The 143,368-nt window shown below is 52.0% G+C and overlaps 1 protein-coding gene across 3 annotated transcripts; it reads left to right on the top strand.

The window, feature by feature from the left end:
• Positions 1-46,906: 46,906 nt before the first annotated feature.
• LOC146813645 (uncharacterized) lies at positions 46,907-90,853 on the top strand. Of its 3 annotated transcripts, XR_014962882.1 has the most exons (11): positions 64,887-64,994; positions 68,746-68,853; positions 73,565-73,728; positions 74,747-74,895; positions 76,188-76,293; positions 78,085-78,313; positions 78,929-79,038; positions 82,537-82,672; positions 85,858-87,098; positions 89,064-90,048; positions 90,196-90,853. XR_014962882.1 is itself a non-coding variant. In XM_085610123.1 (10 exons), the coding sequence occupies exons 2-10, from the start codon at positions 68,750-68,752 to the stop codon at positions 89,084-89,086; spliced, it is 2,262 nt and encodes a 753-aa protein (XP_085466249.1). In that variant the 5' UTR covers positions 46,907-47,121; positions 68,746-68,749; the 3' UTR covers positions 89,087-90,853. The 3 variants fall into 3 exon arrangements, 2 of the variants coding, with proteins under 2 accessions (XP_085466249.1, XP_085466248.1); XM_085610123.1 differs by lacking the exon at positions 64,887-64,994 and adding an exon at positions 46,907-47,121 and having other exon boundaries at positions 89,064-90,853; XM_085610122.1 differs by having other exon boundaries at positions 89,064-90,853.
• The last annotated feature ends 52,515 nt before the right edge of the window (positions 90,854-143,368 follow it).

The raw sequence follows: 143,368 nt of genomic DNA on the forward strand, positions 1-143,368 counted from the left end.
AGAGTCGGGTTGTAATCCTGCATATGTGCAGTGGGCTCCGTTTCCCAGGGGTGGGGGCTGTAAACCTGCATATGTGCAGTGGGCTCCGTTCCCCAGGGGTTGGGTTGTAAATATGCAAATACGCAGTGGGTTCCGCTCCCCAAGGGTCGGGTTGAAAACCTGCTCATGCGCAGTGTGCTCCATTCCCCAAGTGTTGGGTTGTAAACCTGCACATGATCAGTGGACTCTGTTCCTCTGGGGTCGGGTTGTAAACCTGCACCTGTGGAGTGGGCTCCGTTCCCCAGGGGTGGGGTTGTAAACCTGCACATGCGCAGTGGGTTCCGTTCCCCAGGGGTCAGGTTGTAAACTTGCACATGCGCAGTGCGCTCCGTTCCCCAGGGGTCTGGTTGTAAACCTGCACATGAGCAGCGGGCTCTGCTCTCCAGGGGTCGGGTTGTAAACCTGCACATGCGAAGTTGGCTCCGCTCCCCAGGGGTCAGGTTGTAAACCTGCACATGCGCAGTGGGCTCCGTTCACCCGGAGTCGAGTTGTAATCCTGCACATGCGCAGTGTGCTCCGTTCCCCAAGTGTTGGGTTGTAAACCTGCACATGATCAGTGGACTCTCTTCCTCTGGGGACGGGTTGTAAACCTGCACCTGTGGAGTGGGCTCCGTTCCCCAGGGGTGGGGTTGTGGGGTGGTGGAGTGGCCCTAATAGCTCGGACTGACTTCAGTTTTCAGATTCTCCCTTCCCCATCCATCCCTGACGTAGACGATCTCGTAGCCCGCTCGACCCTCCATCAGGTACCCCTCACTTTTGTCCTAATCTACCGCCCTCCTCAACCAACCCCTTCTTTTCTCCCAAGTATTCAGGCTCTCCTGGCTACTCTGGTGATTAACAACTCATCAGTACTAGTCTTAGGGGACCTAAACTTCTGGCCCAATGACCCTGCTGAGTGTCCCTAATCTAAAGAGTTCACTGATCTTATGATCACTCTGAATTTTTCACCGCTCATTCAAAGTTCCACCCACATACATGGTCATATGTTGGATCAAATCTGGGCATTAAACATTGCATCTACATCCCCTACAATATCCCCGTGCTCTTGGTCAGATCACTCCATCATTACCTTTTCCCTCGCATTGACCCCGATGGCCAAACCCCAGCTCCCCAAAAACACCTGGGTCAGGAAATGGGGCAAAACCGACATGCCCTCTCTCTGTTCAACCTTGGCCAAAACTAGTCCCGACCTTGCAGGCCTTGCAGCCACCTCCCAACTGGCCGCCATCAACAACTGGCTGACCCTGGCGGGTGATGATTTCGCCCCCCTGAGGCGGCTTACAATCAAGCGGGCCCATGCAGCCAATCGATGGTTTACTCCAGACCTAAAAGGAAAGAAATTAGCTGCAAGGAGAGCCGAGCGAGCTTGGAGAAGAACCTATAGCCCCGCGCTAAAGACAACCTATCTGTCTGTTTTAAAAACCTATAAAAAGGGCATTCTTGAGGCCAAAACCGAGTTCTATACGAGCAGGATAATGGCAGCAGAGTCCCACTCGAAGGAAATCTTCTCCACGGTCCATGAACTGGCATTATCCAGCAGAGCTACGGCCACTATTCCCCCTTCCCAGTCCCTCTGTAACTCGCTCAACGAGTTCTTCATTGACAAAGTTGCCAAAATTAAACTTAAAATTTCCCCGCCTTCCCCTACATTTGTCAATCCCTCCCCGCCCCCCACGGCCCCTAAACTAAACTTAATTCCGCTGTTAACCAATGACACACTTCCCCCATTGCTTCATCGGGTTAAATCGGGCTCTCCCCTGGATTTTGCCCCAGCCCATATTCTCAGGGAAATTTACCTAGCTTGCCCTACCCCACCCTTGACTCTCCTCAATGATTCACTAAGGAAAGGAATTGTCCCCAGTTTACACAAATCAGCGGTTGTTATACCCATTATAAAAAAACCTGACGCCGATTCATCCTCCCCCTCTAACTATCGCCCCATCTCCCTTCTGCCTTATCTAGCAAAAGTCCTTGAAACCCACGTCACGACTACCTTAAGCACCCATGTGGAGACTAATCACTGCCTCTCCCCTTGTCAAGCTGGCTTCCGTCCCCTGCACTCCACGGAGAAGGTGGTGATCTCGGTAATGGACGAGCTGCGTGAAGGTATTGCCATCAACCTTCCGCAAGCCCTGATCCTATTGGACCTGTCTGCCGCCTTTGACACGGTGGACAACTCCATCCTCCTTAACCGTGTCAGGGCGGCAGGCATAGAAGGCTTGGCCTTCTCATGGATTGAGTCCTTCCTAGCAGGGAGGGCTCAAGCGGTCCATCTGGCTGATTTCACCGCGGCATCCTGTAAGGTGGAGTGCAGGGTTCCTCAGGGCTCATCACTTTCCCCTCTTTTATTTAATTTATACATTTACCCCCTCATTTTTTCGTTACAACAGCTGGAGGTCACGGTGTTCAATTACGCCGATGACCTCCAGCTAATCTTCAACCTTTCCCATTCTTCCTCATCTGCACTTAACGTCCAGACAGTTATGACATTCATTCAGGATTGGATGAACTGCAACCACCTCAAACTCAACCCGGACAAGACCGAGTTGGTCTTGACCGGAGGTGGTTGCAGTCCGTGGTCTCCTTCCTGCTGGCCTCTGTCACTTGGTGTCCCCCCTCTTCCCGTACCTAAAGTCAAAACTCTTGGGATTCTCCTGAACTCACAACTCTCTGTCCATTCACAAGTTGGTTCAGTGGTTTCCTCTTGCTTTTTTTCTCTCAGAACAATTAGGAAAGTCTCCCGTTTCTTTTCCTTTTCTGCTTTAAAGATCATTGTGTTGGCCATGGTACTATCGCGCATTGACTATGGCAACATTATCTATAATGGGGCTCCTGCTTATGCGATTCACCGCTTACAGTTGATACAGAATCAGGCTGCCCGCCTGATTCATGGCCTACCTAGATATCATCGGGCCACTCCATTGCTCAAAGCACTGCACTGGCTTCCGGTGAGAAAGCGTGCCCTTTTTAAACTTGGCTGCCTCACCTTTCAGGCTAGGTTGGGCACCGCCCCTGAGTTCATATGCTCCGCTATTATGCCCTATCTCCCTGGCCGAGAACTTCGCTCCACCCATATGGCTCTCTTGGCCACTCCCCGCTTCAAGAAACAGAAGTCTGGTGGAGCGAAGTTCGCTGTTCTTGCTCCAGCTTTTTGGAATTCCCTCCCTGCTGCCCTTCGCACATCGATCTCCTATGTACAGTTTCGTAAGGATCTCAAAACCTTCCTATTTGTGCGAGCTTACACTGCCTAGCCTTCCGCTGCTGACGACCACTGCATCACATAAAGCGCCATGAAACCGCTTGGTAAAAGTGCGCTTAATAAATGCTTTTAAATTCAAATTCAAATTAAACCTGCACATGCGCAGTAGGCTCTGTTCCCTAGGGGTGGGGGTTGCAAACCTACACAAGCGCAGTAGGCTTCATTCCTCAGGGGTCGGGTTCTACACCTGCACATGCGCGGTGGGCGCCGGTCCCCAGGGGTGGGGTTGTAAACCCACATATGTGCAGTGGGCTTCGTTCCCCAGGGGTTGGGTTGTAAACCTGCAAATACGTTGGGGCTGGACTGTTACCATAGGGAGCAGGGTCAAGACTGATTTACATATGGCCGGGTTCAGACTGGGTGGCAAGGGGAGCAAAAAAACGTTGGATTTAGTCCGAGATCTCAGTACTGGGGTGCATGTATGACATTGTTCTGCATTCTGTCCATCAATGGTTCTTTTTGCATTTGTCATGCTTGTTTTCAGTCCACGGACGACCTGGCCTGGTAGTTTGGGCTGGTCTTTTCCCATTGGGCGCAGGGTCAATACTGATTTGCATATGGCTGGGTTCAAACTGGAATGGCACGGGGAGCAAAAAAAGATGGATTTAGGCCCAGATCTCGGTACTGGGGTTGAATGTATGACATTGTTCTGCATTCTGTTCATCAATTGTTCTTTTTGCATTTGTCACCCTGAGTGGGAGTATGCGCTGATTAGGTGTGATACCCTGATACCGGTCTCAGAATACATGTTTCCAGTCCAGGGAGGACCTGGCCTGGCAGTTTGGGCCGGACTGTTCCCACAATGAACAGGGTCAACACTGATTTGCAAATGGCTGGGTTCAAACTGGAATGGCACGGGGAGCAAAAAAAAAGATGGATTTAGGCCCTGATATCTCTGTACTGGAGTGAATGTATGAAATGTTTCTGCATTCTGTCCATCAATTGTTCTTTTGCATCCGTCTTCCTAGCAGACACCACCTCCGACTCCGCCGAAGCAACACTTGAGTATGCTTCTTGTCATACTTGGCGTCCAAGGCCTGGAACAACATTACACTGCACCGTCGGACCACATCATCACTCCAGCAATTCAAGAAAGGACCAAAGACCTGGCTGCTCAAATGAGTAGTCCACCAGGAAGCAATCCGCAACTCCAGGTCTTGAGACCCTCACATGTGATTTGCCACAGTTTATAAATCGCTGATCGATTACAAAACTAATGACATTAGCAGCTCTGGGTGAATTTCATTGAACATAAGTCGCTCTCATATCAGGAAAGGATGGAGACCCCCGGTGTAGGGGGGGGGGGGCTTTCATCACGTTGAAACTGTTTCCTCACAAAGAAGCAGAAAATCTGCACATGCGCAGTGGGCTTCGCTCCCCAGGGATCGTGTTGTAAACCAGCACATGTGCAGTGGGCTCTGCTCCCCATGGGTTGGGTTATAAACCTGCACATGTGCAGTGGGCTCCGTTCCCCAGGGGTCAGGTTGTAAACCAGCACATGCCCTGTGGGCTCCGTTTCCCAGGGGTCGGCTTGTAAACATGCACATGCGCGGTGGGCCACACTCCCTAGGGGTCGGTTGTAAACGTGCTCACGCGCAGTGGGTTCTGCTCCCCAGGGGTGGGGGGTGTAAACCTGCACATGCGCAGTAGGCTCCGTTCCTCAGTGGTCGGGTTGTACACCTGCATATGCGCGGTGGGCGCCGTTCCTCAGGGGTGGGGTTGTAAACCTGCACATGCGCAGTGGGCTCCGTTCCCCAGGGATCGGGTTGTAAACCTGCACATGCGCAGTGGGTTCCATACCCAAAGGATCGGGTTGTAAACTTGCACATGCGTGGGGGCCTCAGCTCCCCAGGGGTTGGGTTGTAAACCTGCACATGCGCAGTGGTCTCTGTTCCTCAGGGGTCGGTTGTAAACCTGCACATGCGCAGTGGGCGCCATTCCCCAGGGGTCGGGTTGTAAACCTGCACATTTGCAGTGGGCTCTGTTCCCCAGGGGTGGTGGTTGTAAACCTGCACATGTTCAGCTGGCTTCGTTCACCAGGGGTTAGGTTGTAAACCTGCACATACACAGTGGGTTCTGCTCCCCAGGGGTTGGGTTATAAACCTGCACATGCGCAGTGGGCTCTGTTCCCCAGAGGTCTGGTTGTAAGCCTGGACATGGGCTCTGTTCCTCTGGGGACGGGTTGTTAACTTGCACAATCGCAGTGGGCTCCGATCCCCAGGGGTCGGGTTGTAAACCTGCACATGCGCAGTGGGCTCCGTTCCCCAGGGGTTGGGTTGTAAACTTGCACATGTGCAGTGGGCTCCGTTGCCCAGGGGTCGGGTTGTAAACCTGCACATGAGCAGCGGGCTCTGCTCTCCAGGGGTCGGGTTGTAAACCTGCACATGCGCAGTGCGCTCCGTTCCCCAGGGGTCGGGTTGTAAACCTGCACATGAGCAGCGGGCTCTGCTCTCCAGGGGTCGGGTTGTAAACCTGCACATGCGAAGTGGGCTCCGCTCCCCAGGGGTCAGGTTGTAAAAATGCACATGCTCAGTGGGCTCCGTTCCCCCGGAGTCGAGTTGTAATCCTGCACATGCGCATTGCGCTCTATTCCCCAGGGGTCGGGTTGTAAATCTGCACATGCGCAGTGGGCTCCGTTGCCCAGGGGTGGGGTTGTAAATCTTTACATGGGCAGTGGGCTCCATTTACCAGGGATCAGGTTGTAAACCTGCACATGCGCAGTGGGATCCATTTACCAGGGATCAGGTTGTAAACCTGCACATGCACAGTGGGCTCTGTTCCTTTGGGGTCGGGTTGTAAACTTGCACATGCGGAGTGGGTCAGTTCCCCAGGCGTGGGGTTGTAAACCTGCACTTGTGCAATGGGATCCTTTCCCCAGGGGTGGTGTTGTAAACCTGAACATGCGCAGTTGGCTCTGTTCCCCAGGTGTCAGGTTGTAAACCTGCACATGCGCAGTGGGCTCCGTTCATTTGGGGTCGGGTTGTAAACCTGCACATGCGCAATGGGCTTCATTCCCCAGGGGTGGGGTGTAAACCTGCACATGCGCAGTGGGCTCCGTTCCCCCAGAGTCAGGTTGTAATCCTGCATATGTGCAGTGGGCTCTGTTTCCCAGGGGTGGGGGCTGTAAACCTGCATATGTGCAGTGGGCTCCGTTCCCCAGGGGTTGGGTTGCAAATATGCAAATACGCAGTGGGTTCCGCTCCCCAGGGGTCGGGTTGAAAACCTGCTCATGCGCAGTGTGCTCCATTCCCCAAGTGTTGGGTTGTAAACCTGCACATGATCAGTGGACTCTGTTCCTCTGGGGTCGGGTTGTAAACCTGCACCTGTGGAGTGGGCTCCGTTCCCCAGGGGTGGGGTTGTAAACCTGCACATGCGCAGTGGGTTCCGTTCCCCAGGGGTCGGGTTGTAAACTTGCACATGCGCAGTGCGCTCCGTTCCTCAGGGGTCGGGTTGTAAACCTGCACATGAGCAGCGGGCTCTGCTCTCCAGGGGTCGGGTTGTAAACCTTCTGTCAGGTCCCCACAATTCTTACCTTACCGTTGTGGAGAGATCCCACAGGGATGACAAGGACAACCCCCTCCTGGACCCTTATCCTCCTGGAAGGACCGAGTGCACTAACCAGGACAGAGAGGGAGCTGGGGGAGGCTGCCGCGAAGCAGGTGAAGGTGATGTGTCGTGATGGGGCACCTCCCTTGAACAACTGGGGTCTTGGGTCGGGCGCGAATCCCACCTAATCAGGACAGAGAGGATAGGGGTAAGCGCGGTGCCAGGAAAGGGAAAGAAACATAGGCACAGGTACGCAAACACTAACCCCCTGGTATCGCTCGCTGCAAGTGTTACCTGAAGGTGGTGCTCCTGCGCAGGAAAGATGAGTCAAGTCGGCAAGTACTTCAGGGTGGGAAGCGAGAGCGGGCGTCAGCGTGTTGGAAGTCTACACTCCTGCGCTGTATGCTCTGGGTACAAGGAATCGTGGTACAGGTCCATGGGGGAAAAGCTCGTGTGTGACCAGGCGTGGAAGCGCTCCTGCGCTCGGGAAGGAGGGGGGCAAGATGAAGACGACTCCGTGCCGTCGCACGAGTCGCGGGTGCTCGAGGGGGAAGCGCACCTGCGCTGGTGAAGGAGGGGCAAAGTAAGGACGACTCTGTGCCGTCGCAGGAGTCGTGGAGAAGCAAGGATGTTCGCGCTCCTGCGCTGCGAGAAAGAACAACAAAGGCGATGGAGACTCTACCCGAGTCTCGGAGAACAGCAGCTGTCGGCGCCCATGCGCGGTCCAGACGGAAGGTCTGGTTGCTGTTAGAGCCTTCGCTACGCTCCTGCGTACCCGGCGAAGGTCCGTGGAAGAATCCGAAGCACCGGCGTGGGCGTCTGTCGGATTAAAGTACACAATCCGCCGGAAGTGTGGGACGGCCAATGGCAGTGGCAGAGTCGATCTCAGCCACTAGACCGCTACTCTGTGTGGAGCCAGTAGAGGGGAGGAGTCTCGTCCCGTGGAAAGCCTCGCTTCCGGTCGTCGGGAGCGAGGAAGCGGGCGAGATCATGACAGCACCCACCCCTAAAACAGTCCTACCCGGTTGTCAAAGAGGGACAGCAGGACGGGGTTTCAGGGGTTGCCGAGCGTGGAAGGCGCGAACTAAGGCAGGTGCGTTACGGACATGCGAAAGGGGTTCCCAGGAGCGCTCTTCAGGACCATACCCCTTCCAATCCACCAGGTAATAGAGTTTCCCTTTAGTTCTACGGGAGTCAAGGATGGCCCGTACCTCATATTCCACGTGGTCTTCCACAGGAACTGGAGGAGGGGGCTCCGCTATCAAGCAGTCAGGATGGGCAGGACGTAAAAGTGAGACATGAAAGACGGGATGTGCTTTCATGTGAGAAGGCAGTGATAGCCTCATGGCCACTGGGTTGATAACCCGTGTTATGGGATAGGGACCTATGTAACGGGGCAACAGTTTCTTGGGTCCCCGTGTGTTGAGGTTCTTGATGGACACCCATACACTGTCCCCTACAGCATAGGTGGGTTCTTTTTGTCTGTGTTTATCTGCATGTTGTTTGTACGTTTCTTTGGCTTTGGCTAGCTCAAATCGGGCTTGCTGCCATATGGTACGGAGGAAGGCATGATGCTCCTGTATGGTAGGTATACCACAGGTCCGTGTCTCTTCCCAGGGGGTCGTTCTGGGATGGTACCCTTGGAGACAAAAGAACGGGGACACCCCGATGGCAGTGTGTGTGCAGTTGTTATACGCGTATTCCACCATCCACAATACATTGGACCATTCTGAGTCCAAGGAAAGCAGCAAGCAACGGAGGTATTGTTCCATGGTACGATTTGTGCGTTCCGCCTGCCCATCCGTTTGGGGATGATAGGAGGATGACAAACGGGCTTCCATGTGCAGAAGAGAGCAGACTTCCGTCCAGAATCTGGACACGAACTGAGTTCCACGGTCTGTTATCAGTACTGACGGGATTCCATGAAGTCGTATTACGTTCTGCATAAATATGGTTGCCAATTCCGCAGCTGAAGGAAGGCGTTGTAGTGGTACGAAATGTGCCATTTTTGTTAGATGGTCCACGATGGTTAGTATAGTCGTGTATCCCCTAGTGGTTTTAGGAAGTTCCACTACGAAGTCCATCGAGACCGTGTGCCACGGGCATGGGGGAACAGGAATGGGACGCAATAGTCCTACTATGGGTTGTGAGGTCGTCTTTCCTTGTGTGCAGACGGTGCAGCGATCTATGTAGGCCTGTGTGTCATGGTTCATGGAAGGCCACCAGAAGTGTCGTTGCAGCAGGTCCTTGGTCTTCTGGTATCCAGGATGACCGGAGAGGGGGTGATCGTGGCATTGAACCAGAGCTTGTTGTTGGTGGGTAGGTAGAGGTAAATAATACCGTCCCTCTTTCAACAGAAATCCATCTCGCTCTGTAAGGTCTTGGATGTTTCCGATCCAATCAGTAGGTCTTTTTTGTTGTAAATCATGGTGCAGCTGGGATAAGAAGGAGGACGAGGTCACCGTCCCCTGGAAACATCGGCTGGGAATGACAGGTACTGGATCTGTGGTGGGTGCCTGGTCTTCGGTATCCTCCAGTCTGGACAAGGCGTCAGCCTTGGCATTCTCCCTCCCGGGACGGTAGGTGATCTGGAAATCGTATTCGTTGAAGAATAACGTCCATCGTAGCTGTCTCGCTGTTAGTGCTCGTGCTGATCGAAGGAACCGTAGGTTTCTATGGTCGGTGAATATTGTGACTGGGTGTTTAGCATCTTTTAAGTAGTGTCGCCATTCCTCAAACGCCGTTTTTATGGCCTAGAGCTCTTTATCTCCGATGGAATAGTTGCATTCAGCTGGTTGAAGCTTTCTGGAATAGTAGGCTATTGGGTGGAGTAGATTGGTGTTACTGTCTTTTTGTGATAAGACACCCCCTACGGCGTTCTGTGAGGCATCGGCCTCCACAATAAAGGGGCGGTTGGGATCAGGATGCTTTAGTATCGGAGCTGAGGTGAACCTGTTTTTTAGGTCCTGAAAGGCTCTTTCCGCTCCGGTGTTCCATTGGAAACGTGTCCCTTTTCGCGATAAACAGGTAATGGGGGTAACAATCCGGGAAAAGCCTGAAATAAAACGGCGATAGTAATTCGCGAATCCAAGGAACCTTTGGACTTGTTTCACGGAGCTTGGGGATGGCCACTGCAATATGGCGTCGACTTTCTTGGAGTCCATTTGTACGCCTTTTGGTGTGAGGATGTGTCCCAGGAATTCCACGGTTGTGGTGTGGAATGCGCTCTTTTCTAGTTTCACATACAGCCCATGTTGCTGTAGTTGCTGGAGTATCGCCCGTACATGTTGACGGTGCTCCTTCATGTCTGCGGAGTAAATCAGTATATCATCGATATACACGATGCAGCATTTGTCGATGAATTCCCTTAGCACCTCATCAATGAAATATTGAAAGGCGGCTGGGGCGTTGCAGAGTCCGAAGGGCATGACCCGGTACTCGAATAATCCATATCGTGTTCGGAAGGCGGTTTTCCACTCATCCCCTTCACGGACTCGGACAAGGTGGTATGCCCCACGTAGATCCAGCTTAGTATAGATGGCCGCATCTTTCACTTGATCCAGTAGGTCGGGTATTAACGGTAAGGGGTACCTGTTCTTAATGGTTATGGCGTTCATCGCCTGAAAGTCTATACACGTGCGCAGATCACCTTCTTTCTTCGCCACGAAGAAGAGAGGGGAAGAGACAGGAGACTTGGAGTGGCGTATGAACCCATTCTGTAGGTACTGATCGAGATAGGCGCGAAGATGCTCGTTTTCCTTCTCCGTGAGGGAGTAAACACGGCTGCAGGGGAGCGTGGATCCTGGTATTAAATCGATGCGGCAGTCGAAGTGACGATGTGGAGGCAGGGTGTTAGCACCTTGTTCGTCAAAAACGGGTGCCAGGTCTTGGTATTCCTTGGGTACTTTCTGATGTGTTATCAATCCCATTCCTTCCCGTGGTAGAGCACAGGCCTGGATCTCCCTCGGTATGGCTTTCTTCTCCGGGGGGTAGCAATAGCGAATGCAGTGGACCGAGTCCAACACTGTTTTGCCAGTCGCCCAATGAATCAGAGGATTGTGCTGAATTAGCCATGGAAGGCCCAATATGAGCCGAAATTGAGGAGCATCAATGATGTCAAAGGCGATGTTCTCTGTGTGCTGGTTTTCTAGCACCATTACCAGGTCTTCGGTTTGGTATCGGATTAGCCCTGAGGTCAAATCCGTGCCGTCCACTGCTTTCACCGTTTCGGGCCTGCTTTTGGTTCGTTTTTGCATGCCCAGGCCCGTCATGTACTGGGCATCGATGAAGTTTCCGGTTGCTCCTGAGTCAATCAACGCTACGACGTGCCATGATGGGCCTCTCGATGAGTGCAAGACAACCGGCAAGCCCATGTGATAGTGGTTGGCACAAAGGGCTGGGGTCTGTTTTTCCTCTGCCAACAGTCCCAGTAGACCGACCCCGTTCACTACTGGGATGTCCCGTTTCCCAACCCGTCTCCTCGGGTGATCGGGAGAGCTGCCGAAGTCCTCTCTCTGGGTTGGCGGGGTTTTGCAGGACACTCCCGCACGAAATGGCCGCTTTTGCCACAATAGAGGCATAGATTTTGTTTCCGTCTTTTTTCTTTTTCGTCTTTTGTCAAGGGGGCACGGATACCCCCGATCTGCATAAGCTCAGGAGTATCACGGGGTTTTGGTAGGTCTCGATACACAGGGACTCTGGCCTCTCCTCCTTTGGTTTTTTCTGTCCTCCGCTCTTGTAGGCGATAATTCTGTTTTACTACCATGTCTATGAATGGGCCTATCTCTTCTGGTGGGTCGGTCATTTGTGAAATGTGGTCTTTCAATTCTTCACGTAGGCCCCTATAGAACACTGATACTTGTTTTGATTCTGGCCAATGGGCTTCCACTACTAGACGGTTGAAGGTGGTAATGTAGTGGAGTAGGTCGGTGTTGCCTTGTTTTAGATTGAGTAGTTCGTTGTCCGCCGCTTGCACGAACGTATGGCGGGCAAACATACGACGCATGGTTTCCTTAAACACCGGATAGTTGTATAAGAGTGGTTCGTCATTCTCTACCAATGGAATAGACCACTGCGCGGCGTCACCTCCCAAATACGATAGGATGAACGCGACCTTGGAGGCGTCGTCGGGAAAGGCCGATGCTCTGGCCATGAAGTGTAGATGGCATTGGTTCAAGAATATGCTGTATTTCGCGCTCTCCCCATAGAATCGTTCTGGTGCGGCTAGCTGGACGGTGGGTTAAGCGATGACCTGAATGGGTGCAGAAGTAGTCGAGACAGATGGTGGGGAGCCCCCTGGATTGAATATAGGAGGCCTTAGTATTCCTTCTTGCCGGGAGCGTGCGGAAGAGGGACCCCAGGGTCCTACGTTCCCCGTACCTATTTGCCCTTGTAGGGTGGTCATGTCGTGTCGCAGACTACGATTCTCGGCTTGGATGTTAACCAACATGGCTGCTATGTCCTGCAAGGTGATGTCGGGGTTGTCCATGTTACCCGGGTGGGATATATATACGTGGGCTTCGGATTCTGTCAGGTCCCCACAATTCTTACCTTACCGTTGTGGAGAGATCCCACAGGGATGACAAGGACAACCCCCTCCTGGACCCTTATCCTCCTGGAAGGACCGAGTGCACTAACCAGGACAGAGAGGGAGCTGGGGGAGGCTGCCGCGAAGCAGGTGAAGGTGATGTGTCGTGATGGGGCACCTCCCTTGAACAACCGGGGTCTTGGGTCGGGCGCGAATCCCACCTAATCAGGACAGAGAGGATAGGGGTAAGCACGGTGCCAGGAAAGGGAAAGAAACATAGGCACAGGTACGCAAACACTAACCCCCTGGTATCGCTCGCTGCAAGTGTTACCTGAAGGTGGCGCTCCTGCGCAGGAAAGATGATTCAAGTCGGCAAGTACTTCAGGGTGGGAAGCGAGAGCGGGCGTCAGCGTGTTGGAAGTCTACACTCCTGCGCTGTATGCTCTGGGTACAAGGAATCGTGGTACAGATGAAGACGACTCCGTGCCGTCGCACGAGTCACGGGTGCTCGAGGGGGAAGCGCACCTGCGCTGGTGAAGGAGGGGCAAAGTAAGGACGACTCTGTGCCGTCGCACGAGTCATGGAGAAGCAAGGATGTTCGCGCTCCTGCGCTGCGAGAAAGAACAACAAAGGCGATGGAGACTCTACCCGAGTCTCGGAGAACAGCAGCTGTCGGCGCCCATGCGCGGTCCAGACGGAAGGTCTGGTTGCTGTTAGAGCCTTCGCTACGCTCCTGCGTACCCGGCGAAGCTCCGTGGAAGAATCCGAAGCACCGGCGTGGGCGTCTGTCGGATTAAAGTACACAATCCGCCGGAAGTGTGGGACGGCCAATGGCAGTGGCAGAGTCAATCTCAGCCACTAGACCGCTACTCTGTGTGGCGCCAGTAGAGGGGAGGAGTCTCGTCCCGTGGAAAGCCTCGCTTCCGGTCGTCGGGAGCGAGGAAGCGGGCGAGATCATGACACCTGCACATACGAAGTTGGCTCCGCTCCCCAGGGGTCAGGTTGTAAACCTGCACATGCGCAGTGGGCTCCGTTCACCCGGAGTCGAGTTGTAATCCTGCACATGCGCAGTGTGCTCCGTTCCCCAAGTGTTGGGTTGTAAACCTGCACTTGATCAGTGGACTCTCTTCCTCTGGGGATGGGTTGTAAACCTGCACCTGTGGAGTGGGCTCCGTTCCCCAGGGGTGGGGTTGTAAACCTGCACATGCGCATTAGGCTCTGTTCCCTAGGGGTGGGGGTTGCAAACCTACACAAGCGCAGTAGGCTTCATTCCTCAGGGGTCGGGTTGTACACCTGCACATGCGCGGTGGGCGCCGGTCCCCAGGGGTGGGGTTGTAAACCCGCATATGTGCAGTGGGCTTCGTTCCCCAGGGGTTGGGTTGTAAACCTGCAAATACGTTGGGGCTGGACTGTTACCATAGGGAGCAGGGTCAAGACTGATTTACATATGGCCGGGTTCAGACTGGGTGGCAAGGGGAGCAAAAAAACGTTGGATTTAGTCCGAGATCTCAGTACTGGGGTGCATGTATGACATTGTTCTGCATTCTGTCCATCAATGGTTCTTTTTGCATTTGTCATGCTTGTTTTCAGTCCACGGACGACCTGGCCTGGTAGTTTGGGCTGGTCTTTTCCCATTGGGCGCAGGGTCAATACTGATTTGCATATGGCTGGGTTCAAACTGGAATGGCACGGGGAGCAAAAAAAGATGGATTTAGGCCCAGATCTCGGTACTGGGGTTGAATGTATGACATTGTTCTGCATTCTGTTCATCAATTGTTCTTTTTGCATTTGTCACCCTGAGTGGGAGTATGCGCTGATTAGGTGTGATACCCTGATACCGGTCTCAGAATACATGTTTCCAGTCCAGGGAGGACCTGGCCTGGCAGTTTGGGCCGGACTGTTCCCACAATGAACAGGGTCAACACTGATTTGCAAATGGCTGGGTTCAAACTGGAATGGCACGGGGAGCAAAAAAAAGATGGATTTAGGCCCTGATATCTCTGTACTGGAGTGAATGTATGAAATTTTTCTGCATTCTGTCCATCAATTGTTCTTTTGCATCCGTCTTCCTAGCAGACACCACCCCCGACTCCGCCGAAGCAACACTTGAGTATGCTTCTTGTCATACTTGGCGTCCAAGGCCTGGAACAACATTACACTGCACCGTCGGACCACATCATCACTCCAGCAATTCAAGAAAGGACCAAAGACCTGGCTGCTCAAATGAGTAGTCCACCAGGAAGCAATCCGCAACTCCAGGTCTTGAGACCCTCACATGTGATTTGCCACAGTTTATAAATCGCTGATCGATTACAAAACTAATGACATTAGCAGCTCTGGGTGAATTTCATTGAACATAAGTCGCTCTCATATCAGGAAAGGATGGAGACCCCCGGTGTAGGGGGGGGGGGGGCGGGCTTTCATCACGTTGAAACTGTTTCCTCACAAAGAAGCAGAAAATTTGCACATGCGCAGTGGGCTCCGCTCCCCTGGGATCGGGTTGTAAACCAGCACATGTGCAGTGGGCTTTGCTCCCCATGGGTTGGGTTATAAACCTGCACATGTGCAGTGGGCTCCGTTCCCCAGGGGTCAGGTTGTAAACCAGCACATGCCCAGTGGGCTCCGTTTCCCAGGGGTCGGCTTGTAAACATGCACATGCGCGGTGGGCCACACTCCCTAGGGGTCGGTTGTAAACGTGCTCACGCGCAGTGGGTTCTGCTCCCCAGGGGTGGGGTTGTAAACCTGCACATGCGCAGTGGGCTCTGTTCCCCAGGGGTGGGTGTTATAAACCTGCACATGCGCAATGGGCTCCGTTCCTGAGGGGACGGATTGTAAACCTGCAAATGTGCAGTGGGCTCCATTCACCAGGGGTGGGGTTTTAAACCAGCACATGCACAGTAGGCTCCATTCGCCAAGGATCGGGTTGTAAACCTGCACATGCGTGGAGGTCTCAGCTCCCCAGGGGTCGGGTTGTAAACCTGCACATGCGCAGTGGTCACCGTTCCTCAGGGGTCAGGTTGTAAACCTGCACATGCGCAGTGGGCTCCATTCCCCAGGGGTCGGGTTGTAAACCTGCACATGCCCAGTGGGTTTTGTAGGAGAGTAGGGTCTGCAATCCTATGATCACCCAGATTTTTTGCTTTTGCTTCATTGGTTTATGACTTTCCCCGGCTGTGGGCCTGCCAATCAGACCCACAGCCTAGCTGTTCTCTCTCGAAATTAAACACATGTACATTAGGTGCATCCACCAATTGGAACTGGGCCGCCTTGTCAGTCCCTGTCTCAGCATACCACAGGTATCCAGGGCATCGGTGTACCCAGGGCCTACCAGGGGTTGCAGCATGTATTATGCCACCCCTGGAATGGCCGCCCAAATCTGACACAACTGGCTGCACGACAGCTGGGGCAACGTGGTGTAATCACCCGTTGCTGTAGGTGTAATATTCCTACACCTAACCCTAAAATGGACACATGGATTCCTATCAGTCACTCCTATGGCAGGCCTTATCAATCCTGAAGGCAGAGTGCAGGGAATCATGTGGGACGGTGCTCTGGCGCGAGCTGAGCCCGTCGACGGCTTGCGGAACCAAGTCCTAATAGCCGTTCCATGGTGACGCGGGCCAACTACTTTTAAATGCATCATAATCCTCGCGGTTATTTGCTAACTTTGGCATCGCATCACCTACACATGTCGAGTAAGGTGTCATACGAATTGGAATACGAACCCCTCGCCAGTTCTGGCGACGGGGTTAGCATTCCCCCCTTTTAGAGGGGCACGACATGGAAGTAACCTTGAACCCCGGTTAAAGTTGACTCAAGCCTCAGCATCACAAAATGGATGCTGCCACCAGACACAAGTCTGACCTCCTGCTGCTGGGAGACCTTCCAGCGAGGGGAGCTTGGACAAAGGGTTTCCTGTCGAGGGCGGTGTTAGCACCATCCCAGACAGGGTTTGTGTATCCCAGGTAGGCAGGGCTGAAAGGAAGGTGATTGCCAGTGGCACCCCGGTGCTCACTGTGCATAGCCCGGCTCAAACCAGTTTCGGGGGCACACCAGCCCCTGAGCTGGGGCGAAGCCGGACAAAGGATAGGGGTGTAACCACCCCCCTCCTGGCTCCACCCATAGGTAGAACCTAGTCACGGGCCAGCCCCTTTTTCTTAGAATAAAGGTAGGAGCGAGTCCCCTTCCCAAATTGGATAATTCTGAATCTTGAACTACTTTCCACGAAAGGAACTCTTGACTATTTCTGAAGACTCTCCCTTGTGGCTAAGGAGTAGCCACCCTGCACCAGCAGGCACCACCTAAGCGCTTGCGGTTTGCTGTAAGTCTCTCCTACGGATCAAGACTGCCCAGCTCGACGAAGCCCGAGTCCCTGCCATCTCTGACCTTTTACCTACCTCATCAGCCCAGCTGAGAGTCGTAGGTGTGACGAGACCTGCGGGACCGGCCATCTTCAGAACCTGCACAACGCTTATCTAGCACGCCCACCGAGGGACCCTCGAGTGAGTGCACCTAGGGTTTGAGAAGCCCTAACCCTGAGCAGCTCCAGCACCAAAGTCTGCCTCCCCAGCATCCCCGAGATCTGCGTGGGGGCCCTTCCGCTCCTTGCTGTTCACCGCGTTGTTCGACCACTTGCCGACCGGCTTGTAGCCCTCTTCACGACGCACCACGTTTGTTTCATCACTAGTCTGGTTGCTCCAGACTGGCTCTTGCTCCCCTTCAACAGAGGAGTACCACGGACCCTCCTGGTCCACTCCAGACGCCATCTTGACTCCACCGCGTGGGCTTGCCACTGCCAAGATCCGCTGCCCCATTCCTGGGCCCAGCATCATCGACAGCAGACACCTGCGTGGGACAGCTCGCCCTCCATCCTGGTCGCCGCCGCGCCTCCTGGTCCGAGGAACGGCCGAGTCCGACGTCATCCACTCACCTGGTCGAGGTGACTTCAGCCGGTACCCTCCTGGTGCCCACACGATCGCTGGCTAGCGGTTGAGAACTGAGTCCCCTCTGCTTTCAGGTTTCCTTCATCACCGATCCAGGTTTGGATCTCGCTGAACATCGACACTGGTCGCCTGCCAGCAACTCTTCTTTCAGGCTCCTGAGACTACAACGAGGACTTCCGACATCTTGCCGAACCGTCCACAGCCGCAGCCTCTGGGCTAGGTAACTCAAGCATTTCGGTGCTCCATCGCAGGTTCGCTTTACAAGTGTCCAGTACCTTTTTCGTTTAGTCCCACTGATCGGATCACTCCGGAATCAGTAACTTTAGACTTTCTAACTTCTCCCCTTCCACTTGCAGTGTAATGGTTTCGTGCCCTCGGGCATTTGTGTAAATTGTGCAACCAGAAGTATTTTCCTAAGAGTTTTGTATTGTGCTTAGCTCCCTGACTCATAAAGAGCCAGGGTAGTCTTGTTATAAATAAATATCCTTTATTTTCATAACAACTTGTGTGGTGTCCTTTCACTTGGTGTTCAAGGGGTATATGTGATGGTAAACAGCTGGCTTAACACGCCCTCTAGAGTTTAGCCTAAGACTGCTCGTATCCACGCTACTAGGATAGCTGGTCTATAAGGTTGACTTACAACCAATCATCAATAAGGGTCGTTTGGAATGATACACAGTGATCACTAGAATAGTGAGCACTACATATCAGGCCAACTTCTCACATTGGTGAGCAGCGGTTGGGATTTGAGCTTGCTGTTGTTTTACCACACACGTATCCTAAGAATATGGCAGTGAAAGATCACATAAGTACCCAGGTACATATAACTTAACTTAGAATACTCCGAGTTCTACTGAACCGGCTGTTGTAGTGTAACAGGGCTTAGCACACCCTGACTACAACTCTTAGCAAGGGATCAGTAGGTAAACACATAGTGTAGGTAGGTGCATCACTTACACCTCACTAGAAAAGCATGTCGGTCCACGGAGAGTCTTCGCAGACTCCCTTAGTGGTCAGTGACCCTCCACAGGTCGTGTCACGATATGCAGCTCTTAGCTTCAAGGAGATGCGACAACTGTGTGCCTCCAGGAAGCTAAACCAGGGTTCTAACCCTACCATCGCAATTCTGATAGGTCTCTTAGAGGCGTACGATGCTAGGAGGTCCTCTAACACAGGTCCCCCCATTGCTGATGGGAACATGCCTCCCTTAGAGGGAACCCTAGGTGACCCAGACCTCGACCTCCACACAGAGGAGGAGGACGAGGAGGAGTTATCAGGAGACGAGGCAGACAAAGGTCCAGTGGTAGTCGGCAGGCTTACAAGGACCAACTTAAGCAGGCATGAGAATGGAACTGGGGGAGCCCCGGGCCCACGCTCAAGCAGGCCTAACCTTGGGAACGGAGGAGCTAGGTCTCTCTCCAGAGGCTCTGGCAGATCGGTTCACACACATGTCTCTCAGGCATCTTCTCAGAGAGGAATGACGTCCCCTCAGAGAAGGGAGCATGAAGCGAAGATGAGGGAAGTCAATCTGAGGATCGAGCGGGAAGAACTTGCCCTCGCCAAAGAAAGACTTGCCCTGGCCCGAGAGCAGAAATTAAGTGGGTTAGATCCCACTGGTGGCAGCATTCTCAATAGAGAGAAAGACAGGGGTATAGACACTAGACACCTGAGTAAAATAGTGCCCCCCTTTAAACAAGGGGACGACATCCACAAGTGGATAACTGCCTTGGAGAGGGCCTGCACTGTCCAGTGCGTCCCCCCAAGTCAGTGGGCAGCTATACTGTGGCTCTCCTTTGAAGGTAAAGGGCGAGACAAGCTCCTCACTACTAGAGCTGAGGATGCTAACAACTACCAAGTCCTGAAGAACACACTGATTGATGGGTTCGGCCTAACCACGGAACAGTACCGGGTGCTGTTCCGGGACACCCAGAAAATTCAGTCTCAGGATTGGACTGACTTTGTCGATTGTGCCACTAAGGCTTTGGAAGGCTGGTTGCTGGGTAGCAAGGTTACTGATTACACAGGATTGTACAATCTTATCATGCGAGAACAGATTTTAAACAACTGTCAGAACCAATTGTTGCATCAGCACCTTGTCGACTCAGATCTGACCTCTCCCCAAGAATTGGGAAAGAAGGCAGACAGATGGGTCAGAACAAGGGTCAAGCAGAACCAGAACCAGAACCAGGGTGGTCAGAAGAAAGCAGACCAGAAGGGTAGTAACAAAAACGAACAAAATGACCAGAAGTCTTCGACAGGTCCCCAACAAACCAAAGAGGGTGGGGGTCAGGCTTCACAGAAGAAGAAGACTCAAGAAGGCCAGTCAAAAAGGTGGTGCCAATACTGTAAAAGTAAGACTCACTGGTTTAGTGAGTGCACCAAGAAAGGAGGGCAAACTCCTGCCACTGCAGCCCCTAAGGCACCTGCACCCCCTAGTACAGCCAGCAGTGGTAGTGCGCCTCCCAAGGCATTAGTTGGGTTAACCTTGGGAACCGAGGGGAGTGACGACTTAGTCGGCACACTCACTCAGGCCGTCCTTGTCTGTACAGGGGATATGGATATGTCCCCTGATGCCAGTCCCAATACTTTGGGCAAATACAGACAGACACCTTTGATTAATGGAAAAGTGGCTCAGGCCTACAGGGACACTTGTGCCAGTGTCACCATGGTGACGCCTAACTTTGTGGACCCTGGACAGATCATGCTAGGTACCAGTTACCTAGTGACCAATGCCAGCAACGTCACTACCAATCACAGTATGGCAGTTGTTGATTTCTCCTGGGGAGGGGTAAGTGGCCCGAAAAAGGTTGTGGTTAGTTCAGACCTCCCCGTAGAATGTCTGTTGGGCAATGATTTGGAAACGTCACAATGGTCAGAAGTGGAGCAGAGGACTCACATGGAAATGTTAGGCTTGCCAGCACATGTCCTTGCTGTGACCAGGTCACAGGCCAAAAGGTGCCCCACTGAACAGGTGCTGGATCCTGGAAGAACGGACCAGACACCTTCCAAGAAGAGGAGCAGTAAGGGTAAGGCTTCGCCTTCCCCCTTGCCCCAGGTCGTGGATCAAGTCTCTGAGGAGGCTGACCTTAAAGAACTGAGGGAAACTGAGCCGAAAGAGCTTGAACCTGGTCAGGTTGAGTTTCTGGGCTCAGGGGGACCCTCCAGGGAAGACCTGGGGAAGGCACAGTTAGACTGCCCCTCCCTTGAACCCCTCAGACAGCAGGCTGCTGCTGAGGCTGCAGGGAACGCCACAGGTACCCACAAAGTGTACTGGGACGATGGACTCCTGTACTCCGAGGCAAGAGACCCCAAACCTGGTGCGACCAGGAGGCTGGTCATCCCCTTGTCTCTGAGAGGTTTCCTTCTTACCTTGGCCCACGAGATTCCCCTTGCAGGTCACTTAGGCCAGAATAAGACTTGGGACAGAATTGTTCCACACTTTCACTGGCCCCACATGTCCGAAGATACGAAGGAGTTTTGCCGCTCCTGTGTCACTTGCCAAGCCAGCGGTAAGTCAGGTGGCACGACAAAGGCCCCCCTCATACCACTACCGGTGGTGGGGGTACCCTTTGAACGAGTGGGGATCGACATTGTCGGACCAATGGAACCCCAGACAGCATCAGGGCACAAGTTTATACTGGTGGTGGTGGACCACGCCACTAGGTATCCTGAAGCTATTCCACTTAGGACCACTACAGCACCTGTGGTGGCACGGGCCCTACTTGGAGTGTTCTCCAGAGTGGGCTTCCCTAAGGAGGTCGTCTCAGACAGAGGTGCAAACTTCATGTCGGGATATCTGACTGCAATGTGGAAGGAGTGTGGTGTCAACTACAAGTTCACCACACCCTATCACCCACAATGCAATGGGCTTGTTGAGAGATTCAACAGGACCCTAAAAGGGATGATTCACGGACTACCTGAAAAGCTTCGGCGGAGATGGGATGTCCTGATACCCTGCCTCTTGTTCGCCTACAGAGAGGTCCCGCAGAAGGGGGTTGGCTACAGCCCTTTTGAGCTTCTGTTCGGACATCCTGTAAGGGGACCCCTTTGTTTGGTAAAGGAAGGATGGGAGAGACCTCTCAGAAAGCCGGCATCGAACATTGTGGACTATGTACTCGGTCTCTGCTCGCGGATGGCGGAGTACATGGAAAAGGCGTCTAAAAACCTTGAGGCGAGCCAAGAATTACAGAAAGCTTGGCACGACCAAAAGGCTGTCCTGACTGTGTACCAGCCTGGACAGAAGGTGTGGGTGCTGGAGCCAGTGGCACGAGCAGCACTCAAAGACAAATGGTCTGGGCCCCACACGATCATTGAGCAAAAGGGAGAGGTCACCTACTTGGTAGACCTGGGAACTCCCCGGAGCCCCCACAGGGTGCTCCATGTAAACAGGCTCAAGGCATATGTCGACAGGGAGGGCATGGGCTTGCTCATGGCCACAGACGAGGGACAGGAGGAGGAGAGTGACCCTCTCCCGGACCTGCTCTCTCAGAACCCTGACGATGGGTCAGTAGATGGTGTTGTCTTTTGTGGCAGCCTCTCTGGACATCAACAAAAGGATTGTAAACAGGTTCTTCAATCCTTTCGACATATGTTCTCTCTGACGCCCAGTCAGACCAATTGGTGTACCCATGAGGTCGACACTGGGGACAGTCTGCCCGTAAAGAGTAAAATCTATCGGCAACCTGATCATGTCAGAGACTGCATCAAGACGGAGGTGCAGAAAATGTTGGAGCTGGGAGTCATTGAACCCTCGGACAGCCCCTGGGCTAGTCCCGTAGTTCTCGTGCCGAAACCTCACACCCAGGGCGGTAAGAAAGAGATGAGGTTTTGCGTGGACTACAGAGGTCTCAATGCAGTCACTAAGACTGACGCCCACCCAATACCAAGAGCAGACGAACTTATCGACCGGTTGGCTTCGGCCAGCTACTTAAGTACGTTTGACCTGACAGCTGGGTATTGGCAAATCAGGCTAGCTGAGGAGGCCAAGCCCAAAACAGCATTTTCTACCCCGGGTGGGCATTATCAGTTCGTGGTAATGCCCTTTGGTTTGAAAAATGCACCTGCCACCTTCCAAAGGCTGGTGAATCGAGTTCTCACTGGGTTGGACGACTTCTGCGCGGCGTATCTGGACGATATCGCTGTCTTTAGCTCCACCTGGGAGGATCACCTGGTCCACCTGAGGAAAGTGTTAGAGGCCCTGCAAAAGGCAGGCCTCACTATCAAGGCCACTAAGTGCCAGATAGGGCAGACACAGGTTGTATACCTGGGCCACCTTGTAGGTGGAGGCCAGGTTCAACCATTGGAGAGCAAAATACAGGTCATCCAGGACTGGGCTCCTCCAACCACCCAGACTCAGGTTCGAGCTTTCTTGGGCCTGACTGGTTATTACCGGAAGTTTGTCAGAAATTATGGATCCATTGTGACCCCGCTAAACGACCTGACAAGTAAAAAGATGCCAAAAAAAGTTCAGTGGACAGCAAGCTGTCAGAAGGCATTCGATGACCTAAAGCAGGCCATGTGCACAGCACCTATCCTAAAGAGTCCAGACTACTCCAGACCATTCATTGTCCAAACAGACGCTTCGGAGCTGGGTGTGGGAGCTTTTCTATCTCAACTGAATTTTGATCGTCATGACCAGCCCATAGCTTTTATTAGCAGGAGGCTGACCCCCAGAGAGAAGAATTGGTCAGCTATTGAGAGGGAGGCCTTTGCTGTGGTTTGGGCCCTGAAGAAGTTGAGGCCATACTTGTTTGGCACTCACTTCAAGATTCAGACCGACCATAAGCCCCTCTTGTGGCTAAATCAAATGAAGGGTGAAAACCCCAAACTACTTAGGTGGTCCATTTCCCTACAGGGGATGGACTTCACAGTGGAGCATAGACCTGGCACTGATCATGGCAATGCAGATGGGCTCTCCAGGTATTTCCACTTAGAGCAAGAAGACTCACCTGGTCAAGGTTAGCTTATTGTCCCAAAGTTTGGGGGGGGTCATGTAGGAGAGTAGGGTCTGCAATCCTATGATCACCCAGATTTTTTGCTTTTGCTTCATTGGTTTATGACTTTCCCCGGCTGTGGGCCTGCCAATCAGACCCACAGCCTAGCTGTTCTCTCTCGAAATTAAACACATGTACATTAGGTGCATCCACCAATTGGAACTGGGCCGCCTTGTCAGTCCCTGTCTCAGCATACCACAGGTATCCAGGGCATCGGTGTACCCAGGGCCTACCAGGGGCTGCAGCATGTATTATGCCACCCCTGGAATGGCCGCCCAAATCTGACACAACTGGCTGCACGACAGCTGGGGCAACGTGGTGTAATCACCCGTTGCTGTAGGTGTAGTATTCCTACACCTAACCCTAAAATGGACACATGGATTCCTATCAGTCACTCCTATGGCAGGCCTTATCAATCCTGAAGGCAGAGTGCAGGGAATCATGTGGGACGGTGCTCTGGCGCGAGCTGAGCCCGTCGACGGCTTGCGGAACCAAGTCCTAATAGCCGTTCCATGGTGACGCGGGCCAACTACTTTTAAATGCATCATAATCCTCGCGGTTATTTGCTAACTTTGGCATCGCATCACCTACACATGTTGAGTAAGGTGTCATACGAATTGGAATACGAACCCCTCGCCAGTTCTGGCGACGGGGTTAGCATTCCCCCCTTTTAGAGGGGCACGACATGGAAGTAACCTTGAACCCCGGTTAAAGTTGACTCAAGCCTCAGCATCACAAAATGGATGCTGCCACCAGACACAAGTCTGACCTCCTGCTGCTGGGAGACCTTCCAGCGAGGGGAGCTTGGACAAAGGGTTTCCTGTCGAGGGCGGTGCCCGCGCCATCCCAGACAGGGTTTGTGTATCCCAGGTAGGCAGGGCTGAAAGGAAGGTGATTGCCAGTGGCACCCCGGTGCTCACTGTGCATAGCCCGGCTCAAACCAGTTTCGGGGGCACACCAGCCCCTGAGCTGGGGCGAAGCCGGACAAAGGATAGGGGTGTAACCACCCCCCTCCTGGCTCCACCCATAGGTAGAACCTAGTCACGGGCCAGCCCCTTTTTCTTAGAATAAAGGTAGGAGCGAGTCCCCTTCCCAAATTGGATAATTCTGAATCTTGAACTACTTTCCACGAAAGGAACTCTTGACTATTTCTGAAGACTCTCCCTTGTGGCTAAGGAGTAGCCACCCTGCACCAGCAGGCACCACCTAAGCGCTTGCGGTTTGCTGTAAGTCTCTCCTACGGATCAAGACTGCCCAGCTCGACGAAGCCCGAGTCCCTGCCATCTCTGACCTTTTACCTACCTCATCAGCCCAGCTGAGAGTCGTAGGTGTGACGAGACCTGCAGGACCGGCCATCTTCAGAACCTGCACGACGCTTATCTAGCACGCCCACCGAGGGACCCTCGAGTGAGTGCACCTAGGGTTTGAGAAGCCCTAACCCTGAGCAGCTCCAGCACCAAAGTCTGCCTCCCCAGCATCCCCGAGATCTGCGTGGGGGCCCTTCCGCTCCTTGCTGTTCACCGCGTTGTTCGACCACTTGCCGACCGGCTTGTGGCCCTCTTCACGACGCACCACGTTTGTTTCATCACTAGTCTGGTTGCTCCAGACTGGCTCTTGCTCCCCTTCAACAGAGGAGTACCACGGACCCTCCTGGTCCACTCCAGACGCCATCTTGACTCCACCGCGTGGGCTTGCCACTGCCAAGATCCGCTGCCCCATTCCTGGGCCCAGCATCATCGACAGCAGACACCTGCGTGGGACAGCTCGCCCTCCATCCTGGTCGCCGCCGCGCCTCCTGGTCCGAGGAACGGCCGAGTCCGACGTCATCCACTCACCTGGTCGAGGTGACTTCAGCCGGTACCCTCCTGGTGCCCACACGATCGCTGGCTAGCGGTTGAGAACTGAGTCCCCTCTGCTTTCAGGTTTCCTTCATCACCGATCCAGGTTTGGATCTCGCTGAACATCGACACTGGTCGCCTGCCAGCAACTCTTCTTTCAGGCTCCTGAGACTACAACGAGGACTCCCGACATCTTGCCGAACCGTCCACAGCCGCAGCCTCTGGGCTAGGTAACTCGAGCATTTCGGTGCTCCATCGCAGGTTCGCTTTACAAGTGTCCAGTACCTTTTTCGTTTAGTCCCACTGATCGGATCACTCCGGAACCAGTAACTTTAGACTTTCTAACTTCTCCCCTTCCACTTGCAGTGTAATGGTTTCGTGCCCTCAGGCATTTGTGTAAATTGTGCAACCAGAAGTATTTTCCTAAGAGTTTTGTATTGTGCTTAGCTCCCTGACTCATAAAGAGCCAGGGTAGTCTTGTTATAAATAAATATCCTTTATTTTCATAACAACTTGTGTGGTGTCCTTTCACTTGGTGTTCAAGGGGTATATGTGATGGTAAACAGCTGGCTTAACACGCCCTCTAGAGTTTAGCCTAAGACTGCTCGTATCCACGCTACTAGGATAGCTGGTCTATAAGGTTGACTTACAACCAATCATCAATAAGGGTCGTTTGGAATGATACACAGTGATCACTAGAATAGTGAGCACTACATATCAGGCCAACTTCTCACAGGTTTCATTAACCAAGGATCGGGTTGTAAACCTGCACATGCGTGGGGGTCTCAGCTCCCCAGGGGTTGGGTTGTAAACCTGCACATGCGCAGTGGTCTCTGTTCCTCAGGGGTCGGTTGTAATCCTGCACATGCGCAGTGGGCTCCATTCCCCAGGGGTCGGGTTGTAAACCTGCACAAACGCAGTGGGTTCCGCTCTTCAGGGGTTGGGTTATAAACCTGCACATGCGCAGTGGGCTCCGTTCCACAGGGGTCAGGTTGTAAGCCTGCACATGCGCTTGGGCTTTGTTCCTCGGGGTTGGGTTGTTAACTTGCACAAGCGCAGTGAGCTCCGATCCCCAAGGGTCAGGTTGTAAACCTGCACTTGCGCAGTGGGCTCCATTCCCCAGGGGTCGGGTTGTAAACTTGCACATGTGCAGTGGGCTCCGTTCCCCAGGGGTCGGGTTGTAAACCTGCACATGCGCAGTGGGCTCCGTTCCCTAGGGGTCTGGTTGTAAACCTGCACATGCACAGTGGGCTCTGCTCTCCAGGGGTCGGGTTGTAAACCTGCACATGCGCAGTGGGCTCCGCTCCCCAGGGGTCAGGTTGTAAACCTGCACGTGCACAGTGGGCTCTATTCCCAAGGGGTGGGGTTTGTAAACCTGCAAATGCACAGTGGGCTCCGTTCCCCAGGGGTGGGGATTGTAAATCTGCACATGCATGTTGGGCTCTGTTCCCCATGTGTTGGGTTGTAAACCTGCACATGCGCAGTGGGCTCCATTCATCTGGGGTCGGGTTGTAAACCTGCAAATGCGCAGTGGGCTCCGTTTCCCCAGGGGTCCCGTTCTACCTGTTTTCCTTCCTCCTGCGCCCCTCAGAGTGACCTCTGCCTCCGAGGCGCTGTGACTTGGAGCTCAGTGGCCTCCAGGTGCTAATGACGGCCACGACTGACAGCTCTGGCCGGGTTTACTTCAGTCTGACTGGTTCATATTTACCAGAAAAGCACGTTATTACTCATTTATCGTACACAGCTAACAGCCAGTGGCAAAGCCAGTAGTCCTGGCTGGTTTTAGGTGAATGTTAATTGTGTTTTATAAATTGATATAAAAGAAAGCTCAGAAAGGAAACAAAATACTGGTCGGTGGCACACTATGGGGGGAGGGGGGAGTTCACAGAAATGTAGTTTACATGTTCACGCCACGCCCATAATTATCCTTTTTCATCCCACTTAAAGCCCAGCTTCTGGGAATGTTTGTGAATTGAAAAAGAAAGTCCTCCTGTCCGCCCAGCAGGACAGGCACATCTCCAGCCGCGTGTTTGCTTTTCATGGATGGGGCCGGTGTCTCCAGAGCTGCAGGCCCCGCAGAGACCGTTCTCGATAAATGTCGGCACAATACAGTGCCTAGAAGTTGGCAACTCATGTGCAGAGGCGCCAGGGCCGGATGGGGAACAGCAACCACTTCCGCCTCAGCTCCGGACCACCGCCACTTTCCAGGCCTTCAAAACTGACCTCAAATCTCTCCTCCTTCAAAGACATTTCCAAATTTAATCCACGCCCTCTATTCTCTGAAGGACGTCCTTCCATTAGGGGAGATTCTGTTCTCCGTACCTACAGAAGTGCCTCCCCAGTGTGTTCTTGTGGTTTGAGTGTCTGCCATTTAGTGCAGTATTATTCCTTCTACTTGTACTGTGTACTCTTTTGTAACATGCACACGTCACCTTTCCTTTTGTAACGTATCGTTTGCTGCCTCTTCTTGTATCTTGTCTACAGTTGATACTTGCACAATTGTCACTATTGCCTCATGTAACGTAACGTTTGCTTGTGTAACATGCTCACTTCCTATTGTGAAGCGCTCCGACACCTTCGGGCAAAGTCCGCGTTATATAAAAACGCATAAAATAAAAAAGGGGGGAGCAGCAGCCACAACACTCAGATAACATGGGGGCCTAACCCTGGGCTGTGCCCTCTGACCTCGGACGTACCTCAGGCCAAGCCCACTTGGGACATCTCAGAGGCCTCATCCGGACTCCGGGCCCGGGGCCTTGAGCTTCAGAAACGAGTCTGAAATGGATCAGTTGCCCAGCATCGCAATAGAAGAAGGACTCACCCTCCGCAGCAGGGGGCGCTGTCCCGGGGACAGGGGTGGGAGTAGGGTGCACCTATGGGACCTATGTTTAGAGCATGCCCACCCACCGCCCCGTCTCTTCCCCTGTGACTTGTCCTCCTGTAGCGCCACGAAGCACATTGCGCTGCAGGGCAGCTGGACACTTAGCTGAACCGATTCCCTTCTCGTCGGTCTTGACTTCTGAACCCTCGACCTCAGGAATAACTTGATTCCTGAGATTTTTAAGGTTTTACCGTTTCTCCGCTCGGTTTCATCTTCCTCAGTACAATGAAGCATGGGGTCGGCCCTGCACTGCGGTGATATGCACACAGCTCCTGTAGGGCTTCTGGTATGGAAGCGCTTTGACGTCGTCGGGGGCGTGTTCCGCGCTATATAAAATATGTAAATACATATCTTTACAGCAGGCACGTTAACCCACTGTGCTATCTCCCCCAAGGCCTCCTTGCTCCCGCCAGAAGGAGTGGAGGCCTCCTCGGCTCTGTCGTGGTCTGCTGGTTTCACGCGGGCAGACCGCTCACTGATCTCTGCCGCAGGCACACTTACCCACTTTGCTATATTAGCGCAAGCCCCAGTGCAGTGGATTACAGGAGGTGAGTCAGTGTTGTGAGGGCCCTCGGGGAGCCACTTCTGGGGGCCCCTGGCAGCACATGCCATGCTTCACTCAGCGCCCCTCGCACAGAGGGCAGGAGGGTGGGGGCACTCAGTGAAGCCCCCACAGGCCTGAGAGGGGCCAAGCACTTGGGGCGTGCCCTCTGACCCCACTCAACACAACTCACTCAAGACAGGGGAGGGGCGGGGGTACCTGGAGGAGTCATCTAAAGTGCCGCTCCTGTACCCGACACTGAACCCCAGGAGGCCCTTAAGTGTGCCCTCTGACCCCACTCAGCACAGGTCACTAAATGTCGGGCCTGGGCAGTGGTGGCCTTTGCTGTGATGGGGGGCAGTGGAGGGGGTGATACCCCTCCCCCTCACACCCAGCGCACTCATTCGCGGTACACACGTCCTGGCTCGTAGAACAGGCTCAAGGTATCAGAGGCCTGTCAATTGCCACACTAATGCATTCTGGGAATTGTAGTCTTCTCCAGTCACTCAAACCTTTTATTCGACTAGCGCCATAAAAAGATAAAAAGCACCACATCGAAACACAAATTACATATTCAAACGCGCAACAATCCTAAAGAAAAGGCAAGAAACCTACACCCGTCAACACTACAGACATACACCAGACACAGCCTGAGCACACTCCGCCATGACAACCAAAACAATCAAGAAAAAACCATATTAAAAAATAGAAACAGTAAAAAGAAGAACAAGAACTGCCAAGTAATACGAAACTAAAGGATCGTAAGCGATACAAAGTCTACAATGCCTGGCACGCGCAACATTTCATAAAATAAAAGATGAGTCCTTGGGTTGCTGCAGCCAGGTGTAAGTTTATTCTCATTAATCAGGAATCAATGTACAGGATACAGGCCCCAGTTAAGATCCAGCTTAAACCCCAGTTAAGATCCAGCTTAAACCCCAGTTAAGATCCAGCTTAAACCCCAGTTAAACCCCACCGGGAGCAGCTGCCCTGCTACTCAGCCTCAGATCTAACTGGCAGGAGAATCAAACACACACAAAAGAAACTCTTGGGTGACATCACAGATACAGGCTGAGGGGCTTAGAACAAACACAGAAGAAGGACAGAGAAGAAGCAACAGCAGGATGTAACACATCTCCCTCCTTGACAGAAAGAAGAGACAGATGTGAAATAGAACATACAGCAGAGATGAAAGTAACACAACTTAACCTTAAAAGAAATTAGAGACATCCGAAAACGACAGAAAGAAGAAAAGTAAATGATAGAACAAACAGCACGTAAAAGAAAAACGTCTTCCCCAAGTAAGTGAAAGAGGATAGAGATCAAATGGAAACATTTACAAAATATTCATAAATATAACGACATTTCAAATATAATGCCATTTAGATGAAATAATCACCATGGCGCAATGGATTAGCGTTTTCAAATATAACACCATTTAGATGAAATGATCACCATTCCCCTCCCTTGGGAAAAATCCAATAAAACATTTCCGACTCAAGTTCCAAAACTTCTTAAAATATTGGAGAACACTGCTCCCAAAACCTCCTCATCAATTGAAAATGAACCCCTCTAAAACATTAGAGCACATACGTGGTTCATATATAAACAAAAAAACACTAAGACTCCTCACCTGAAAGCGAGCATGAATATAACTGAGCACACTCTGGCTCTTTACCTTTAAACTCGAAAAAACGAAGCCCTAAGACTCCTCACAGGAAAGCGAGCATGAATATAACTGAGCACACTATGGCTCTGTACCTTTAAACTCGAAAAAATGAAGCCCTAAGACTCCTCACCTGAAAGCGAGCATGAATATAACTGAGCACACTATGGCTCTTTACCTTTAAACTTGAAAAAATGAAGCCCTAAGACTTCTCACCTGAAAGCGAGCATGAATATAACTGAGCACACTCTGGCTCTTTACCTTTAAACTTGAAAGCTTGGAGCGCCTCAAAAAACATGAGCACCGAATGTGGCTCCGACAATACATATCCAAACACCGGAGCAAACAATCTCCAGCTCTACCTTTTTAAAATGGAGCACCTCAAAAATGAGCCCCGATGTGGCTCCACACACAATTACATTAAATTAAATGAAATATCTCAAGACGCATCACCAATACATATCCAAACACTGAAGCAACCAATCTCCATAACCATGAAAACACATGAGCACCTCAACGAAGGTTGAGCACCATTGTGGCTCCAAAAGTACGCAATAATAAAATTCTTCAAACCCATCACACAAAAGTATAAGTAACAGCGCAAACATCACACTGCATAACTTAACAATATGCATAATGAAATACACAACTTTTTAAAACATAACAAACTAAAATAATAAAGGTAGTCACCGTAGTCTGACTTAGGAGGCAGCTTACTTCTTTTGGCAAGTTTACAGACATGGACGAAAGTGCTGATAATCTTCTCCTTAGAAAGACGATAAACAAACTGCAAAACATAGCCACTGCGTGACTGCTACCTGGTTGGCACAAAAGTGGTTGGCAGAAGAATTCTCCAATCATAAAATGGCTGCACGTGCGTGACGCCGAGCCGGGTGGCTCACGGCAAGTCTTGGCAGCTCAGCACCAAAGGAACAGAAGGATGCGCGCGGTGAACTCTCGTGGCAGAAAGGTCGATGAGCACGAGCAGAATCCGTTGGGGTGAGTCCCAAATAGTCGTTTGTAATGTGTTTTTTTTTTTTTAAACATGGCATTTAGCAACGATCCAACAAATAGTCCCGAGCAGTCCGAAAATGACCACAACCTTAAAATGAATGTCACCTGAATGCACCATATTTCACAATACCTCACAACGGGACTCGATTTTCACCCCCGAATGAAGGTGTGAATCTTAAAGTGCTCAATCAAGGAATCTTGTGTCAGGAAAATCGTAATCCATGTAGAACAGTGCACCAATTAACTCCATGTAGATTGTACCATAAGTGCAGACGCTTGTAACAGTGCACCAAACATCGCAATCCATCACAGATAACGATATCCCACAGCATCGCAGTTACAAGTTGAACGTCAGGAAGCGCCGAAGACTATAACGAGGACGTGCTGAAATAGTTCAGGAAGGTTGAGAAATTCACCGCTTCCCCTCAGTAATATTGCCAAACAGCTGCAGTGTCAACAAGATTGTCCTTTAAACATGTGCCAAGGGTTATTGCAGATAATTAAAGGTAAAATCGCTTCAGTAAAAGTTATCCAGAGACAAACTGCAATATTTTAAACGTGTTTGTTCTTTTCTTAAGCTGTAATAATAATTCTTTAAATGGGTCATTTAAAGTACACTAAGTAGGTCCAACATCATGTCCTAAACCCAGCTTACTTCAGGCTGTCAGTTGTTGTAGACACCGGTGGGGCAATCAAAGGGTTGGACATGAGGTTCATTTAATTTCTTCCAGGTTCTCTTGTAAAATTTCTTTGATCACGCGTGGTTTCTTGCTTCAAATCGTCGCCAGTGTAACATTTCATAAAATAAAAGATGGGTCCTTGGGTTGCTGCAGCCAGATGTAAGTTTATTTTCATTAATCAGGAATCAATGTACAGGATACAGGCCCCAGTTAAGATCGAGTTAAAGTCCAGTTAAAACCCAGCTTAAAACCCAGTTAAACCCCACCGGGAGCAGCTGCCCTGCAGCTCAGCCTCAGATCTAACTGGCAGGAGAATCAAACACACACACAAGGAACTCTTGGGTGACATCACAGATACAGGCTGAGGGGACCCCGTTTCATAAGGAGCAGGGAGGCAGGGCGCCACCCTCACTGCATCCTCTAAAGAGGGGACCCCCGTTTCATAAAGAGGAGGGAGGCAGGGCGCCACCCTCACTGCATCCTCTACAGAGGGAACCCCGTTTCATAAGGAGCAGGGGGGCAGGCAGGGGCCTTCGGGTAGCCGCACTCTGCACAAACATCTCTCTTCTCTGCTTTGCAGTTCCTCCTGGATGGTGTGTCCCACACGCCTGCCCCGTATGCACCCAGGGAAGGCACCTGCTTCTGGATACGGGCATTCATTCCGTTCTAGGTTTATAGCCGAGGTGCCTTCAGAATCTAAAACTTGCCCCAGCTGCCCCGGCCCCTTTCCGAGATCTCTCGGTCGAGAACTTGTCCCAGCTCGTGTTCTCATCCAATCAAATGCCTCTGTAGTTAGGGTTCTAGACCTCAGACAGTGGGGCTGTACCCACTTTGGGGTTTCTGCAAGTCATAATATATGATTTTTGGTGATTGACTTTCAATCTAAGATCCGCCATAAATTCATCAAAAGAATCGAGCAGCAGTTGCAAACCACTGGCGGTGCGGGCGAGTAAAACTGCGTCGTCCGCGTAGAGTAGGCCGCTCCCCGCCATTGCTGGATCCCTTCCTTTCTTGAGAGCACTGAACCCAAAGAATTGATATTAAAAAGCTAAGATGCAGCCCTGCCGGACGCCTTGCTTCACTCTCATCCTATTAGAACTTGGCTTTCATCACACTTCAGGATTACAAAAACTGCGGCGTTGCACTGGTGCATGGCTACCGGCTGACAGGCTCTGAAATCGGCGTACGGTTCATTTACAGGTCATTAAGTGTTATGTTATGAAAGGTTTTTTAAAACCCTTTGCAGTTTGAGAAAGAAAATTAAACACCACTCTCAATGTTAAAAGAATAAGCAGCAATATGTTAGAAGACACAGCCTGACCTTTGACCTCTGTCTGAACACACAGAAAATGTGATAAGATAAAAAAAACCATTTTATGAAATCTTTATTTTTCAATTGCTTTTGGAACTCCAGCTTTTACAAAACCCTCCAAACGGAGTAAACACAAAGTCTGCTCCCAGGGGGCGGGTGCTTTGAAAATGCACCAATGCGGGCCGGGAAAGAGATCAAGAGATTGCTCCCGCCCAGAGGGAGCAGCAGAAATCCCTGCTCCCTGCATGAGTGCGGGAGCGATGCTGGCTCCTGCAGCATGCGGGAACCCAGCTGGAGCACACTTGTCTTCTGTTTCCCTGACCTCCCTGATGCAGGCAGGGAAAGAGATCAAGAGATTGCTCCCGCCCAGAGGGAGCAGCAGAAATCCCTGCTCCCTGCATGAGTGCGGGAGCGATGCTGCCTCATGCAGCATGCGGGAACCCAGCTGGAGCAGACTTGTCTTCTGTTTCCCTGACCTCCCTGATGCAGGCAGGACACCAGATCAAAAGATTGCTCCCACCCGGAGGGAGCAGCAGAAATCCCTGCTCCCTGCATGAGTGCGGGAGCGATGCTGGCTCCTGCAGCATGCGAGAACCCAGCTGGAGCAGACTTGTCTTCTGTTTCCCTGACCTCCCTGATGCAGGAAGGATAACAGATCAGGAAATTGCTCCCACACGGAGGGAGCAGCAGAAATCCCTGCTCCCTGCATGAGTGCGGGAGCGATGCTGGCTCCTGCAGCATGCGGGAACCCAGCTGGAGCAGACTTGTCTTCTGTTTCCCTGACGTCCCTGATGCAGGCAGGATAACAGATCAGGAGATTGCTCCCGCCCAGAGGGAGCAGCAGAATCCCTGCTCTCTGCATGAGTGCCGGAGCGATGCTGGCTCCTGGAGCATGCGGGAACCCAGCTGGAGCAGACTTGTTTTCTGTTTCCCTGACCTCCCTGATGCAGGCAGGGCAACAGATTAAGACATTGCCCCCGCCCACAGGGAGCAGCAGAAATCCCTGCTCCCTGCATGAGTGCGGGAGCGATGCTGACTCCTGCAGCATGCGGGAACCCAGCTGGAGCAGACTTGTCGTCTGTTTCCCTGACCTCCCTGATGCAGGCAGGACAACAGATCAACAGATTGCTCCCGCCCAGAGGGAGGAGCAGAAATCCCTGCTCCCTGCATGAGTGCCGGCGCGATGCTGGCTCCTGGAGCATGCGGGAACCCAGCTGGAGCAGACTTGTCTTCTGTTTCCCTGACCTCCCTGATGCAGGCAGGGCAACAGATCAGGAGATTGCTCCCACCCAGAGGGAGCAGCAGAAATCCCTGCTCCCTGCATGAGTGCGGGAGCGATACTGGCTCCTGCAGCATGCGGGAACCCAGCTGAAGCAGACTTGTCTTCTGTTTCCCTGACCTCCCTGATGCAGGCAGGGCAACAGATTAAGACATTGCCCCCGCCCACAGGGAGCAGCAGAAATCCCTGCTCCCTGCATGAGTGTGGGAGCGATGCTGGCTCCTGCAGCATGCGGGAACCCAGCTGGAGCAGACTTGTTTTCTGTTTCCCTGACCTCCCTGATGCAGGCAGGGCAACAGATCAAGAGATTGCTCCCGCCCACAGGGAGCAGCAGAAACCCCTGCTCCCTGCATGAGTGCGGGAGCGATGCTGGCTCCTGCAGCACGCAGGAACCCAGCTGGAGCAGACTTGTCTACTGTTTCCCTGACCTCCCTGATGCAGGCAGGGCAACAGATCAAAAGATTGCTCCCACCCGGAGGGAGCAGCAGAGATCCCTGCTCCCTGCATGAGTGCGGGAGCAATGCTGGCTCCTGCAGCATGCGGGAACCCAGCTGGAGCAGACTTGTCTTCTGTTTCCCTGACCTCCCTGATGCTTGTAGGGCAACAGATCAAGAGATTGCTCCCGCCCAGAGGGAGCAGCAGAAATCCCTGCTCCCTGCATGAGTGCGGGTGCGATGCTGGCTCGTGCAGCATGCGGGAACCCAGCTGGAGCAGACTTGTCTTCTGTTTCCCTGACCTCCCTGATGCAGGCAGGATAACAGATCAGGAGATTGCTCTCACCCGGAGGGAGCAGCAGAAATCCCTGCTCCCTGCATGAGTGTGGGAACGATGCTGGCTCCTGCAGCATGCGGGAACCAGCTGGAGCAGACTTGTCTTCTGTTTCCCTGACCTCCCTGATGCAGGCAGAGCAACAGATTAAGACATTGCCCCCGCATACACAGGGAGCAGCAGAAATCCCTGCTCCCTGCATGAGTGCGGGAGCGATGCTGGCTCCTGCAGCATGCGGGAACCCAGCTGTAGCAGACTTGTCTTCTGTTTCCCTGACCTCCCTGATGCAGGCAGGACAACAGATCAAGAGATTGCTCCCGCCCAGAGGGAGCAGCAAAAATCCCTGCTCCCTGCATGAGTGCCGGAGCGATGCTGGCTCCTGCAGCAGGCGGGAACCCAGCTGGAGCAGACTTGTCTTCTGTTTCCCTGACCTCCCTGATGCAGGCAGGACAACAAATCAAGAGATTGCTCCCGCCCAGAGGGAGCAGCAGAAATCCCTGCTCCCTGCATGAGTGCCGGAGCGATGCTGGCTCCTGGAGCATGCGGGAACCCAGCTGGAGCAGACTTGTCTTCTGTTTCCCTGACCTCCCTGATGCAGGCAGGGCAACAGATTAGGAGATTGCTCCCGCCCAGAGGGAGCAGCAGAAATCCCTGCTCCCTGCATGAGTGCGGGAGCGATACCGGCTCCTGCAGCATGCAGGAACCCAGCTGGAGCAGACTTGTCTTCTGTTTCCCTGACCTCCCTGATGCAGGCAGGGCAACAGATTAAGACATTGCCCCGGCCCACAGGGAGCAGCAGAAATCCCTGCTCCCTGCATGAGTGTGGGAGCGATGCTGGCTCCTGCAGCATGCGGGAACCCAGCTGGAGCAGACTTGTCTTCGGTTTCCCTGACCTTCCTGATGCAGGCAGGACAACAGATCAAGAGATTGCTCCCGCCCAGAGGGAGCAGCAGAAATCCCTGCTACCTGCATGAGTGCGGGAGCGAAGCTGGCTCCTGCAGCATGCGGGAACCCAGCTGGAGCAGACTTGTCTTCTGTTTCCCTGACCTCCCTGATGCAGGCAGGGCAACAGATTAAAACATTGCCCCCGCCCACAGGGAGCAGCAGAAATCTCTGCTCCCTGCTTGAGTGCGGGAGCGATGCTGGCTCCTGCAGCATGCGGGAACCCAGCTGGAGCAGACTTGTCTTCTGTTTTCCGGACCTCCCTGATGCAGGCAGGCAGGACAACAGATCAAGAGATTGCTCCCGCCCAGAGGGAGCAGCAGAAATCCCTGCTCCCTGCATCAGTGCGGGAGCGATGCTGGCTCCTGCAGCATTCAGGAACCCAGCTGGAGCAGACTTGTCTTCTGTTCCCCTGACCTTCATGATGCAGGCAGGACAACAGATCGAGAGATTGCTCCCGCCCAGAGGGAGCAGCAGAAATCCCTGCTACCTGCATGAGTGCCGGAGCGATGCTGGCTCCTGCAGCATGCGGGAACCCAGCTGGAGCACACTTGTCTTCTGTTTCCCTGACCTCCCTGATGCAGGCAGGACAACAGATCAAGAGATTGCTCCCGCCCAGAGGGAGCAGCAAAAATCCCTGCTCCCTTCATGAGTGCGGGAGCGATGCTGGCTCCTGCAGCATGCGGGAACCCAGCTGGAGCAGACTTGTCTTCTGTTTCCCTGACCTTCCTGATGCAGGCAGGACAACAGATCAAGAGATTGCTCCCGCCCAGAGGGAGCAGTAGAAATCCCTGCTCCCTGCATGAGTGCGGGAGCGATACCGGCTCCTGCAGCATGCGGGAACCCAGCTGGAGCAGACTTGTCTTCTGTTTTCCGGACCTCCCTGATGCAGGCAGGCAGGACAACAGATCAAGAGATTGCTCCCGCCCAGAGGGAGCAGCAGAAATCCCTGCTCCCTGCATCAGTGCGGGAGCGATGCTGGCTCCTGCAGCATTCAGGAACCCAGCTGGAGCAGACTTGTCTTCTGTTTCCCTGACTGTTGGACTTGGCCCTTCTGGCAGGTTCACCCCTAAACTTTTTGCTTTTACTGGTGACCTGGTGGTAGTGATTTTTGGTTTCTGCGCACTTTCCCTGTGTCCCAGAGTAAAGTGCGTGCGCACTCTGAGTGCATGTGGTGAGATAGGCCTGCCCTCCCATAGGAATGCATGGGGAAGGTATGTGCCCCTGGTAGTTCCTGATGCGTGGGGTGTGCAGGGTCGAGTCTGGTATGTGCGGACTCGTGTGATTGAATGCTGCGCAATGATGTATGCAGCATGTATGTGTCTAGTGTGGAAGTGCCACTTCTAGACATGGCTGTGCGTGTGCAGTAAAGGTGCTGACACGTGATTGGCTGGAGCTGGCTGGTGAGCCTGGCACCAGGAGTCTGGATGGGTCTGCCCCGGTGGTGAGTGTTGAGATCAGCATGTGTAATGTGAGGGAGTGGTGCACCTGGGTCCTGTGAATAGGGCTGGGATTTCCCCACACAATGCTGGCCCCGCCCCCTGTGGTGCGACTGATGACCCTAGCCCTGCCAGTGAATAGAGTGAGGGGCTGAGCACATCAAGGGTGCTCCCCAACCAGCTGCAACTGGTTTTCCCCCTCACCCTGAACCAAGAACAAAGGGAAAAGGTGTATAAAAATGGGGCTGTGTCCCCACAGAAGTTGTTCTCTTCCAGGATCCTGCCTGAGGGGGCTGCTGCTATTGCTGGGCCAGAGGACCGCCACTTGGACTACCTCCCTGCCTGGAGGCCCAGTGAGCTGGCTCTGGGCCCAGCCTTGCCCCCCCCTGCCTTGCTGCATACAGGGGAGAACTTTGCTGGACTTTCGTTATTCTCCCCTAAGCGCTGGGAGCGCTTCATTTGTATCTCTAAGCGCCTGGAAGCGCTGGACTGGCCTTTAGTGCTGAGAGTGCTTTCACTTTTATCCTTAGCGCTTGGAGCGCTTTATTTCTGAAAGCCGGTGCCCACCCGGCATTTGCCCGCGAATCGCGCCAAATCGCCCCTCCGGCGCCCGACCAGGAAGTCAGGCGGGCCGGGGCCGGGCCTCCGGGACAACCGGAACCGGAAATAGGAGGGCGGGAGCCTACCCCGCCTCCCATCGAAGACTCGCGGCTGGTTTGGGCCCCAGGAGCCTACCCTGCGCCCCGGTGCACTCGCCTGGAGGAGAAGCGTCGCGTCCCCCACCCAGGCGGGAGCCCACCCCGCACTGGGACATGCTGCCTTCGTGTTCGGGGCCCGTAGGCTCCGCATTAAATAAATAAATACTTGTATAGCGCACTACTCACCCGCAAGGGTCTCAAGGCGCTTGTACGAATACCGCTGTGGAACCCATCCTGGCTTTCCCTGTGAGGCGTCCACTCCTGGGCACCCCCAAGGTGGAGGCCAGGCATCCTTAGCGTTGTGGGGGCCGTTGTGGAGATTAAGCAAGCTATTGCCCAGAGTTGCAGAGTGGGACTCCATGATTGGAATGGCACCGAGGCGAGAATTATCAGGTCCGTGGAATTTTTGAGCCCAAGACCCGCCGAGGCGGGGAATTGAACCCTGGTCCCGGGCTAGACCTCTGCATCAGGGTCTGCCGCTCTAATCATTGAGCCACACTTCTCCACTCAGGTGAAGATCGCCGGCCCCGGAGAAGAGAAGAGAAGGGACGGCGCCGCGGAGAGCCGGTAAGTGGGGGCGTTCCCGCCGGTCTCTCCTCGGCCCTGCACGGGCTGTGATTGATCCAGAGCCCGGTTGAGGCTCTAACAACGGGGGCAGTGTCCTTGAGCCCCCGAGAGGCTCCAACGCGGGCAGAGTGTTGTTGAGAGCGCGAGGTCGCTCCAAAGCGGGGCCCATTGTTGCTTAGAACCTGTGAGGCTCCACCGCAGCCAGTAGTTGTTGTTTCAGAGCGCGAGTACGCTCCAACGTTATCTGGGGCATTATTCGTGCTCTAGAGCCCACGAGGCTCCCACGCTGTTTTGGGGGCAGCATTGTTTGCGCAGAGCGCGAGTGCGCTCCAACGAAGGGGGCATTCTTGGTTCAGTGCCACGGAGGCTCTAGGGGGCATTTCTTGTTGTTGGAGCCCAGCGAGGCTCCAAGGGGCCAGTCCTTTGTTTAGAGCCCAGAGGGGCTCAGGGGACAGTCAGTTGGCCAGAGCCTGCAAGGCTCCAGCGTTGGCCCCATCATTGTTCTACAGCTGCCCAGCACTTCGTGGGCAGCTGCTTCATTTAGGCCCCTGACATTGGGACACAGGGCGTCCTAGCCCCCTACGAGGCCAGTTGGCCTAGGGACTGCCACAGGTGGTGGCTAATGTGAGTTTTGCGCTATTGTTCCTAGCCTACACCTCTGAATGTGTTGTGATGCATCATGTGTAATGTTCTTCTACCCCTACAGGTATTGTGATACTTAGGTGGTTGTTTTCTCCTAGTACAGGTGGTGCTAGTGAGGTCCTGGTTCCCTGCGCGATATTTTCCTAAGGTGGTTAGGGTTGAGTAGGTGGTACTTACCTGTTACCAGTAGTTAATGGTTTTGTACTACATGTGTTATTTTGTGCTACAGTAATTTGATATCCTATGTTCTAAGTGCTAAGTTCTAAAAGTGCTAATTCCTGACAGTGGTCCATATAATCCCTTGTAAAATTCTGCCCAGTGCCAGTTGGCACAGTGTAAATTGTGTGAATATTATCTAATGTGTTTGGTATAATACAAAGGCTATTTTTATATAATACCTTGTGTGGAGTTTCTTTTGTGGTGGGCCTTGGGTGTTGTTGCTGGGTGCGCGCGCAAACGCTTTACACATCGCCTCCAGGTTAAGCCTGACTGCTCGTGCCAAGCTACCAAGGGGGTGAGCAGGGGTTATCTTTGGCGTGTAACTCCCCAGCCCTGACTAGAGTGGTGGTTTCTGCCTGGCTTTGGCACAAGCCCTAGCCAACCAGAAATCCCATTTCTAACACTGACCTTCCTGATGCAGGCAGGACAACAGATCAAGAGATTGCTCCCGCCCAGAGGGAGCAGCAGAAATCCCTGCTACCTGCATGAGTGCCAGAGCGATGCTGGCTTCTGCAGCATGCGGGAACCCAGCTGGAGCACACTTGTCTTCTGTTTCCCTGACCTCCCTGATGCAGGCAGGACAACAGATCAAGAGATTGCTCCCGCCCAGAGAAGCAGCAGAAATCCCTGCTCCCTGCATGAGTGCGGGAGTGAAGCTGGCTCCTGCAGCATGCGGGAACCCAGCGGGAGCAGACTTGTCTTCTGTTTCCCTGACCTCCCTGATGCAGGCAGGGCAACAGATTAAGACATTGCCCCCGCCCACAGGGAGCAGCAGAAATCCCAGCTCCCTGCATGAGTACGGGAGCGATGCTGGCTCCTGCAGCATGCGGGAACCCAGCTGGAGCAGACTTGTCTTCTGTTTCCCTGACCTCCCTGATGCAGGCAGGATAACAGATCAGGATATTGCTCCCGCCCAGAGGGAGCAGCAGAAATCCCTGCTTGAGTTTGGGAGCGTTGCTGGCTCCTGCAGCATGCGGGAACCCAGGTGGAGCAGACTTGTCTTCTGTTGTCCGGACCTCCCTGATGCAGGCAGGCAGGACAACAGATCAAGAGATTGCTCCCGCCCAGAGGGAGCTGCAGAAATCCCTGCTCCCTGCATGAGTGCTGTAGCGATGCTGGCTCCCGCAGCATTCAGGAACCAACCCAGCTGGAGCAGACTTGTCTTCTGTTTCCCTGACCTCCCTGATGCAGGCAGGACACCAGATCAAGAGATTGCTCCCACCCGGAGGGAGCAGCAGAAATCCCTGCTCCCTGCATGAGTGCCGGAGCGATGCTGGCTCCTACAGCATGCGGGAACCCAGCTGGAGCAGACTTGTCTTCTGTTTCTCTGACCTCCCTGATGCAGGCAGGACACCAGATCAAGAGATTGCTCCCGCCCGGAGGGAGCAGCAGAAATCCCTGCTCCCTACATGAGTGCCGGAGCGATGCTGGCTTCTGCAGCATGCGGGAACCCAGCTGGAGCAGACTTGTCTTCTGTTTCCCTGACCTCCCTGATGCAGGCAGGATAACAGATCAGGAGATTGCTCCCGCCCAGAGGGAGCAGCAGAAATCCCTGCTCCCTGCATGAGTGCGGGAGCGATGCTGGCTTCTGCAGCATGCGGGAACCCAGCTGGAGCAGACTTGTCTTCTGTTTCCCCGACCTCCCTGATGCAGGCAGGACAACAGATCAAGAGATTGCTCCCGCCCAGAGGGTGCAGCAGAACTACCTGCTCCCTGCGTGCAGGAGCAATGTCAGCTCTTGCAGCACTTGGGGAGCTGGCTTGGGCAGAGGGGGTCCTGGGACTCTCCCGCAGGCCCACAATGTGATGTTTGTGGGTGTCCTTAGTGGGCACCAGGGCACCCACCTATATTAACGGAAGACTCCAGGGGATGGGGGAGGCAGGGCCATGCGGTCCCCCTCCTCTTTAAAAAATACATTGTCCTGGAGGATGGGGTCCCCAGAGCCTTTTAAAGGCCTATGGAGGGCAGTCGTGCAGCCCCCTACCCTTTACAATAAAAAACAGCCCTCGGGGATGGTGCCCATAGGGCCTTATATGGCTAGGGGAGAGGGGTCACGTTTTCCCCTCCCTTTTAAAATAGTTGTGGCCCTGGGGTTTGGGTCCCCAGTTCCTCATGGACCTCATGGAGGGGGTCCACATGCCCCCTTCCGTTTTAAAATAGTAAAGACTCTGGGGGATGTGCTTCTCAGGGCCTAATGATGATGTAGCCCTCCTCCAGATTAAAATACTTAAGGCCCTGGAGGATGGCGCCACAGGCCCGCCCCTTTTTTATTGGTAAGGTCCTGGGGGATGGGATCCCCGGGCCTATTGAGGCTCAGGGAGGGGGGCTGCATGCCCCTTTCCCCATAGATTTTGGCCCCAGAGGATGGGGTCCCTGGGGCCAATTTAGGGTCAGCTAGTGGTCTACATGCCCCCTCTTCTTAATATATATGTTGTGCCCCAAGGATTGCCGACACTCTAAGGCCAATCGTACGCTGCACACGCCAAAGGCTGTGCGCGGTGTGGGGTTAGAAACCTGCTGGGGGTTTGGCCACAAGGCCTGGCGGCACACCAAGCCCCATGGCCAAAAGCCGTTACTCACACCCAAAGGCTGGGTGTAGGGCGGCGTCGGCTGCCTGCGGGGAGTTGGAAAAAGGGCCTGGCTGCAAGACAAGCGCCGCTGCTAACAAGCACGTTGTGAGGTTGATTGCCTCGGGCGGCTACTTGTTGGGAGTTGGACGCGCGACCAGGCAGTGGCCAACCCTACGCTGTGCACACGAAAGACCATGCACAACGTGGGGTTGGCTGCCCATGGGGGGGGGTGGCCGCAGGTCTGGTCTCTGTGGCTATCGCCCCACCACGCACGGACATAGGCTGTGCGTGCTGGGACGTTGGTTTACATATTGTAATACAATATTACTTTATGTAAAAAAATATCTTGGAAATTCACTGAAAAAATCAAAGGTTAAAGTAACGTTATATTCCGTGAATATGTCAGAGACAACAACATTTTGAACTCAAAAAGCCAGAACTCTTGCATTATCCGATGCATTTTAAGCATCGGTATAAATGCGGATTTAGGAAGAGTGAGGCATTCCAGGAGGGAGCCCAGGAGGTACCTTGAGCATTCGCCCTGTGCCAACCATTCGAGAGTCTTTAGACCTCTGTGAAACCAGCTGCAGCTTCCAAAGAGCGGCATGTGATGCCAGGTGAAGGCAGGTAAGAGCGGCATGTGATGCCAGGTGAAGACAGGTAAGAGCGGCGTGTGACGTCAGGTGAAGACAGGTGAGAGTGGCATGTGACGCCTGGTGAAGGCAGGTAAGAGCGGCATGTGATGCCAGGTGAAGGCAGGTAAGAGCGGCATGTGATGCCAGGTGAAGGCAGGTAAGAGCGGCGTGTGACGTCAGGTGAAGGCAGGTGAGAGTGGCATGTGACGCCTAGTGAAGACAGGTAAGAGCGGCATGTGATGCCAGGTGAAGGCAGGTAAGAGCGGCATGTGATGCCAGGTGAAGGCAGGTGAGAGTGGCATGTGACGCCTGGTGAAGGCAGGTAAGAGCGGCATGTGATGCCATGTGTAGACAGGTAAGAGTGGCTTGTGGTGCCAGGTGAAGGCAGGTAAGAGCGGCATGTGATGCCAGGTGAAGGCAGGTAAGAGCGGCATGTGATACCAGGTGACAGCAGGTAAGAGGGCATGTGACGCCAGAAGAAGGCAGGTAAGAGCGGCGTGTAACGTCAGGTGAAGACAGGTGAGAGTGGCATGTGACGCCTGGTGAAGACAGGTAAGAGCGGCATGTGATGCCAGGTGAAGACAGGTAAGAGCGGCATGTGATGCCAGGTGAAGGCAGGTAAGAGCGGCATGTGATGCCAGGTGAAGACAGGTAAGAGGGCATGTGATGCCAGGTGAAGACAGGTGAGAGTGGCGTGTGACGCCTGGTGAAGACAGGTAAGAGCGGCATGTGATGCCAGGTGAAGGCAGGTAAGAGCGGCATGTGATGCCAGGTGAAGGCAGGTAAGAGCGGCATGTGATGCTAGAAGAAGGCAGGTAAGAGCGGCGTGTGACGTCAGGTGAAGGCAGGTGAAAGTGGCATGTGACGCCTGGTGAAGACAGGTAAGAGCGGCATGTGATGCCAGGTGAAGACAGGTAAGAGCGGCATGTGATGCCAGGTGAAGGCAGGTAAGAGCGGCATGTGATGCCAGGTGAAGACAGGTAAGAGGGCATGTGATGCCAGGTGAAGACAGGTGAGAGCGGCATGTGATGCCAGGTGAAGACAGGTAAGAGCGGCATGTGATGCCAGGTGAAGGCAGGTAAGAGCGGCATGTGATGCTAGAAGAAGGCAGGTAAGAGCGGCATGTGACGTCAGGTGAAGGCAGGTAAGAGGGCATGTGACGTCAGGTGAAGGCAGGTAAGAGCGGCATGTGATGCCAGGTGAAGGCAGGTAAGAGCGGCGTGTGACGTCAGGTGAAGGCAGGTGAGAGTGGCATGTGATGCCAGGTGAAGACAGGTGAGAGCGGCATGTGATGCCAGGTGAAGACAGGTAAGAGCGGCATGTGATGCCAGGTGAAGGCAGGTAAGAGCGGCATGTGATGCTAGAAGAAGGCAGGTAAGAGCGGCGTGTGACGCCAGAAGAAGGCAGGTAAGAGCGGCATGTGATGCTAGAAGAAGGCAGGTAAGAGCGGCATGTGACGTCAGGTGAAGGCAGGTAAGAGGGCATGTGACGTCAGGTGAAGGCAGGTAAGAGCGGCATGTGATGCCAGGTGAAGGCAGGTAAGAGCGGCGTGTGACGTCAGGTGAAGGCAGGTGAGAGTGGCATGTGATGCCTGGTGAAGGCAGGTAAGAGCGGCATGTGATGCCAGGTGTAGGCAGGTAAGAGCGGCATGTGACGCCTGGTGAAGACAGGTAAGAGCGGCATGTGATGCCAGGTGAAGGCAGGTAAGAGCGGCATGTGATGCCAGGTGACAGCAGGTAAGAGCGGCATGTGATGCCAGGTGACGGCAGGTAAGAGCGGCATGTGATGCCAGGTGAAGACAGGTAAGAGGGCATGTGATGCCAGGTGAAGACAGGTGAGAGTGGCGTGTGACGCCTGGTGAAGACAGGTAAGAGCGGCATGTGATGCCAGGTGAAGGCAGGTGAGAGTGGCGTGTGACGCCTGGTGAAGACAGGTAAGAGCGGCATGTGATGCCAGGTGAAGGCAGGTAAGAGCGGCATGTGATGCCAGGTGAAGGCAGGTAAGAGCGGCATGTGATGCTAGAAGAAGGCAGGTAAGAGCGGCGTGTGACGTCAGGTGAAGGCAGGTAAGAGGGCATGTGATGCCAAATGAAGACAGGCGAGAGCGACATGTGATACCATGTGTAGACAGGTAAGAGTGGCATGTGATGCCAGGTGAAGGCAGATAAGAGTGGCATGTGACGTCCGGTGAAGGCAGGTGAAAGTGGCATGTGATGCCAGGTGAGTGAAGGCACGTCAGTCACTCTCCCGGCCGTCGGCTATACTCAGTTTAAAGGTGAGGTGTTTGGCTAAAAGAAAGTGTAATTTCGAACTCAGCATCTGACACATTCACCTTTAAAGTGACGACACTTCCGGTGCAGGACTGAGCGCTCCTGCGTGCCCCCAATGTTATCTACACCCCACATCTGGCTGAGGTCTGATTATGGGGTGAAATCCCTCGGTATTGGGCTGCGGGGGCAGCGAGGTGTCAGGAAATGTTTCTTTTCTAGTTCCGCATTGGCCCGGCTCCTCTTACTCAACGCCACCTCCCCTTGTTTTCTTTCCATTAACACCCCCCTCCCCCCCCCCCCCCCCCCCCCCCAGCTCTGAGAGGGCTTTCACCTGCGCCCTCCACACCAGCAGCTCTCGCTTCCTTTAAGGGTCGGGTAAATAAACAAGGGGAAGTGGAAGGATGCTCCCCCCCCCCCCCCTCCAACCCCCCTCCCCGTGGCAGCCCCCACTCCCCCACCTTCCACCGAGAAACTCTCACAGCGCAATCACTGACCTCTGAGCACACGCCAGGGTCACCGCAGCAAGGCTCATTGAGAAACTGGGCGGTCCGAAGCCCTCTTGCGGCACTAGGCGCTGTCTAGAACCCCCTGCGGCGCTAGGCGCTGCCCTCAAACCCCTGTAGCTTTAGACGCTGCCCCAAGCCACTGCGGCGCTCGCTGCTTCCCCAGGCCCCCTGCGGCTCTAGGCGCTGCCCTCAAACCCCAGTAGCTTTAGACGCTGCCCCCTGCGGCTCTAGGCGCTGCCCTCAAACCCCTGTAGCTTTAGGCGCTGCCCGTAAACCCCTGCGGCTCTAGGTTCTTCCCCAGGCCCCTGCGGCTCTAGGCGCTGCCCTCAAACCCCAGTAGCTTTAGACGCTGCCCCAAGCCCCTGCGGCGCTAGCTGCTTCCCCAGGCCCCTGCGGCTCTAGGCGCTGCCCTCAAACCCCTGTAGCTTTAGGCGCTGCCCGTAAGCCCCTGCGGCTCTAGGTTCTTCCCCAGGCCCCTGCGGCTCTAGGCGCTGCCCTCAAGCCCCTGTAGCTTTAGACGCTGCCCCAAGCCACTGCGGCGCTCGCTGCTTCCCCAGGCCCCCTGCGGCTCTAGGCGCTGCCCTCAAACCCCTGTAGCTTTAGACGCTGCCCCCTGCGGCTCTAGGCGCTGCCCTCAAACCCCAGTAGCTTTAGACGCTGCCCCAAGCCACTGCGGCGCTAGCTGCTTCCCCAGGCCCCTGCGGCTCTAGGCGCTGCCCTCAAACCCCTCTAGCTTTAGGCGCTGCCCGTAAGCCCCTGCGGCTCTAGGTTCTTCCCCAGGCCCCTGCGGCTCTAGGCGCTGCCCTCAAGCCCCTGTAGCTTTAGACGCTGCCCCAAGCCACTGCGGCGCAGCTGCTTCCCTAGGCCCCTGCGGCTCTAGGCGCTGCCCTCAAAGCCCAGTAGCTTTAGACGCTGCCCCCTGCGGCTCTAGGCGCTGCCCTCAAACCCCTGTAGCTTTAGACGCTGCCCCCTACGGCTCTAGGCGCTGCCCTCAAACCCCTGTAGCTTTAGGCGCTGCCCGTAAGCCGCTGCGGCTCTAGGTGCTTCCCCAGGCCCCTGCGGCTCTAGGCGTTATCCACAAACCTATGCGGATCTAGGCGCTGTCCACAGGCCTATGCGGATCGAGGCGCTTTCTCAATCCGGTGCGGCTCTTTGTGCTGCGCCTGGCCTCATGTGACTACGCGCTCGTCCAGCCCGCACATGTCTTGGCTTCCCCCCATGCCACTGTAGGCGCTGCTTTCCGCCCGTGCAGCTCTAGGCGCTGTATCAATGCGTACACTTCACCGGCGCCGCTCCGGAGGGCGGAGGCAGTTATTGTGGATACCACATCGGCTTTTCCTCTTGAAAGGTGGGTTTGGGGTAACATCCGAGGCGGGGGAGGGGGCAGGTGGCGCATTAGCAGAGACCTGGAGCGGATTGTGCCACAGCCGAGGAGCACACGGTGAGGTCCCTTGACGGGGCTCATGGTGTCACTTTTTGTGACTTTTTATTTATTTATTTTGATTTAATGCCGTTTTATATAGCGCGAACTTTACCCAAAGGTGTCAGAGCGCTTTACAAAAGAACGAGGTCAGTCACAAGATAACAAGTTACATCGATGCAGTTCCAACGTTACTTGCATATTTATATTGTAAAAAATAAAAATGTGTCGGCGTTAGTATAGGAGTAAAATACATATTTTCAATTCAATAAAAGCTTTTTTCGGCCAGTTTGACCATAAAAGCACAGATAAAATAGCACACATTTCATTTACTTGAAAATAAATAGAAAAGAGCCAAATGCGGACAATTATAAAATATGGAATAAAACATGGCCAGTTAAGGCCTAAAACATTAAAAATACAGTCAGTCCATGGTAGCAGCTCAGTGGCGGGAGGTTCTCTTCATATGAGTCGCTGTAACGGTGGAAAATAGGGAATAATAAAAGCGATTATACAGTGCATGTTGCAAATATACAAACAATTCACCAGGCAAGGTTGAATAAATCAAAGTTTGAACTACTCTGGAATAAACGTTCAAATCTCAAAGGCACCAAGCCTGTGTAGCGGCGCATTCCCATGAATAACGAATAGATCAAGCCGTAACAGTAATTCCAGATGAAACAGTTTATACCTTTGGAGTAGCCGAGGGGAGATCGCCGACATTCGATTCATTTTTCTTCTTGTATATACTATCCATGTTTCTGAGGTGGCTTTAGGAGTGCTCCTCGAGTGCACCACATAGAGAATAGAGAGGCTGCTACTGATAAACTGCGGGAGGCTAGTGTCGGTCGTTTCTCAGTATCCTGTTGGCCTCAGAACCGCGCCCAGTTCCCAAGCTTCTGCAGATCTGGACCAGCCGCCGTTTTCTTGCTTTAAGATACCCGGGGCAACAGAAAAACACATGATGGACCGATTCCGTGTTACAGTCACAAGCCGGACACCCCTGGATTGAGAGCCCGCCCATTTATTTGTAAGGGAGCCGAGTGGCAGCACCCCATGTCTACACTGGAGGTAAAGCTTCCTGGCTATACAGGCCCTCGGTTTCTAAAAAAGCTGCAGTTAACTTGCCTACTAGGGGCCCGATTCACAGAACTAACTTAAGACAAAATCCTAAACTTACTACCATTTTGGTATTCACAGAAGGCACTTACTCACTTCGGTATTCACAGAAGTTAGGACTCCTTACTTTAGGACTCCTAAATACCTTCTGTGAATACCAAACTTTACTACTCCTAAACTGAGAAAAATCCTAATTTTAAGACTTGCTGTATTCACAGAAGGCATTTAGGATTCCTAAAGTTAGGACTCCTAACTTTACTACTACCAAACTGAGAAAAATCCTAATTTTAAGACTTTCGGTATCCACAGAAGGCATTTAGGAGGCCTAAAGTTAGGACTCCTAACTTCTGTGAATACCAAAATGAGTAAGTGCCTTCTGTGAATACCAAAATGGTAGTAAGTTTAGGATTTTGTCTTAAATTTGTTCTGTGAATCGGGCCCAATGGGATTGCTCTGGAGCTGTGCCCGTTTGTGCCTCAGTAACAATTCTTTAGTTCTTTCCTCGACACTATTGCACAGGCCCCTTCTGGGTTATCCCAGAGATTGTCCCGTCACATAGTCATTAAGGTATGACGAACGTGGGCGAGCCACGGTAGTCTCCTTATCCCTGGTAAACTCATCACCTCTGTGAGTTCATCCCTATAATCTGCAAGTTCTGGGGTAACCCATAGACGCCGCCAAAATAAAATCGGTCTAAGGTTGACTTCTTCAGCAATAGCCCTTACCCCAAGGTGCAAGCGGAGAGGCACAAGTGGTGAGCTCCTGGGGAGACCAAACCGTTGCCTGAGAAAGGAGTTCTCTATCTTCGTGAGGCTGTCAGCACAGCGATGACCACACATCTCTGCACCGTACAATGCCGCTCCCCTGGCTTGACCCTTGTATATTTCTATTGCTGGGCTCACAGGTTTGTGACTGGATCTACGAAAAACCCTCGCTAGGCCCTCTGCCGTTTGTGCTAATTTCAGAGTAGATGTTTTGATTTGGGCCCCCAATCCATTGTTTCTGTGATGGTTATGCCGAGATAGTCAAAAGCGGATACTCTCTTAAGGGGTTTGCCATTAAGGGATGGATTTGATCGGGAACTTTTGGCTGAGTTAAACACCATAAATTTCGTTTTTTGGAGGTTAATCTCAAGCCCTCTTTCTTTACAAAAGGCATCAAATCCATTAAGTACCCTCTTCATCCCCACGGGAGATTTTGATAGCAATAAAGTGTCATCGGCGAACATCATAGCGGGAATTTTACGTGTTGCCAGTTTAGGGACGTGTGAATCTTTCTCAATGAGTAAAAAATCAAATAACCCGTTTATGAACAGGCTAAAAAGTGTCGGGCGACAACACCTCCCTGACGAACACCTGTTCCTATGTGAATGGGGGCCGTGAGTTTTCCTTCCTTGTCATACCTTATTTGGGCGTAATTACCTTCATGCAGCCGCCTCAAGATCTGGCATAGGTATACTGGAACCCCCAACTCACAGAGAACCGCCCACAGCTTGTCTCTTGGAACCAGATCGGACACTGATTTCAGGTCTACAAATACTAGGTAGAGGCTGCCACCCTCCACACACACGATCTTCCAATGTAGTACCTGTAGCCTGAGGGTCTGATCCAGTGTGGACATTTTTTCTCTGAACCCTAATTGAGGGGACTGAGTATCTTGCGCTCCTCCATCCAACTCTGCAGCCGAGACAACAACACTCGCACATAAATCTTTTGGCTTATGTCTATGAGACTTATGGGCCTATAGTTTGTAGGTAACAATGGAGAACCCTTTTTAGGTCTCGGCTAGCGAAGGCTGCGCTTGCGCTGTCTCGCTCGCGAGATTTAACGTTTTTTAGTACGGGGCTTGAACCCACCCCTCTTCTCTATTGGCTGGCTTCCTAAACGGAGGCCAGCCATTGGAGGAGAGGGACGTCTGTCCGTTTAAGCCCCGTCTTTTTCGGATTCGGGGGCGTGTTTTTTACTTTCTTTCTCTCCTCTGGAATGTAAGCATTCCAGCCAATGGGAAGAGGCGAGAAAGAAAAACATCCCCCCCAATCCGAAAATTTGCTGCGTTTCTCCGAGGCATTTCTGCTTGACCTCGGAGAAACATGGTTAGCAAGTCGGCGAGCTCCTGCGGGGTCCTGGGGTATGCACAATATCTGAAGTTGTCTCTAAGCATGGCCGAATATTGTATATATTTTACATGGGGTATTGAATGTACTGGGGATGTGGCTGCCTTTCATTTGTGAAAGCATGGACGCACATTTGGAACCTTTTATGCCATTACAGTATGTATTTACGTTCTTGACACTGTATTATTAACTATGTGCATGTTATTTAAATACTATGCTGATGTCTGAGACATGCATGAGGCCGTTTTCAGATCATCTGCAATGTGACTTTCAACAAACTGCTCGATACTGCTCTTCCATTCGAGCAGGGACGAAGGCGGGTTTTAGCTTGCCACTGGGAAAGTGTACCGAGTAATTTTGTTTCTTTTTATTTACTCTACACGGGAATATCTCAAACGCGTTTTAGGACATTTCGCAATACTGCCAGCGCTCAGAGGGTGCCCTGCCCAGTTACAGACGCGTCACGTTTGGCAAACTTTCCACCGCGCCCCTTGCGTGCACGCTGATGCAGAGCCAGCTCGCAATACTGCCAGCACTCAGAGGGTGCCCAGCTACAGACGCGTCACGTTTGGCAAACTTTCCACCGCGCCCCTTGCGTGCACACTGACGCAGAGCCAGCGTTATCTGTTTTAGTCGCGCCGCTCACAGAGCCGTGACCGTAGCTGTTTGTGTAGATTTACCTTCACAGAAGTATGTGAGCGGTCGGGCCTTCTCGCCTGACTGTGCGACGCTTTTTAGGTGTGGGAGGCTCTGTGTGTGTGTGGGAGGCTCTATGTGTGTGTGGGTGGCTCTGTGTGTGTGGCTCTGCGTGTGTGGCTCTATGCGTTTTGGCTCTGTCTGTGTGTGGGTAACTCTGTGTGTGTGTTAAGGTGGCTCTGTGGGTGGCTCTATTTGTGTGTGGGTTGCTCTATGTGAGTGGCTCTGTATGTGTGGGTGACTCTGTGTGTGGGTGGCTTTGTGTGTGTGGCTCTGTGTGTGGGTGCAAATGCAATAGGTCTCGCATTGGAGAGTGATTAAGCTATTGACATTGTAAATAACAATGCCGTTTCTTTAAATGTTTTAAAAACAAAAACAAGAATAATGTCATGAGCAATGCCAACAGCTCTAACTTTAACAATGCCGAGACCATTGCATTGTAAATGCTTGTTAAAGATTGGAATAATTTCAGCTCCAGCCCAACTATCGGGGATCTGCATACCTTGCATAATAGCATTAAATAAAACCCAAAGGTAGGGTGCCCAAATTGATGGTTCACTGCGGAATAGATCCCCAGGGATCTTATCCAGTCCTGGTGCCTTACCTGGTGCTATTTTGTCGAGGGCACTCGTTATCTCTTTAAGTGTTATGGTCGGGATAACGTCGCTGGTCCTGGGGGTGGTCATGGGTGCAGTCTGGCACTCAACCAGTGCTGTGCCATCCACTGTCTTAGTCCTCGTGTAGAGGGACTCACAGTGGACCCTCCACACACTTCTGCCTTTGTTTGGTTCGATCAGTGATTTTACCTCAGAAGTGCCTGAGTTGACCACCTTCCAAAAGGTCCTCGTATCATGGGAGCTCAGGGGACTTCTCCGAGTGTCCCACTTGTCACTTTCCCAGCCTTGTTTTGCTTCCGCGATGCTTGAATGACAGGCCGCTCTATTTGATTTAAATAAAGGGCGGTCGTTGGCCTTGGTGGCTAAAATCAGGGCTGATTTAGCCTTTCAGCATTGGGCGTTATACCAGGTGTGCGGCGTTTTCCTATTTGGCCTGATAGTTTTCAAGGGGAAGAAGTAATCGGCCAGAGTTGACGTTAGCCTATTATGGTTCAGGGCTACCATCTGTGGGTCAATTGTAATTCCATTAGCAGAGACAGATTCGGTTGCAGTCAAGAGGGCAGGGATAATAACTTCATACAGGGACCCTAGCCTTTCTTGTGTCTGGTATAAGTCAGCCCACCTGATTCTCCTCCTACAAGAGGTGAGAGACGGTCTAGTATCAGTGGGGTCCTGTGACCCTGGGGCTCTCAGAGGTTTTAACTTGTGCAGCTCCAGTACAAGGGCATTATGGTCACTGTCAAGCCGCTTCTTGACCTTGAAATCAAGTACTCTATGCCAGGATTTTAAATCGACTAGGATGTAATCTAGTAGAGAGCTTCGCCCGTTTCTGTTAAAGGTAAGATTGCTCAGGGAATCCGACTTTGTTCGTCCGTTACATGCCCTTAGTGAGTGATTTAGGACATGGGAGTTCATCTGCATCACCAGGGGGGACCAGACTTTAACTAAAGGGCTAGTGGACTCTGGGATGGCCCAGAACGGATCTTCTTCACAGGGGCCATCCTTATAGATGCCTTCTAATGGCTCAAACTGACAGTTAAAATCCCCTCCTATAATCACCATATACTCTTCGGGCATGGTGGCTAGAAAGGAAGTTAATTCGTCAAGAGTTTTTGACTCCTGGCCACATCTAACTGGTCTTGAATACACATTGATGAGTGCAATAGTGATCTTTGGCGGGAAGTGGAGAACACACAAGATGTCGTTTGAAGATGTTTCTATCTTATTGGCTGTGCAGTCGAGGTGGACACCCCCCATGTGCATAATCCACCCGAGGGCCTCCCTTTGCCACAAGATACTGCAGGAATGCCAAAAGTAGCAAAACCCAGTTTTGAGACTCCCTGTCTTGCCCACGTCTCCTGGAACATGCAGATTTCAAATTGGCCAATAAAGTGACCACAATCTGGGATATCTATCCTAGAGGTTAGACCAGCTACGTTCCAGGATAGGACTTGCAGCTTTGGTGTCTCCGGGGTATTAATTTTAGCAACAACTTCAGTGGTGGGTGAAGGCGCGTTCCTGCAAAGCCCAAGAGCAGCTTTCTTGACAGTTCCACTACAGACTAGCTGAGGGAGCGGAATGCTGATTTTGGCCGTGTTGCGTCCCCCTTTTTTTCCTGGGGAGCCGCTCATGCTCCCGCTGGTTTTTCCCTCCCCTGTAGTCGCACATTTCCCTAGATCCACCTCGGATATAACCGTTCCCACCTGGCTCTCGCCCCGTAGATCACCGGGTCCTGTGCCCTTGGGCTCGAGTCAATCCACTCCTTCTAAGCCGTAGAATCTGTTTGATGTAGGGATATCGTAAATTGGCTGCCTGGGTCGATCATGATCTAGGGAAGCTGTATGGTAACTTTGAATTTATGGTCTCCAGCCCCAACCAATTTTCTTTCTTGCTTGGTGAGCTCTCTCTGGGGGATGAAAATAACCCAACGGTAAAACTCTAATCATACCCATCCGGCTCCCAACGTATCTGTTTAAAATATCTTGGAGAACACACGGATTTCTAAAGTTTATCACTGTACAATCACAGTGAATGTCCTTCAGTCTTCAACCAAGCCAGTGAACTCTACGTGTTGTTAAAATCTCTCCTGCATCATCAGACATAAATTGTCTATGGTTAACTAACCAAGACGAACTTTTGTTTTTTAATTCCTGATGTGATTCATGTTGGCCCCCTCTTAGCGCAGGGATACCTGCAAGAACAAGGACATAGGGAGTTGATGCGGGAGGTAAAGTTAAGACTGGGAGGGAGGATTTTTGTTAGAGACTTCAGTGCGCTTTTTGGATCCTACACCCTCCCACTGTTTCTTCGACTGCCAATCCACGTTGGGTTGTTGATCTAAAGACGATGGATTAGGTCTATTTGGGCTTGTGGTGTGCTGTCTCTCTAAAGTGACTCTACTAGAGGTTGCGGGTTGCGGTCTCTCAAGGTTTGGTGCAGCAAAAACCCGAGGCGTCATTCTGTGAGAGGGACGGGGCTGCCCTTACAGTGTTGGTTTCAACTTATGCTATAGGTCCAATGCCAGTCCCGTCATTCCCGTTTGCAACCCCCCTGTCAACTTCTCCCCGGCCCCTGTCAGTTTCTTGAGCAGGGTGGCCATCTTATCAACCCTGTCTACAAGGGATTTGAGCTCATCCTGGTCTATGGCCCTAACTTGTGTTTGCAAATCCACCACTAATTTGGTGACCCAGGCAGGTTGTTCAGTGAGCGGCTCGGAGCTCTTTACTGAACCTCCCATCGCAGTCCCTCTGTCGTCTGGCTTCTGTCTCGTCACCTTCTTCCTTCCAGCCATTGGTTTAGCTCGTGGTTTGGGTTTCCCTTTAGTAATGGGCCGTGTTTGTGGATCTTCCCGACTTTGCTGAATTATAATTGCTTCCACTGCAGGTGATTGGCCCCCAGGTATGTCGGTAAGGAGGGTTCCTGAGACCTGCGATGTATCTAAATCAACCAGAGGTAGTTCCAAGTTTGGGGTTCGAGGTAGTCGTCTCTGTCCACTCCTAGAGCCTTCCCAAGCGCCCTATCAGTAGAGGTGGGTGGTGCTTTCGTGTTTGACTTAGGGGAGTCTGCTGTTTCTTTTCTACACAAACGCCCTTACCCATTGTCCCTCGTGATTATGGCGAGTTTTGCAAGAAGATGAGAGGTTATTCGAGCACTGCTAATTCTCTCAGAGAATGTGAAACAAGGGAGGCAAAATAAAAAGAGTAAATAGGGCACAGAAAGAGAAAAAAAAAATAATTACAAGTATCAAAATGCAATTTGCAAAACTGGATTCGGATGTGGGTGGCAGTGTGACTATGACCATAAAGAGCATAACAGAAGACTCCAGCCACAAACAGGCATCTGAACTCCTATAACATCTTTAAAAGACCAATATAGCTAAGGGGAACGACAAACTAGGCGTTCAGGTAAACACTTGGCCGCAGTGCCCCTTTTACATCCACCCGCAGTGCCCCTTTTGCATCCTCCTGCAGTGCCCCTTTTACATCCACCCACAGTGCCCCTTTTACATCCACCCACAGTGCCTCTTCTAGAGCCACCCGCAGTGCCCCTTTTACATCCACCAAAAGTGCCTCTTCTAGAGCTACCCACAGTGCCCCTTTTACATCCACCCGTAGTGCCCCTTTTACATCCACCCGTAGTGCCCCTTTTACATCCACCCGTAGTGCCCCTTTTACATTCACCTGCAGTGCCCCTTTTACATCCACCCACAGTGCTCCTTTTACATCCACCTGCAGTGCCTCTTCTAGAGCCACCCGTAGTGCCCCTTTTACATCCACCTGCAGTGCCCCATTTGCATCCTCCTGCAGTGCCCCTTTTACATCCACCCACAGTGCCCCTTTTACATCCACCCACAGTGCCTCTTCTAGAGCCACCCGCAGTGCCCCTTTTACATCCACACACAGTGCCCCTTTTACATCCACCTGCACTGCCCCTTTTACATCCACCTGCAGTGCCCCTTTTACATCCACCCGCAGTGCCCCTCTTACATCCACCTGCAGTGCCCCTTTTACATCCACCGGCAGTGCCCCTTTTACATCCACCCGCAGTGCCCCTTTTACATCCACCCGCAGTGCCCCTTTTACATCCACCCGCAGTGCCCCTTTTACATCCACCCGCAGTGCCTCTTCTAGAGCCACCCGCACTGCCCCTTTTACATCCACCCGCAGTGCCAGCTCTAGAGGCACCTGCAGTGCCACTTCTGTTGTTAATCTTTGGTCAAAAGAGCAATACCGGCTGAGGTGACTCTATTCTATTAACGTTTAGTCTAGAGGGGAATGCCGGCCAAGATGCCTTTTTACATGTTTATCAGCGCTGACCCTCTCCCTCATGGAAACAGATCTGTGCTGACCCTGTCCCTCATGGACCAAGATCAGCACTGACCCTGTCCCTCATGGACCAAGATCAGCGCTGACCCTGTCCTTTCATGGAAACAGATCTGTGCTGACCCTGTCCCTCATGGAAACAGATCAGCTCTGACCCTGTCCCTCATGGAAACAGATCAGCGCTGACCCTGTCCCTCATGGAAACAGATCAGCGCTGACCCTGTCCCTCATGGACCAAGATCAGTGCTGACCCTGTCCCTCATCGAAACAGATCAGCGCTGACCCTGTCCTTCATGGACCAAGATCAGCTCTGACCCTGTCCCTCATGGAAAAAGATAAGCGCTGACCCTGTCCCTCATGGAAAAAGATAAGCGCTGACCCTGTCCCTCATGGAAACGGATCGGCACTGACCCTGTCCCTCATGGACCAAGATCAGTGCTGACCCTGTCCCTCATGGAAACAGATCAGCGCTGACCCTGTCCCTCATGGACCAAGATCAGTGCTGACCCTGTCCCTCATGGAAGCAGATCAGCGCTGACCCTGTCCCTCATGGAAACAGATCAGCGCTGACCCTGTCCCTCATGGAAACAGGTCAGCGCTGACCCTGTCCCTCATGAAACAGATCAGCGCTGACCCTGTCCCTCATGGAAACAGATCAGCGCTGACCCTGTTCCTCATGGACCAAGATCAGTGCTGACCCTGTCCCTCATGGAAACAGATCAGCGCTGACCCTGTCCCTCATGAAACAGATCAGTGCTGACCCTGTCCCTCACGGACCAAGATCAGTGCTGACCCTGTCCCTCTAGGAAACAGATCAGCGCTGACCCTGTCCCTCATGGACCAAGATCAGCTCTGACCCTCATGGAAACAGATCAGCGCTGACCCTGTCCCTCATGGAAACAGATCGGCACTGACCCTGTCCCTCATGGACCAAGATCAGTGCTGACCCTGTCCCTCATGGAAATAGATCAGCGCTGACCCTGTCCGTCATGGAAATAGATCAGCACTGACCCTGTTCCTCACGGACCAAGATCAGTGCTGACCCTGTCCCTCATGGAAACAGATCAGCGCTGACCCTGTCCCTCATGAAACAGATCAGCGCTGACCCTGTCCCTCATGGAAACAGATCAGCGCTGACCCTCATGGAAACAGATCAGCGCTGACCCTGTCCCTCATGGAAACGGATCGGCACTGACCCTGTCCCTCATGGACCAAGATCAGTGCTGACCCTGTCCCTCATCGAAACAGATCAGCGCTGACCCTGTCCTTCATGGACCAAGATCAGCGCTGACCCTGTCCCTCATGGAAAAAGATAAGCGCTGACCCTGTCCCTCATGGAAACGGATCGGCACTGACCCTGTCCCTCATGGACCAAGATCAGTGCTGACCCTGTCCCTCATGGAAACAGATCAGTGCTGACCCTCATGGAAACAGATCAGCGCTGACCCTGTCCCTCATGGAAACAGGTCAGCGCTGACCCTGTCCCTCATGGAAACAGATCATCGCTGACCCTGTCCCTCATGGACCAAGATCAGTGCTGACCCTGTCCCTCATGGACCAAGATCAGTGCTGACCCTGTCCCTCATGGAAACAGGTCAGCGCTGACCCTGTCCCTCATGGACCAAGATCAGTGCTGACCCTGTCCCTCATGGACCAAGATCAGTGCTGACCCTGTCCCTCATGGAAACAGGTCAGCACTGACCCTGTCCCTCATGGACCAAGATCAGTGCTGACCCTGTCCCTCATGGACCAAGATCAGTGCTGACCCTGTCCCTCATGGACTAAGATCAGTGCTGACCCTGTCCGTCATGGAAACAGATCAGTGCTGACCCTGTCCCTCATGGACCAAGATCAGCTCTGACCCTGTCCCTCATGGAAACAGATCAGTGCTGACCCTGTCCCTCATGGACCAAGATCAGTACTGACCCTGTCCCTCATGGACCAAGATCAGTGCTGACCCTGTCCCTCATGGAAACAGGTCAGCACTGACCCTGTCCCTCATGGAAACAGATCAGCGCTGACCCTGTCCCTCACGGAAACAGATCAGCGCTGACCCTGTCCCTCATAGAAGCAGATCAGCGCTGACCCTGTCCCTCACGGAAACAGATCAGCGCTGACCCTAACCCTCATAGACACAGATCAGGTCTTGTAGTGTAGTTCCTATTTCCCTTAAAGGCTCTGTGCATTGGAATAATATACACTATAGTGTTCGCAAAGGACTACGGTCAGTATGCTCCTATCGAGTACATTAAACTTAATTACTTTGTGTGCCAGCTAACTCAGAGGTCACTAGAAACTTCTCAAATAAACAAGAAGGGATTAGTTTCTGACAACCGCAAAAACAGGACAACTTTGTTTCCCTTAGAATCGGAATGCGTCTCAGAATTGTGGAAACAACAGATAACAGTTTCACTCAGTCAATCGTGCATGCTTAGTTTCTCCAGAGTTACACAGGAATAGATAGACGGGCGTTTCAATAAAAGGGTTTATTGAACAGTCTTGTTTCTCGTGTAAGCGATATGAGCTGTTACAATCATTAGACAGTAAGCAAGATAGAATATGCACAGCGTAAGCAGTAAGAAGAAATAATACTGCAATAGCATTGTCTTTTAGCTATGACATATATTCATATACATACATAAATAACACAGGCTAAAAAGTGAATACTCGTCTGATATTCTGAATAGTTCTACCCCAGTGTACCTAACCTAAGTGTAGTGCGAGGTAAAAGTAGGTACTGTTTCTTATAGTATGGTATGTACTAAGTTTGTATGCCAAGAGTCCCTCTAGGTTCTAGTCAGCTCCATACCTTAGAATGAGAGAGGTGAGAATCTCTTTTCCGGGTCTCAAACTCTAACACCCCGCGAAGGGAGTCAGAACACTGGAAGCTGGATTCTCTGCGAGCAGGGATGACAGCGTCTGGTCAGTGCGTCAGGCCGGGATATGGTGTGTTCTGAACTTGCCGTGGTGATCGTGCAGTCAAGTCGTGCCGAGCCGTGCCGTGGTTTGCTAAGGTAAGGGAAGGTATATTTATACCTGGAGGGTGCTTAGGAATGCTAGCATTGACGTAAAGTCAGGCAGAGGAAGACGTCATGGATGAACCCCTAAGGAATAGTAGCTCATGCATAATAGATGAGTTCTTGGAGAAATCAATAATCCTAGCTAGGGAAAGTCCCGACGGCTTAAGGGTCTGGTTTCTAAGAACTCGTTGTGACGTGGGATGGACGGATGTAGGTGACCATGCCTGTATTTGGATTGCATGGCTAATGCCTAAATAAGGACTGAGATTCTATGCCTAAATAAGGGCAATGCGAATTGTGCCTATATAAGGACATGATTCAGGGAAACCTATGTACGGGCATCTAAATCGAAAAAAACCACCCACTCCATTGACGAATGATCGATATTGCTAAATGCTAAATATGCTCAACACATAAAATTGAGTATCACATGTTCACTAAAAACATTGGTAAAAACATATCTAAAATGAGTTCATATTAAAACGTTCAGCTAAACATGGAATGCAAAAGTGCTGTACATATCAAAGCAATGTTTCATCCTAAGCATATGTTTACAGTGGATGCTAAATGAATGAAGAGACATATATATATATGATGAAATGGTTTGTAATTACAGAAGAAAAAGTTCAAAGCGATTTCATGTCATGGTACATAAATACGAAGAAAGGTGACAATGTGTCCCTGGCAGCGTTTCAAAGAAGTCTGTTCTCTATGAATAGTTCTACTGTAAGCAGAGTTTTTAGCCATAAAAGAAAAAAAGTCAATATTCACAAAAGTGATCGTAGCCAAATTTAGTCTTTTGTTTTGAAAAAAAAGAAAGAAAAAATGAAGGCCGAATTCATAGAATACATGGTACACTGTGAGCCAAAACAAAAGTTCTTTGAAGATGCTGAAGAAAACATGAAATCCTCTAATCCTGTAGACAAAAAGTTGTCTACCGTTGTCGGTGATAGGTCGATTACCTCATTTAGAAGACTAACTGCCCATAGATGTGATGCATCGTCAGTAGCAGTGTTCGTTGCCGATGTAACCTGTGTGCCTGTTAGTCCCTCTTGTACCTCAGCAGTAGCATGTTGCATCTGAGATCTCAATGAATGCGTCATCAGGATCAGTAGCCTCTGGGAACAACACAGAGCATGGGCCGTTATCGTGTCCAGCAGAGCATCGATATCCGTTGGCATGACTGATGGGAGTGTTAGACAGGTGTCTAGCACGCATTCTTCACCGCAAAGCAGGCAGCGTAGAACAGGTAAGATGTAATCTTGCCAGATTGGTCTGAACGACAGAAACCATGTGGTATTTAGTTCTCGTAGACGAGGTAAACCCAATAGTTGTACTATGCGCTCACAACACTTCCTTTCCAGGAGAGCATTCTCCAAGCCGCAGGGAGTGACGCTGGTGGATTGGCTTGCCATAGTGCAGCAGTAGGAATAAAAATAGGATTCCTGCGACGAGTGCTAGAATTAGCGGCAGACCACCAAACACCGAGTGCATGAAGTTTGGAATGATTCCGAGGACTTCCTGAAAAGGTGTTAACAGTCCCGAACATACGGTCTTAAATACATGCACAATACCGCTCGTATCAGACATGTTTAAGATTCATCCCAACATGTCTGTGAAATGTGTAGGGCAATTTGTCCTTAACAGAGCCTGAATCTCAGCCGAAGTCCTTGCGACTTGTAGATCCTAGGTTTCTTTGGCCGAGGTCAAAGGCACGGTTTGTTGTAAAAGAATGGCTTTTATTCTGCTTAAAGTATCAATTCATATAGAAGAGATGTTCAGTGAAGGCCATAAAGGCGACTCCCTGACTGTGTCTATTTGGGGGAATAAAACTTGCATACAGCAAGTGACCCTGGAACTAACCGTTACTAGATATGGGATACCTGGCAACATGCCACAACAGCTCTGGGTCATTCAACATGAGGTAACTCCCATTTGAAAGTTGTCCAAACGTTGGATTAATCACAGCGGCCGGTGAACCTTGCAGGTATCAGGATAATTTTGCAGTGGAACCGCTACAGGCCCCGTGTAAACTAATATCCGGACATATGAGTGAACCGCTCAGTGCATTTTCACAGTGTGCACCGCTAAGAAACACTTCACGCCCCCCACTCCAACATCTGTGTGTGTAAGGTAAATCCCAGGATGTCCTGATGTTTTCATATTAGGCTACTGGCATGTGTTTAAGGCAATACTGAAAACGGGAAGTTGTAACAGGCAGAGTTATGTTGCCATGTATGATCCATTCTGTAGCTGGTTTTTCTGCTACCGTAAATGGCAATTTTTCCAGTTTTTCAATGCTCAGCACTGTATACTTTGCTCCCCTTTGTGCCAGTTCGATCTGTTTTTCAGTGAGATTGTATTCTGAAAACAGAGACGTTGTGTTGATGAAACGCCAAGGCACATAGCCTGCACGCAAGTTTTGTAGCATCCAGCCTAATAACAGAATAGAACGTAATTGAGACTGACCTTGTTGCAGCAGGTCCAAATCTTGTTCCACAATGTCTATAGCAGAGGATACAATGTTGCCCAATGAATATATCCTGGATGACAGAGTTGTTAACCCATTGTCTACCACAGCGAGAGATTTCTCTAAATTAATACGATCAATTTCTCGTATTCTTTCTGCAGCGTCTTCTTGGGTAACCTTCCATATTTCATTATAAGCAGAATAGATGCATCCTAGGACCGGATTCGGGGTTTCACCCCTCTTCAGCCAGGATAGCTTGATTCCAGTGGCACAGTGAACCCAGGACTCACGTCTGATGCGTGTTTCCAGTCCAGGCAGTTTGGGCTGGACTGTTCCCATGAGGCACAGGGTCAAGGCTGATTTGCATATGGCTGGGTCCAAACTGGAATGGCATGGTGAGCAAAAAACGATGGATTTAGGCCCAGATCTCTGTACTGGGGTGAATGTAGGACATTGTTCTGCATTCTGTCCATCAATAGTTCTTTTTGCATTTGTCACTGTGGTACGAAGGCACTATTGTACGGCCAGTGAGAGGTCTGGCACTTATAATGGTGATCCCCCTTTCACCCCCTATGTCCCCCTCCAAGACACGCACACAAAATATGTGGCAGGTATGTCTAAAGGAAGCAATGAGGAAAGGTGCATCAGGTCTGCTCTTTCCACTGAACACTTAAGTACACGTATACAGTGTGCCTGTGTCACTAGGAGGCGCTTCAGGCTTCTTGTGCCGTGCGCTTGTGTCACTAGGAGGCACATCGGGCTCCTTGTACCCTGCACCTGTGTCACCAGGAGGCGCTTCAGGCTCCTAGTACTGTGTGCTTGTGTCACTAGGAGGCGCTTCAGGCTTCTTGTGCCGTGCGCTTGTGTCACTAGGAGGCACTTCTGGCTTCTTGTGCCGTGCACTTGTGTCACCAGGAGGCGCATCGGGCTCCTTTTACCCTGCACCTGTGTCACCAGGAGGCGCATCGGGCTGCTTGTACCCTGCACCTGTGTCACCAGGAGGCGCTTCAGGCTTCTTGTGCCGTGCGCTTGTGTCACTAGGAGGTGCTTCAGGCTTCTTGTGCTGTGTGCTTGTGTCACCAGGAGGCGCTTCAGGCTCCTAGTACTGTGTGCTTGTGTCACTAGGAGGCGCTTCAGGCTCCTAGTACAGTGTGCCTGTGTCACTAGGAGGCGCTTCAGGCTTCTTGTGCCGTGCGCTTGTGTCACTAGGAGGCACATCGGGCTCCTTGTACCCTGCACCTGTGTCACCAGGAGGCGCTTCAGGCTCCTAGTACTGTGTGCTTGTGTCACTAGGAGGCGCTTCAGGCTTCTTGTGCCATGCGCTTGTGTCACTAGGAGGCACTTCTGGCTTCTTGTGCCGTGCACTTGTGTCACCAGGAGGCGCATCGGGCTCCTTGTACCCTGCACCTGTGTCACCAGGAGGCGCATCGGGCTCCTTGTACTGTGTGCTTGTGTCACTAGGAGGCGCTTCGGGCTTCTTGTGCCGTGTGCTTGTGTCACCAGGAGGCGCATCGGGCTCCTTGTACCCTGCACCTGTGTCACCAGAGGGCACTTCAGGCTGCAAGGGCTTTGAAACGCGATGCCTCGTGTTTCTGATGCCGCGTGAAATACCGCGTGCTGTGAAACTCAAGGCCGCGTGAAGACAAAAGCGCGTTAACAGTGAAATAAAACGTGTGACAGGAGGAAGCTGCGTGTCCTCTATGTGTACCTTCGAGTCCAGTATTTTCTGGTTGTGTTTCCTGCCCCAGTCCCAGCCCTTCGCTCGCCACCATATGGGGATATTTACACAGTCTGGGCACGAGTGTCACCTCTATAAGTGGCTCATTACAGCACTGAACGGCCGGGAGGGGGGCTCTACAGCGTGAAGCGCGGCGCAGCACAGACACCTCGGTGTGATCTGAAACAAATGTTTTATTAAAATCGGCAGATGAGGCGGTTTGGACAGGGTGGGGAGCGCAGCAAACTCTCAATTATGCACAAGGGCCGCGGGCGCACACTCCCGTCCTGTGACCCTCTGCGCACTGGTGAAAGGGGCACGTGTGAGTGTGTGAGGGCGCGCGCAGGTATCCATCCACGGGCGCAGCAGGCACTGCCAGGGGGTAATGGAGGGCTGTGGCCCAGTACACATCCTGCTCGCCGGTGAGGGTATGTGTGGGGTTCAAGGAGTGGAGGCGGCGGGGCACGTTTGAAGGCACGTGTGGGCGTTCATGGAGTGGGGACGCGTGTGAAGGAAGGCATGTTTGGGGGTTCAAGGAGTGGGGGCGGCGTGGCACGAGTGAAAGCACATGTGAGGGTTCAAGGAGTGGGGGCACGTGTGAAGGAAGGCATGTGTGGGGGTTCAAGGAGTGGGGGCGGCGAGGCACGAGTGAAGGCACATGGAGGGTTCAAGGAGTGAGGGCACGTGTGAAGGTTCACGGCGTGAGTGCACGTGTGAGGAGGGTTCAAGGAGCTACAGCACGTGTGAAGGCACGTGTGAGGGTTCAAGGAGTGAGGGCACGTGTGAAGGTTCAAGGAGCGAAGGCACGTGTGAGGGTTCAAGGAATGAGGGCCTGCGTGATGGTTCAAAGCATGAGGGCATGTGTGAGGGTTCAAGGAATGATGGCATGTGACTGCTGCTTTACTGCGGAAATCGCCAGTGGCGAAAGTGAATGAATCCTCCCACGAGGACTCCTGTGTACTTTTTAGAAGATAAAACGCTAGAAGCCTTGGTGAACTCTGGGTACCTTCTCACTGAGGCGCCCACTCACAGTCACTCATGCACTCTTAGGATGCTGAGCTTGAGACCTGCAGGTCGCAGGTTCGAGTCTCAGCAGCCCGCACCAGCCTTTCCTCTTAGATTGGGTTAGAAGCGCTTCTTTTGGTGACAGCAACACCACTAATTAAAGGCGCTATAGTCAAGGCGCCCGGCCGATGTCACCACAGTCTGGTGTCGACGTCACTGCAATAATCGGGTTACTTCAGTGGGGCAATGCTGGGGTAGCCAGAGACAGCGGGGGCCATTAACCCGAGATAACGCGCCCCCAGCCCTGGCAGACGGTGCCAGGGAGCGCCGGTATCTTCAAAGCACCAGGGGTGATAAACAGCCGTGATCGCCCGGTCTGGGGTCTTGGCTGATACAGAGGGGGCCGGGGTCTGCCCAGGCCCCGCCCACCCCCCCCATCATCCTGCAGCCTGGGAGGCTATTTTTAGAATTCTTCTTTCTAAAAATAGGACAGGGGGCTCTGATTGCGTCACTGGAGGTAATTTTACCCCACGTGTAGCCAGGATTAGCATCACCTTCCACCCCAGACCCCGGCCCCCCGGGACCTCCCTCCAGAGAGCAGATATAAGCACGAGAAGGGGTGGAGGGCTGGAGTGTGCCATTGCTGGGGTGCATGGAGAACAGACTGTAAAGCGCAGCGCTACATACCGCACAGACTCTAGGCGCTTCCCGACTCCAAGGAGGTGAGTGCGCAGCAGCTGGAATCGATAACTGCGGTTCAGACAAGTTAACCTCTGACGCAGAGTGGGACCTTGGGCACACCGTCCCCTCTCCGTGTCCCCACGTCACTGCACAGTGTGAGAAGATGAACCTTTTGCTGCCAGGGGTCGAGTCCTTCAGGGAGACGCGCGGTTCACTTAGGGTTCCTTGGGGAGATGAGTCCTTCAGGGAGCCGCGCGGTTCACTTAGGGTTCCTTTGGGGAGATGAGTCCTTCAGGGAGACGCGCGGTTCACTTAGGGTTCCTTTGGGGAGACGCGCGGTTCACTTAGGGTTCCTTGGGGAGATGAGTCCTTCAGGGAGCCGCGCGGTTCACTTAGGGTTCCTTTGGGGAGACGCGCGGTTCACTTAGGGTTCCTTTGGGGAGATGAGTCCTTCAGGGAGCCACGCGGTTCACTTAGGGTTCCTTTGGTTAGATGAGTCCTTCAGGGTTCCTTTGCCTTCTCATTACGGGGTGAGACGCGCTCTGTACACTCCAGACAGTTCTCTATGCCAGAAAGGTCACTTCTGCTTCACAGGTTGCTTGCTGGGTGCACTGGAAGATGAGTCCTGTATTTACTGGTATATGTTTGTTTCAGGGCTTGTTAATGTTCTGGGAGATGAGTCCTGTGTTTATTGGTATATGTTTGTTTCAGGGCTTGTTGAGTGCACTGGGGGATGAGTCCTCTGTTTATTGGTATATGTTTGTTTCAGGGCTTGTTGAGTGCACTGGGGGGGGGGGGGATGAGTCCTGTGTTTACTGGTATATGTGTGTTTCAGGGCTTGTTGAGTGCACTGGGGGAGATGAGTCCTGTGTTTATTGGTATATGTTTGTTTCAGGGCTTGTTGAGTGCACTGGGGGATGAGTCCTGTGTTTATTGGTATATGCTTGTTTCAGGGCTTGTTGAGTGCACTGGGGGAGATGAGTCCTGTGTTTATTGGTATATGTGTGTTTCAGGGCTTGTTGAGTGCACTGGGGGATGAGTCCTGTGTTTATTGGTATATGCTTGTTTCAGGGCTTGTTGAGTGCACTGGGAGATGAGTCCTGTGTTTATTGGTATATGTTTGTTTCACAGCTTGTTGAGTGCACTGGGGGATGAGTCCTGTGTTTATTGGTATATGTTTGTTTCAGGGCTTGTTGAGTGCACTGGGAGATGAGTCCTGTGTTTATTGGTATATGTTTGTTTCACAGCTTGTTGAGTGCACTGGGGGATGAGTCCTGTGTTTATTGGTATATGTTTGTTTCAGGGCTTGTTGAGTGCACTGGGAGATGAGTCCTGTGTTTATTGGTATATGTTTGTTTCACAGCTTGTTGAGTGCACTGGGGGATGAGTCCTGTGTTTATTGGTATATGCTTGTTTCAGGGCTTGTTGAGTGCACTGGGGGATGAGTCCTGTGTTTATTGGTATATGTTTGTTTCAGGGCTTGTTGAGTGCACTGGGAGATGAGTCCTGTGTTTATTGGTATATGTTTGTTTCTGGGCTTGTTGAGTGCACTGGGGGGATGAGTCCTGTGTTTATTGGTATATGTTTGTTTCAGGGCTTGTTGAGTGCACTGGGTGATGAGTCCTGTGTTTATTGGTATATGTTTGTGTCACGGCTTGTTGAGTGCACTGGGTGATGAGTCCTGTGTTTATTGGTATATGTTTGTGTCACGGCTTGTTGAGTGCACTGGGTGATGAGTCCTGTGTTTATTAGTATATGTTTGTTTCAGAGCTTGTTAATGTTCTGGGAGATGAGTCCTGTGTTTATTGGTATATGTTTGTGTCACGGCTTGTTGAGTGCACTGGGGGATGAGTCCCCGAGTCATCGGGACTTGTCTGGCTGCACAATTCCTAGAGATTACCGGATCCAGGAAGATGAGTCCCTTGTGTATTGGTTTATCTGTCTTTCGGGTGATGCACGTGTCTAACCCTAGTGCTCACTGGGAAACGACCCCCGTATTCTCCGGCGTGCACCTGACTCGATGGGGGCGGGGCAGTGTCCGATGACTGATGAATGCCTGATATTGTCAGATCAGTTCTTCATTCATTGGTGTGAGTCTGGCTAGGCGGGGGCAGGGTTCTCACCTTCTGCTGATACATAGATTATACTAGGAGATGAGTCCTATTCTTTGCCATATATTTGGCTTCCTGGGGGCCAGGTTTTCCGGGTCCTGCCCCATAGAGGGCACTAGGAGATCAACCCTTGTCTTACGGGTTGGTGCACACATGTGATTCAAGGAAGAGAGGCGCCAGCCCTGGCAGGGGCAAGGATCCCGGCGGGTGGGCAGAGGTCATGGTGGCCAGCCCTGGCAGGGGCAAGGATCCCGGCGGGTGGGCAGAGGTCATGGTGGCCAGCCCTGGCAGGGGCAAGGATCCCGTCGGGTGGTCAGGGGTCATGGTGGCCAGCCCTGGCAGGGGCAAGTATCCCGTCGGGTGGTCAGGGGTCATGGTGGCCAGGCCTAGGAGGTGAGGATCCTGGCGGGTGGGCAGGGGTCATGGTGGCCTGGCAGGGGCAAGGATCCCGTCGGGTGGGCAGGGGTCATGGTGGCCAGCCCTGGCAGGGGCAAGGATCCCGGCGGGTGGGCAGGGGTCATGGTGGCCAGGCCTAGGAGGTGAGGATCCTGGCGGGTGGGCAGGGGTCATGGTGGCCAGCCCTGGCAGGGGCAAGGATCCCGGCGGGTGGGCAGGGGTCATGGTGGGCAGCCCTGGCAGGGGCAAGGATCCCGTCGGGTGGGCAGAGGTCATGGTGGCCAGCCCTGGCAGGGGCAAGGATCCCGTCGGGTGGTCAGGGGTCATGGTGGCCAGGCCTAGGAGGTGAGGATCCTGGCGGGTGGGCAGGGGTCATGGTGGCCTGGCAGGGGCAAGGATCCCGTCGGGTGGGCAGGGGTCATGGCGGCCAGCCCTGGCAGGGGCAAGGATCCCGGCGGTTGGGCAGGGGTCATGGTGGCCAGGCCTAGGAGGTGAGGATCCTGGCGGGTGGGCAGGGGTCATGGTGGCCAGCCCTGGCAGGGGCAAGGATCCCGGCGGGTGGGCAGGGGTCATGGTGGGCAGCCCTGGCAGGGGCAAGGATCTTGGCAGTGAGGGATCCCAGACACTAGGCCGGAAAGCGGGTTGGCCGTACATGAGAGTTGGAAGAGGGCAGGGTGCTGAGGGTGCATGCTGAAGGTTTGGGCCCCGGTGCCACCGTCACTGCCCTCACAGGGAGCGCACAGAGGGAGGGTGCCAGGCTGTAACTCCTCAGTGATGGCACACAGGGTGCCAGGCTGTAACTCCTCAGTGAGCGCGCGGAGGGTGCCAGGCTATAACTCCTCAGTGAGCGCACGGAGGGTGCCAGGCTGTAACTCAGTGAGCGCGCGGAGGGTGCCAGGCTATAACTCCTCAGTGAGCGCACGGAGGGTGCCAGGCTGTAACTCAGTGAGCGCGCGGAGGGTGCCAGGCTATAACTCCTCAGTGAGCGCACGGAGGGTGCCAGGCTGTAACTCAGTGAGCTCGCGGAGGGTGCCAGGCTATTACTCCTCAGTGAGCGCACGGAGGGTGCCAGGCTGTAACTCAGTGAGCTCGCGGAGGGTGCCAGGCTATTACTCCTCAGTGAGCGCACGGAGGGTGCCAGGCTGTAACTCAGTGAGCTCGCGGAGGGTGCCAGGCTATAACTCCTCAGTGAGCGCAGGGAGGGTGCCAGGCTGCAGGGGGCGCACCCACCGCTGCCCTCACAGTGAGATCTTGAACACCAGTAACCGTGCCCTTTTCCCTGCAGGACCATGACGGTGTGTTGCCAGCAGTGCCAGGAGGTTCCCGCTGAGGGGTCCCAGCGACCTGCCCACCGAGTAAACCCACAGAGGGCCAGCATGGACAGACCCTTCCGGTAAAGACTGGCTCTGTCCTCTCCATGGGTGGAAACCCTTGTCCACCATGAGCTGTGAGGCCCCGGCTCCTGCCACCCCTCCCCCGTCCATCCTGAGCCCTAGGACCCCGGCTACTGCCACCCCTCCCTCGTCCACCATCCCCCATCCACCCTGAACCGTAGGGACCCGGCTCCTGCCACCCTCCCTCGTCCAGCCTGAACCGTAGGGACCCGGCTCCTGCCACCCTCCCTCGTCCAGCCTGAGCCGTAGGGCCCCGGCTCCCTGCCACCCTCCCTCGTCCACCCTGAGCCGTAGAGCCCCGCCCCCTGCCACCCTCCCTCGTCCACCCTGAGCCGCAGGGTCCCGGCCCCTGCCACCCTCCCTGTCCACCCTGAGCCGAAGGGTCCCGGCTCCTGCCACCCCTCCTCATCCACCCTGAGCCCTAGGGCCACGGCTACTGCCACCCCTCCTCATTCACCCTGAGCCCTAGGGCCCCGGCTCCTGCCACCCCTCCTCATTCACCCTGAGCCCTAGGGCCCCGGCTCCTGCCACCCCTCCTCATCCACCCTGAGCCCTAGGGCCCCGGCTCCTGCCACCCCTCCTCATCCACCCTGAGCCCTAGGGCCCCGGCTCCTGCCACCCCTCCTCATCCACCCTGAGCCCTAGGGCCCCGGCTCCTGCCACCCCTCCTCATCCACCCTGAGCCCTAGGGCCCCGGCTCCTGCCACCCCTCCTCATCCACCCTGAGCCCTAGGGCCCCGGCTCCTGCCACCCCTCCTCATCCACCCTGAGCCCTAGGGCCCCGGCTCCTGCCACCCCTCCTCATCCACCCTGACCCTAGGGCCCCGGCTCCTGCCACCCCTCCTCATTCACCCTGAGCCCTAGGGCCCCGGCTCCTGCCACCCCTCCTCATCCACCCTGAGCCCTAGGGCCCCGGCTCCTGCCACCCCTCCTCATCCACCCTGAGCCCTAGGGCCCCGGCTCCTGCCACCCCTCCTCATCCACCCTGAGCCCTAGGGCCCCGGCTCCTGCCACCCCTCCTCATCCACCCTGAGCCCTAGGGCCCCGGCTCCTGCCACCCCTCCTCATCCACCCTGAGCCCTAGGCCCCGGTTCCTGCCACCCCTCCCTCGTCCACCATCCCCCGTCCACCCCGAGCCGTAGGGCCCCGGCTCCTGCCACCCCTCCTCATCCACCCTGAGCCCTAGGCCCCGGTTCCTGCCACCCTTCCCTCGTCCACCATCCCCCGTCCACCCTGAGCCGTAGGGCCCCGGCTCCTGGCACCATCCCTCATCCTCCCTGTCCACTGCCCTACCACAGCTCTGTCAGCGCCCCTCTACCCTTCACTGCCCTACCACAGCTCTGTCAGCGCCCCTCTACCCTTCACTGCCCTACCACAGCTCTGTCAGTGCCCTCTACCCTCCACTGCCCTACCACAGCTCTGTCAGTGCCCTCTACCCTCCACTGCCCTACCACAGCTCTGTCAGCGCCCCTCTACCCTTCACTGCCCTACCACAGCTCTGTCAGCGCCCCTCTACCCTTCACTGCCCTACCACAGCTCTGTCAGTGTCCTCTACCCTTCCCTGCCCTACCACAGCTCTGTCAGTGCACTCCAACCCTTCACTGCCCTACCACAGCTCTGTCAGCGCCCCTCTACCCTTCACTGCCCTACCACAGCTCTGTCAGTGCCCCGCTACCCTCCACTGCCCTACCACAGCTCTGTCAGTGCACTCCAACCCTTCACTGCCCTACCACAGCTCTGTCAGCGCCCCTCTACCCTTCACTGCCCTACCACAGCTCTGTCAGCGCCCCTCTACCCTTCACTGCCCTACCACAGCTCTGTCAGTGTCCTCTACCCTTCCCTGCCCTACCACAGCTCTGTCAGTGCACTCCAATCATTCACTGCCCTACCACAGCTCTGTCAGCGCCCCTCTACCCTTCACTGCCCTACCACAGCTCTGTCAGCGCCCCTCTACCCTTCACTGCCCTACCACAGCTCTGTCAGCGCCCCTCTACCCTTCACTGCCCTACCACAGCTCTGTCAGTGTCCTCTACCCTTCCCTGCCCTACCACAGCTCTGTCAGTGCACTCCAACCCTTCACTGCCCTACCACAGCTCTGTCAGCGCCCCTCTACCCTTCACTGCCCTACCACAGCTCTGTCAGCGCCCCTCTACCCTTCACTGCCCTACCACAGCTCTGTCAGTGCACTCCAATCATTCACTGCCCTACCACAGCTCTGTCAGCGCCCCTCTACCCTTCACTGCCCTACCACAGCTCTGTCAGTGCACTCCAATCATTCACTGCCCTACCACAGCTCTGTCAGCGCCCCTCTACCCTTCACTGCCCTACCACAGCTCTGTCAGTGCACTGCAACCCTTCACTGCCCTACTACAGCTGTCAGTGCCCCGCTACCCTCCACTGCCCAACAACAGCTCTATCACTGCACCTCAACACTTCACTGCCCTACCACAGCTCTGTCAGTGCCCTCTACCCTTCCCTGCCCTACCACAGCTCTGTCAGTGCACTCCAACCCTTCACTGCCCTACCACAGCTCTGTCAGCGCCCCTCTACCCTTCACTGCCCTACCACAGCTCTGTCAGCGCCCCTCTACCCTTCACTGCCCTACCACAGCTCTGTCAGTGTCCTCTACCCTTCCCTGCCCTACCACAGCTCTGTCAGTGCACTCCAATCATTCACTGCCCTACCACAGCTCTGTCAGCGCCCCTCTACCCTTCACTGCCCTACCACAGCTCTGTCAGTGCACTCCAACCCTTCACTGCCCTACCACAGCTCTGTCGGTGCCCTCTACCCTTCACTGCCCTACCACAGCTCTGTCAGCCCCCCTCTACCCTTCACTGCCCTACCACAGCTCTGTCAGTGCACTCCAACCCTTCACTGCCCTACCACAGCTCTGTCAGCGCCCCTCTACCCTTCACTGCCCTACCACAGCTCTCTCAGTGCACTCCAACCTTTAACTGCCCTACCACAGCTCTGTCAGCGCCCCTCTACCCTTCACTGCCCTACCACAGCTCTCTCAGTGCCCTCTACCCTTCACTACCCTACCACAGCTCTGTCAGCGCCCCTCTACCCTTCACTGCCCTACCACAGCTCTCTCAGTGCACTCCAACCTTTAACTGCCCTACCACAGCTCTGTCAGTGCCCTCTACCCTTCACTGCCCTACCACAGCTCTGTCAGTGCACTCCAACCCTTCACTGCCCTACCACAGCTCTGTCAGTGCACTCCAACCCTTCACTGCCCTACCACAGCTCTGTCAGTGCCCTCTACCCTTCACTGCCCTACCACAGCTCTGTCAGCCCCCCTCTACCCTTCACTGCCCTACCACAGCTCTGTCAGTGCACTCCAACCCTTCACTGCCCTACCACAGCTCTCTCAGTGCACTCCAACCTTTAACTGCCCTACCACAGCTCTGTCAGTGCCCTCTACCCTTCACTGCCCTACCACAGCTCTGTCAGCGCCCCTCTACCCTTCACTGCCCTACCACAGCTCTGTCAGCGCCCCTCTACCCTTCAGTGCCCTACCACAGCTCTGTCAGTGCCCTCTACCCTTCACTGCCCTACCACAGCTCTGTCAGCGCCCCTCTACCCTTCACTGCCCTGCCACAGCGCTGTCAGTGCCCCTCTACCCTTCCACAGCGCTGTCAGTGCCCCTCTACCCTTCACTGCCCTACCACAGCGCTGTCAGTGCCCTTCTACCCTTCACTGCCCTACCACAGCTCTGTCAGTGCCCTCTACCCTTCACTGCCCTACCGCAGCTCTGTCAGTGCCCTCTACCCTTCACTGCCCTACCACAGCTCTGTCAGTGCCCTCTACCCTTCACTGCCCTACCGCAGCTCTGTCAGTGCCCCTCTACCCTTCACTGCCCTACCACAGCTCTGTCAGTGCCCTCTACCCTTCACTGCCCTACCACAGCTCTGTCAGCGCCCCTCTACCCTTCACTGCCCTACCACAGCTCTGTCAGTGCCCTCTACCCTTCACTGCCCTACCGCAGCTCTGTCAGTGCCCTCTACCCTTCACTGCCCTACCACAGCTCTGTCAGTGCCCTCTACCCTTCACTGCCCTACCACAGCTCTGTCAGCGCCCCTCTACCCTTCACTGCCCTACCACAGCTCTGTCAGCGCCCCTCTACCCTTCACTGCCCTACCACAGTTTTAGCAGAGCACCCCAACCCTCACCTGCACCAGGCCCCGGGGCTCTGTTTTTGCACCTCAGCCCTGACCGACCTGCACCCGCTACTGGCCACAGCACATTGATATATTCACGGCTGTCACAGTAGTGACCTGTAATACCACTGGGTCCCTCAGACACAGACACTCCTACATACACACACCGTCTCTCACACACACACTGTCACTCTCCCTTCTCACACATACACTCTCTCACATACCCACATTCTATCTCTCTCTCACACACACACACGCACACTCTCTCCCTTCTCTCATACACACACACGCACTCTCTCACAGATAGACTGTCCCTCACACATACACTCTTTCTCACACACTCCCTTCTCACTGACACACACACACGTTTTCATACACCCACACTCTATCTCACACATACACTCAAACGCACTTTCTCACACACACACTCTCTCACACACACAAACTCTGTCTCAGACACCCACCCATGTTCGCTCTCACACATACACACACCGGGCCTGAACCTCTCCCCATGAATTATTTTTGACACCATTGTTCCTTTTTCTCACAGATCAACCAAAGGCGCCTCGAAGGCGCGCCGGGACCACATGAACGCTGAGATCCGGGCCCTGCGAGACCTGCTGCCCATCCCTGCTGAGCAGAGGGGGGAGCTGTCCTACCTGCACACCATGGGCCTGGTCTGTCTGCGCATGCGCAACCATCGCTTCTCTGCAGGTGTGTGCTGGGTCTGTGGGGGGTGTGAGGGGGGGGGGGGGGGGTGGGGGGCGCTGGCCCATGGGGCGGGGGTGTGGGCTCAAGGAGCAGGGGTGCGGGGAACAGGGGTTAATGGAGCAGGAAACAGGCGTTCCAGGGGCAGGGGTTCAAGAAGCAAGGAATAGGGGTTCAAGGAGCAGGGGTTCCAGGAGCAGGGGTTCAATGCGCAGAGGTTCAAGAGGCAGGGGTTCAGTGAGCAGGGGTTCAAAGGGCAGGTGTTCAAGGGGCAGAGGCAGGGATTCAAAGAAAAGCGACACGGGTTCAAGGAGCAGGGGTTCAAGGCGCAGAGGTTCATGGGGCAGTGGTTCAATGGGCAGAGGTTCAGTGAACAGGGTTTCAAGGAGCAGGGGTTCAAGAGACATGGGTTCAGTGAGCGGGGGTTCAAGTGGCAGGGGTTCAAGGAGCATGGGTTTAAGGGGCAAGGGTTCAAGGAACAGGGGTTCAAGCGGCATGGGTTCAAGGGGCAGTGGCAGGGATTCAAAGAACAGGGACAGGCGTTCAAGGAGCAGGGGTTCAAGGCGCAGAGGTTCAAGGGGCAGGGGTTCAAGGGGCAGGGGTCCAAGGGGCAGGGGTCCAAGGGGCAGGGGTTCATGTGGCAGGGATTCAAGGAGCTGGGGTTCAAGGGGCAGGGTTCAAGGGGCAGGGTTCAAGGAGCAGAGGTTCAAGGGGCAGTGGCAGGGATTCAAAGAACAGGGGCAGAGGTTAAAAAAGCAGGGGTTCAAGGTGCAGAGGTTCAAGGGGCAAGGGTTCAATGCGCAGAGGTTCAAGGGGCATTGGCTCAAGAGGCAGGGTTTCAAGAGTCTGGGGTTCAAGGGGCAGGGGCAAGGATTTAAAAAACAGGAGCAGGGGTTCAAGGAGCAGAGGTTCAAGGGGCAGGTGTTCAAGGGGCAGGTGTTTAAGGGGCAGGTGTTCAAAGGGCTGGGGTTCAAGGGGCAGGGGTTTAAGGAGCAGGACCTCACCTCTCTGGTCTGGGTTCCAGGTGCCTTCGAAGGCGTGGGGGAGTCGAGGACGCCTCCCCCGGGGTTGGACCCGCTGCCCGCCCTGCCAGGGTTCATCATCGCTCTCTCCGCCCAGGGCAAGCTGGTCTCCATCACGGACAACGTAGTGGACTACCTGGGCTACACCATGGTGAGTATCCCTAGATCGCCTACACACTAACAAGGCATCGAGGTGCTATGCAAGCTCTGAGCTATGCTACCTAGGATGAGGAAGCTTCTAGAGAAGAGTCAGAAGGCCCTAGGCTGTGATCTGGCTAGTAGGGGTGAGAGTTGGCTAGCAGGGGCTAGTGTTGACTAGCAGGGGCGAGTGTTTGCTAGCGGGGGCAAGTGTTGGCTAGCAGGGGCTGGTGTTGGCTAGCAGGGGCTGGCGTTGGCTAGCAGGGGGTGGGATTGACCAGCAGGGGCGGGTGTTGGCTAGCAGGGGCTAGTGTTGGCTAGCAGTGGCTGGCGGCTAGCACGGTCTGGGGTTGGCTAACAGGAGCCAGTGTTGGCTAGTAGAGGCTGATTTTGGCCAGCAGAGTCTGGTGTTGGTTAGCAGGGGCTGGTGTTGGCTAGCAGGGGCTGGGGTTGGGTAGCAGGGTTGTGGGTTGGCTAGCAGGGGCATGTGCAGGATAACAGGGGCTGAGGTTGGCTAACAGGGACTGGTGTTGGCTAGCAGGGATGAGGGTTGGGTAGCAAGGGCTGGGATTGGCTAGCAGGGGCAGGGGTTGGCTAGCAGGGGCTGGCATTGGCTAACGGGGCTGGGGTTGGATAGCAGGGGCTGGGGTTGGCTAGCTCGGGCTAGTGATGCTAGCAGGGGCTGGGGTTGGATAGCAGGGGCTGGGGTTTGCTAGCAGGGGATGGTGTTGGCTAGCAGGGGCTGGTGTTGGCTATCAGGGTCTGGGGTTGGCTAGCTGGGGCTGGGTTTGGCCTGCAGGGGCTGGGGTTGGCCTGCAGGGGCTGGGGTTGGCTAGCAGGGACTGGTGTTGGCTAGCAGGGGCTGGCGTTGGCTAGCAGGGTCTGGGAATGTGGCTAGCAGGGTCTGGGGTTGGGTAGCAGGAGCTGGTGTTGGCTAGCAGGGGCTGGGGTCGGCTAGCAGGGGCTGGGGTTGTGGCTAGCAGGGGCTGGGGTTGTGGCTAGCAGGGGCTGGGGTGGTTAGCAGGGGCTGGGGTTGGCTAGAATCATGTTCTGGTGTTTGTGAGGTGGTGTGTGGATGACGCTGTGTGTAGGAGGGTGTGGCCTGACTGGAAGGGGATTTCCCTTGTATTAGCTTTGATTCGGCTACCTGTGACTAGTAGGGGGGTATTGTGGCAAGTATGAGGGCTGGCTGAGCAGCCAGGGCGCCGATTCCCTACTCAACGCCTGACTCAGTGTGTGACCTTGGTGCTAAATCACCTTAGCTTCCTGTAGTTACCTGTAGCTCACCCTCTTCTCCCTCCACAGGTGGAGCTGCTCGCTCAGGGGGACTCCTTCTTTGACCTCATTCATGACTCGGAGGTGCAGGAGGTGCAGAAGAATCTGCGCGAGGCAGAGGGCGCGCCGGGCTCAGGTGAGTGACCTCAAGCAGCTCTGGCCTAACCGTTCCCTCAGTGTCTCTCCTGCCTGTTTGAAACTCTCCATCGTGCCCTCCTTTTCAGTCCTGTCAGTGTGAGACCCTCAACCACTCACTCAGGGACTCTCCATTCTGCTGGTGTGAGTCCAACCACTGCTCCCTCGGGGCATTCATTTATGAGGCTTTGCAATACTTTTGCGCCGCCGTTGCGTCACTTTTGTGACGCACCGGCGGCGTAAAAAAAATGCACCCTGTTGCGCCATCACAACAAAGTGAGGCATCTAAGCAGATGCAGCACTTTGTAAAACCATGTGCTACATTATACCTGCGTCAGGTATAATGTATGCAGCAGGGTGGGTGTAGAAGCATGAGACCCTGCATGAGACCCTCAATCACTCACTCAGTGTCTGTTCTCTCTGCCTGTCTGAGACCTCTCCTCTCCTTTCTTCTCCTCCCCCTCTCCTCCCCCTTCCTCCCCCTCCTCCTCTCCCCTTCTCTCCCCTCTCCTCCTCTCCTCCTCTCCCCTCTCCTCCTCTCCTCTACTCTACCTGGTAATGCCCAGGAAATTCACCCTCCCCGGTGCTGCCCAGGGCTCTAACCCTGCCTCTCTCCCCCCTCTCTCCATGGTGGTGCCCAGTTCCATCCCTCTCCGGTGGTGCTCAGTTTCATTCTTCTGCCCCTCCCCGGCGGTGCCCACTTCCATCCCTCTGCCCCTCTCCGGTGGTGCCCAGTTCCATCCCTCTGCCCCTCCCCAGTGGTGCCCAGGTCCCTCCCTCTGCCCCTCCCCGGTGGTGTCCAGCAGGCGCGCAACACCCATTGGACTCAAAGGTCCCCCCCCCCCCCCCCTGCCCCCCCCATCGTCGTGTGTGGCAGCCCAGGGTGAGACCGCTTCCCGGCGCACACACAGCCGCACCCGAGCACTTCACAGGTCTTTAAAAGACCATTTGCATGTTAATGAGGCCTCGCTGTTGTTTCACCCCTTCTAAGAGCCCCTGCGGCTCCACTCTGCCTATTGCTTAAAGATTCAGCCCCCCCCCCCAAATCAGCTCCCCTCTGCCTATTGCTTAAAGATTCAGCCCCCCCCCGAAATCAGCTCCCCTCTGCCTATTGCTTAAAGATTCAGCCCCCCCCCTGAAATCAGCTCCCCTCTGCCTATTGCTTACAGATTCAGCCCCCCCCCCGAAATCAGCTCCCCTCTGCCTATTGCTTAAAGATTCAGCCCCCCCCGAAATCAGCTCCCCTCTGCCTATTGCTTACAGATTCAGCCCCCCCCCCGAAATCAGCTCCCCTCTGCCTATTGCTTAAAGATTCAGCCCCCCGAAATCAGCTCCCCTCTGCCTATTGCTTAAAGATTCAGCCCCCCCCCAAATCAGCTCCCCTCTGCCTATTGCTTAAAGATTCAGCCCCCCCCCAAATCAGCTCCCCTCTGCGTATTGCTTAAAGATTCAGCCCCCCCCCCGAAATCAGCTCCCCTCTGCCTATTGCTTAAAGATTCAGCCCCCCCCCCGAAATCAGCTCCCCTCTGCCTATTGCTTACAGATTCAGCCCCCCCCGAAATCAGCTCCCCTCTGCCTATTGCTTAAAGATTCAGCCCCCCCCGAAATCAGCTCCCCTCTGCCTATTGCTTAAAGATTCAGCCCCCCCCCCCGAAATCAGCTCCCCTCTGCCTATTGCTTAAAGATTCAGCCCCCCCCCCGAAATTTTTTCTTAGCCCCTTCCCCCCGAAATTTGGCTGTAGTTGCGCCTCTGGTGTCCAGTGCCCTCACCCTGCCCCTCTGCCCTCCTCAGAGACCAGCTTCGTGTGCCGCCTGCATAGCGAGAAGACGCTGCGCCTGCAGCACGGGGGGGACAGGGCGGTGCTGGTCCGGGGCCGCTTCCTGCCCTCCACGGCGGCCGCCACATTCCTGGCCCTCTGCACCCCCCTGGAGCCCGGGTCCGAGGAGCCAGGGCTGCCCCACAGCGCCTCCTTCCGGAGCCTGCACACACTGGACATGCGGCTGACAGAGGTGACGGACAGGTGAGGCTGGGTGCAGGGGCATGTGGGCAGGGGGAGGGCAGGTGAGGTCATGTACCAGTGAATGTGGGCAGGGGGAGGGCAGGTGAGGTCATGTACCAGTGAATGTGGGCAGGAGGGGGGCAGGTGAGGTCATGTGCGGGGGCATATGGGCAGGTAAGGTAATGTGCGCGGGCATTTGGGCAGGAGGAGGACGTGGGGTTACTGGACAGTGAATGGGGTCAGAAGGAGGACAGGTGAGGTCACTTGACAGTGAATTCGGGCAGGATGAGTGTGGGTGAGATTGTGAGCCAGGGATGGGTGTGGGCAGGAAGAGGACACGTGAGGTCATTGGGCAGGCAGGGGTATGACGGGGCAGGTCACGTGCCAGGGGTCGTGAACAGCACACGGACAGGGATGCGGACAGGAGTGCAATGGCTGCCCCTTTGGTCTCGTGACTCCCCAAGGACAGGAAGAAGCAGTAATGTCTTGTGAAGCACAATATTGTATTCCACGTGTTTCGGCCACGCCCTTTATTACATAGGCCACGCCTCTTTCGACGGATTTTGGCTGTCGTAGGCCACGCCCCTTTTAATCCCATGTTAAACATTAGGTGACCTCTAACCTCTTGCTCCACAGCGTGCTCCATCACCTTGGCTACCAGCCGAGCCAGCTGATTGGTCGGTCCTGGTACAGCGTGCTTCATCCCGAGGACCTGAGCGTGGGGGCGGCCCGGCACCAGGAGCTGCGTAAGTGAGGGCCTCTTGTAACCCTACAGCTCGTCTCACAAGCACAGGGCCCCTACTGTACCCTCGCCTCTGCTTCACCTCCCTGCCCTTGAGCCCACGGACCCCCAGATTCCCGCCTTGGACCTCTCAGAGCCCACGAGTGTGCTCCCCACCCTTGCCTGCAGCCCCTTGCAAGTACCCCCCTCCCTCGCCCCCACAGACCCCTCCCCTAATCCCTCCTCTTTGTTGTCTCCACAACTCCCTACATCTGTGCCCCCCCCCACATTGTTCTCACAGACTCCCTCGCCTATGGCCCCTTACCAGCCCCCTCTTCCTTGTCCCTACAGCCTGCAGGCCCCTCTCCAGCGCCCCTTCCTTGTCCCTACAGTACAGCCTGGATGCCCCTCTCCAGCGCCCCTTCCTCATCCCTACGGCCTGCAGGCCCCTCTCCAGCCCCCTCTTCCTTGTCCCTACAGCCCGCAGCCCCCTCTCCAGCGCCCCTTCCTTGTCCCTACAGCCTGCAGGCCCCTCTCCAGCCCCCTCTTCCTTGTCCCTACAGCCCGCAGCCCCCTCTCCAGCGCCCCTTCCTTGTCCCTACAGCCTGCAGGCCCCTCTCCAGCGCCCCTTCCTTGTCCCTACAGCCCGCAGCCCCCTCTCCAGCGCCCCTTCCTTGTCCCTACAGCCTGCAGGCCCCTCTCCAGCGCCCCTTCCTAATCCCTACAGTCTGCAGGCCAAGCCCCCCTTCCTTGTCCCTACAGCCTGCAGGCCCCTCTCCAGCGCCCCCTTTCTTGTCCCTACAGCCTGCAGGCCCCTCTCCAGCCCCCCTTATTTGTCTCTACAGCCTGCAGGCCCCTCTCAGCCCTTCTCTTCCTTGTCCCTACACCCTGCAGCCCCCTCCCCTTCTCACTGTCCCCACAGCCCTCAGGACGCTCACGCCTTATACTGACGTCTCATATCATTGAAGATCGCTCACGCCTCACCTGTGCTCATCTCTCCTCACCCCTACACCCCTGACCCTCACACCTTGGTCTGTGAGACCGCTGCAGACCTCATCTGTGCTCATCTCTCCTCGCCCCTACACCCCTGACCCTCACACCTTGGTCTGTGAGACCACTGCATACCTCACCTGTGCTCATCTCTGCTCGCGTCTATCCCCTGACACCTTGGTCTGTGAGACCGCTGCAACCCTCACCTGTGCTCATCTCTGCTTGCGTCTACCCCCTGACCCTCACACCTTGGTCTGTGAGACCGCTGCAGCCCTCACCTGTGCTCATCTCTGCTTGCGTCTACCCCCTGACCCTCACACCTTGGTCTGTGATACCGCTGCAGCCCTCACCTGTGCTCATCTCTCCTCGCCCCTACACCCCTGACCCTCCCACCTTAGTCTGTGAGACCGCTGCAACCCTCACCTGTGCTCATCTCTGCTCGTGTCGCCCTCACCTGTGCTCATCTCTGCTCGCGTCTACGCCCTGACCCTCACATCTTGGTCTGTGAGACCACTGCAGACCTCACCTGTGCTCATCGCTCCTTGCCCCTACACCCCTGACCCTCAAACCTTGGTCTATGAGACCGCTGCAACCCTCACCTGTGCTCATCTCTGCTTGCGTCTATCCCCTGACCCTCACACCTTGGTCTGTGAGACCGCTGCAACCCTCACCTGTGCTCATCTCTCCTCGCCCCTACCCCCTGACCCTCACACCTTGGTCTATGAGACCTCTGCAACCCTCACCTGTACTGATCTCTCCTCGCATCTACACACCTGACCCTGACACCTTGGTAGGTGAAACCGCTGTAGACCACTGCAGACCTCACCTGTGCTCATCTCTCCTCGCCCCTACCTCCTGTCCCTCACACCTTGGTCTGTGAGACCACTGCAGACCTCACCTCTGCTCATCTCTCCTCACCCCTACACCCCTGACCCTCACACCTTGGTCTATGTGACCTCTGCAACCCTCACCTGTGCTCATTTCTGCTCGCATCTACCCCCTGACCCTCACACCTTGGTCTGTGAGACCGCTGCAGCCCTCACCTGTGCCCATCTCTCCTCTCCCCTACCCCCTGACCCTCACACCTTGGTCTGTGAGACCGCTGCAGCCCTCACCTGTGCCCATCTCTCCTCGCCCCTACCCCCTGACCCTCACACCTTGGTCTGTGAGACCACTGCAGACCTCACCTGTGCTCATCTCTCCTCGCCCCTACACCCCTGACCCTCACACCTTGGTCTGTGAGACCACTGCAGACCTCACCTGTGCTCATCTCTCCTCGCCCCTACACCCCTGACCCTCACACCTTGGTCTGTGAGACCACTGCAACCTTCACCTGTGCTCATCTCTGCTCGTGTCGCCCTCACCTGTGCTCATCTCTGCTCGCGTCTACCCCCTGACCCTCACACCTTGGTCTGTGAGACCACTGCAGCCCTCACTTGTGCTCATCTCTCCTCGCCCCTACCCCCTGTCCCTCACACCTTGGTCTGTGAGACCGCTGCAACCCTCACCTGTGCTCATCTCTGCTCGCATCTACCCCCTGACCCTCACACCTTAGTCTGTGAGACCGCTGCTGCCCTCACCTCGCCCCTACCCCCTGACCCTCACACCTTGGTCTGTGAGACCACTGCAGACCTCACCTGTGCCCATCTCTCCTCGCCCCCTACACCCCTGACCCTCACACCTTGGTCTGTGAGACCACTGCAGCCCTCACCTGTGCTCATCTCTCCTCGCCCCTACACCCCTGACCCTCACACCTTGGTCTGTGAGACCACTGCAACCCTCACCTGTGCTCATCTCTCCTCGCCCCTACACCCCTGACCCTCACACCTTGGTCTATGAGACCGCTGCAGACCTCACCTGTGCTCATCTCTCCTCGCCCCTACACCCCTGACCCTCACACCTTGGTCTGTGAGACTGCTGTAGACCTCATCTGTGCTCATCTCTCCTCGCCCCCTACACCCCTGACCCTCACACCTTGGTCTGTGAGACTGCTGCAGCCCTCACCTGTGCTCATCTCTCCTCGTGTCTACACCCCTGACCCTCACACCTTTATCTGTGAGACCGCTGCAGCCCTCACCTGTGCTCATCTCTCCTCGCCCCCTACCCCCTGACCCTCACACCTTGGCCTGTGAGACCACTGCAGCCCTCACTTGTGCTCATCTCTCCTCGCCCCCTACACCCCTGACCCTCACACCTTGGTCTGTGAGACCACTGCAGCCCTCACCTGTGCTCATCTCTCCTCGCCCCCTACACCCCTGACCCTCACACCTTGGTCTGTGAGACCACTGCAGCCCTCACCTGTGCTCATCTCTCCTCGCCCCCTACACCCCTGACCCTCACACCTTGGTCTGTGAGACCGCTGCAGACCTCACCTGTGCTCATCTCTGCTCGCGTCTATCCCCTGACACCTTGGTCTGTGAGACCGCTGCAACCCTCACCTGTGCTCATCTCTCCTCGCCCCTACCCCCTGACCCTCACACCTTGATGTGCAGACTGCTCAGGCCTCATCTGTGCCCCTTCCTTCTGTCCACAGTGCGAGGCGGTGGCTCTGGTGAAGTGAAGTTTGTAGTGCGGATGCTGTCTGAAGGACTGACCCACACGTGGGTACAGGTCACGGCAACAAGAGAGAGCCATGGGCAGACAATTGGCTGTACGAACCGGATCCTCAGGTGAGACCTCACACGCACACACGCTCACACACAGTGTACACACCCTTTCAGAGACATCGACCATAGCTACAGAGACTGGTCACCCCTTGCGCTGGTGCTCACACAGGGCCGCCTCGTGCCGTGGTGCACAAGTGTGTGTACGGTTCTTAGCACAGGATGTCTACTCTTACATTCCAGCTTCCTATGCCTAGACAAACTCAGAAGTGTCCCATGCTTTGGATGTGTGCTGTGCTATGCAGCACACGTACATGCATAGATTTATTTGTATGAGAAATAAACACATTTCCCCTTCTAATGCCTGCTTCTAGTAGGCAGGAGCTTTTGATGCCCAGCTTAGCCCCCCCATCCCTAGCGCCTTGAGACCCTCACGGGCGAGTAGCGTGCTTTACAAAGCCCTTTTTGATTGAGTCCGGCTATCGCCAAGATATGCGTGCATGTGCTGATCTGCCCAGTGAAACCCTTGGATGCCCCTGTGATGTGAAGCAACGCCAAGCAGCAGCGAGCTGTATTTGGGCCAAGAAAAGAGCCGCTTTGCGGCGCAAAACATCTCTGGTGTCGGATAATAAGCACCGGGGGCTGCTTGGCGTCACTTTACGTCATAGCAAAGCCTTCATAACCCAGGGCCATCATCTGTTCTCAACAAAAACGCCCCCACACATGTTAGGTCACACAGGTGCATGTATGTACACGCGTGAGTCATACCTCAGTCATCACAAAAGAAAAATACATTTCTGAAGAAGTTTTGTGCAGATTCGTCCAACGGTGTCAAAATGATTAGTGATATGAAAGATGTTTTCCTTGATGGTAAGTGAGATTACAGCCAAGGTGTGCCATTCTCTCCCTCAACAGCTCTCTAGCCTGGTTTCCCATGCCATTCTCTCCCCCAACAGCTCTCTAGCCTGGTTTCCCATGCCATTCTCTCCCCCAACAGCTCTCTAGCCTGGTTTCCCATGCCATTCTCTCCCCCAACAGCTCTCTCGCCTGGTTTCCCATGCCATTCTCTCCCCCAACAGCTCTCTAGCCTGGTTTCCCATGCCATTCTCTCTCTCAACAGCTCTCTAGCCTGGTTTCCCATGCCATTCTCTCCCCCAACAGCTCTCTAGCCTGGTTTCCCATGCCATTCTCTCCCCCAACAGCTCTCTAGCCTGGTTTCCCATGCCATTCTCTCCCTCAACCGCTCTCTAGCCTGGTTTCCCATGCCATTCTCTCCCCCAACAGCTCTCTAGCCTGGTTTCCCATGCCATTCTCTCCCTCAACAGCTCTCTAGCCTGGTTTCCCATGCCACTCTCTCCCTCAACAGATCTCTAGCCTGGTTTCCCATGCCATTCTCTCCCTCAACAGATCTCTAGCCTGGTTTCCCATGCCATTCTCTCCCCCAACAGCTCTCTAGCCTGGTTTCCCATGCCATTCTCTCTCTCAACAGCTCTCTAGCCTGGTTTCCCATGCCATTCTCTCCCCCAACAGCTCTCTAGCCTGGTTTCCCATGCCATTCTCTCCCCCAACAGCTCTCTAGCCTGGTTTCCCATGCCATTCTCTCCCCCAACAGCTCTCTAGCCTGGTTTCCCATGCCATTCTCTCCCTCAACAGCTCTCTAGCCTGGTTTCCCATGCCATTCTCTCCCTCAACAGCTCTCTCGCCTGGTTTCCCATGCCATTCTCTCCCTAAACAGCTCTCTAGCCTGGTTTCCCATGCCATTCTCTCCCTCAACAGCTCTCTCGCCTGGTTTCCCATGCCATTCTCTCCCTCAACAGCTCTCTCGCCTGGTTTCCCATGCCATTCTCTCCCCCAACAGCTCTCTCGCCTGGTTTCCCATGCCATTCTCTCCCCCAACAGCTCTCTAGCCTTGTTTCCCATGCCATTCTCTCCCTCAACAGCTCTCTAGCCTGGTTTCCAATGCCATTCTCTCCCCCAACAGCTCTCTAGCCTGGTTTCCCATGCCATTCTCTCCCCCAACAGCTCTCTAGCCTGGTTTCCCATGCCATTCTCTCCCCCAACAGCTCTCTAGCCTGGTTTCCCATGCCATTCTCTCCCCCAACAGCTCTCTAGCCTGGTTTCCCATGCCATTCTCTCCCTCAACAGCTCTCTAGCCTGGTTTCCCATTCCATTCTCTCCCCCAACAGCTCTCTAGCCTGGTTTCCCATGCCATTCTCTCCCTCAACAGCTCTCTAGCCTGGTTTCCCATGCCATTCTCTCCCCCAACAGCTCTCTAGCCTGGTTTCCCATGCCATTCTCTCCCTCAACAGCTCTCTAGCCTGGTTTCCCATGCCATTCTCTCCCCCAACAGCTCTCTAGCCTGGTTTCCCATGCCATTCTCTCCCTCAACAGCTCTCTAGCCCGGTTTCCCATGCCATTCTCTCCTTCAACAGCTCTCTAGCCTGGTTAACCATGCCATTCTCTCCCTCAACAGCTCTCTAGCCTGGTTTCCCATGCCATTCTCTCCCTCAACAGCTCTCTAGCCTGGTTTCCCATGCCATTCTCTCCCCCAACAGCTCTCTAGCCTGGTTTCCCATGCCATTCTCTCCTTCAACAGCTCTCTAGCCCGGTTTCCCATGCCATTCTCTCCTTCAACAGCTCTCTAGCCTGGTTTCCCATGCCATTCTCTCCCTCAATAGCTCTCTAGCCCGGTTTCCCATGCCATTCTCTCCCTCAACAGCTCTCTAGCCTGGTTTCCCATGCCATTCTCTCCCTCAACAGCTCTCTAGCCCGGTTTCCCATGCCATTCTCTCCCTCAACAGCTCTCTAGCCTGGTTTCCCATGCCATTCTCTCCCTCAACAGCTCTCTAGCCTGGTTTCCCTTGCCATTCTCTCACCCAACAGCTCTCTAGCCTGGTTTCCCATGCCATTCTCTCCCTCAACAGCTCTCTAGCCTGGTTTCCCATGCCATTCTCTCACCCAACAGCTCTCTAGCCTGGTTTCCCATGCCTCCTTTAGAAAAGCACTGACAACTGGCTTTTCACTCACTAATCTCCAGACATTGCATAGAACATTCTTTTTTGCTCTTTTCTCACCTGAATTACCTAGTCTTGTAGCGCCTTGACGCCTTCGGGTATGTGTGCACTTTGACAAATCTCATTTCATTTCATAAGATGTAGCCAAAGGTCGAGGGGCGCTGTGACCCCCTCTTTGTGCATCTCTTTGTCTCCGAGTGAACTGCCTCTCATAGTCAATTATTCTTGTTCCAACAGTGCAGAAGAGGCCTGCTACCTGGGTCCGAAGCACCTGACCAGTAACGTCTGGAAGACCACCACTGGCTCATCAATGGAAGGAGGTCAGCAGTCCAGGCCTGAAGAGAGGAGCGACCACAACAACCGGGGTACACTTCCAGGGACCCTCAAGCGGAAGGGCACCTCCGAGGACCGAGAGAGCAAGCGTGCGAGAGCGCTGCAGACCAGCCCCACTGTCTCCCCCAAAACTTCGTCCCTTCAGACGCAGACGGAAAATCCTTGCCTGGACACATCCTTTGCCTTCACCCCTCCATACACCCCAGAATCCGACGCTTCTGGTCTCTCGGGGCTGACCAGCTCTGACTCCCCCTGGTCTGACACAGCAGCCCTTCCTGCAGAGTCCTGGGACCTCCCCACTCACTACAGCCCAGACATGTATTCCCGGCAGGATCTCACAGACCCTTTGCCACCAGTCAGGACGGCTGCTGCAGCTGACAGACTGGAAGGCATCACTGCCTACACCATGGTGGAGCCCATCCTGGTAAAAGAGGACTCCAGCACCTTCTTCTCATCCCTCTTCCATGCCCTGGTCCCCGACTCTCTGCTGAGTCCCAATGAGGAGGACACGTTGGTGGCCGAGTCAGACTTCTACCCAAACAGTGCAGGAGAGCTTGAGGGCTTCCTTTCAGCTCCAGGAGACCACGGCCTCCCCGCTCCATTCACTTCACCACATGATGCATACCAGGAACTGGGAGGAGAGCAGAGCATGAACACCACAGTGCACAACTTCAGGGCTTCTCCACCCGGCAGTGGAAGGCCCCAGTATATGGACCACGAGTTGCAGGAAATCAGCCTCTTGGCCTCCCAGCTGAGGTGCATGGCGGAAAGCTTCTCTGTGTACAGCAGGCCGGCCCACCAAGGACTCCAAGTGGTGGCTTCTCCGAGTGGTTGGGGAACCTCTACGAGAAGACACCATGGCGATGACCAGAACCCAACTCTAGATGAAAGTGCCATTACCAGCATCCTTATGGACCTCTGCAACGAGGTGGACAAGCCCAGTGCCCCAGTGGCAGTGGAGGAGAGAGGGAGCTCTTGCACTTTGAGCCTTTACACACCTGAAGGTTCCACCATAGAGGCCCCCTGCCCGGAAGGACACCCCCTTGCATGTGTAAGGAGCGCCCCTGAAGTGTTCATGACTCCACCAAGCTACACCTCTGAGGCGTATCCACTCAACGACTGTCTGCACTTCGCGTTTCATCACGGTAAGGGGCAGTGAGGAGGTGACATAGATCACGCAACCCTGGTCTGGAGGGAATGGGCAGGAAAGTCCCCTGATGAGGTGGGATGAACAAAAAGGGATTGAGGCCAACTCCAAGAGTGGTCAGAGAAAGATGGTACCTAAAAACAAGTCATGCTCTAGGGGTGCTAGAATGTGGGGAGATGGTTCTGGGGGCCAGGGCAGTGGAGAGGCTCTTGGGCACCTCACCCTATGATCTGCACCCTTCTAGAGTGCAAAGGGGGTGCAGAGAGATGGAAATATGGGGTCAAAGTGAGATCTTTCATGAGCAGAAATCAGGGTATTCCCACTGGTGACAACTCTGCAAGGGTGTCCTCTTGTGCAGGTGCATGTCTCGAAGGATTGAGAGGAGAGAGATAGGACAGAGAAACGTGTCTAAGGCACATCTCTAGAAGGATTGAGAGAAGAGAGACAGTCCAGAGAAGAGTGTTGAAGGAACATCTCTAGAAGGATTGAGAGAAGAGAGACGGGACAGAAAAACGTGTCTAAGGCACATCTCTAGAAGGATTGAGAGAAGAGAGACAGTCCAGACAAGAGTGCCTAAGGCACATCTCTGGAAGAATTGAGATAAGTGAGACAGTCCAGAGAAGAGTGTTGAAGGTACATCTCTAGAAGGACAGAGAGAAGAGAGAGAGTCCAGAGAAGAGAGTCTAAGGCACATCTCTAGAAGGACAGAGAGAAGAGAGAGAGTCCAGGGAAGATTGTACAAGGCACATCTCTAGAAGGATTTAGAGAAGAGAGACAGTCCAGAGAAGAGTGCCAAGGCACATCTCTGGAAGGATTGAGAAAAGAGAGAGAGGCCAGAGAAGAGTGTCTAAGGCATATCTCTAGAAGAACAGATAGAAGTAAGACAGTCCAGAGAAAAGTGCCAAAGGCACATCTCTGGAAGAATTGAGAGAAGAGAGACAGTCCAGAGAAGAGTGCCAAAGGCACATCTCTGGAAGGATTGAGAGAAGAGAGACAGCCCAGAGAAGAGTGTCAAAGGCACATCTCTGGAAGGATTGAGAGAAGAGAGACAGTCCAGAGAAGAGTGCCAAAGGCACATCTCTGGAAGGATTGAGAGAAGAGAGACAGCCCAGAGAAGAGTGTCAAGGCACGTCTCTGGAAGGATTGAGAGAAGAGAGACAGTCCAGAGATGAGTGTAAAGGCACGTCTCTAGAAGGATTGAGAGAAGAGAGACAGTCCAGAGAAGAGTCCCAAAGCAGATCTCTAGAAGGATGGAGAGAAGTAAGATAGTCCATAGGAGAAAGTCTAAGGCACGTATGTAGAAGGACAGAGAGGAGAGAGACAGTCCAGAGAGGAGAGAGACAGTCCAGAGAAGAGTGTCTAAGGCACATCTCTAGAAGGATTGAGCGAAGAGAGACAGCTCAGAGAAGAAAGTCTAAGGCACATCTGTAGAGCGACAGAGAGGAGAAAGAAAGTCCAGTGAAGAGTGCCTAAGGCACATCTCTAGAAGGATTGAGAGAAGAGAGACAGTCCAGATAAGAATCCCAAAGCAGATCTCTAGAAGGATGGAGAGAAGTAAGATAGTCCATAGAAGAGAGTCTAAGGCACTTCTCCAGAAGGATTGAGAGAAGAGAGACCGTCTAGGAAAGAGTGTCTTAGGCACATCTCTAGAACAATTGAGAGAAGTGACACAGTCCAGAGAAGAGTAAACAGCTTTAGAGGCACACAGGTCCCCATCTCTTTGTGGGATGCTGCCGTCTGTGTGGGGGGTCTGTACACCCAGACACAGCTCCCCATCCCTCTTTGTGGGGGCTGGCTGCTGTGTGTGTGGGTGGAGGGGGTCTGTATACCCACACACAGTTCCCCATCTCTCTTTGTGGGGTGCTGCTGTGTGTGTGGGGAGTCTGTATACCTACACAAACCTCCTATCTCTCTTCGTGGCTGGCTTCTGGCATTGATGTCTTCCTGTCTCTTTTCTTGGCAGGTGGTGAAGAGTCCATGTTCTGAACTAAGCCTGAGGCTTACCCGCTTCGAGCTGTATGGCACATTGCCAGTCTCGACCTTGGTGCTTGGGTCTCTGCGGGGCATGGTGTGGGTGCAGTGAACGCCATTCCTGGAGCACACCATTAAAGATGGCTGACGAGAGAGCTCTGATGGGACTATCCCAGAACCCACCCCAGCGTGACTGTGGAAAGAATACTGCCCCTCCCCTGCTGACGGAGGCAGCTACGAGACCCAGAGCTTCTGAACCAGAAAGACTCTCTCTAGATCAGACCTATGAGATGAGGGCCCCGCATGGAGTCTGGGGACGGACTGAGGGACCTGCATGGAGTCTGGGGACGGACTGAGGGACCTGCATGGAGTCTGGGGACGGATGGAGGGCCCTTCATTGAGTCTGGGGACGGACTGAGGGCCCCGCATGGAGTCTGGGGACGGATGGGGGGCCCTTCATGGAGTCTGGGGACGGACTGAGGGGCCCGCATGGAGTCTGGGGACGGATGGGGGGGCCCTTCATGGAGTCTGGGGACGGACTGAGAGCCCCGCGTGGAGTCTGGGGACGGATGGGGGGCCCTTCATGGAGTCTGGGGACCGATGGAGAGTCATTCATGGAGTCTGGGGACGGATGGAGAGTCATTCATGGAGTCTGGGGACGGTTGGAGGGCCCTTCTTGGAGTCTGGGGACGGACTGAGAGCCCTTTATGGAGTCTGGGAACTGATGGAGGGACCTCCATGGAGTCAGGGGACGGATCCACAGAGGAAGGGCTGAGTAACTGCATGGAGCCTAAGGAGGGGAGAAATACCCCTAATAAAACTACCTTCCTCAAAGCTCTGAGACACACTCTTTGAGGCATGTGAAAAGACTGCCCTTAAGAGAGCTCTGAGGGTCATTGTGTGAGACTACCATAGACGGAGACCTGAGGGATCCTGAGTGAGACCCCTAACCAGAGCTCTGAGGGACCCTCTGTGAGGTCTGAGAAGAGAGTACCATGAACAGAGCTCTGAGGGACCCTCTGTGAGGCCTGAGAAGAGAGTCCCATGAACAGATCTCTGAGGGACCCTCTGTGAGGCCTGAGAAGAGAGTACCATGAACAGAGCTCTGAGGGACCCTCTGTGAGGCCTGAGAAGAGAGTACCATGAACAGAGCTCTGAGGGACCCTGTGTGAGACCCCCTAACCAGAGCTCCGAGGGACCCTGCGTGACGCCTGGTGGAAGACTGTCGTCCACAGAAGAGAGTCCCATGAACAGAGCTCTGAGGGACCCTCTGTGAGGCCTGAGAAGAGAGTACCATGAACAGAGCTCTGAGGGACCCTGTGTGAGACCCCCTAACCAGAGCTCCGAGGGACCCTGCGTGACGCCTGGTGGAAGACTGTCGTCCACAGAGATCTGGGGACCCTCTGTGAGGCCTGAGAAGAGAGTCCCATGAACAGAGCTCTGAGGGCCCATGTCTGCCCCCTCCAGCAGCTGTCAGCAACTGAGTCTGATGCCCGAAAGGAGGCTGCCCTCAGTGCCCTCCAACAATTCTCAGGGCTGAGGGCTCCTCCCAAGTACAACCTGTAACATTACGAAGCACTCCGCGTGCGAATGAGGGAATATTGTCATCTCGCACGCAGAATGCCCCCTACCAGAATGTCTTGTACAATGCATTGTTATTTAGAACTGAAAATGACGCATTAATTATCTATTTTTTAACTTATTTTTATGAAGGAGTACATTTTTATACTGGATATATATTTATGTATTTTATTGTGCATTTTATACCTCTTTGACAATCAAGAAAAGCTATAATAAATAATAGCTTGTTTTTAATACTTGTGTCCTTATTGGGTTATCGCCCCGTTCCTTCCTCGCCAAGTGCTGGTCAGCAGTCAAAGGGAACAGACTTCTCTCAAAAACCAACATATTTCCAGCCACTCATGTCTGTCTAGCCCTGAGTCACTCCATATAGGCTCCCATTAGCTATAGTATTTCAGCAGTGCCATTTTTTACCGAAAGCCCACCTAAGTTCTGCTGGGACCCCGGGGGTGGGAGAGGGGGTAACCCCGGACATGAATAGGGCTTAGCGGGTGCAGACCGACGCAATACCTGCCTGTTACTTCCCTTCTGGCTGGTGAACCAGCTTACAGGAGTGTGGTTTATAAGTTGACAGAATACCTTGCGAACAAGTAATAATGTAGTGCACAGACTGCCCCTTTGGAAGCCAGGCACTTTTAAGGTATCACCTGAGCCTGCACCTGTGCTTTAGCTTGTGAGGCGTTAACTTAAAGGGGGCTTGAAGCCCACCGACTGCTTATCATCTGTAGGCTTCATTGTCACTCTTATTTGCTGGCTCTTTGTTCATCAGTGCATGCTGGTTTCACTTTCTCTTCGTTTGTTTCTCCCTTCTGTGGAGCATGGACTAAGTACTGATTGCTTTTTGTTATTAGCGTCTTCCTCTCCTTGTGCTGGGATTGAGATACTTTTTTCCCTTCTTCCCCACTCGTTGTTGTTGCTTGTTCTCCCATCCACCTCCTGCGTCAATGCTTGCCCGTTGTTGCGTGTCCCCTCCCACATCGTTGCTTGCTCGGTCGTCATTGCCTCCCTCTCTGCGTTGTTGCTTGACCCCCCCCGTTGTTACTTGCCCTGTGACACCCATAACTGGGAAACAACCTTTACAACTCAGTCATTGCATCGCAACATCCTTTACATCGCATGTCATTACAACGCAGCCATTACATCCCATATCATAACAATGCATGTCACTACAACGTAGGCTTACATCGCAAGTCATTACAATACATACCATTACAACGCATAGTACCCTTACACTATCCAACGCTTACCCTACTGTTGCACTCACTGGAGTTCGAATAGTAAATTTTTACCCCTACGCTATCCAACACTTACCCTGCTGTTGCACTCCCTGGAGTGGGAATAGTAATTATTACGTCTTTACTATTGAACACTTACCTTAAATGCGATGTAATGGTATGTGTTGTAAAGGTATAATGCGATGTAATGGAATGCGTTGTAAAGGTAGTTTCTGAAAATGCGATGTGATGGCATGCGATGTAAAAGAATGCGTTGTAAAGGATGTTGCGATGTAAAAACTGCGTTGTAAATGTATGCATTGTACCGTCATACATTCCCCACAACTAACACCCTACTACCAGTTTTTGCTTGTCCCCGACACCCACCATGATCTCACTACCACCTGTTGCTTTCCCCGTCCCACCCACACTCCACCCTCCACAAAAAAACACATCGACAAAGACAAACAGCTCTCGCATACGTGACAGCTGTTTGGCCTCAGCGATGTATTTTTTAGTCATGTTGTGCAGAGGTGCAGCTGCTGTGCAGCATGGTTACAAGTAAAATAAAAAACCGCCGTGCCACAGCCAGGGTTGACCACGTTATAGATTTTTTTTGTTTACGCTCAGCCATGTAGCCCCACTGCTGTTCAACATGGCTAAAAAATAAAATCCAATTGATCTTGCATAGGTGCGACCCGTTGACTTTGCCAATGCTTGTCCTCTATGGGCGCATAGGCAACCTCATGGTCCAAACTTTTCCTACTGATAAATATGACCTGGTGTGTTGCAGCCTCCTGTCCTTGTGCCAAAACTGCAGTCAGGCCGAACCAAAATGGATGAGGGATAAGGGGACGCCGCAGAACAGGGTAACTCGCGAGGAGTCTTCCTGCGAGGTTCCCCAAGAGACCTGAGTACAAACAGATTTATTTAGGAATTAAATAGGGTCTGATTCTCCTGTAGTATCCAATTAATCCTAAAAAGGCCCTAACTTCTTTCTTAGTTTTGGGTGAAGGATTCCCAATTGTTCCTTGGGAACTGATTGACACATGGTCACTCCGCAGGATCCATACGCAGTGATAAGCTCCACCTCCGGACGTGCCAAACACCCTGGTGGTCAAATACGTACAGGGTGTTTGGTGGATACGGCGAGGGAAAAAACCCCTAAAAGGGGAAAAACCCAGGGAGGGAAAGGAAGGGGCAGCAGGGAAGGGAAGCTGAAAAACAAAGCACACAGTTTAGTAAATACAATACTTTCTACTCTCAATGTATCTCACTAAAGAACAGAGCTTCACCTGAGCCAGTACCTTAGAGCGGCTATACCGCAGCGTTCCTTCCTTGAACCTCCCTCCCCTACAGAACACAAAAACAAGGGTTAGAGAACACTGCCCCCTCTTCCACCTAAGAGGTATCTAAGTATGAGGTGACAGTCACGTACCCTCCTTAGAAAGTGAAACGCCCAACATTAATCATCTCCTGCGGGGTTCTCTCCAGGTATGTTCCTGTCAAATACACCACACTAGAAGCTCTTCTGAAAAATAGGGATCAATAAAGTCTAGCTATGTGAGGTATATATTGCTCCATATACACCAACGTATATCCACGTTCATAATCGTCCATCCAAGTCTATCAACACGGGAGGGCGTAGGAGTGAACTACTGCCGTCCGCGTTGTATGCCTTATTCTGCCCAACGGTCTCCGCTACCTTCGTGACGGCAATGAGGAGGAATTCCCTCCCTCGCACTCCGCCCCTTGCAGGTGTCGTAGATGTAAGCGGGCGTCAGCCTGTTCCCCTTCTCTCAGGGAGAACACAGGACCCTGCCCCGGACTTCGCTCCCCGGAACCCCAGCCTATTCCCTGGTTCCTGCCCGAGCGTCTCGCTCGTCTCAAAACTCCGACCTTGGGCTCTCCAAACAAACGAATCCTCTCTCCCTAACTCGGGAGTCTGGATCCGCTCTTCTGCGGTTGCCGCGTCTCGTGCAGCCTCCGGATACGTATGCACTGAACTCGGCGTCTCCGTCTCCCGCCAAGTCCACTTGAATCACGAACGATTTCCCTACCGGTCTCGCCACGCTATATCCTTCCGGCGGCCGGGGCTTCTGGGATTTGTAGTTAAAACCCACGGAAGCGTGGGAGTTGTAGTCCAGGCAGGCGCCTCGACTAGATCCTGACAGTACGTCCTCCTCCCCTGCGCCTTCTAGGCCCAGGTTTGGAAGGGAATTTCCGATGAAAGGAAGCGACGGCCCTTGGTGCATGCACGTTGTACCAAGGTTCCCAAGAGTCCTCCTCCTCCGAATAGCCCTTCCATGCCACTAAGTACCATAGCACCCCTCTGCGCATCTTGGAGTCCCTTATGGACCTCACTTCGTATTCCAGCCCTTCTTCGCATTTCACTGGCGGGGGTGTTCTCCTTTGGGATGTTAGTGCCTTCTTCAATAACTGAACGTGGAACACCGGATGGATCCGTAGAGTGTTTGGTAACTTTAGTTTGTAAGCAACGGGATTGACCTGTCGCACTATTGGATAGGGGACAATAAATCTTGGATGAAAGATGCTTCTCATCTTGAACCGAAGGTTTCTGGTGGACAGCCACACCTTCTCTCCTACCTGAAACTGAGGACCTGGAGTTCTGTGTTTGTCCTCCCAACGCTTGTATGTCTCTTTTGCCTTTACCAAGTGTGTGTGCACGGCCCTATGCATCTTTCTCAAGGCACGAAGGCGTTCCCTCAAGCTGGGTTGGTTGTCCACTTCTGGAGGGATGTCGATGGGCAAGAAGCGGGCGTTATAATCGTAAGTGGCTCTAAAAGGGGACATTCCCGTTGAGCTATGCCAGGCATTGTTATAAGCCAACTCGGCCATCCATAGCAGATCCACCCACGATTCCTGCGCTTTCTGGGAATAACATCGCAAGTATTTTTTCAAGGTCTGGTTCAGCCTTTCCGTCTGACCATCCGTCTGCGGGTGAACGCTTGTGGACAGAGCTGCTTCAACCCCCAGGGCCTGACACCAAGTTCTCCAAAAACGTGCAATGAACTGTGGGCCCCTATCGGACACGATCACCTGCGGGACTCTGTGTAAACGTATGACCTGAGACGCCACCATCTGGGCGGTCTGGCTGGCTGTGGGTAGAGTGGTACACGGGATAAAATTACCCATCTTGGTTAGATTATCAACCACCACCAGGATAGCTGTACACCCCTGATCCAGGGGCAATCCTGTTATGTATTCCAGACTGATGTTCCGCCATGGGCGATCAGGTGTGGGCATGGGCGTTAGTAAGCCCTTCCTCTTAACGTTCTCCCCCTTGGCTCTGGCACATTCATCGCATTCAGTCACCCATCGCCGTGCATCCTCACCCAAGGTTTCCCACCAAAAGTACTTGTGTAGCAGACGTTCTGTCTTTGTAGTCCCTGGATGTCCCGCCAAGGGCATTACGTGACACCATACAAATGCCTTTTTTCGTAGTTCCCTGGTGGGCAGATACAAACTTTCTCCCTGAAAAGGCAACCCTTGTCTCACCTTCCGTCCCGCTTTACTGGCAGCCCATTGTTCCCAAGCCCCCACTGACTTGGCCTTCTTCACAATATCCAGGAACCTCTCGGCCCTAACCACACATAACACCCTGGTTGCCGGTATAATGGCTTGCGGGATCCCCTCTGTTTGTTCTCCTGGCATCCCTTGCCTGGACAAGGCGTCTGCTTTACGGTTATCTATTCCTGGTCTATATGTCACCATGAAATTAAACTCGGCAAAAAAAAGCATCCAGCGCATTTGTCGTTGCGTCAGATGCCTCGCCGAGGACATATACTGAAGATTGCGGTGGTCGGTGTACACCGTCACCGCATGGCGGGCCCCCCACAGGTAGTGCCTCCACTCCTGGAATGCTCGTTTGATTGCTAATAACTCTTTTTCAGCTACTGTGTAGTTGAGCTCTGCAGGGCTCAACTTGCTAGACAGGTAAGCCACCGGATGGAGGCGACCGGTGAATGTATCCCTCTGGGATAATACAGCCCCTATCGCTTCTTCCGAAGCGTCGGCTTCCACTACAAAGGGTTGTTCCAGCACCGGATGGATTAACACCGGAGCCGTGGTGAATGCTCTTTTTAGGGTCTTAAAAGCCTCTTCTGCCTCTTTAGTCCATACAAAGTGTACCCCCTTTTTCAACAGTCGGGTTATTGGGACAGCAGTCTGCGAGAACTGTGCGATGAAACGGCGGTAGTAATTTGCAAACCCCAAAAAACTTTGCACTTCCCGCACGTTCTTTGGGGCTGGCCATTCCTGCACCGCCCTGACCTTCCGATCTGACATCTGCAATCCCTTGGCACTGAGATTCACTCCTAGGAACTCCACCTCCGGCACCCCAAACACGCACTTACTCAACTTTACATACAATTGATGTTCTTGCAGCCTCTCCAATACCTTCATTACGTGTTTGGTATGACTAGCTTCATCCCGTGAGTATATCAGTATATCATCGATATACATAACTACAAAACGGTCCACATAATCTTTTAACACGTCGTTTATAAAATATTGGAAAGCCGCCGGGGCATTGCAAAGCCCAAAGGGCATGACCAAATACTCGTATAACCATACAGCGTCTTGAACGCCGTCTTCCACTCATCCCCCTCACGTACCCTGACCAGGTGATAGGCCCCCCGTAAATCCAACCGGGTATAGATCTTGGCCTCCCTCACCTGGTCGAGCAACACGGAGATGAGCGGTACAGGATAACGGTTACGTACGGTGTTTTTGTTCAAAACGCGGTAATCCACACATGCCCTCAGATCTCCATTGGCCTTTGCTATAAAGAAGATGGGGGAGGCTGCAGGGGAGCGAGACGGTCTAATAAAGCCCAATTTGAGGTAATGGTCTATGTATTCTTTTAGATGGTTTGTTTCTGGAACAGACAAGGCATACGCTCTACATGAAGGGATAGTAGCCCCTTCTACCAAATCAATGCGGCAATCATACTCCCTATGCGGGGGCAGAGTGTCCGCCTTGATTTCGCTAAACACGTCTCCAAATCCGCTATATTCCCTAGGGAGTTGTACATTGGTTTCTGCTGCAGTAGCCGCCAAGTAAGGGGTGGCCAAGGCTGCGATATGTATTGAAGGACTAGGCGAAAGATGCTCCTGACAAAATTCGGATGAAAACAGGAGTTTCTTATTTCTCCAATCAACCGTAGGGTTGTGTAGGCATAGCCATGGCATGCCCAAGATGACCTCATACTGTGGGGCCGCTATGATGTTTAGCGACAACCTCTCCGCATGGATGATTCCCTGCAACAGCACCGATAGACCCACCTCTGGTGTTCTTTCCGTTATCTGGCCTGACTTCAATGGCTGTCCGTCTACCGCTAACACCTCTTCCGGGTTCTCTCTCGGAACACGGGGTAACGCTAATCGGGACACTAGGCCTTCGTCGATGAAATTGCCTGTCGCTCTGGAGTCTAGCATCACCCACACCTTATCTAAATTGCTCTCGCATTCGAGCGTCATACTTATGACTAGATGTGCCTCGGTTTCCCCTATGTCTCGTGTACAAAGCGATGTGAGTTTCCACTCGGGTCCTCTCTCAACCCCAGGTTTTTGGTCCTCAGACAGCCCCATGTCAGGGGCTAAGGAAGATACCGCTACTCTCTTGAATCTATTGACCCCCGTACTCCTGGGTTTGGAGGGGCACTCCCGAACATAATGCCCCCTTTTTCCACAGTACATACAAAGGCCCTGAGTCCGCCTGACTTCCCTCTCTTCTTTCGTTATCGGAGCACGAAGGGCACCTATCTCCATGGGTTCCGGACTGCCTTCTGACCCTCCCACGGTCTTCCTTGGGGGCCTGTCATAACCAACTGTCCCTTTCTCCCATCTTCTCCTGCTGCTCCCTCTCTCCGTCATGCGACTGTCTAGTCGTAACGCCAGGTTGATCATATCCACGCACGTTTGTGGCTGTGGATCTACTTGCGCCACCACGTCCTTCAGATCCTCCTTTAACCCCTGATAAAAAAGGGACATTCGTTTTTCCTCCGGCCACTCGGCCTCAGCCGCCAGTCTATTAAAAGAGGTCAAATAAGTAATCAGCTCGCCTTTCCCCTGCCTCAATTCCATGAGTTCTTTGTCTACACAAAAAGTGGTGGCCCTTCTATCGAAGACCTTCTCGAACTCTGTTCTAAACGCAGCCCAGTCCGACAAGATATAGTCGTTATACCGTACAAGCGGCACAGCCCAATTGGCCGCATCCCCCGCCAAATAGGAGATGGTAAAAGCCACCCTGGAATGATTGGTGGGGAAAGAAGCAGGTTTACATGAAAAATGTAACAGTATCTGCGTTAGAAAAACCTGCGTTTTTCGAGGGTCTCCAGAGAACCTCTCTGGGGTAGCCAAAGGAATGGGTGGGGGCACCGTTACCTGTATGGAGGAAGCAGGAGTAGAGGCACTGAAAGGGTTTCTAGTTAACTGTTCTACTTTGTCTTTTAGGGCACTTGTTTCAGCTCTAGCCGCCGCCAGCTCCTGCTGAACCAAGAATAAAGCACATAACACCTCCTCCATGGATGCCATTATCACTGCGAAATGAACCGGGCAGAATGTAATTCGTGGGTTTGTGATTCTGTCACGTGGTCACTCCGCAGGATCCATACGCAGTGATAAGCTCCACCTCCGGACCTGCCAAACACCCTGGTGGTCAAATACGTACAGGGTGTTTGGTGGATACGGCGAGGGAAAAAACCCCTAAAAGGGGAAAAACCCAGGGAGGGAAAGGAAGGGGCAGCAGGGAAGGGAAGCTGAAAAACAAAGCACACAGTTTAGTAAATACAATACTTTCTACTCTCAATGTATCTCACTAAAGAACAGAGCTTCACCTGAGCCAGTACCTTAGAGCGGCTATACCGCAGCGTTCCTTCCTTGAACCTTCCTCCCCTACAGAACACAAAAACAAGGGTTAGAGAACACTGCCCCCTCGTCCACCTAAGAGGTATCTAAGTATGAGGTGACAGTCACGTACCCTCCTTAGAAAGTGAAACGCCCAACATTAATCATCTCCTGCGGGGTTCTCTCCAGGTATGTTCCTGTCAAATACACCACACTAGAAGCTCTTTTGAAAAATAGGGATCAATAAAGTCTAGCTATGTGAGGTATATATTGCTCCATATACACCAACGTATATCCACGTTCATAATCGTCCATCCAAGTCTATCAACACGGGAGGGCATAGGAGTGAACTACTGCCGTCCGCGTTGTATGCCTTATTCTGCTCAACGGTCTCCGCTACCTTTGTGACGGCAATGAGGAGGAATTCCCTCCCTCGCACTCCGCCCCTTGCAGGTGTCGTAGATGTAAGCGGGCGTCAGCCTGTTCCCCTTCTCTCAGGGAGAACACAGGACCCTGCCCCGGACTTCGCTCCCCAGCACCCCAGCCTATTCCCTGGTACCTGCCCGAGCGTCTCGCTCGTCTCAAAACTCTGACCTTGGGCTCTCCAAACAAACGAATCCTCTCTCCCTAACTCGGGAGTCTGGATCCGCTCTTCTGCGGTTGCCGCGTCTCGTGCAGCCTCCGGGTACGTATGCACTGAACTCGGCGTCTCCGTCTCCCGCCAAGTCCACTTGAATCACGAACGATTTCCCTACCGGGCTCGCCACGCTATATCCTTCCGGCGGCCGGGGCTTCTGGGATTTGTAGTTAAAACCCACGGAAACGTGGGAGTTGTAGTCCAGGCAGGCGCCTCGACTAGATTCTGACACTGATCTCCCTTTTCTGTAAAAAGCACCCCCCAAATAATGCACCCGAGAAGGGGCAAAGGTGCACTGAGGCGCTGATTATGAGTTATGTGTAGTGGTAATTACCGCATGCAGGGTAGACAACGCATGACTTTAACTAATCGTATGATCACAAGTTAAGAAACACGTGTTATTTTCACGTTTGCTGAATACTGCATGTCGGGAGCCCACGTGTGCTATTTTACTGCATTAACTATTTAACGCATGCGTTATTTACCACATGCGAAAAATAACAGAAGGTGGTAAATTACATCCAATTACAAGTATGAGATGTCATTATACAACTGTGGAAAATACCACCTTAAAAAGGCACCTTAAAAGAGCACCAGTCAAAAGTAGGTGGTAAAAATTCATGAAAATGTAGGGAATGAAAGAAAAGCTGTAAAATGACAGAAAAATTAAAAGACTAACACACCTATGCAAGAAAAACACAGGGCGTGCACTGTTTGAGGTGAAAGCTTTAAACAGGGCCAGACTTACATTAATAGCTAGGGACTGTGTTTTGGACGCGCTGCAGTCTTCTGGTGAGCTGGTTGTTTTCCCTGCGGACAGTGTTTCTATAATCTATCCTGCTGGCGAGGAGGGCTTGGGGGGTCGGTTTCCTGGTGTTGTCTGGTTGCCACTTGAAGATTTTCTTCATCATCCATAGGGTGTTGAAGCAGGACGAGGCCACTGTGTTGTCTTCGGCGACCATGTCCAGTTTGCTGCCGATGATGATTCTGAGGTTTCTTGCTTGTGAGTAAGGCATGGGGGTGGGTCTAAGGTCTGTGGGCCACCAGATGGAGTCCCATGGCAAGCCATCTTTCCCCAAGTCCACCACTTTGGTCTTGTCCAAGTTCAGTTGGAGGCAGTTGGATTTCATCGAGGTGGCCACTTCGATCATGCATATGGTGAACTTGTTCGAAGTGTTGGGTGTTGTGTCCAAGAGGGACAGTATCAGTCGAGTGTCGTCAGCGTGTGTGAGGATGTTTATAGTGTGAGTTCGTATGGATGGAGTCATGTAGATGTTGAAGAGTGTCGGGCTGAGCGAGGAGCGTGCGGGATTCCGCGGATGAGTTCTTGGGCTTCAGAGGATAAATAAACATTTGTCACTGGTACAGCATCTTACACACTCCTTCACTCACTTTTTGACAGGTTTTGCACTAACCTGGTGCACTTCATGAAACTGAAGCAATTTTATTTTCCAGCTCTCACCATCTCCAGCAGTGGCCACGTGTACTAGAACGTGCGAGCCAATGGTAGAAGCAGGGGGATGTGAAAGTAAGGAGGGAGAGCAAAGAGTCACAGGAATCAGGACTGTGCGTCGTTGCTTCTGGGGTCGGAGAGGCTGGCAGCTGTAGTCGATCTCTACAACACAGAGTAGTAACTTCTCCTTGGAACAGTGACCATGACTTGCAATCGTGAAACGATGCACCTTTGCAATAACTCTCTAGACCCAACTCTCTATGCTTTGGCAGATACGGGGAATCTCTGAACGCTAAACGTAAAGAGACATACGTATCTTGATACATATAAACACCGCTTCTTAGTTCTAGTTCGTTCAGTTTCCATAGGCAGAGCATTTTTTGTCTTACTACTTTGGTGCCATGTGACGAATCCTTAAGAAACTTTCCAAAAAACAGACCTTCCACCTCAGTTTCTTCCTCAAATGTTTTGAACTGATCTGTCAAGTGGGGGCCAAGAAAAAGTGGAGCGTGGGGTTCCTAAACCTTAATATCCCATTTTAATTCCCAGAGGAAACTCTCCGATATAGAAAATAAACAAACGGAATTGCACCAAAGCTGGCCAAAAGTTTGAACTTTACTCAGAAAGTGTGCTTTTTGTGATTTGGTGTAAATCCCTTCAGCCATTTTTGAGAAATATGTGTTTGAAGACGTGCTTGGGTTTGGCATGAAGGGGTTAAAAATATCTGGAATTTTGTCGAGCGGGGCCATACTTTTAAAACTGGGGCCTTCTGATTGGCTCAGGCAGCTTTTATTCAAGAGGTCATAGAGGGGCTGGGTAGGCACACCCTGACCCCAGGGCATTGTAAGGATTTGGGCTCTTAGCTGAGGGTGTGAGTACTCATCTCAAGGAATAATCACAATTTAGGTCAGAGTGAACTACGAAAGTCACTAACTAACCCTGAGCTCAACTCCTGGGAGCTAATGTTAATGTTAATATTAATGTTTATTGGGATTTCTATAGCGCATTATCAACTACTGGTCTCTAAGCGCATAGCAAGAGAGCCCAACCGTGGCACCTCAGAGAGTGTGCGCCCTGACTTGGCCTAGATTGTGCCCCAGGCTTCGGTAGAAAAGAGGGTTTTTAATTTGTTCCTAAATGTGTGGAGATCAGGCTCTTTGCGGAGCCCAGCAGGCAGTTAATTCCAGAGTTGTGGGATCGTAGTAGAAAAGGCTCTGCCCCCTGGAGAAGTGTGGCTCAGTGATTAGAGCGGCAGACCCTGATGCAGAGGTCTAGCCCGGGACCAGGGTTCAATTCCCCGCCTCGGCGGGTCTTGGGCTCAAAAATTCCACGGACCTGATAATTCTCGCCTCAGTGCCTATTCCAATCATGGAGTCCCACTCTGCAACTCTGGGCAATAGCTTGCTTAATCTCCACAACGGCCCCCACAATGCTAAGGATGCCTGGCCTCCACCTTGGGGGTGCCCAGGAGTGGACGCCTCACAGGGAAAGCCAGGATGGGTTCCACAGCGGTATTCGTACAAGCGCCGAGAGGCCTCCGGGTAGTCGTGCGCTATACAAGTATCCATACATTTACATTTACATAGAGGAGGTCAAGAAGCGGGAGCAGGCCAGCAAGCCCACACCAGTGGACCGGAGCGACCGTCCCGGAGCATTCCTTAATATATGCTGGGGCCTGACCATAGATGGCTTTGTGGGCTATGCAAAGCCCCTTGAGTCTGGTTCTCTGCTTAACCGGGAGCCAGTGAAGCTGCTGCAACAGGGGGCTGGCGTGGGCACGCCTTGGGAGCCTGAAAACCAGTCTGGCAGCGTCGTTCATGACTACCTGGAGTTTAGTCAGCAGTTTTTCCGGGAGGCCCAGATATAGGGAATTCCCGTAGTCTAGGCGGGAAACAAAGCTGACACTGCCATATGGAGTGCTGTGAATGAGAGTAGGGGGCCCAGTTTTCGCAGCGATCTCAGCAGGCCGACGCATGTCCCCACCACGGTCGAGACCTGGTGGGACATAGAAAGTTTGGCGTCTATTTTTATACCCAAACTATTTACAGCTGGGGCGGGCTCAGGGGCAGGACCAAGTTCTTGTGGCCAAAAAGGTCACTCCAGGGGTTAGCGTTCGTGATGATGGCCAGAATCTCGTTTTATCGGGGTTGATTTTGAGGTGGTTGGCGGTCATCCAGATGACAGTGAATTTTAGGACATTCTGCAATCGAATATGTGCCATAGGGGAGTTGTCAATCTGGATGAGGATCTGTGTGTCGTCCGCGTAGTTGAAGACCTGGCACTCCATACAGGACAATGCGGTCACCAAGGGCTGGAGGTATACATTGAAAAGAAGGGGGGACAGTGCTGATCCCTGGGGGACACCGCACGTTAGCTCACCCGCATCGGAATACCTGGTCGGCAAGTTGGATCCTTTGAGGCCTGACAGAAAGGACGCCAGCCATTGAAAGGCTACCCCCTGGACCTCTAGCTCCCTAATCCGTGACAAGAGTAGGTTGTGATTGACCCTATCAAATGCCGTGGACAGGTCCTGGAGGACCAGGGCGCAAGGCTTCTTTCTGCCGGCCATCAATCTAAGTTCGTCCAGGACTGCCAACATGACCAGTTCAGTGCTGTGGGGGGGCCCGGAAACCAGCCTGTTTCGTATGAAAGAGGTGGTTGCTCTCTAGGCGGAGAGCTAGGGTTATCAGCACATGTTGTTCCAGCACTTTTGCCAGAAAAGGGAGCTGAGAAATAGGCCTGAAATTTTTGAAATTCTTTGTATTGGCACCAGGTTTTTTCAGCAGGGGTATGACTCTTGCCTCTTTGAAGTTAGTCGGGACTTGGCCGGCGTTGAGGGACCGATTTAATAGGTTCAGGACCTCGCTCTCTAATCCAGGAAGTGCCATGCGGAATACTCTAGGTGGGCAGGGGTCCGCGGGTGACCCTGATTTAGTGCGGGCCAGAAGGAGGCTCAAAGAGTTGTGATTTAATTTTGCAAAAGCGGAGAGGGGTTTGTTGTAAGGTGAGGAGTTTGGGGGCATTCACTGGGGGAATGTGAACAGCGGGGGTATGGTGGATGACCGACAGGAGGACAGTGACTTTTTGTAGGAAGTAAGACTGAAACTTGTTGCAGTCTTCGGAGCGAGCTGGGAGTTTCTGTTCTTGTGGCTGTTTTAGCTCCGTAATAATCCGAAAAGTCTCCTTCTGTTGATTGTCGGCGGCCAGAATCCTTGATTCATGGTAGTCCGCCTTCCTGTATATGATGGCTTTTTTGTGGGTAGTGAACATGGTCGAGATTACCTGGTACTGGCCTTCCTATTGCTGAATTATGTAGGGTCTCCACAAGCTCACATTCCTTTATTTTCTTCCACCCGCGCAGGACTTTCCATTCAGGGGGTGGGGGGGTGACCGGGCTTCGAGCGGAATCGCACATCTGATCAGGAAGTGATCGGACCGGGCGCAGGGGCTGATATCTACCAAACTAGCTGAGGGATGGGTGGTCCAGACTAGGTCAAGGGTGTCATGGGTCGGAGCCTTAACGAGTTGGTTGGCCTCCAGGATAGCAAATGCATCATCCAGTTGTTTTACATGCGAGTCTCTGGGAACCCGGTCCCAGTGAAGATTGAAATCCCTGTAACCATGATGCATTGGTATCGGGAACGAAGGTCCGTCACTAATTCGGTAAATCGCTCAATGAATTTGGAGGAGGTGGAGGGGGGGACGGTACACCACAACTAGGGCAAGACAGGTTGTTTAGAGAGAGATCTTGGCTCCCAGAATATCTGCACCCTCGATATTTTCGGAGACAATCGTTTCTATCCCCAATTGTCAGTTGTATAATATTGCTACCCACCCCACCACTCGTGTTGCCCTGTCTATTGTGCCATATGGCCGCATAGTCCGGAGGCAGGGCTGCTACTATGTCTGGTGTGGAGCTAAGGCACCGAGCAGACAGGCGTAACTTAGAGAAAATTCGCAAAGTATCTATGCCGTACTAAAACATTAATAAAGTCAAAATGAGAAGCAATAAAATCCCAAAATGAATTAAAGAAATAGATTATCATTTAATAAACAATATGAAAAAATTCTAAGAAGGGGAACCGGAGAGATTAAATTTTAACGTTTTAAGCAGAAATAGCAGCAAGAAGCCAATGATAGTCAAGGGTCGTGGTGGACCGGGACCCAGGCACGGTTTGGGGCTGACAGAGGTGGAGCGCTGGTTGGATTCACCAACCTGGCTTCTCCTAGTCAAAGAGTTTACCTTCTGACTTAGGGTTGATTTAGGATCTCAGCGGACAGCGCATCAACAAAGAAACAGTGTGTTCACGGGGCAGTGCCTGGATGCCAGGAAGAAACAACAAGCATTGAAAATGCAATAGGTCTCGCCTTTGATTAAGTTAAAGCCATTTGCTTTGCTAATGGTATTGTATAGCAAAGCAAATGGCTTTAACTTAATAAAAGGCGAGACCTATTGCATTTTTAATGCTTTTTCTTTTTAGGGGTTCGGGACGTAAACAACGAGACAATGGAGGTTGTAAAAAGGTACCTGAATTACAACACTAGCAGCGGACGAAGACTAGGGGAGAATCAACAGATGCCAGATTCTGAAGGGAGACTGAAGTGATGCTGAGGTGGTGGTGTGCTGGTGCAGAGGTGATGCTGAGTGATACTGAGGTGGTGCTGAGTTATGCTATGGTGCTGAGTCAAGCTAAGATGGTGCTTGGTGGTGCTGAGCTGGTGCTCAGAAGGTGCTGAGTCATGATGAGGTTGTGCTGCGCTGATGCTGTAGTGGTGATGCATTGGTGCTGAACTTCTGCTGAGGTGGTGCTGTGGTGGTGATGCACTAATGCGGAAGTGGTGCTGTGCTGATGCGGAGATGGTGCTGTGCTGGTGCTGAGATGGTGCTGTGCTGATGCTGAGATGGTGCTGTGCTGATGTTGAGATGGTGCTGAGGTGGTGCTGCACTAGTGGTGCTGCACTGATGAGGAGGTTGTACTGTGCTGGTGCTATGCTGGTCCTGCATTAGTGCTGCGCTGGTGCTGAGGTGGTGCTGCACTGGTGCTGAGGTGGTGCACTGATGAGCAGGTGGTGCACTGATGAGGAGGGGGTGCACTGATGAGCAGGTGGTGCACTGATGAGGAGGTGGTGCACTGATGAGGAGGTGGTGCACTGTTGAGGAGGTGGTGCACTGATGAGGAGGTGGTGCACTGATGAGCAGGTGGTGCTGTGCTATCTGATGCCTACTGACAGACTCTCCCTTCTCTCTACAATCAAGGTCACTTCACATACACCACCCTTCATGTCAAATGACAGACAGGGTTTCTTCTTTTAAGTCATGCTGCCCTGCACTCCTCTGTAATCTGACCCAGCCACTTAGCTCCCACTGGATTCCGGCGCTCTCACATTACAGACTAAAACTTTTAATTTCACAGTAGACATTGATTCTCCTGAAGTCGCAATGAGAATCGTAATGGACCCACCATTTAACATGGCCCTAAAATGAATCATCCAGATCTAACCTGACACAGGCACGCTCTAGCTGAGGCTGCAAAGGAAAATGGATAGCCCTAAGGTCACAATACAATGGATTCCCCTAAGGTCACAATACAATGGATAGTCCTAAGGTCACAATACAATGGATAGCCCTAAGGTCACAATACAATGGATTCCCCTAAGGTCACAATACAATGGATTCCCCTAAGGTCACAATACAATGGATAGTCCTAAGGTCACAATACAATGGATAGCCCTAAGGTCACAATACAATGGATAGCCCTAAGGCCACAATACAATGGATAGTCCTAAGGCCACAATACAATGGATAGCCCTAAGGTCACAATACAATGGATAGCCCTAAGGTCACAATACAATGGATTCCCCTAAGGTCACAATACAATGGATAGTCCTAAGGTCACAATACAATGGATAGCCCTAAGGTCACAATACAATGGATAGTCCTAAGGTCACAATACAATGGATAGTCCTAAGGTCACAATACAATGGATAGTCCTAAGGTCACAATACAATGGATAGCCCTAAGGTCACAATACAATGGATAGCCCTAAGGTCACAAAACAATGGATAGTCCTAAGGTCACAAAACAATGGATAGTCCTAAGGTCACAATACAATGGATAGCCCTAAGGTCACAATACAATGGATAGCCCTAAGGTCACAATACAATGGATAGCCCTAAGGTCACAATACAATGGATAGCCCTAAGGTCACAATACAATGGATAGTCCTAAGGTCACAATACAATGGATAGCCCTAAGGTCACAATACAATGGATAGCCTTAAGGTCATGGATCTCTCCTAAGGTCACATAATAAATACATGAGGACTAGATTACTCAAAACGTTTCCAGTCCTGGGTGTTCTGCAAAAAAAAATCATTTAAAAAAAATGAGTACACTTTGGGCGCTATAGTCTTCCAGTGAACCAAATGGATTAATACGCTTGAAAATAATAATTTATAAAATATAAGTTCAGGGTTAGAAACGCAGTGTCCTGGTGATATGAAACCACTTCAAACCTCTCAACATACCCTCATTTGGGACGCGCCCCTTGCTTTGTAACATTTTCATCCTTCAAAAAAGACAAGTGCGTCCCAGTGACTTCAAATAGGTCCCACACTCTGCAAACCAACCCCTAAACCCATCGTCATTTAGTGGGGCCCGCCCTCTTTATAAACACATTTATTCCTAGCGCAGCCCCCTTAAAATGGTGCCAATCAAAACAAATCTTTTTCAGCAAAGAGCCATACAATCTATAGATACATATATAAATAAATAAAAAGACATTTCCCAGCTAAAATCAGAGATACACATTTCAGAAGACGATCAAAGCAGCATAATAACAGGACCAATGGGTCAACTCATAAGAAGGACCTCATACCCTTTCATAATAGCTGGAGATCTGCTAATAAAATGCGTCGCTGCAGAGTACGTCTCTCTCATACAAAGCGTCTGTAAAAACATCAAGCGTTCCCAGGGCCGGACTGGGAACCAAAACCGGCCCTCACCCGTGCAGCCCACCGGGGGATTGCCCGGTGCCTGCTACGGCCAGTCCGGCCCTGAGCCTTCCTTGTGTACTCACATTTGATCTACATGAAACGGGGATGAAATATGAGCGTCTAGGTTCTCCACATAGAGGACAAAACAATATAAAGTGAGAAGTGCTTTGCTTAGGAGCATTATCACAGCAACACGTGGGTAGATCATGTGACCATACACATATTAAAGGGAAGGCCAACCTTCAAGAGTATCAAACTAAATCTAAAGGGAGTTCGATCGCAGCGATGGGTGGGGACTAACATTCAACATAAGTAAGGTTCTCGATTGTTTGGAGTGGATATTGGTACATATCTGACAACCGACACCAACAGGTGAGCCCTCTGCAGCCGCAGATCCGAACAATGCTGAAGGAAACCTTGTGTAACTTCCATTTTACTTTTTGAAGTTATCACCTGAGAATCATCAAAAAGCTCTTTCAAGCCTATCATCTCAGGTAATGCAATCCAAGGAATCTGGGCAACGCCGCCCAAAGATGAACAACCAGCAACACAGAATCTAACCAAGGCTGCCTCCGGATGACTCCAGATCTTAACCCACAGCAAAAGCGGCGCAAGACCCCTCTGATCCTCCAGAAAAGGGAGGCCTAGTTCCTTATGAGGAATTAGAGTGGCGGTCCGCGAGGAAATCGCCAGTAACCTCAGAATAAAACTGTCTTCTACCCTTTGGAGGATGGGCGTGTTTGTGATCCCCCACACACCCGCTCCATAAAGCCCCACAGAAATACATTTAGGTTGATACAAATGAATCCTCTCTGTGATGGGTTTCTGTACCCGTGGGAAAATCTAAAAATTGCCTCTATACTCCCACTAAGTTTTGCCCCCCCCCTTGCAGTCAAAAGGGATCCCCATTTTAAAGAGCTAATTAAAATCTTTCACCTTCTCCAGAGAGGATTATTTCCTCTTGATAAAGACTGACGGTCTCGAACTGTGGGGCCCGCAGGTGATTATAAATGATTTGGAATGATTCACTTTTAGATCCAGTTTTCCATGTATGAGGAGAAAGAGTACAATAAGGCCTGTAGGCCATTCGCTGTACCGCCAATCAACACGGCAGTAAGATTGGGATGAATCATCTACCAATTTGTGGGGTGTCCTTTGACAGCTCGCACAGATGTTTAGAAATCCCTTTTATATAAAGGAGGAAAAGAACTGGCGCTCGGATGCAGCCTTGTCTTGCACCCCATATAGGTCTGATTTGGTGGCGCATCATCAGACATCCTCAATGTAAATCACTCTCATCAAGCATGGTAGTTTAATTAGTTTACCATAAGCTAAGACACCAAAAATCAATCAGGTTGTCAGAAGACTGGAAACAGTAATTTGACGGCATGGAGCGGGACGGACACACACCCCAAAACCTGACCTACATCTCCATGGAGACTTGTTCAGTTGAGGAGTACGCGCTTCCCCTTAGAGCAGAGATCTTCAAACTTGTGAGTGCCTAAACTGATAGCAGGGGCGGCAGGCTCTGGCCAATGAAAGCTTATAGCATACATCTATACATAGCAGACAAACTAGCAGAAAAAAGGGGCAGTGGTTTTATTGAAAGAAAACAGCGGTGGGGCGACCAGTAACTCTCGGCAGTCGCGTTCAAGCTGGGAATAGATATTAAAGTGGGGTCTCCAAAGAACCCTGCTGCGTCATTTCTGATAAAGGTTTATATTGTTAACACTTTTAGTGTGACCGGTCTGCCAATAGGATGTTGGCAGTCCTGTTTAAACCAACCTTTAAAGGGGGTCACTGAGCGCAGAAGCAACGCTTGAATTGGTGAATCTGTAAGACCTGCCTCATGAGCCCATCTCTAACTAAATATCTTTGGCCACGCCATGTATTCCAGCCAACAACACTCTGCATGTTTGGATTAAAAAAAATACAGCTTGCAAGAGTATTTCGCAAAAATGCCAACATCGCCTAGATGTGTCACAAATGGCTTGGGACCAGTTGTCTGCAAGGTATGATAATGGGACTGAATAAAAGGCAAAAAGGAGCATCTACTTTTTCAAAATTTCTTGGATGCTTTCTTCGGTCCCTTAGACATTTTGGCTCCTTTGATTTTTTTGAGTGACACATAGCATTTATACTAATAAAGAAGAATCCTCACTAGAATGGCTTACTTTGTGTTAACCTACGAAGATCCAGCATGCAAAGCTGAAAAGCCCTACTGAAAACCAGAGTTATCTAGATTTGCTAGAAAGTGTGTGCTGCCGCCCAATTAATTCTTCAATTTGCTTCCAGTAGTCAACATTTACTTCAGAACTGTGCAAAGTTATTTATCGTTCTGGACCTCCTTCCCCTCCGTCTACCGTTAAATTAAAGTAACAACGCTTGAAGACTTCTGCCTTAGACACATTTAGCCTAACAATTCAACTGCTGTACAGAAAGTTCCCAAGTTTCACACGTACAGGCGTAAGTTTTTGCTTTGCATTTTGTGATGTTTGTGTTATTTTAGTACAATTAGGGAATCAAAACGAAAAGTTCAAAAATGCAAAATTCAAAAATGCAAACTTCAATGTGGAATTGTTGGGCTACTTAAGAATGAACGTTAGGAAACTTGAGAACTCTGAAACATGATTGTAATGCTCCTGGCTCACACTGGGCACTTTCTACAACAGCCCACCCGAGGCAAATGATATAGGAATGTTTTCAGAGATCATGCCGGCAGCTCGAATAAACGATTCCCGAACAATCGTTCTTTCCTGGATCAAATGCGTGCAGCAACAGATTTGCCTACTTCCCCCATTACATGTCCACACTCCCGGATATAGATAGGAAATTCCTAGTTGTTAAAGCCAAATGTTGGTGCTATTTTAGAACGCTCCACCTTAAAGCTCAATCACATCTGAATGCAAGTTAACTTGGAAATGTATTCCCCCGTTTCTGTGTAAATCTCCAGATTATACATTCTCAAAGTCGCCACGAGAGTGTTATCAAAAGATGCAACGATTGTCACAATCTCACCGTTGTCAGATACTCGCAGTGGGGCGCTGACACCGATCAACTCGGCCCGGCCCAACCGCGAGCAGGCAAACAGCGTGCGCACAGAGAGGGAGCAAGCGGCTGAGCCGTGATACATCAAGCGCACGGTGGGAGACGCCATGCGCGTGCACATTGCCTGTCCAGGCGCACACATGGTTTGTCTCCCTTCGTGAACGAAAGCGGCGACAATAGAGTCTCGCCAAGGCGAGCAGCGCATGCGCTGCGTTCGCTAGGCGAGACCTAAAAAATCTCTTGGTTAATCAAGGCAAGTGAATGCCAGAAGAACATCTGAAAATGCAGGGGACGCTTACCCGTGGCAGTAACAAAGGGCATTGCTTAGTAATAATAACCGGGCCTCTGAAAGAGAAGCGTAGTTTCACCACCGCTCAGTGGATCGTCACTGTCCGCCAGGACCCTAGTCAGAAAAGATGGCGCCTACAGTTATGGCTTTTACACCAAAATGAGGCACGGAGCGAGCAGCGTCGTCGCGGGTGGTCGTCTCATAGTGAAGAGAACACGGCCAGGAGAAGGCGGCCAAGGGAACATTCCTAAATGCAAACTGACTAGGATCATGGATAAAGGACACTCAAAAGAATAAAAGAATAATGGGCACAGAACCGGTTGATCTATCCACATTAATGAGACAAGTATGATCTAAGAGCCGATAAAATAATTAAATGTAAAGCAAAATCCGGACAATATTTTCAAACCACATATCGCCACCATGAAGTCAGAGTGTGACATTGATTATATACAAGTAGAATAACAGTCATCACAGTTGTGATACATTCAAGCCATGGATCCAAAATTACTGCCATTCAACTTTAAGTTTTTTGGAACATGAAAGGCAGGCCTCATTAGATGAGATCCTTACTCTCGCATCCTAATGTCACAAAAGTACGGTAGTGAGGCATCAGTTCGTAAAAGAGATGAAAGTACCCTGGTCTTCCAAAGAATTGAGATCAAACTGAATCGAGTCCCATTTCTCAATCCGCTTACTCTCCATGCATCCATTTTGTGAGGGATTGTGCGTGAGTACATCCCCACCCCTTGGCGATGGCAGCGACTGTTCCATCACCCACCCTCCGGGGTGTGACCTTGTTCCATAAAGTGCGCAACCAAAGGTGCAGTTTCATCTCCTGTGTTGTCCAATTCTGACATTGATTTATTGGGACGTCTGTCGCATGTAAATCAAACTACAGGGGATCCCTAAACAGTATATCACATTATTAGATTGTATTGTATTGTAATTGCATTTGTATAGCGCTTACTACCCCTGACGAGGCGTCAAAAGCACTTTTTCTGGCGAGTAGCACGCTACTCCGGGACCCATAAAGGATTAGTGGTCAATTAGTATAGTGGAATATGAAATTAGAAAAGTGAACATGTTAGTCTGTTATTTTGATTGAAAAGGATAGTGGAGGGATAGAAGAGTGAAGGATTTCTTTTTTTAGGTCATAGCAGTGGGAGGAGGCTTTTGGATGAGTAAAACAGGGTTTTGGAGGGGAAGAGTCAGAGGGAAGAGATTACAAAGGTTTGTTTTGGGGGATCGGTATAGTAAAAGAGGTGTCAGATGATGCAAGGAGGGGGTAGAGTAGTGGAGAGTCTAGAAAGGGTTATTTTGGGGATCATAGTAGTGGTATGGGGTTTGGGATAAATGAGAGAGTGGATGTAGAGGATATATTGAAAGAAGTATAGGCTGAGAAATAGGGTAGTGCATTGGAAATGGTAAATTAGAAGAAAGTGATAAATATATAGATCCATAAGTACATTGAAAGTATATAGATGCGTAAAGGAGGTAAGTATATGCAGATTAAATATATTGATAGAGGTACAGGATGAGAAATAAGGTAGTGCATTGGATATGCTTTTCCAGGAGAAAAGTAACAGACACACAGATCCAAGTACATGGAGGTACATAGATGCACAATGGAAGAAGTACATGTAGACCAAAGATGATTTTTTTTGTTTTAACATAATTATTCTACATGTTTATACAAAGCAATACATAGGTACATATCTATAGTGAAGGTAAATGCTTATATACAGAGGGACACATACATAGGGTGGATATTAATGAATGGGAAAATGGGCAGCATTTCTGGCCCTGGCCCCGACCAGTCTCGAACAGGCACTCACCCTTGTCCTCTCCATCCTTAGCGTCGACGCCCGGGCTGACATGCCCTAAGCCTTGGCCGTTTATAGCCCTAGTAGTCAGGTGACCGCTTCAGCCAATGGGAACCCTAGCCCTAAAACTATCCAATAACAACACTAGCCCTAAAATCTAGAACCAATAGGAGTCCAGGACCTTACAGACAATCTTAGCCCTAGTCAAAGCACCCAATCAGTTTCAAAAACCCTGATCTCTACGTCCAATAGATGCCCTAGCCCTACCAGTAGTCCCAACCCAAGTCCAAGCAATCAATGGCACAGGAAAACCTAGTCCCTACTTCCAATAGAAAGCCTAACCCTACTCTTAGTCCCACACCTAGTCCAGCATCCAATCACACCAGAAGCCCGAATCGCTACTTCTAATTAAAGATGAGCTGTTGGTGTGGGTTTGCAAAGAAGCCTTCATATGGTCTTGTTCAAAGACACAGGCGTTGTGCGTGAACTGACAAGCTACACAGTTTCCACATTTGAAACGCCCTTTCATAGGATCTTTGCCCCAAACTGCTCCAATGTCCCCTCGTGATTGGTTAATGTTGAAACTGGCACGCACCAGAAGAACTTGGATGTTTTGTTTCCTTTTCTATATGAAAATAATGGGAATGCGGAAATACTCTCTATATTTCTAAGAACAGATCATTTTTAGGTCTCGCCTAGCTATCGCATAAGCGATCGCTATGCAAGACTATAGTAAGGGGCTCCCAAAAGGGCTCCCAAAAGCGGATTGCATGGCGAGCACGCACACAATCACGTGCATCGTGCCGCCATGCAATCCGTTTGGCATCCTACTTCAAAGGGTCTGCTCCCCCGCCTGGAATGCGCTCCCCCGCCCCGCCAAGCACGCGCTACGCTCCGCCGGGCTTGTCTTGTTAGTAACTTTTGATCAGTTTGAGCTGTAGATAAAACAAATGCTTTGTTTCTATGTATAATGTAGCAGATGACTGTTTATATACCAAGTGTGGCAAATCCATGATTTTATAGAATAAGCCTCGGTCGCAGAATCGCATCGTTTCAGTGTCCTGGTTTTAGCGCCTTGCTGCCGCTTTGACCTATTAGGAGCTAAATACCAAAGCAAACAGTGTGGACACTTGTGTCCATACCATCCTCCTGACCCGCCTGTGATTTGTGCGATGGGGAAAGGTTGTCATGTGTTGTGTTCACTAAGTGGTGGACAGCAGAGCCTGGGGTCCCATCCACTAAACCGCGCGCTGCCTTGAGACAGGGATAAACCGCACTTTAGGAAGCTGTACGTGGACTGTTCCCTGAGTGTTAAAATGCAGGAGAGAAGAGAGGGGTTTATAAATTTACGGCACTTAGCATCCACCGCTTCCTATATAAAATAGTACATCTTCCATGCCTGCACGGGCCTTTTATAACCAAGTACGCTGGGACATGCAGCAAAGACAGAAGCTGGGGGTCAGGCGCGCAACACCCATTGGGCTCACCGGGCTTCAGCCCCCCCGTCATGTGTGTCAGCCCGGCTGAGACAGCCTCGCAGGCTGGTGTCCGTCTAATTGCAGCCGCACCTGAGTACTTCACAGGTCTAGTTGCCTGCCTGCTGGGGGTTCACTGGTGACTGAAAGGACTCACTTTGCTTCACAAACAAGACCCCGTGTTAGCACGAGCCCTTTAAGGACTTCTTGTATTTCCGTGTCTTTGTTGTAGAGTGGGCGTCAGTCTGCTGGAATGTGCCAACTTTTCATATCCCACCATGACCCATCCCTCTGTGTCCAGGTGCCGTGTGCAGCCACTCACACATGTCAGCAGGGGGCACTCTGTGCCGTGGTAGAGGGGCGCGTGGGGATCCAGAAACTCATTTACCCCACACCTGGGCAGGGCTTTGAATACCTCACTGCATATGAGTGTTATTTACCTAATTAGTACACCATTAAAAAATAAATAAGAGAAACAAGTACTGATTTAAAACCTTTAACAAGTCAAGCTTGGGCCTTGCAAATGACATTGAAATGTTTGCGGCAGGTGCACAACCCACTGACCTGCCTTACAATGACTAGAACTTGTTGTACCAGGATGTCTGCAGCAGCTCCATTATCTCCTGAACCTGCAGTTTTATTGCAGGTGCCAGAACCATTTAAATTATGTTGTGATAATCCATACTGGTGAACCAGCAGACTACACACAGCGCTCTGCAGCAAGTACATTAACCCACTAAGGTAGCCTACAATGGTTTGGGTGGCCTTTGCTAGCCAGTATACCAGCATTAAAAGAAAGGAAGAGGTGGGGCCGCAAAAGACCAGCATGTGATACATACAGGGTAACCACACTACGAGCCACACATGCCACATTTCTAGCCACACATACAGGGAGCCCTAAATATTATAAAGCCAATAAAAAGCCCGGGTAACCTGCCCACAGACAGGGTGAGTAGAGGTTCCCAATCATTCTGCAGGTTAGGATCCTAGCAAGAAAATATTTTCACCACTTTACTTTGGCTCCATATAGCGCCTAGAAGCCGTGCTTCGTTAACTACAATGAAAGAAAAATGCACTAGTAACAAATGACGAAATGTCGAACAAACAAGCGTTTCTGAAAACAAAGTTGTGCATATTCGGCCTTTTGCATAGCATTTGTGTTGTGCTCAGCTCATGCCACAACACGCGCTCAAATGGTCAAACGTCATATATTTTAAAGTTTTACTTTTACCACAAAATATATATATATTTATATAGCTATTGTGCTCTGCAAACCCTTTTTCTTCTCAGTCTTGCAGGTAAGCCTCATCCAGTCGTATCTTTAGCTGCGCTGAGAAGAGAGAGCCCTGTCTCACAGCTGGTGACGTCAAAGTGAGCGATCAGCAACAAATGGGCAAACGAGTGTCCTCTCAGGGCACAGGAGGAACACTCCCCACACACTTCACTAGAAGCACAAACACACCGGAAACCACAGCTCCAGAAGTACCAAGAACTACTGCAAGGTTTGAAGTAGAGCCCTCCGGGAGGGAGCCTGCAAGCCCTACCCCCTGTGGATGCTAGATGAATAATCAGAGTTTGGGACCCTGCACAGTCATCCCCACCCAATGGAGGTCTGGACACTACTGGTGTGAACTCTACTTGAAAGAAGTGAGTGGGGAAGATTACTGGAGACGGCAGCGGTCTGCACACAGAGATGTGCTTGTGGCCGCTTAGAACACTTTTACGTAAACACCGAGGGAGTTGTGAGCCGCCAAATTGTAAGGATGAGTATTATTTTAAAATGGAATTTCTTTTGAACAAAGGTTGAGAAAAATGTAGATTCTAACATTGATTTGAAACTGCAGCCCCTTCACAGGGGACTTCAGGACTCCTAACTTCTGTGAATACCGAAGTGAGTAAGTGTCTTCTGTGAATAGCAAAATGAGTAAGTGCCTTCTGTGAATACGAAAATGATAGTAAATTTAGGATTTTGTCTTAAGTTAGTTCTGTGAATCGGGCCCATGGTCTCTTTCAAGTGATCGTAGCCCTGTGTGGCCAATTTAGACCCCAAAAACGTTGGAGTAAATCAATTTAGTGTGGGTCAATATAAATTTAGATTGAGATGACAATTGCAGTTTAAAGAAGTTAGGGCCAGATGTAGGTGGCTAAATACACCTCCGAAATTCGGTAAATTTCAGCGTTACCGACAGGTATTTAGCCATTCCTAATGTAGATAAGGAATCGGTAAATAAGGAATCGGCAAATACCGATTCCTTAATACCGATTCCTTATTGCTCTTGCATTTAAGGAACCCTTGAAATACCTCCCGGTATTACCGATTCGGTAATACCGAATCGCTAATACTGAATGTCTTCACAGTCATTCCTATGGGCCTCCAAGCCCATAGGAATGAATGGTTAGGTATTCCTTATTACCGTACCGAATCTCAATTACCGATTCGGTAATAAGGAATATTAAGGATTCTGTATTTTTTACCGAATCTTTACCTACATAGGAAATATCGATTTCTTAATATCGAATCAGTAAAATTCGGTATTAAGAAATCGGTATTTCACATTTACCTACATCTGACCCTAAGACTTCGCATTACACGTGTCATAATTTGTAAAATATGTGAACTTATCTCTAAGTTTTTTAGAACTCCCTTGTACGGGAGTAGGACAATGTTCCCATTGAGTGTGATTAAAAACAGGTTGTAAAGTGTTTGTTTTGTGCAAAAAATAATGCCCATAATGTTGATAACAAAAGAGATCAGCATAATTGGCCGAACTTAAATAAAATCATCAGCATCAAAAGCAGCGTAATATTTTAAATCTGAAAACAATGAATGCCAATCGTCAGAATGTATGTCCCGTGTCACCACATCTCCTAATGAGACGCGAAACACGTATGGCTCCCTGAGGACCTCAGTCGGACCATGAATCTCATAAGCCACTTTGTCCCAAACAATGCCATCTGCAACCTGGAATGCTGAAATGTTTACCAGTGTCTGATCACGTTTCATGATATGAGACGATGTGTGAGGGGCCAGAATTCCATCGACTAAGTTCACAGCAGAGCGTTCTGGCAAAAACAGACCTTTGATGAGTAAGAAGAACACTGCCACGAATCCAATGGACATGAAGAGGAATATCAAGATAAGCACCAACCAGATGTACGTCCATGGGGGGGCCAGGTAAGTCTTTTTGAACCAGGAGATGAAAACACTTCATTTTGTCAGTGGAAGCGCCAAACTGGAAGACGAGGAAGATGAATCATAAGAGAAGCTGGCATGATCCCCAAAATAACAGCTTGCACCTACGAGTATTAGGGGTGGGTGGGATGTGTCAGCATGATGTTGACGAGGACCGCTCGGCACCTCTCTTGGAGACTCATCTGTGGGATATGTATACTCGAAATCTGCATTGGAAGAGGATGGAGGCAGAACAGACAAAAGGTCAAAAGCAGTTTCCATCTCACTCTCACCGGTACGGGCTGTAGTCGTAGATGTTGAGGTTACCGGATTCAAAGATATAGTGTTGCAGGAAACCGCAGGTGTTACACTATTCAGAATCGGCCAGACGGTGTAATTTGACATTGTCCACTGAGATGTATCTGTTGTCTTTGCGGCCAGGTAAAGGTGGTAAAATGACTATACGAGTACCCTTCAATCCAAGTACTGAAACTGGTACACGATAAGAGGGACCAAATTCTTTTTTGTTCTCCAACCTTTCTCGTACCAGATCTCCAATCTAAGGAAGTCAGCCGGCAACGGCAATCAGCAATGCTGCATCATAGGAAGAGGGTAAATGTTCAGTTGCGTAGCTGTTTCGGGTCTTTTGTAGGACCTGTAACATAGTGGAATGTTTAACTACATCAAAGGTTATGGCTGCCGCCACAACGTCTAGACCATCAAGGTCTGGCACAAACATTTTGATGCAAAAGAGCATCTCGTATGGGGTCCGCCCACCCAGAGATCTTCGAGGGTGATTGTTGAGTGCACGTTGAACCTCATGCAAGTCGGCCAGCCCGTTCCAGCCCGTTCCTGCCAGTACCTAAGAATCTAGCTGTCAAAGATTGCTTTAAGTCACGGTTCATTCGCTCCACAATTGAATTGCCCTCAGGCCTGGATGGAGACGAAAACTGCACCAGCACCGCCATTGAATTCATCGCGTCCTTGTACGCCTTAGAGGCGAACGCTGGACCTTGGTCTGAATGGAAGGTGCCACAGACAAACATCCCGACAAAGACACACAAATCCCTGATGAAATTTTGAGTGTCAGCACTGCGTTGTGGCCAAACCCAAAGGAATCTAGTGCACAAATCAACTGCAACAAATATATATTTATATGCCGTCTGAAGAAAATGGAACGCAGTGATCAAGATATACACAGCCAAATTTGTTGATTAGAAATAAATAGCTGTGTTTGATGTGGGCGTGTAACCATAGACGGTTTAATTTGTTGACAAATGTCACAAGAAAGCACATAATTACGGGTGTGTTTATATAAACCACGCCACCAATAATGTTGCTGCAAAACCGAGACTGTCGCTGACACACCGGCAGGTGCAGAAGCCATGCCCTCGTGTGCAGCTTTGATCAGAGCAAGTCTGTGGTCCAAGTTTGGAATCAGCCGATCCCCAACTGAAGGAATCTTAGCATAAGGAACTTGTTTGGGGTATATATGATAAGAGTATTTTGAAGGGAAACCCTGAGGATAAGCAGTTCTCTCCTTCGTAGCAGCTACCGCTGCCAGAATATCATTATCTATTTTAGTCATGGACCTTGTAACTGCTGCTACGGAACACGTGGCTACCGCAGACTTGGCCGCTTCATCAGCCAAAGAATTACCAAGAGCATGTGCTCCCACACCCTGATGGCTAAGAGTATGTATAACATGTGTGAGTGGAAGATGCTGTTTCAGGTCTGCCACTCGAACCCAAAGCGTCTTAAGCTTAATTGCGCTGCCTTTAGAATCTCAATAGTCATTTTGCGACCAAAAGAATAAGTTGTCATTAAAAGACTGAACACAGTAGTAAGAGTCTCATACAATAAGAGTATTCACATTAGGATCAGCAAACTCGAGAGCAAACTCGAGAGCACGCAGCTTCGCCAATTGTGCCATACAATCTCCAAGTGCCTGAATATGCACTACGGAAGACTTGAACTCACCATTGACTATAGAGCCAGCAACAATTGCGCAAGCCGCTGAATATGTGTGTTTGAAGCCAGTGGCCGGTTGACCGAGCCATCGGTATAAATGATGCATGTGTACTCATGTAAAGGAAGCAATGACAACGGAGGAGAATGAACATGTTCATACTGTAGAAACTCCTGTGTCTGAGGGTCAAAGATAAACGTGACATCAGCCGATGTCTGAGAAGTAGCCCATTGTATCCAACGGGGATGTAGTGCCTTAGAGTTGGGTACACTTGCCTTAGTCACGCCCTCCAAAGCAGGAAAGGGCGTGACCATAAGAATGCATTTACCTTACACTAGTGAGCGTTCTTGTAGAATCGCCATTTGGACCGCTGTAAAAAAAAATTCAACATTCGAAAAACGCATTTCAGCTGCAGTGTACAAATGTGATTTGTAAGCAATAGGTACTGTGTCCCCCTCATTGAACGTCAAGTAAGTGAAACCCACCGCCCCTGGTACTATACGTATCACCAGGTTTGTGGTGTTATCCTGCGTCAACAAGTAGTTAGTTGCAAGCATGTCAGATTGCAAAGAATGTAGGACAGAGGTATGTTCCAGAAGCCAGCTGGCAGAAGAATATGTTGGTTGTATCAACCCATAAAGCGGTTTGATACGCTTGGCATAATCTGGAATGTATGTCCTCCCGAAATTCAAAAATCCCAGCAGAGACTATAGCTTCTTCAGCGAAGAAGGGGGTTGCAATTATGCACATTTCTCCAGGAAGTGGGGGGCTAGCCCCTTACCTTCATTATTGAGCTCATAGCCCAAAAAAAGTACTGCCAAATGAGCGATGTGTGATTTTGCAAAATTTAACTTGTATCCATAGTCAGCAAATGATAAAATGATTTGGTCGACTCGGACGAGATGCAGCATTAGTTCTTCGTCCGTCAGAAAAATGTCATCAACGTACGAGAACGCATCTGGATCTATGTCGTGCAACAAAGACACAACATGTGCCGCAAATGCCCCGGGGCTATTCTTATACCCCATAGGCAAATGCGTACATTTTTTCCGATTTCCGACGGCTGTGAATGCTGTCAAATCACGGCTCTCAGGGGCAAGATTATGACTGTAGAAACCATTGGAAATGTCCAGTGATGTTTTGTATTTTTTACAAACAAGATTTTTCACCAGCGCAGAGCTGTGGGTGTTTTGCACTGTAATTGTGCGACAATGACTATTCAAATGTAGGTAATCCAATATAATGCGATATGAACCATCAGGTTTTGACACCGTAAATTGAGGATTATTCATCTGTGATGTACATGATCCAATCACTCCTTGATTCTCTAACTGTGTTGGAATGTCACAAACGTGAGCCTTAGCTTCACGTCTGATTGGATATTGCGGTTGTGGCTGTGGCATAGATCGCAACGGTATCTCATGAGCTGGTAAATCAATGTCCCAGCCTACCTGATTATGGTACGCTGCCGGGGCAAGGGCCAAAGCCCACTCAGCTGCGAAAGGCTTTGCATACTCCTCAGGGACGTAAAGCAAAAAACTCTGAAGTATCACATCCTCCCCTCTAGAAGCTGGTAACACAAAGGGTGGAGGCCAATCTGCCTCCGCCAACAAAATGTCATATGAGGAGGTTAGATTTTCCCAGAAAACCACTCTGATTGGACGCTGTATATCGCCCTCAATTTGGAATATAATCTCATATAGTCTTTCTGGGGGGGGCAACCTGGGTATCTGCTGTTTCTACTGTAAAGAATTTATCAGTTGCTGTTACCTCCAGACAGGGATGCAGAGCCTCCCGCTCTATGGTAACCTCCGCAGTGTTGTCGAGGAGTGTCACTGCACATGTCCAGTCTAGGAGTCGCGTTCTCACGGTCTGAGGCATATCTTGCTGTGAAAGCGGTAACTTTCTTCTTCTGATACGGGGGTCGAAAACTAGGCAGGTCCTCTTGTTTGGCTTTAATGTCAAACTGTGGGGGTTGATCCCGTCCCTGTTGTTTAGTTGGACCTTTGCCACGATCCTGGCGCTCCCTTCCACCGACTTGAGAGTCCGATGTGTCCTGTAAAGAACTAGGAGAGCGCTGATCAGGGACTTGAAATCTATCAGGAGTCTTAATTTTTGCACGGTCACGCTAATCATAAGTACGCTCAGAAGACTCAGGTGTCTGTGAACCAGCACGCAAACCTTGCTTCTGCTGCTGCACCTACTTCTTATTTTTCCAGTTCTTTATCAGCTTGGGTGTTTTGCATTTGAGATTGCGTCTGCGTTTGAGTAAAAGGCTTAACCCCCAGACTATTGCGGCCTATGGTTTTATAAGCCTTTGCAATAATTTTCGGTAATTCGTGCGGCTTATCTGTGACAGCCTCCAATCGGTTGGCCACTTGTAAGCTTACAGCATCATCCTTGACATCATATCAGCAACGACATCGAACACCCCCACCTGTCTCATCCCCAATTCCAGAGCCACCTCGGCTCTGTGCTCATCCTGAACACGTTTTGTCCCGGAAGGGAGTACGGTCATGGAGAGGGTGCCGAAACAATTAGAATATACAGCTGCAAACACCTTACCCCAGGTGTTACAATCCGCTAATTCGGGAATTAATATTTTTATCCAAACTTATAGTCAAGATCCTGTGTTCATCTACAGGAGTGGTATTCGGAAAAACAGCCTCTATTTGGCCAAATCTTTCAGCAAGCCAATAAAGGAACTCATCAATATTTTGTGGACACTTGCCCTTACTGAATTAACCATAAGAGGACTGATGGTTACACCACCAGGTCTGGCTGGTTGTGCAGCAACGCCAGGTGATCCCACCTGAACATTGTGCAACATGAACTGTATAACAGCCCTATGCACACGTATCAAGGGAGTATGTAATACACGGAGCTCTGCAATCGTTGCTGTTGTTAAATAATGTGGGTGTGAGGTGTACCCAGCCAAAACGGACACGTGGCCCCCTCTATCGATAAAGGGCCTAAACGGACCAGCGTTATTGGGTGAGGAAGGGCACCATTAAACCAAATTTGGTGTTGCCAAGCCGTTAGCGGAACTTCGAGAGCCCTATAAGGCTGATAAACTTAAGGAAGGGCCGTGGCAGTATAATCAAAGTGGTAAGCTGCATCCACTTCTACAACCAAATGAGCTCAACCCCGGCATTAGGGACTCCATTTTGAGTCAAATAAGCTATAACTGCAGCTTGATTAGGCGGTGTAATCGCAACCGCCATAATGAATAAAAAGGAGCAACAACCTAAAACGTGGCAACGCAATATTGGGTTAAGAAGAAAGAGAAGGACTCTTAAAAATTTCAAGCTTGAAAGAACCTATAAAACATCAATATAGGAGGTTACGCCGTCACAGCTGTCTCCGGAAACAGAAGTGAGAGGTTTGTGGAGAAGCACAAGCACTACTCAAGAGTCTCACAGATAAGAGCCAGACCAAACGTTGGTGGCGCCATGTTGCGGGGATTCTGCACCTGCACAGAACTATGTGCAGGAAAACAAGACCTCGGTGTATAGGGGCGTACCAACCTATCACCTTAGTACCCAAAATCCCCAAACCAACTTGCTATAGTGTCTCATTTGTTCTCCTCCAAAATCATGAAGCTACAAATGATTAGAATAACCCAGAACACAACACTCCCGACTCTCTCAGGAATTGCAGTAGCAAGACATACCCTTTTGTTCGCTCACTCGTACTTGTCCACAACAAGAGTTGGCAGAGTCACTGTAATAGTTCAAAATGTTTATTTTAACTATCGTGCTCTGTAATGCAGTACGCAAGCCACTACCAGCAGCAAAATGCATAAACTCAGAACAATTAGCATTGTTACAATTCCATAGAGGACAAAAAGGGAAGTCATTATGGAAAAAGACAGTGGGAAAAGGACTATAAGGCCTAATCACCCTCCCCTAGACTGGACGAAGTTTAGTATATAAGAGAAAATATCTGGGCTTTGTCAGCAGACCCCATACCTTAGTGCCTAAATGGCAGATTTACATCATAGGAACAGCATAGCTCTTCTCCAAGGAAAGGTCTCTCTCCAAGTGTGTGTGAACAACATGCATCCCCGTAACATCAAAGCACGAGTCTCCAGCAGTGCAGCTGTGTTTAGCGTGTTATGTCTAGGTGCCGGGGTCTGACCAGAACAGAACAACAAGGGGCATTGTTTATCGACCTTGAACAACGTGTTCAGACTAAACGCCAGAAACTCAGCAGAGAACATGAGAGGTAAACAGTTCTCATGTGAAAGGCATAAACGGAGTGTTAGACCTGGCACCTTGGCGTGAGTTTCCCTCCCACTTTTTGATGGTGTGCCTCGACTGTTTTGCTGGTGTTGTCCGCTCAGGGCACTGCGCCACGGCTAATCCGTGCCGCAGTGCAAGTGCTCCCTACGTAAAAGTGTACCTGTAATTGATGTTCCTGATTGGTTTATTGGATTCACTGTCAGTCCCCAGTAAAGTGCACCAGGGGTGCCAGGGCTTGTGAATGCCAATGCTGCTGGTGGGCTTGCAGCGCTGGTTGTGCCACCCACGGAAGCGGCTGTGTAAAATGTGTCTAGGGTCTGCCACCGCAGACCCTGTGCGCGGTCCGGGACCGTCGCGCTGACTGCGCAAGTGCCCCCACTTGCCAGTCCCTAAACCTTCCCTTACCTACATATTAGCCACCCCTCTGGTAGGCCCAAGGGCAGGGTGCATTGTAGGCATAAGGTAGGACATGCCCTGATGTGTGTGGCATGTCTTAGTAGTGAATTACAGCCATTTTCGTTCTTCACTATTGAAGGCTACCTGCTCTCCATAGGCCAGAATGGGCTGCCGGGATCGCGCCAATGCGGCGACCCCGGTGGACTCAGAGAGCATGGTAGAGTGTCGAGTTTAGTATGCCTGAACTCAGAATAATAAAATACTTCTTGTAGTCAAGTTTATTTTAATATCCTGGGTTTGTAAATACTACTTTTAGAAAGTTAGTATTTACTGACCTGACCATCTCAGTCCGCCTCTGCTGTGTGTATGTGTTCTGCCTGGCAACAGTAAGGAGCAGGGTTGGGGAATCCCCAGAGACAGGTTGGCTGCCAGGTGGTGGGTAGAGAGATTACACCTGGATGGGTGGGAGGAGTACACCTTGACTCTTGAATAGACCTGTGCTCTGCCACCACAAAGCCGGCGCCACCCCCTGTGGGGTGGCTGATGTCTCTGCCCTGCTGCTGAAAGGAAAGAGCAGAGTCACCATAACAAAGTGCTCCAGAACTGGACTGAGCCAGGCCTAGGCCCCCTGGCGCTAAAGAACAAAAGAATCATGGTATAAAAGTAGGAGCCTGGCTCCTAAGAAATCAGAATCCTGTTTACCACAAAGAACCTCTGCCCGACTAGAAGGAGAAGAAGACGCTGGAGGAGCTGGCCTGCTGCTTGCCTTGCTGAGAAAGGAGAGGAAGAGACTTACTGAAAAGACTTTGCTACTTTGTGCTTGAACATTCTCCAAGGGCTTGATCTGAGCTTGCCCCCTGAACTGAACCCCAGGAACAGTGGGTTCTCTGTGCTTCTTTCTCATCCTCCAATTCGAGCCGTGTGTGCATCCCGCTGGAAAGAGACTGCGCCCCTCATCGCCCCTCCTAGGGCCGTGTCACTCAGAAGCTCGCCTGCCTCCAACCCGTGAGAGCCCCGCTCCGTCCCGAGCCGCTCTCTGTTCCCGGGCCAGGCCGCCTGCATCCCTGTCACCGCCTGCCATTGGAGTGCGCTGAACGCGCTATCACCCCTCCTGCCGGAAGCCGTCCGACGACTGTGATCTACGCCGGGTCACCCAGCTGCACTAACCGTGCCCTGCGACCCCGCTTCGCTATCCCCGGACACCTCAGGCCGCGCCGCCCCCGCTGTGGAGACCCTCCTGCACCGCCGTGCTAAAGGGTCGCGGGCCGCGCCTGCCTACTTGCCCACACCTGCTGATTGAGGACCCAAGAACACTTCTTAAGCCGAGAGTCGCACCGACCTGTGCCGACTCTCCACATCACTAAGGAAGTTCCAGTATCGGGCTCGGGGCCCGCAACGCCTTATTTCCCCGTTCGCAGGAGTCGATCTCTGTGAGTACTGGAACCACGAGTAACATTTGCAAGAGACTACCAAGTATCCATTTGAAGCTAAGAACATTTGCCTGCTTTACAACCTGGTGGCATAGCGAAAACGTTATTGGTCTTGTGATAATTCTGCTGAGATATATATACCTATTTTTACATAAAGAAGCGTATTTTTATATATATCCAAGTCTGGTGTCCGTTTCTGGGGGGATTGATGTATTTACTGTGTGTATGATTGTAAGTGCTTAACCAACAACGCCTGAGGAATCGCCTTGGCTGCTCACGCCACGCACCTAGAGGGTGAGCAAGGGTCATTCGCGAGGGGTTATCCTGCGCCCTGACGTGGAGGAGAGGGTTCCTGCTTGACACAAGGGCAACCTTGCGCCAACCAGAGATCCCCGACTCTAACATTGTTGGCAGCGGCTGAGATTTCGGATTTGCACTTGTAATTTGCATACAGTGAATTATTAATCGCCAGATAGTGAGAGCAGACCAAATAACGCAGCCACAGGTTTGTAATTGTTGGACTTTGTTGAGACATCTGCCATTACTGCAACCATGCCTGGCTCGCACTCCGCTGGAAGAGCACTCTCTGTGATTTCTGGAATAGATGAGGTGGATTGGGAGAGACTGGAAGGCTACACGATGGAGCAATTGAAAGGCTACAGTGTAAAATTCAGAGTCCCCCATGCTGGATGCAAGAGGAAGCCCCAGTACACCAAGGCGTTGAGAGCCTGGAAGGAGTCACGAGACCTACGGAATGCGGGGGACATCGTTCCACCCGACAACCTTGAGGAGCCCAGCAGAGTCCGGTCGCCAGAGGAGCTGGCAGACAGGGCAGCAGACAGGGCACATGCAATGGAGATGGCAAAGTTGGCTGGACAAATGGAAATGGAAAAGCAGAAGTTGGCCCTGGAGGCACAACAACGCCAAATGGATCATGATATAAGATTGAAGGAGTTGGAGCTGAAGGCGAAAAGTTTGGACACCGCTCCTTCTGGTGGCAGCACTCCACCAGCGCAGGTAGAGTCCAAGGTGTACATCCCCAAAGATGTAGTAAAGGAGTATTTTAGAAAGGATGACATAGGGCAGTGGTTTAGAGCCTACGAGGTGGCCATGTCCTCACACCGGGTCCCTGAGAAAGACTGGGGAGCGGGGTTGTGGGGAAGGTTCCTTGCGGAAGGGCGGGACACACTGTTAGATTTGCCCTTAGAAGTCCAGACCTCATACCCCCATATGAAGGAAGCTTTAATGACCAGGTATGGGTTAACTCCTGAGCTATATAGACAGAGGTTCAGGGAGACCAAGAAGATCCCTGAGAGTACGTATGTGGAGTATGTGACCTTTTTCTGCAGAGCGCTGGATGGTTGGGTGAAGGGTAGCAAAGTGAATGATTATCAAGGGCTGCTTGATTTAATTGCATGGGAGCACTTGTCCAGTCAATGTTTTCCTGAGCTACGCCAGCACCTGATAGATAGCAAGCTGTCCAACCCGAGGAAGCTTGCTGAGGAGGCGGACCGCTGGCTCAGCACCAGGGTCCACAAGGGTCAAGTGGGAGACTCCGCCAAAGGTGGGCAGGGTCCCCAGCAGAAGAGTGGGGGGGACAAGGGTAAACAGAAGGGGTTCCAAAAAGGCCCCCAAAGTAATTCCCAAGGGAACCAGCAGAAGGGTTCTCAGCCTCCCCCACCCCCACTGCAGAACGGGGCCCCGACAGGTAGACCTGTTCCAAAGGGGCCCTTCAATTGTTATAGGTGTGGTGACCCGGGTCACATTGCCTCTGATCCTAAGTGTCGCCTGTTTGGTAAGACCGCACCCACTGGTGCTCCACCCCGGCAAGTAGCTAGTGTTAACTTTGGGGAGGAGGTAGCAGTCCAGGAGGGTGGGGGTCCCGGGCAGATGACCCTAGTCTCGCTAGGAGACAGTGAGATGGTCCCTGTAACCTACCTGCCCTCTAACACTAAGAAATATGGGCAAGTGGTGACCATCAATGGAAAGAAGGTTGAGGCTCTTAGAGATACAGGAGCCAGCGTGACCTCGGTGAGGCAACACCTGGTGTCTCAAGAGCAAATTGTACCCAATGCCTACTGTAGGGTTGTCAATGCTGACAACGTAGAGAGTCGTTGTCCAATGGCTCAAGTTCCCTTTGAGTGGGGGGAGGTCTCTGGTACTCTACAAGTCGCTGTGAGAACTGACATGCCTGTAGACTGTCTGCTAGGGAACGACCTGGAGAGCTCCCCTTGGGAAAAGGTGGAGAAGACCACGCATCTGAGGATGGTGGGTCTACCCGACTGGGCGTGCGTGACCACCCGGTCCATGGCAGCCAGTAGGGGTGTTGAGAGGGTCCTGGAGCCTGAGGGAGAGGTCCAGGAACCGGCCTTAGGGAGAAGGCGCAGGAGGCGCGGGAAACCGGCCCCCAAAGTTCCCACGGCCCAGGAGGAAGTAGACCCTGAGGGGGATGCTCTGGAGCCTACCGGGGAACAGATTGCCGAACTGGGAGATCTGCCTGAGCTGACCCATTGGCAGCAAGAAGGAGGTCCCTCCAGGGAGGAATTCTGCAGGGAGCAGAAAGAATGCCCTTCTCTCGTGGGTATGCGGCAACAGGCTGCAGACCAGGCCAATGGTGTTCAGGCCAAAACACACTACGTGTACTGGGAGAGTGACCTCCTGTATTCCGAGCCTAAGGCTGCTGAACCTGGGTCAGCCCGTGTGCTGGTGGTACCCCAGAAGTTCAGAACCTTCCTACTGGGGCTGGCTCACGATGTGCCTTTAGCAGGACATTTGGGGATGGACAAGACCTATGACAGGCTTGTCACCCACTTTTACTGGCCCCAAATGCACAAGAATTCAGATTCCTACTGCAGAACCTGTCAGACTTGCCAGGCAAGTGGTAAGAGCGGAGGGAAGCACAAGGCTCCTCTGCAACCTTTCCCTGTGGTCGGTACGCCATTCCAACGAGTGGGTATTGATATTGTGGGGCCTCTGGACCCCAAGACAGCCCTGGGCAACAGGTTCATCCTGGTCTTGGTGGACCATGCCACCCGGTACCCTGAAGCCATCCCTCTGAGGACAGTGACGGCCCCCGTGGTGGGACGGGCACTGATGGGAATTTTCTCCCGAGTGGGATTCCCTCTAGAGGTGGTGAGCGACAGGGGGACCAATTTCATATCCACGTATATGAAATCCCTGTGGAAGGAGTGTGGGGTAACTTACAAGTTCACCACTCCTTACCACCCCCAAGGAAATGGGTTGGTTGAGAGATTCAACCGAACCCTCAAAGGCATGATCATGGGCCTGGACGGTCCGATGAGGCGTAAGTAGGACGTCCTCTTGCCATGCCTGCTCTTCGCTTACCGAGAGGTGCCCCAGAAGTCTCTAGGATTCAGCCCCTTTGAGCTTCTGTATGGTCACCCGGTAAGAGGACCTCTGAGTTTGGTAAAGGAAGGCTGGGAGCAATCCCCCAGGAAACCTCCCCAGAATGTATATAGTTACATGCTGGCCTTCCGAAACCAGACTCGGCGTTTCAGGCAACTTGCTGAGGCAAATCTGGAAGCCAGCCAGGAGGAGATGAAGCGGTGGTACGACCGGAATGCCACTCTGGTAGAGCTTCAACCTGGACAAAAGGTGTGGGTCTTGGCCCCAGTGGAGCCGTGTGCACTTCAGGATAAGTGGACAGGTCCATTTGAGGTTGTGGAGCGCAAAAGTCCTATCACCTACTTGGTGGACATGCAGACTCCCAGGAACCCTTTGAGGGTCCTACATGTTAACCGCCTTAAGCCCCACTTAGAGAGGACCGAAGTGGGCATGCTGCTGGCCACTGATGATGGAATGGAAGAGGAGACCGAGCCTCTTCCTGACCTCTTAGTGGCCTCTGAGAAAGATGGGTCAGTGGATGGAGTTAACCTCTCACCCACCCTGACGCCCGAACAACAGGAAGATTGCCGCCACTTGCTGGGACAATTTTCCGACCGATTCTCCCTGGTTCCTGGTGTCACAGATTGGTGCGTCCATGATGTGGACACAGGAGACAGCTTACCTGTAAAGCACAAGGCTTACCGGGTAACTGACAGGGTCAGAGCTTGCATTAAGGAGGAGGTCTCCAAAATGCTTGCGCTAGGGGTGGTTGAGTCCTCCAGCAGTCCTTGGTCCAGCCCCGTGGTCTTGGTCCCAAAGGCTGCTGCGCCGGGAGCCACACCTGAACTCCGGTTCTGTGTGGACTACAGAGGACTCAATTCAGTCACGAAGACTGACGCGCACCCCATCCCCAGAGCTGATGAGCTCATTGATCGGCTGGGGGCTGCCCGGTTCCTCAGTACGTTTGATTTAACGTCTGGGTACTGGCAGATCGCCTTGACCGATGGGGCCAAAGAGAGGTCCGCATTCTCTACACCAGATGGGCACTTCCAGTTCCGAGTCATGCCATTTGGGATGAAGAATGCCCCTGCCACCTTTCAGAGGTTGGTCAACCAGGTACTGGTTGGGCTGGATGCGTTCAGTGCCGCCTACCTGGATGACATCGCAGTGTTCAGTGCCACCTGGCCTGAACACCTGCGCCACCTCTGGGAAGTGTTGATGGCGCTGCGCCGAGCAGGCCTCACGATCAAGGCAAGCAAGTGCCAGATCGGGCAGGGTTCCGTGGTGTACTTGGGACACCAAGTGGGGAGTGGCAAGGTGGCACCCTTGCAACCCAAAATCGAGACCATCCTGGCTTGGGAACCCCCCAAGACGCAGACCGCAGTGAGGGCCTTCCTGGGGCTCACTGGGTACTACAGGAGGTTTGTCAAGGGCTATGGAACGATCGTTGCCCCCTTGACAGAGCTGACTTCCAAGAAGCAGCCCAGGAACGTGATTTGGACTGACACCTGTCAGAAAGCTTTCGACACCCTGAAGACTGCCATGTGCACGGCGCCCGTGCTCTTGGCCCCTGACTTCTCCAAGGAATTCCTAGTACAGACAGACGCTTCAGAGCATGGTGTAGGGGCTGTTCTTTCACAGATGACTGAGGAGGGCTGGGACCAACCCGTAGCCTTCATCAGTAGGAGGTTACTTCCACGGGAAAGTAGGTGGAGTGCAATTGAGCGAGAAGCATTTGCTGTGGTCTGGGCACTGAAGAAGCTAAGACCCTACTTGTTTGGGTCTCACTTCCGGGTTCAGACGGACCACAGGCCCCTCAGATGGTTGATGCAAATGAGGGGTGAAAACCCGAAGCTGTTGAGGTGGTCCATCTCCCTACAGGGTATGGACTTTACGGTGGAACACCGTCCTGGTACAGATCACGCCAACGCTGACGGTCTGTCCAGGTATTTCCGCCTTAGTGACGAGGAACCCCCTGGGCAAGGGTAGTTCTCCCCACATTTCAGCTGGAGGGGACACGTGTTAGACCTGGCACCTTGGCGTGAGTTTCCCTCCCACTTTTTGATGGTGTGCCTCGACTGTTTTGCTGGTGTTGTCCGCTCAGGGCACTGCGCCACGGCTAATCCGTGCCGCAGTGCAAGTGCTCCCTACGTAAAAGTGTACCTGTAATTGATGTTCCTGATTGGTTTATTGGATTCACTGTCAGTCCCCAGTAAAGTGCACCAGGGGTGCCAGGGCTTGTGAATGCCAATGCTGCTGGTGGGCTTGCAGCGCTGGTTGTGCCACCCACGGAAGCGGCTGTGTAAAATGTGTCTAGGGTCTGCCACCGCAGACCCTGTGCGCGGTCCGGGACCGTCGCGCTGACTGCGCAAGTGCCCCCACTTGCCAGTCCCTAAACCTTCCCTTACCTACATATTAGCCACCCCTCTGGTAGGCCCAAGGGCAGGGTGCATTGTAGGCATAAGGTAGGACATGCCCTGATGTGTGTGGCATGTCTTAGTAGTGAATTACAGCCATTTTCGTTCTTCACTATTGAAGGCTACCTGCTCTCCATAGGCCAGAATGGGCTGCCGGGATCGCGCCAACGCGGCGACCCCGGTGGACTCAGAGAGCATGGTAGAGTGTCGAGTTTAGTATGCCTGAACTCAGAATAATAAAATACTTCTTGTAGTCAAGTTTATTTTAATATCCTGGGTTTGTAAATACTACTTTTAGAAAGTTAGTATTTACTGACCTGACCATCTCAGTCCGCCTCTGCTGTGTGTATGTGTTCTGCCTGGCAACAGTAAGGAGCAGGGTTGGGGAATCCCCAGAGACAGGTTGGCTGCCAGGTGGTGGGTAGAGAGATTACACCTGGATGGGTGGGAGGAGTACACCTTGACTCTTGAATAGACCTGTGCTCTGCCACCACAAAGCCGGCGCCACCCCCTGTGGGGCGGCTGATGTCTCTGCCCTGCTGCTGAAAGGAAAGAGCAGAGTCACCATAACAAAGTGCTCCAGAACTGGACTGAGCCAGGCCTAGGCCCCCTGGCGCTAAAGAACAAAAGAATCATGGTATAAAAGTAGGAGCCTGGCTCCTAAGAAATCAGAATCCTGTTTACCACAAAGAACCTCTGCCCGACTAGAAGGAGAAGAAGACGCTGGAGGAGCTGGCCTGCTGCTTGCCTTGCTGAGAAAGGAGAGGAAGAGACTTACTGAAAAGACTTTGCTACTTTGTGCTTGAACATTCTCCAAGGGCTTGATCTGAGCTTGCCCCCTGAACTGAACCCCAGGAACAGTGGGTTCTCTGTGCTTCTTGCTCATCCTCCAATTCGAGCCGTGTGTGCATCCCGCTGGAAAGAGACTGCGCCCCTCATCGCCCCTCCTAGGGCCGTGTCACTCAGAAGCTCGCCTGCCTCCAACCCGTGAGAGCCCCGCTCCGTCCCGAGCCGCTCTCTGTTCCCGGGCCAGGCCGCCTGCATCCCTGTCACCGCCTGCCATTGGAGTGCGCTGAACGCGCTATCACCCCTCCTGCCGGAAGCCGTCCGACGACTGTGATCTACGCCGGGTCACCCAGCTGCACTAACCGTGCCCTGCGACCCCGCTTCGCTATCCCCGGACACCTCAGGCCGCGCCGCCCCCGCTGTGGAGACCCTCCTGCACCGCCGTGCTAAAGGGTCGCGGGCCGCGCCTGCCTACTTGCCCACACCTGCTGATTGAGGACCCAAGAACACTTCTTAAGCCGAGAGTCGCACCGACCTGTGCCGACTCTCCACATCACTAAGGAAGTTCCAGTATCGGGCTCGGGGCCCGCAACGCCTTATTTCCCCGTTCGCAGGAGTCGATCTCTGTGAGTACTGGAACCACGAGTAACATTTGCAAGAGACTACCAAGTATCCATTTGAAGCTAAGAACATTTGCCTGCTTTACAACCTGGTGGCATAGCGAAAACGTTATTGGTCTTGTGATAATTCTGCTGAGATATATATACCTATTTTTACATAAAGAAGCGTATTTTTATATATATCCAAGTCTGGTGTCCGTTTCTGGGGGGATTGATGTATTTACTGTGTGTATGATTGTAAGTGCTTAACCAACAACGCCTGAGGAATCGCCTTGGCTGCTCACGCCACGCACCTAGAGGGTGAGCAAGGGTCATTCGCGAGGGGTTATCCTGCGCCCTGACGTGGAGGAGAGGGTTCCTGCTTGACACAAGGGCAACCTTGCGCCAACCAGAGATCCCCGACTCTAACACGGAGTCTTGCAAAAATAAAGTCATGTAGTAACGTGTGCAAAAGCAGCATCATGGCAGCAAAGCTCATGCTAACTTAGCAATGTCGGCAATGAACCTAATGGCCATATAACACAACCCTTGGTAGCTTGACTGCCAGCAGGCAGGCTTACCTTCAAAGACAGGTATGCAAAGTATTTAAAAACACCAGTTTAGTAAATAAATAAGGCACAACACACTATAAGAATCCAACACAAATTTATAAAAATAGGCAATATATTTATCTTTAAAATGACACCACAACTAAAATAATCCAATGTAAGGAAAGAGAGATATGATGTTTTAAAGATTTAGCAGTATATAGCACACCTGGTCGCACTAGACAGGGGCAAAGTCAATGTTTCAGGCCAACCGCAATGGGGCACTGCGCGACTACCCCTCGTGGTAGGTCTTGGTCAAAGTTTTTACTTTTTGACTTAGAAACTTTTCTGGAGCTTCTCTTCCCGGGGTCTCTAGAAGCTCTCAGCCAGTCCGGATTTGGTGAGGGTTCGCCAACTAGTCTTGCGATGAGCTCCTTGTCAAACTTATGGAAGTCAGACCTCTGGAGCTTTCCAGCGGGGCGAACCAGAGATCCAGGCTGGCTCGCGGTTGAAGGTGGGCGACTTGACACTTAAAGTTGGTCCAGGTCACCTTATCTACGTTCGGACTTAGAAACTTTTATGGAGCTTTTTCTCCCGGGGTCCCTCCATGCTCTTCACCAGGTCGGATTTAGTGAGGGTTTGCCAGCTTGGGTTTTGACCAGCTCCCGGTCAAACTCTGGAAGTTGGACCTCCGGAGCTTTTCAGCGGGATGAACCTAGAAGTCAGGGTTGCCGGTTTGGCTAGACAGGTTGAGTCGGTAAACCTATGGAGCTGTTTTTCAAAGTTGCTCCAAACTTCTGGAACTTCTTCCTGAAGTTTCTTTGAGGTTCCCAAAGTGTCCAAAACTTGCTCTAAGGGTCTGGAAGCTCCAAGTTAGTCCTTGAAAGTTTGGGACTTCAATTCCCACAATCCACTTGGACAAAACCCTTATAAAACTGCTGCTGGAGACAAAAGTACAGCCTTTTAAATGGCCACAATTTGTAATTTGTCTCCTTGCACGCACATCCCGCTTTCACTCCTCCCCCACATAGCATTAGTGCTAGCTGTGATGCCCAAAAACAACACCGCCAGTCCCTGAGGCCTCATTGTAAAGCTCAGTGACTCAGGATGGGAGGAGACCTACCACATGCTGTGGATGCTCAGTTTAGGCCATTGTCCTTCTGCACATGACAGTGAGCGTCCAGGGTCTGTACTTGGTCATACTGAGGTCTGACCTCTGCTCTTCGCCTGCAGCTGCCTTTCGGGTTGTATGGCAACAACCAAGGGAAAAGTTGGGAGTTTATTTGCAGCTAAAAGCAAGCATTTGCAAGGCAATAGGTCTCCAATTACTGAAAGTTTGAGCTTTTGGCGTTGCATTATTATTTGCAGCGCCAATAGCTCAAACTTTTAGTAATGCGAGACCTATTGCACTGCAAATGCTTGTTTATCATGTGGATTGGTTTTTACAAACTCCTCTCACTTTGCAGTCAGAGAAAGAAAAGAAAAGTGAATTCTGTGACAATCTTGCTGGGGTACAGTGTGATACGAAAGGCCACCATTTTTTGCAACAGTCAACGAATTGTAAATAGCTGTAAATGACAGTTAGCTGCCACACGCTGCTCAAGTTATATTAAAAAACTCACCCACCTCCTGCCTATTCAAGCTACCTTTGTCACGAAAGTTTGTTGTTCTAAGAAGTGGGTCAGTGTTTGGGAAGCCCTGTCCTGGGGGAAAAGGCTTGGCAGCCAGTGGGTTAACTGAAGCAAGACCAAGAAAGCACAATTCTCGTCTCTATATCATTAATATACCTGAAAAGATTTGTTTCGGAATGCCAGGAAATTTTCGATTGCTAATGCATTTATAATACATGTTCTGTCCATATACTGGAATGTGGCAGTGGCTTGATTGCAATGCAGTGCATGAGGAGTTTCTTTACCTATGAAATGCATGCACTACTGTTTTTTTTTGCAGTTTTATATAGCACAAACTCAACCCAAAGGTATTTGAGCGCATTACATGAACAGCAGTTATATTAGACAAGGACACATTAATTTTTGGTAGGCACGGGGAGATTAAGTGATTTTACCAAAATCACAGGATGTTGAGCCGACACCGAGACTCGAGCGTGGTTTCTCAACTGCAAGGTCGCCAGCTCTGGCCGTTAGGCCACATCCTCTCCCCTGTTACTGAGCTGTTCTTTCGGGTTTTGAAGCTTGTATGCTAATGCCCATAATGTGCTTTTCTTGTGCCTTAGTAAAGCTTGGCAAAACATTTGACCGTATAAAAATCACAACAAATGGTTTTATTAATTAATACAGTGGGAGGTCAGGTGTCTGGTTGCCCAGCCTTTGCTTCTGTCTTTACTGTCATAGCGCCGGGACACTCTGTCGAGTAGCTGAGCGCTCTATAAATCCCTGGTTAACATAACAGGTCAGGTGTATAGCGTGATCATATTGTCCATGCTCTGGGGTCGGTTCCAGTGCCGAGCTGTCCCGTGACACTTTATTTGTTAAAACCATGCAGAGACTCTGCATGGTTTTAACAAATAACATTTTGCGTTGTAAGACTTGTAAGCCTATACTGCTTAATGACAAGAAAAATTGCCAGTCCCAGTATAGAAAAAGAGACTGGCTTAATTTACAAAAGTAAATAAATAACAGTGCGTAGGAAAGTGGGTTTCTGTTGCAGTAACCCCCTCACTCTTTGCCAGACTACTGATGCACTTTTTCTTGGTGTGCCCTGGGTCCCTGCCAATCAGGTTTCCAGGGCCTGTGTTCTTTCCACAAAACTAAACCCAATTGGCATCTCTGGTAATGGGAGTTTGTCATTACGAACTCCACAGCACCATAATGGCTACACTGAAAACTGAGAAGTTTGGTATCAAACTTCTCAGCACATTAAACCAACGCTGATGCCAGTGTGGGATTTAATGAAAAATGCACACAGAGGGCATCTCAGAGATGCCCCCTGAAAACTAACCCACCTCTAGAATCCATACTGAGTGGCTGCTTAGGCTGCCATCAACAGACATGTTTCGGGACCCCTGGGTCGAGAGCCTGCTGCTCTCGGGGGCCTGAAACAATGCACATCCTGGGACGAGGTGCCAAGTCTCCTCCCCCAGGATGGGCACGGCCCACGAAGGGGAAGGTTCAAAGGCTTGCCGCCTTTGTGAGCTTCCCCAGGCCACTTGCTGCTTTCAGCAACTGGTCCCCACTACTTCTGACCCCCACTTTGGGCAGGAAAAACAAGTGAGGGAGAGAGATGTGCCCACCTCTGCCAACTCCACCCCTCAGGTGGGGGAGGCGAGGTGAAGCACAACTCCGAGTCCCCGCCATCTTGAGGATGGGGTGACCCAGCCAACCAGGGACAGGCTCCTGCCCCCCTCCCACTGGAGCGTGGCACGATAGGGGGTGTACCAGTCCTAGGATGCTTGTTTCCAGTCCAGGGAGGACCTGGCTTGGCAGTTTGGGTTGGACTGTACCCATGAGGCACAGGGTCAAGGCTGATTTGCATATGGCTGGGTTCAAACTGGAACGGCATGGTGAGCAAAAAAACGATGGATTTAGGCCCAGATCTCTGTACTGGGGTAAATGTATGGCATTGTTCTGCATTCTGTCCATCAGCTGTTGTTTTTGTATTTGTCATCCCGAGTGGGAAGGGTATGCTCAGACGTGGGTCCCGTGCTCTCCATGCCACTGGAATCAAGCTATCCTGGCTGAAGAGGGGTGAAACCCCAAAACCGGTCCTAGGATGCTTGTTTCCAGTCCAGGGAGGACCTGGCTTGGCAGTTCGGGCTGGACTGTTCCTATTGGGTGCAGGGTCATGACTGATTTGAATATGGCTGGGTTCAAACTGGAATGGCATGGTGAGCAAAAAACGATGGATTTAGGCCCAGATCTCTGTACTGGGGTGAATGTATGACATTGTTCTGAATTCTGTCCATCAATAGTTCTTTTTGCATTTGTCACCCCGAGTGGGAAGTGTATGCCCAGACGTGGGTCCCTTGCTCTCCATGCCACTGGAATCAAGCTATCCTGGCTGAAGAGGGGTGAAACCCCGAAACCGGTCCTAGGATGCTTGTTTCCAGTCCAGGGAGGACCTGGCTTGGCAATTCGGGCTGGACTCTTCCCATGAGGCACAGGGTCAAGACTGATTTGCATATGGCTGGGTTCAAACTGGAACGGCATGGTGAGCAAAAAAACGATGGATTTAGGCCCAGATCTCTGTACTGGGGTGAATGTATGACATTGTTCTGCATTCTGTCCATCAATAGTTCTTTTTGCATTTGTCACCCCGAGTGGGAAGTGTATGCCCAGACGTGGGTCCCGTGCTCTCCATGCCGCTGGAATCAAGCTATCCTGGCTGAAGAGGGGGTGAAACCTCGAAACCGGTCCTAGGATGCTTGTTTTTAGTCCAGGGAGGACCTGGCTTGGCAGTTCGGGCTGGACTCTTCCCATGAGGCACAGGGTCAAGACTGATTTGCATATGGCTGGGTTCAAACTGGAACGGCATGGTGAGCAAAAAAACAATGGATTTAGGCCCAGATCTCTGCACTGGGGTGAATGTATGACATTGTTCTGCATTCTGTCCATCAACTGTTGTTTTTTCAACCATCCCATCAAGTCTGGAGGTCATCTGGACATCACCAGCTCGGGGATCCCTCCAGGCCCAAGATCACTGCCTGTGAGTGCAACAACACCCTGAAGGCCTGGCTGAATGAGCACCGCAAGAACCCCAGCAATGGCAATATCATGCTGTGTAAATATGTAATATATATTTGTCCAACCCCAATTGCTTCAACTTTTCTTCAAATGTAACCTTGAGTTAATCTGCAACTTGTATATATGCAACTCTAACCACTAGTATCTGTAGTAGACGTATATACTTACTACCATTCTTATGTGAGTTTAGAGTGTATCTGTTTGTATCTTTCATGTAATTCATGCCCTCTGAAGTCTTTATGTAATATAGCTGGTTCTATTGTAAAGTGCTCTGAAACCTTCGGGTAAAATTTAAAATTTGCAAACATTTGTGACAAGAATTTTCAATTCTATTAGGGACACGGAGGCGAGGATTATGCTTCTCTTTTCTTTACTACTTTTTAACAGCAGCCAATCACAATAAACTTTTGTGAAATACTACATTTACCATTATACAATACAATAATATGACCAACCATAGAGCCATTGCCCTATATGATATCTCCACCACATCATAGTATCCTCTTTCTTTGTACAGATCTTAGCAGAAACCGTTAATGCAGTTCGAAACCACACAACACTTGGGAAAACATCCAAAATCAGGATCCTGAAACAAAAGGGAGTCCCTTCTCCGGCACAGCAAACTTGAGACCCAATCTGGGTCTGCCTCGTAACTCCGTCCAGCTGGAACTGATGAACAACTGGAAATTGATCTGGATGTCCCCATGGGGAACTAACTCCTCACCGAACCAGGGATCCAACAGCCCAGAAACTTCCGCTACTCTAGCAATCATTTGCAATTAGAACCTGATGAAAAGCAAAAATGGAAGCCGTAATACTGACCTCACCACACGTCAAAATGCCAGGACATTCATAATAGGGAGGGAACAGTAGGAAACAGATCTATTAAATAAATGAACTGTACAATATATATAGCATGGGTGGGATAATCCTCGCCTCCGTGTCCTTACTAGAATTGAAAATTCTTGTCACGAATGTTTGCAAAGTTTGAATTCTATGTCAGGACTGGAGGCTCCGATGATGCTTGTTTAAAGCCGAGCCACCACAACAGCAACATCAACAATGGGTTTATTATAGAATGCTTTGAATGACGACTCTGCAGTCGGCCTTTTTCAGAATGTCAGAGAGGGTATCACCTAAGGCAAATGATTTAGAAGCCATCGTGCCGCTTGCTGAATGGGCCCCAAATATGGACACATCAATGCCTGCTTCGCCCATAAGCCAACGCACGCATCATGCAAGCGTGGCCGGGGTCACCGGGCGAAAGGGTTTCTGTAAGGTCATCAGCAATTGCCTCCTCATGTCCGAAACTCAGCTGTACTCACATTGTACGCCTTCAAACATTGTATCACACACAGTTTGGGATTATCCAGAAAGGCAGGATAAGAAACTTCAGAAGTATTACATTTGGTGCGTCTAGAAATGGAGATGGTAACCCCTTCAGTGGAGAAAGTGCGGCCCGCCAAATCCAAAGCATGGACGTCAGACCCTCTTTCACATGAACGGAGACAGAGTAGCATAGTAAGCTTGGGTGACAGCTGCTTCCACGACAGATACTTATTGTATGGCCACAATCTGAAAACCGTAGGACAATGGACACATCCCACAACACTGAGTACTTAGGAAAAGGCGGACCGACCATACGGATGCCCCTCAAAAGCTTCAACACTATGGGATTCTCCCCTTCCAGTTTACCATCAACTGGAAAATTACCTGCCGAAATGGCAGACCTAAAGTTATTCACCGTTCTGTATGCCATACCTGCAGAGGCATGGGTAGACAGAATATTAATCACCAAAGAGTAATCTGCCCCAATGGGATCAGCATCCCGTGGGTGCTGGCAGACACGGCCTGACTGGTGAATTCATTAGCCTCTCGCAGAAGCCCTGGGACATTCCATCTGTCCCGGAAACCCTCCAAGCCACTGGAGAGATATGTTGTGACAAGATCACTGGATGTGGAGAGCCCCCTGGATCCAGAGGAGATTCCAACAACATGGAATCAGGATCGGACAGGCACAAGTCAACTCCAGGAGGATTGAGAACCAGGCCTGCACTCTCCAAAAAGGCGCCGCCAATACCAATTCCGCCTGCTCCCTGGGAATCATCAAGAACAGAGGAAATGCGCAACACAGCCTGGGAGTCCAGTCTTGAAGAAAATCATCTGTGACCAGGGCTTCTGGATCCGGGTGCCAACTGAAGAAGGCTGGAATCTGACAATTGAGACTCGATGCAAACATGTCTATCATGCAAGGACCCTATAGATGATTCAACACATGGAAAACTCTGGCCTCCAGTCACTGAAACCCTGAAGATATGGGGATTGCCAACCGTGTTGCTCTGGCCTAGGAGGTATTCTGCTACCACTGAGATTTGGTGCTGTAGGCAAAAGTGCCAAAAATCCTTGGCAATCTCTGCCAGAATGCGGGATTTCTTCCCAACCAGCTTGTTCACATTAAGAACCGCTGAGACATTGTCGATGCAAAGCAATATGCAGTAGTCCGTCTTCGCCGGCGAGAGACTGTGATTCGCAAAGGAACCCGCCAGGAGCAATTGATCTGCAGGGAGACTTTGTCTTGAGACCAGAGGCCCCCTGTGGAACCTGGGCCGCACCTGGCTCCCCAACCCAAACAGCTGGCATCTAACTCCATCACAATTTCTGGAGTTGAGCTAAAGATATCCCTGCCATTCCAGGCCTCAATGTGCTCCAAACACCACAACATCTTCGACCTCGCTTCCTCTGAGAGGAGAATCGATCTGTAACCCCAGAAACTCTATGCTCGGGGAAAGGATCTGAATCGATTTCCGTGAGTTCACAATGCAGCCCAACTCTGGAGCAGGGTGATCGACCATTCCAGGTGAGTGACAACCAGATGAGGACAGAGCGCAATGATAATGAGTCTTCCAGGTAAACAATCAGATGGACACCCGAGCTCTCAATGACTCTACTACCGGCCGCCGGAGCTTTGTGAAGCACCACGGGTGGAGGAAAGGCCAAAGGGGAGGACTTTCTACTCGTAACAGGCGTCTTGCCACATGAATTGCAGAAAGCACTGGTGGGGTGGGAAAATGGGGATGGAAAGATACACGTCCTTCAAATCCAGTCAGACCATCCAATCTCCCTCTCGGAGAAGATATTGCAAAAGATGGATGTCTTCCCTCTTGAAGTGACGGTCTACAACCCAGCCATTGAAGTCTTTGAGATTTAGTGCGAGTCGAGAGCCGCCCCCTTTCTTCTCCACCGAGAAGACACAGCTGAGAAACCCGAGAGGGTGAGGGTCCGTGATCACCAAGGCCCCTTTCTGCAGAAGGGCGTGAACCTCAGAGGAGATGAAATCTTGCACTTGATGGGAAAACGGGGGGAGGGGAGAACTACCTGAGGGAGCTGTTTGTTTGTAGCCGTGCACTGTCTCTGGAACCCATGCATCCTGCATGATTGATTGCCGAGTGTGCAGGAAAGACTGAATCCTGCCCCCCAAAACCACTTCTGAAAACAGAAAAAGTCTCACCTGTGGTCCCTGAATCCTGAGCGGCGTCTTGAGGTCCTGAAGTGGTTTTGGTTGGAACGTCGAGAGGGGTAGAAGGTGGGATTGTTCGGGTCTTGATATCCTCCACTCTGTTGCTGATAGTAACCCTGCTGAGGTTCCTGCTGGTAACCACAGCCAAACTGTCACCCTCATCCAGCCCTGCAAGAAAACGGTCTGAAGACCTTGCAAAAGGATCCCTGAGCTTTGTCCAGGTTGCTAAACGTAGCAACGAACCTAGAGAGCTCTTTCAAGAACGGTTGGCCAAACAGCAATCCCTGCACAATTGGACCTAACTATGAAGATGCCAGTTCGGTAAGTTTGGGGTCATGCTTCAAGAGAATAGACCTTCTTCTCTTGCTGGACATAGAGCAATTGACATTACCCAATTGGCAGACCGCACATTGTGTCCACCCTATCAGTTCGTCAGAGTAAATGGCCATGGACGATTCCATAGCTCGGAACCCCAGCTCCAGGATTTTAGTTAGAAGCCCGTACATATCCAATAATTTGCATGGCAGGATCGCAAGGCTCTGTCAGTCCCCTTTTTGAGGTCCTTTGAAAACCTTTTAAGGTATTTGACATGGGTCAGATCCACTTCGGGGGTCTGCGTGACTTTCCCTGGTAAATCGGGCCTGGGACAGTCGGAGCGAAGCTTTGCATGCACCTATTTGTCGAAGGCCTGGAGTAAATGGGACTGCACGTAGTCCGCCACTTCCTGAGGTTGAAGCCAAGTCGTGGACATAGGATTAACAATGCCGGCGGGCTCAAACATGAGCAGTTCCGGTTGAGGGCGAGGACTGCGTGAAGCACTTTGTGTCTTTGTTTGCTGGATCCAGGGGCCTCCTCCTGTTCTGAGCTCTGGTGAGATGAGGAGGTAGCCTCATCCTCCTGGAAGGAGTCTGATAAAGACAGCTCACCAGGAACACTACAAGCATGATCAGAGTTAAGAACGTCGGCCAGTTTTGCAAAGGCTACAGCGTGAGGGCCCTTTGGAGACTTCCCACTGGACTTGGCTCGCACCTGGGGGCCGGCAACTGACCTCGTTGCTCTGCGTAGCCACAAAGATGGAGTTTGAGAGGCTTGATGGATCTGACAAGGGCCTTGTTAACCGAGAGTTGCACCCCCACATCTAATGCCTCAACCAGGTCTTGCTCCAGTGACCCAGCAGGGTCATCGTAGTAGCATTCCTCCTCATAATATTCTGCCATTATGTCAGCATCTGCTGAGCAGAGGAACAAGGCTCCAGGAGGAAGGGATGGAATCAATCAAGTAATAAGGGGAGCAGCAATATACCCCAAAGCAGGCAGGATAAAAGTCGTTAGAAGGTGGAGGGAGTGCCTGCCTACACCGCTCCAGGCAAAGCCTCTGCACACTTGTCCTACCCTGAGTCAGATCCAGCCACAGGGCGTCAGTAGGGAGCAACATGAGGGCCAGGTACCAGGAAAGTGCGTATACTCCTCTTCATTTCAAGCCTCCCAGTACCGGAGGGAGTCAAAATGGCTGCTGCGCATGTGCGGGGCTGCTCAGCGTGAGGAACAGTGAAAGAGGGCTGCGCAGCAGGCAGACACGCGGCCTTGCTCCAAAACTCCAGCTCCACAAGTACAAGCAGGCCTGGGCTGCAAGCGCCCACTGGGAGGATAAACGCTCCCTCAACCAGTAACTCGGCGAGGCCGCGCGGCCCCAAACAAATAGACGCAGAAGGCTATGTCACTTGATCTCGTGCAATCTCACGGATCACTCATCGGAGCAAATTGATCGAAATTGCCCGGTAACTCTGG

Source organism: Triturus cristatus, chromosome 6 (genome assembly GCF_964204655.1).
Source record: "Triturus cristatus chromosome 6, aTriCri1.1, whole genome shotgun sequence".
Taxonomy (NCBI): Eukaryota; Metazoa; Chordata; class Amphibia; order Caudata; family Salamandridae; genus Triturus; species Triturus cristatus.

Excerpts from the sequence above, each read along its gene's own strand:
- LOC146813645 (XM_085610123.1), top strand. The coding sequence starts at position 68,750 with ATGACGGTGTGTTGCCAGCAGTGCCAGGAGGTTCCCGCTGAGGGGTCC. Across the intron at positions 79,039-82,536 it reads GGCCCGGCACCAGGAGCTGC|TGCGAGGCGGTGGCTCTGGT; the intron begins GTAAGTGAGGGC and ends TTCTGTCCACAG. Across the intron at positions 82,673-85,857 it reads TGTACGAACCGGATCCTCAG|TGCAGAAGAGGCCTGCTACC; the intron begins GTGAGACCTCAC and ends TTGTTCCAACAG.